The sequence below is a fragment of the Archocentrus centrarchus genome, chromosome 2 (assembly GCF_007364275.1).
Source record: "Archocentrus centrarchus isolate MPI-CPG fArcCen1 chromosome 2, fArcCen1, whole genome shotgun sequence".
Lineage (NCBI taxonomy): Eukaryota > Metazoa > Chordata > Actinopteri > Cichliformes > Cichlidae > Archocentrus > Archocentrus centrarchus.
Window position 1 is genome coordinate 14,665,383 of NC_044347.1, and position 144,179 is coordinate 14,809,561.

The following is a 144,179-nucleotide window of genomic DNA, read 5'->3' on the forward strand; positions in this document are numbered from 1 at the left end:
ACATTAACCATGTAGGGAGGCAAATCCACAGTAATTACACTTAAGTCACTGCAACAAAATAAGTTTGCATATCATATTATTATATTTTTATCAGGGGGTTTTCCTCGCTATTTTTATTGTCTGTGTACCACTTTAGCACTTTTATATATAATGTTTAAGAAAATAAAGTTTGAGGGAAATTATTCAATAAGCAATCTATATCTTTTTTAATAAAAAGAAAAAGGAAAAATACTTCTGTTAATAATAATAATATAATAAATGATAGTAATTATTATTATTATTTTCTTTCATACCACAATCAGTGGTATGAAAAAGTTTGGGCACCCCTGATCATTTTCATGATTTTCCTTTATAAATCATTGGTTGTTCAGATCAGCAATTTTAGTTAAATCTATCATATAGCAGACGAACACAGTGATGTTTGACAAGTGAAATGAAGTTTATAGGATTTACATAAAGTGTGCAATAATTATTTAAACAAAATTAGGCAGGTGCATAAGTTTGGGCACCCCAACAGAAAAATGACATCAATATTTAGTAGATCCTTCTTTTCTGGTTGAAGGTATTTTGGACTATTCTTCTTTACAAAACATCTCCAGTTCACTCAGGTTTGATGGTTTCTGAGCATGGACAGCCTGCTTTAAATCACACCACAGATTTCCAACAATATTCAGGTCTGGGGACTGAGATGGCCGTTCCAGAACGTTGTACTTGTTCCTCTGCATGAATGCCTCAGTAGATTTTGAGCAGCAGTGTTTAGGGTCGCTGTCTTCTTGAAGTATCCAGCCCTGGCGCAACTTCAACTTTGTCACTGATTCTTGCTCTCAAGAATCTGCTGATATTGACTGGAATCCATGCGACCCTCAACTTTAACAAGATTCCCAGTACCTGCACTGGCCACACAGCCCCACAGCATGATGGAACCGCCACCAAATTTTACTGTGGGTGCCAAGTGTTTGTCTTGGAATGCTGTGTTCTTTTTCCACCATGCATACCGCCCCTTGTTGTGTCCAAATAACTCAATTTTAGTTTCATCAGTCCACAGCACCTTATTCCAAAATGAAGCTGGCTTGTCCAAATGTGCTTTAGCATACCTCAAGCTTTTTGTGGTGTGAAAAGTCTTCTTCTGCATTACTCTCCCATACAGCCTCTCCTTGTGCAAAGTGCACTGAATAGTTGAATGGTGCACAGTGACACCATCTGCAGCAAGATGATGTTGTAGGTCTTTGGAGCTGCTCTGTGGGTTGACTATCCATCCTTCGCCTCTGCCTATCTGAGATTTTTCTTGGCCTGCCACTTCGGGCCTTAACTAGAACTGTGCCTGTGGTCTTCCATTTCCTCACTATGTTCCTCACAGTGGAAACTGACAGCTGAAATCTCTGAGAGAGCTTTTTGGATCCTTCCCCTAAACTATGATGTTGAACACTTTCTGTAAATCCTATAAACTTCATTTCACTTCTTAAATATCACTGTGTTCGTCTGCTATATGATAGATTTAACTGAAATTGCTGATCTGAACAACCAATGATTTATAAAGGAAAATCATGAAATGATCAGGCGTGCCCAAATTTTTTCATACCACTGTAGGTCTAGACTTTGTAGATAGAGGATCAAGGAGTTTTGCCTCTGAATACCACCAGTGGATTTGAAATCAGACCATCAATATATGAGAAGTGCAGATTTTCAGCTTAAATTTAAGAGGTTTAACAAAAGTACTGCATTAACTGTTCAGGTAGTACAGTCACGCACTGCCACCCCCCCCCCTCCCCCCCCCCCCCTCCCCCACCCCCATTTTTACAGGATCAAAAATAACAGGGCAAACTAAGATTTTTCCTCTAAAGCCTGTTTTTAATACTTGGAAAGTCCTTTGCACTCAACGACTACCTGAAGCCTTGAGATGCTCTGCTGGGTCTTCACTGCTGCCACCTTCAGCTGGATCTCTGAATTCAGTTTTCGATGAAAAGCATGTTCTTGGTTTGAGATCTGATGACTTGGCCACTGAAGAATATCCCACTTCTTTGCATTGAGAAACTTTCAGGTGGTTTTTGCAGAGTGTTTCAGGTAATTATCCATTTGCACTGTGAAGTGCTGCCCGATCAGCTTTGCAGCATTTGGATGAATCTGAGCAGAGAACAGAGCCTTGTCCACTTCACAGTTCATCCTGCTGCTTCTATCAGCAGTCACATCATCAATAAACACAAGTGACCCGGCTCCAGTGGCAGCCATAATATTTGCCTCCATCATGCTTTCGTCTCATTCTGGGACAAGTTCACGTTGGTTTATGTCCAAAGATTGTTTCCAGACCTGTTCTGGCTCTTTTAGATGTTTTCTGGCAAAGTCTGATCTGCCCTTCCTGTTCTTGAGTGTAACCAGTGGTTTGCACCTTGTTGTAAATCTTCTGTATTTCCTTTCATGGAGGCGTCTCTTGATTGTGGATTTTGACAATGATACCTCCTGCCTCCTACAGAGTGTTCTTGACTTGGTTAGATGTTATGAATTTGTTTTTCTTAACCATGGAAACAATTCTGTCATTATCTATGAATAATCAGGCCCCATTTTATCTAAAAGAACTCATAGTACCATATCACTCCAATAGAGCACTTCACTCTCAGACTGCTGGCTTACTTGTGGTCCCTAAGGTATTTAAGAGTAGAACGAGGTGGGGCGCCAGGGTGGCTTAGTAGTGAAGCCAGCGACCACATACACATGCTGCGTTGCGGTGCGGGCGGCGCGGGTTTGTGTCCCGGCCCGTTGCCAATTTGCCCATGTGTCTTCCCCTGTATCTTTCCCCCATTTCCTGTCTCTCTCCACTGTCCATAAAAGCTGCTGTGGCCAAAAATGCAAAAAAAAAAAAAAAGTAGAATGGGAGGCAGAGCCTTCAGCTTTCAGGCCCCTCTTCTGTGGAACCAGCTCCCGGTTTAGATTTGGAAGACAGACACCCTCTCTATTTTTAAGATTAGGCTTACAGTTAAGGCTGGATCAGGTGACCCTGAACCCCCTCTTTATTACACTGCAGTAGGCTTAGGCTGCTAAGAGGCTTCCCATGATGTACTGTTTCTTTTTCAGTCACCTCTTTTCACTCTGTTTATACACCACTCTGCATTTAATTATTAGTTATTATTAGTCTCTGGCTCTTTTCTATAGCATGTATTTTGTCCTGTCTCGCTCCCATCCCCCCCACTGACTCTGCCTTAGCCTGGCTCTGTCTGAGGTTTCTTCCTGTTAAGAGGGAGTTTTTCCTTCCCACTCTTGCCAAATGCTGCTTGCTCATAGGGGGTTTTCTGATTGTTGGGGGTTTTCTTTGTATTGTTGTAGAGTCGTTACCTTTCAAAATAAAGCCTATATGAGACTGTTGATTGTACCCGACTGTTGATTAGGCCACTCTTAAATTTTCTTTTGCTGAGTTTTTTTCTTCTTCTTTTTTTCAGTCTATTGATGGCCTCCCTCACTGGCACTGCCATCTCTTTCAGCCTCATATATAAAATTACAGTGAAAAGCTATAAAATACCAATTCAACACTTGGAATCAACTTCAGGTGTAGCCTGCTTCATATATTATTGGGAACAAGCTTCACCTGGCCCAACTGCTTGTCAGTCAATTGTCCAATTACTTTTGAGCCTTTGAAAATGGGGGCATAAAAATGACTAATTCAAAAGCAGATAATGCAAAATTGTCATTGAACACTTTAGTCACACACGGACTGATTTAAGATCCTCTGTGGTGGTAAAGGGTAAGACTACAAATAATGCCCACACCTAACTATAATTTTAATTAGCATCAAAGAAAACAAAGACCTAAAGTCTCTATTTAGTCACAGCATGTGCTTCCACTCAGACATGAAATACTGGATTATTTCCCTCATTAAATAAATGACTACATGTTATATTTTTTTAATTTGGATCCCTCTTTATCTCCTTTTAGGACTTTTGTGTTTTAACAATGAAGTAAAATTTATGCAGAAATATAGAAAATTATAAAAGCTTTTTTCTTGCAAATATACAAGCTTGAAGTTAGCACGGTAATCTCAGCACTGCTTCCTGTTTAATGAATAATGAGAACCTGTAATTTAACCATGAGAAAGCAAAGAGATCCTGATACATACAAATTGCCGTGGTTTTTTTTTCCACGTAAGGATGAGCGTTTTTGAAAGAATTCATCCAGAAGACGAGAATGAATCAGTTTTTATTTCTTTATTTTTGCTGTTGCCATCATCCTTTAGGAGCATTTGTCATCAGTACGTCTCAAACACCGGAAAGTGTGCACACATCTACACTTTAAAACTTTTTTTTTTTTAAATACACTTACACAGGCAAAGAGGGTAAAAGGAGGGAGGGAGGGAGGGAAGGAAGGATATAGGAAGCACAGAAAAACACTGGAGGGGTAGCTGACATCAGGAGGGGAGGTGGGCGGGGAGGGCAGAGGAGTTTCATAAATGGTGAGCAGAGAATATGTTAGAACAATTTTTTTATTCTTTTTTTTTCTTTTAAAATGACTTCTAACTGCTGCATGTTGGGGGTTATTATTCCCATTCTTCACCTCATCTCTGCAACGGTGGAAGCAGCCACACCGGGCCAAAGGATCCGGGCGGCTGCTCTTTCAAATGGAATGTTTTCATATAAAGCTTCACACTTAACACTTTTTAAAACAAACTTTGGGCCCTTTACCCACTCAAATACACTATACAACCCAGTCTTTGCCAAAGGTCACAGGGCTTTTTTTTTTTTTTTTTTTCCTTTCTCCTTTAAGGATCCTTGAAGTACAGATACTAGAATGCACCCTGGCCGTTGACACACTGAAAAGTCGAAGAGCGCTCCAAGTAGATCTAGTTTATTTATCATTTATTTGCCATGCCAGCATAACAGCATTGTTGTAGCCTAACAAAACCACAGCGCTAATGTAGAACCAAAGAAAAATTAAAAAGAAGGGAGGCAGGAGGGCGGGAGGAGCGGTTTATTGGCTGACAGAGAAGAAAAGAAAAGAAAACTCTATTGGAAAGCTAGCCTTTTAGCGCCTGACTTGACAGAGCTGCAGTGGTTATCCACAAAATGCTAAAATATGCCAGAGCAGCCACAGGGAATGTACAAAACTGTAAATATTTCCACTACAGTCACACACACTATATATATATATATATATATATATATATATATATATATATATATATATATAAGAAAACAAGAGAACACAATTCAGCACAATTCAGGAAATCATGAAATCCAACAAACAAACAAAGCAAAGTTCATGTCATATTTTTGCAGACATGCTCATCAGCCATTCTTCTGCAGCTCAGTTACACTGTAAGTGAAGTCTCTCGCTTAGCTTTAAGACTAGCGCCTACTATCTAGTAGCTATATCTTGCATTCAGTACCATATAAATTCTGAATGGACGTTATGCGTGGGTCCACCTTAAAGTTTCAGCCCCATGTGAGTGGAATGTGGCGGTGCTTTTCAACGCAGTCCCTCCCCTCAAAAAAAAGAAAAACAAAAACAAAATACTGTACAATCATAAAACTGCCTTCGTAGATACTTGAACCTTAGCATTCAGCTTATCTTAAACAGAACAGAAAAGTCCAGATTTCAGTGAATGGAAGGATGAAAAAGCAGGCTGACAGGGGCGCATGAAGATTTTTCAAGAATTCAGTTTTTAAAATCCCGCTGGAACGGCCGGAGGGATTGTTGACGAACGAGACAATCAATCAGCTACAACTGTGGGGGTCAAGTGTGTGTGGGGGTTATGTTGCAGTAAAAGGAAAACACCCGATGCCAATGATGGGAATGATGGGAAAAGGAGGAGTAGTGATGGTGTGGATTTTTTTTGTTTTCCTAAGCAGAGGCAGCTGGCTCATAAGCCCTGCTTGGCCAGGGCAGCGGTGACATCCTGGGCCAGCGTGGAAAGCTGGGGCGACTCCAGGAGGTTGATGCTGCCGCCGGAGGACAGGCGAGGGGAGGTGCCTCCCGTCTCGATGCCGGGGGAGTGGGTGACGATGATTTCCGCGCCGTGATCCACCCGAGCTTTGGCCGTTTCCCGGAAATTCAGCTTGTGGCTCTCGATCTGGTGAGCAGGGAACTCGGTTTAGGACAAGGTTGTTTTCACTTTAACACAAACTGGCAGTGACACTCGATATCAAAGACACTTCCTTTTACCATGACATTCCCGCCTCCGGGAGTGTGGCTGGTGTTCTCCAGGGAGCCGACCTTGGCGAAGGCCTTCTCTTTGAAGTCCAGCTTCACATTCTCGATACGGACATTACCTCCCCCTGGGAATAGGACAGCAAGGAGGAGAAGAGAAGTGTTAAACCCACGAGGAATCACTCGCCTGCAGGACACCTCTGCTCCTCAGCAATGCTCTGGGCAAAAGAAATTGCAGCCTGCACACTGCAGTGCTTGAAAAAGACACAAGTACCAGCTTTGACCTGCTTCATACTGCTCATACAGTACTATATAAGACTGGATGAAATGCTTTATATCCTGTTTTGACATATTCCTGCAGATATGGTTGAAACTGTGCCATAATGATGGCTGTAAGTAGGCAGATGCTGATGTTGTTTCCATGTATGATCAGACAAAGCCAGAAATATCAATCAGATTATAGCAATGAGGAGAGGAAATACATGTGTCTGGGTTTTTTTTTTTTTTGATACAATTTAATTTAAATCACAACTGACTTGCCAGCTGTACAGAAATCCACATTAAGTCCACAGACTGATATTAAGCCTGCTTTGTAAAAAAAAATATGAACATAGTTTGCTAACAGAAAGTCCAAGAAGGACATTTACATATCAAAATCAGCCTACAGCCACAGAAATATATGCTGCACTGTAAGATGAAGACAAGCATGTGATATGAAATAGCACAAGAGCCTGAATGATATGTGGATGAGTCCATGTTATAGAATGATAGTGGCCTAAGGACCCAGATTATCCAGCGTGATCTCTGGGAGTGGAGACTTCCACGCTGGTGCTTTGTTCTGCATCTTCACTACATCAGCTCATCATATGGGATGACGATCTCTATCAACACCCCGCACGTGCTCAACAAAACAAAAACACAACTGACAGAAACTCCTGGTGCTACCAAGTTGAATTCTCAAGAATGCAAGCACAAAAATTCAGTCCCCAAATTCGATGGACTCGGCTACATGTTGATATCTAATATTCTCATCAGATCAGCCTTTTGCTGGTAGGTTAACACACAATGGTCCTTTATTCATACATTATATGTACTAGTATACGTTCACGCTTCAGTATTGTTTGTAATTATAATCCATTGTTAGGTGGTTGCTAGGCAGCATGAAGACATAAATATACCATGCCAGTTTTGTGGATATAAATGAGATGTTGTCGTGAAATTAATATGATGCAATGATTTTATAGCATTACAGGCACATAAACGCTACAAACAGGTCATTTTAGCTTGTTGGTAGGTGGGTGCTAAGCAACCGGATGACATCATGAAATATAGATAAGAACCTTCAGGTTCTTATCTAATATTGGCACATATACCACTGCTGTTTTTAATAATCCATATCAGCACTGAACATAATATTATACCATTTATGCTCTAAATGGTATAATTATTGTGCACACAACAGGCACTTCTTTCAAAATCTGTTAATAACAACTATTCTCAGCATTCCTTTAAGAAGAGACCCTTAAATAATTAGTACATTTTCCTAAAGAGACAGAAAAACTACAGCCGTGGCTGCGCCGTACCTGGTCTGTGGTGGATGTTGGACATGGAGCCACATTTGGCGGTGACATGGCTCAAGTCGATCTTCTTGGTCTGGATTTGGACCTGCGAGCAGCGGCACAGTGCACAAAGTCACCTTTAAATGTTTTGAACATGCAAGCTACACATAACAGACGTGAAATGTAGTGAAAGGAAGGCTGATGCGACAGGTTTGATAAGAGTCAGTGCAGAAAATGGACACAAGTCAGCCGTGAGATGTTGCAACACGAATCTGCAGATAAAGGCAGCGTGAGGCAATCGACGCTGGTCCACACAAGACACACAGACAGGCTGATGTCAGTTCCCTGGAGAGAGGTTAACATGAAAGCAAGCAAGCGACAGCACAGACATCAAACAAACACAGAACACAGGCGCTACTGTGTGACGCTACAGGGAGCAGGTGCTTCAATTAAACTTTATTGTCCGTGGGTGATGTGAATTAGTGTGAGCATTGTAAACAGGATGGGCTGACAACCCTGCAGGCTGCAGAGGGATGTTTATGTTATGAAATGTATGCTCTATGCAGACATACTGTATGTTGTGCCCCAAGCGTGCAAATATTATAAGATCATAGATGCTTTTGTTTTTGAGACACAAAATACAGCTGATAAAGATGAACACACGCCACGAGGACAGCTCACAGACATGCCTAAATGTAAAGGGGTATCAGAATGAGAGCTCTTGGACGAGATGAATTTTCTGCTACGTCACTCACGTTTCCTCCACCTGCTGAGTGCTGGATTTTGTCCAGGGAGCCACATTTAGACTTAACGTGGCTAAAGTCCAGCTTAACGCTTGGAATCATGACCTGGGGATGACAGGTTGACCTTTTTTTTATACAAACAGACAGAACACTGACGGCTTCTCAAACAGGCGTGGGGCGGAGGGGGGGGCTTAAAAAAAACCTCCTTCCTATTTTCCTTCCACCTAAAATAATCCTGCAGGAGTGTCCCAGTTTTACATCCGTGACCCATCAGTCTGTCAGCGCCCACTTTAACTTGAGGGTGCTTGAATTTAGACTGCACAAAACAAGCTGAAGTCATCTTTTTACTGGAATTTATGCAGAAATCAAGGTCCTCTTAGCACCTGTAGCCCTGCAATCCATCAAGTCTTGAACCTGAAGGACATTTGAAAGAGTTTATTTCCCTATGTGCAACATCCACAATTTGGAAAAATAAATAAATAAAATTAAGAAAAATTGTACAGGACTGCAAGCCACTTTGCAACCCACCTCCACCCCAGTTTCCTTATTAGATCTGTAGACATATAGCTGCCTTATCTGTTATATACTGAACGTGGACTTTGAAGGTGGATGTGTTACACCTTTGGAAATAAACCCTTACTTTTGCTTGCTTAAAACCAGCTACCGGCAGACAGACGGATGACAGACACATGAACACATAAAAGTAGCATGACAGAGTGCTACGACAGCCCCACCTGGAAAAAGAAAAGAAGAGAAACAAGAGAAAAGGAAAGAAAAAGAGAAGGTGCGTACATACATTGCCTCCTTGGGGCGTGTGCTTCAGATTATCCTTGGAGCCGCACTTTGACTGAACATGACTGAAGTCCAGCTTCTCGTGTAAAATTTGAACCTAAAATAAAATTGAATAATAATAATAAAAAAAAAAAAGAAACCACTATATGTGCGCAGTGAGGGATCATTGTGTGTACGTGCATTATTAGCATTTACATTGCTTTTATTTTTGGTGTTAGTGTACACAGCTCTGAGAACAGCAGTGATCTGGTGTAGGATTGTACTCCTTTTGCACCGCCCTTGACAATGTTTAATGCTTAATAGACTGTATGTAAAAGATGAAGTCACTAGCCATGACTTAGCTTTTGGCCATTTCTCCCTCTTGAGTTTTCGAAACCCAGATGTGATGAGCGAGGGGTGGATCTGAGTGAGAAACTGTAAATCATACACTTCTTCATCTTCCATTTTAATCTAAATGTGACCACAATTTACAAAACAAGCTGAGTGGGTGCCAACGCTCGGCTGGTTTGGATATTGGATTATTATATTTTTATTTTTATTTTTGAGAGTTTGACTTTCTATTGCATGGCATTGAACAGGAGTGGCCCTCCAATCTCATTGTACATCCTGTATAGTGACAATAAAGGCATTCTATTCTATTCTATTTGTAACGGGGGGAAGAGGAAGAGTTTTAGTAGATGCATCTACGGCATGAATTTGAACATCCTAGGTGAAATCGTTCTCGAGGTATAGCCAAAGGTAAAGTTTTTGTGGAACAGATGCTGCCACCGATGCCAAGGTTATGACAATACCTTGACTTTTTTTTTTTTTTTTTAACAGGGCTAATGAGCAACATGTTGTTTTAAATAATACCTGAAACTGGCAACAGAGACCACAACATTATCGGGAAAGTGTTTGCTTAGCTCACAGATCACTTTCTCATTGACATTTTTGCAATCTGACTTCTTTCTAATCGCCCCCTGCTGGCCATTAGAAAGAATGCAGACTAGTTTCACTTTGCAGAGCTGGAAGTTATGTCTACCTTTTATATACAGTCTATAACTGGCACAAGCAGAGGGTGCAGGAACCCCAAACAATCAGTAACAACTGTGATGTTAAAAATTGTATGACTAATCATTTACAAATAGAACTGAGCCTTTAACTTTGGGTTTTTCAGATAGTTCTCAGAGCTGTTCTGGAGGCAGAGATAATCTCACTGGCCAAGTTAAGCCTCAATGTAGAGTAAGAAAAGTAGGGTTCCTGCCTGAGCGATGTTCAGACTGATAATAAATGCTGTAAGGACCAAGCCTGCAAACAGAAAACAAACATGCAAAGTTGTGTTTTATTAGAGTTGGATGTAAAACCTAGTAAATGGTATATATTGGGTTTAACACAACCAGTGAGAGTGTTTCTGCTTTGTGCACCATTTTGTGCTGTTTGCATGATAAAAATAATAGAAAAGGGGCCTGTGCTGCTGTTCAAAAAGTGAAGACAAACAATAAAGAAAAAGAGAAAAAAAGGATTCAGGGAAAACACACAAGAGCTCTGAGAGCCAGCCTCCTTCTTCAGTCTCCACTGAACTGACCTCGATTCTTCTGACAACTCTGATGTTGATTCATTTTCACATATACAAACATGCTGTTTTTAGAGGTTATCGTTCCCATTTCCTCTTCTCCCTTCTATGTTTCAGCTCAGAAGGCTGCAAGGTCGACCAATGACAAAGCAGATGAACTGAACCCAATGACAGTCTGTTAAAACCAAAATATATGTTTGGGATTTTTTTAAAAGGTGAAACAATTATGTTTTCACAAAATTAGATAGATAGGATTAGATATGTCAACTACAACTTGGATAGTCATCGTTTTTGTGTGACCAAACAAATAAAATATTTTGGGATTTTTAAAAAAATCTTATTTAGACAAGAAACACAAATGTGTCAGCTTGGGCTCTGGGAAATTTTAATGTGTATTTTTCACTCTTCCTTGAATTTTATGGGAAGAACAATAAATTAAGAAAACATTTTACATACAGTACTGTGCAAAAGTCTTGAGCCACCCCCTAATTTCTTTATATTTTGTTTCCAAGCAGCCAGACTTTGTTGTAATTTAAAACGTGGTCTTGATCAGTAGTTCTCCAGCTTTCTGGAGGTCTTTCAAACTGCCTCAGAGAGTTCAGACTGTGCTGAAGAATAAGAAGAATGTGACTTTCAAGGTTGTCAGAAGTGTACTAATTGAAGTGTTTTTGCCTCATATACTGTATTTCCCGTGTATGTTTGCACATGTTCCAATAAATCGCTGCACTTATTTCCCATTAGCAAAATATAAAGAAATGAGGAGTGGCTCAGGACTGCTGCACAGTGCTGTATAAATAGAATATTGGAGGAGAAACCATTAGATAAAAGTCTAAATAGATTTTATGTGCAAAAAAAGCTTTTCTATAAGCAGAAGCTAATATGAAAAGACAGAAAAAGGGCCACTAATGTTTTACATGACACCGAGCTCCAGTATTATATATCTGCCTGCACTCCACGAAGTCTCCAGTGCCGCTCCTCTAAGCCGTGTGTCACCCAGCCTCATTAAAAATTTCTGGCCCTCTGTCACATCTTTCCCCAAAGAAGAAAAGAGAGCTGGTAAAATGGCAGTAAATCACCTCCTCCTCCATATATCACGGGGTTAATGATCTCATGTCAGCAGAGTACGGTGGGAATATTAAAATTGTGCGTTTCTTGGTTACGTGATTAAGTAGCCTCATGCTATTCATCTGTTACATGCCAAAGAGTAAAAGGGTGGGATTTTGTCTTCTATCTGCATGCAGCCCATGTATTATGTTATGTGTGGGGCTAAAAGGACATTATTTTAATGCAAAGGAACAGCCCTTGAATTTCCCTAACAGTGTGGCCACCTTGAGATTCTCTAAAATTTTTTATCTCTTCAGTTCCTGAAAGGCAGACTGCTAAAAATGTCTCTTTCTAAAATAAATAAATAAATAAATCAGGAGTGGAGAAAAGAGGAAGGAAGACGATACATTTTTATGCTGTGTCCTTGATGACACTCCTCAATAGGTAATTCTTCCCGCTTGCAATTATTAATACCCAGAGCCGGAGGGAAAATCCTGCACAGTGACGAAAGCAGCTCCCTAGGGCAAGTGATCCTGCAGGCTGGCTGCTCCTTGGAGGCAGTGAAAAAGATTTTTGGGATATTCTTGGAAGGAAGGCTTTATGTTTAAAAAATAAATAAATAAAAATTTGGTGGGAAAGAAGGGAGGCAGACGGAGGGACAGTCAGAAGAGGAGAAAGGATGTGGCCGATGACGGTTCATCCAGACTGATGGAGATGACAGCGGACAGGGAGAGGGCAGAGTACAGCCGGGGGAAGCGGACACACAGACGGTGACGGCACCGCAGATGGGTAGGAGCAGGCCAGACAGAGAGCGAGAGTGAGCACGGAGCATGAGAAGATATATCTGAGCATTTTGTGACATTTCTAGAGCTCAGAGGGAGACAGGAGGAAAAGACATGAGAGAAGCACCGTTGAAAGCTCTTTTTACAGAAACGGTTTCGTTTTCAACACGCTGACACTCAAAAGAACATCCAGCAACAGTAACTCGTGAAAAAAAATCTTAAAATGTTTGAAATGAGTCAAACACATATTTTATGTTCTTCTTATGCAGCATCTGCTATAATGTAATGAACCAATAATAAATAAAGTTCCACATAATTATGTTGTTAGTCTTGACTCTCTGCAGTTTACAGTGAGAGATGATATAAAATGAAAGTACCATTTAGCCTTTCTTATTTTCCATATTTAAAGGGTGTACAATACAATGCTGTCATTTACTGCCCCCATGTGGCAGAACTATGTATGTGCTTAAAACTTTTAAAGCCAAAAATCATGAATCTGTGTTAATCTGTGCTTTTTCTAGCTGAAGCGTGCATAGTTTTTGGTATTCTGCAATAAAGACAAAATAATTTTTTTAATTTGAAAATCTTCACTTTTAAATTTCTGATTTATAGTGAAATAATATCTTGTGTTGTGTGACCGTTTGTTACCTGTCCGCCCTTTGGCTGATGTTTAATGTTGGAGGTGGAGCCGATCTTGGACTTTACATTCTTCAGGTCAGGCAGGGGCTGACTGACAACCTTCAGCTGCCGCTGGATAGAGGATGGCGATTTGGGTGGGGTTCGGATCACCGCCACCTTCTTCTCCTGGAGGACGCTGAAGGACTTGGGCGTGTGGCTGCCCGGGGTGCGTGAGCCGGGTGTGCGGCAGGAGTAGCTCGGGGGCGTGCCAGGTGTGACGGCAGAGGAGCCCGGGGTGGAGGCCCCGCTATGGACTGATCGGGAACGTGCCGAGTCTGTACCTTAAAAGATGGGGACAATAATCAGAAGGAGGAGGAGGAAGGATGAAAGAAAACCTTCCTAGAAACAGAAAACAACAGAGATGAAAATAGACCCGAGTGTCTGAATCCCTCATCTGGTTCTGATGATGATGGTGAGGAAACACAATATGAATGAAATGTGTGTAAATGCTGCCCCATCTGCTCAGTTTCCACCTAAACAAACAGCCCAGATCAAACATGAGTGTTTGATGAGGAGCCTGAAAGCACACACAGGCAGCTGAATTCATTTAGCTGCTGTCGGCGTGTTGCTGCGTTACCGGGGCAGAACCAATAAGATTTTAGCTGACATGGTGCTGAGTAAGGACAGGAAACACACCTGTTGTTATGGACCTCACCTGGTTTTCTGATAAGACAACTGCTGGTTGGAAACAGCCAATTCAGACACAGATACCTGTGACAAACCACCTTCTTTCTGACTGGACAAAACACATTTAACCAGCACTTATGCAACTCTACAGCATGTAACAATAACAAGTAATTTCTAGAGTTTCTGAAACCTGCAGACACGCTTCATAAAAATGTGAGCTCAAAGTGCAACACTGTGCAAAATTCTTGAGCTGCCCTTCATTTCTTTATATTTTGCAAGGAAAATAGGAAACTGGTGCAGAGATTTATTGAAACACGTGCAATCCTGCATGCATGTTTTACAGACGGCTCTACACACTCACTGTTGTACCTCTCTCCTGACCTCCTTCATACATAGTGAAAACAATTTCAAACAAAAATGTCAACTTTGGATTCATCACTCCAACAGACCCATTGCCGCTGACTTTCGTGGCATCAGCCTTTTCATATGAATGGGTGAGTGTGAAATGGAAAAGTGAGGTCAGAGGTCAGTGTTGCCAATTAAAAAAAGGCAGCTGAATTTGAAGCAGCTTTAAAGATAAAAGACATTTTTATGGAGGTTTGACCTTGAAGGAGAGGTCAGAGGTCAAATGTGACATGATATTTGAAATCTTTATACAGTATTTTCTATGTGCTGACAACACACACCATACTTGTAAGAATCATAGTTTCTAAGTTTTAAGGTTTTTGTTGACCTTTAAGGCTCAAGTTAACCTTGACGACCTCGTGGATTTTAAGGGACTGTTAACACAAAATTTGAGAGAGTTAACCCACTCTGCACCACTACAACATTTTATTCATTCAAAACTTTTCCAGCTATCGTGTTTACACACAGAACGACATGCAAACTCTACCAAAACGTAACCCCCTTGGTGGATGAAATGAGGTGTGGCTCAAGACTTTTGCACAGAACTGTAGACTATTGTGGCAAAATATGAGGCCAGTCCATCACTCTCATGATCCAGTGGCCTACTGTGTTCCTTAATGCAAGTTTATCTTGTTTAAAAGCTAAATGATCATTATGTCAAACATGTCAGCACAGCTGCAAACTGCTGTGCCATTTACAACATTTCCAATTAAGTCCATGTTTTGTTAGATTAAAAAAATGTGCTTTCCTTTCAAAATTAAGTGACTCCAAACTTGTATGCATTAGTGTTAATGGCTGATGCTCTCTTCTTTAGAAATGAACATTGTATACTAATAAACAGATGCCACATGCCGATGAGGATGGCGTGAATGGTCTAAAAGGAGCTACTAGGTGGTCTACCTGCCATACTAGGGGCTCTTCCAGACCTGCTGTCCGCTGTTCGGATCGCTTTGTGAAGAAGGACAAGGGTGGGGGTGGGGTGGGGTGGGGTGGAAGATTAGCAGGATAGGAGGTGGAAGGTGTCGGGAGTTAAAGTTTAATAAACAGCAGCAGTCACAGGTGCAGAAGTTAATTTGAACTGTGTGGATTCTTACAGGTTGGCCTGGAGGGGGTGCTGCTGTCTTCTTGTTCAGCAGCAGGGATGTGGCGTGTCAGAGACTTGGCCGGCCGGGGGAGGGATGACTTCTTCTCAGGGCTCCGGTATGCTCTCTCCTGGATTAACACACACACACCACAGAGTCAGCATGCAAACTCAAGTCATGTGCACGCTGCTTACAGCTACCTTTCAATCCCCGTTTCCCCCTCACTTTACCTTCTCTGCCCATTTCTTAGACAGAGGAGACGGGCGGGAGCATGCAGAGGAGGGACGGGCCTCGCAGAGCTCCGCCTCTACAAGGGGGCTCCGTTTAAAGCTACAGGCAGAGCCGGGCCGGGGGGGCTGGCGATCGGACCCCCGACGCTGCACTGCCATCTTTAACACAACGGCCCTTGTGGGGCTCTTGACCGTGGCCATGACAAGAGGGAGGAAGGCATGCAGGGTAGATTGAAGATGTGCAGGTAGGAGGGCAGATATGACAAACAGATGGAGAAATGAAATGTGAGAAAGGATGGAAATGCAATGTTCTTAATTATGGTTCAAGGACAAACAGACTGTTTGCATACATATTGAGGTTCTTTATTAAAGGTTTAGAAATGAATGTATGTAAAAGCCTGACTCATTATGAAATACTTGCATATAGTTGTCTATATTAAGATGCCAAATGACTGAATCAGACTATAATTATTTCCGTTTGTTTTAAGAATCTTTGTGAAACAGAAGAAAAGTCCGAAGAAGAGTCCAAATGAAACAACAGGCTTCAAAGGAACATGAAATATTCCTGCTTTACTGCACATATCTCGAATCTGTTTTAACTGGTAAAATGTAAAATTTTTGCACTTTTGATGCCTATACTCACAGATTTTCTCTGTCGAGACTGACACAAGGACAGAAGCAGGCATGCAAGACAAAAAATGATAGAGAGAGAAAAGCAGACATAGAAACAGGAAAAAAAAAACAGAAAATATGAAGCCCCCATGGCCTGATACACAGAGCTGTACAATAAAATACACTCAGAAGGTCACTTTGTGAGGTACACCAGCTCAACTGTTTGTTAATACGTAAGCAGCCAATCACATGGCAGCAGCTCAATGCATTCAGACATGTAGACATGGTCAACATGCACCTCCTGAAGTTCAAACTGAGCATCAGAATGAGTAAGAAAAGTGACTTAAGTGACTTTGAATGCAGCATGGCTGTTAAATTAATGTTTATGAAACTGCTGATCTGCTGGGAGGGTCCAACCTGGTACTAGCATAGTGGACCTAATAAAGTGACCGGTGAGTGCATATGGAGACCAGTGTGACAGTTACAATGGTGGATATAAAACTTTTTTTTCACTCTTGTGCTGAGCTGATGTCAGCTGGCCTTGGTTTCCATATATGGATAACAAGGCGGGGCTTATGAGAACTAAGCCCCACCTTGTAGAATCCAGGCTAGGGAGCCTTAAAGAGACAGGAGCTAAAACTGGTTGTTTTACATGGAGGGTTAACTGAGGGGCTTGGTAAAGGGTCAGTATTAGATAAAGAAGTATAACAGTTCCATTTTAAGTGTGCTTGGCTAACGTATTACAAACTATATTACTGAGAGATGATGAAAAAGCTCCAGGAATAACCTTGGTTCAGTGTTGTACTTACAGTGGTCCTCTCCCTGGACTGGTGGGCCACACTGAGGGGCTGATGGTGCTCCACACCTGTGAAGCAAACAGATCCAGAGGTGTGAATACACACAAAGACACATGTACAGAATACAAAGTCAAAACGTGAAACAATTATTTGGAGCAGAGATTACTGCACTGCATTCTAGCAGCAGACACATTCACATGACAGAAACACCTTCCGTACATGTTAAGCATCACAACATTACGTCACTCTCGCTTCGCTTTCGTGGCCCTTTTTCACACCAGTTGACCAAAACACACAACCTTCAACATGCGGCCATTTTCAGGAGACACAAACACAAGTGTTAAACCAGAGTTATTAAATACCAGTCACAATGAATGCCATACTGAGCAGAAAAAAAAGCATGAGTATGAAGCCAAGCAGGAGCAAATACTCCATTTTGACAAATGAGAAAAAACAAAGCATGTTGAGCTTAAAAAACAAAAAACCCCAGAAAAAAAAACAGACCAGACATGATCTTTTTAAAAATAAATCAGCAGCACATGATGTTTGCCAGCTACACTGCACCTGCTTGATTCCTCAATGAGCCATCAATAGAGAGAGAGCAAAGACGTCAAAGTCCTCAACACTGCAGATCAAACTGATTTTCCAGACTGCATTTTAAAATGCGTCACAGAGCTACTAAGTCAGCTTTAAAATTTGGTTGCACTCTCTCTCTCTCTATCCACGGCACTGATTCCTGGTGAAAAGTGTTCACCTGTGACCTTGCGTCTAGCAGAGCCGTGAAGCAGAGCGGGCCTAGGATGTCTGGCCGCCACTTTGGCTACACCCTTTCGAGATGGAGAACGAGTTTGGAGGGCTGACACCTTATTCTGGTCAGCCCTCCTGATGCCTACTAGCAGAGAGGAGAGAAAGGATTATACCAACATGCAAACCTCGGTTAAATGACAAACTTGTAGTGGAAATCAAGTTTCGTGAGTGGCAATACTCCTGACTGTACAAAAAATATAAAAGTAAATGTACACTGCTGAAGTATTACAAATATAATTGTGTTTCAGGCTAAAAAATACTCTTTGAATACAGAATTGGAACCTTTTTTCTTCTTTATCTCCTCTCTTGGTGGATGGTGGCTCAGTACTTTGCGGGACACTTTACACTCGGCGGTGCCCCTTGATCTGCCGGGGCCCCGTTTAGCGGGTCTGTCCACCGCCACAGACTTACTGGTCGAGCTCTGGGCCTGAGGAAGGGCTTCGATTTGCTCAGTCATAATACTTTTGTCATCATCTGCAGTGGGGAAGGATCAAAAGAGGGCTAATTCTCCACACTCCTTGCTAGCTAGGAGCTAGCTTAGTACAGACACATTTACAAACAAGCGTTCTGGTGCTAGCAAATTTTTTAAGCAAAAATAAGTTAACTAACCGCACATTAAAGGCTTTTAATAATTTTTTACATGTGATTTATGTGCAAGTTTTTACAAGCTCTGGGTACCTTGTGAATCCATCCAGCCACTGTCTGTATCTAGGATGGACACGTCCATGGTGGTTTCATCGTTAGGTGCTTGATTGGTCTGGCTTAGAACATCTGAGGTCTCTTCCACCTCCTGACCAACCTCATTGTCTTTCTCCTTCTCCTCCTCCTCCCTCTTCCCCTTCTTCCCATCACCTTCTTCTATCATTTCATGGTCCAAATCAACTTCCTCCCCTTCCTCCTCCGCCCTTGTTTTTTCTTTCTTTTTCACTTCGTTCTCTTCTGTCTTCCCTTCCACCTTATCTATCAGTAAGTTCTCTGCTATTTTATCTGCTACCATGTCTTGTTCTCTGCCTCCTTCCTCCTTTTGCTGTGGGAGCTCATGGTCAGAGCATGGAGACAAGTGTGAACTGTCTGTTGCAGGTTCATCGCTGTTTTGAGCACTGTGACTCCATTCTTCTGCTCCAGACTTGGGATCTTCTTCCAACATCTGGTCATCTACCATCAATCTCACTTGCTCTGTCTTTTGCTCTTCCCTCCCAGGTTCTCCAGTTCGATTCTTCTCTCTTTGATCTGGCTCTTCAGTTTCTTCCATTATCTCTTGAGGCTCTTCAGCAATCTCGATATCATCATCTTCCTCTGCTTCTTCGTCTACTTGTGCTTGAGGGATAATGATGATTGGAGAAGATATTTGTGGCTTTGGTAAATCTTTTTCCAGACTCCTTTGTTGTAGCTGGTTTTGGTCACCTTTCTCATCTGTGTGCTTTTTAGTGCTTAAATCCTGAGGAGTGTTTAAGGTCTCTTGCTTGTCTGTCTCTTCTGATCTTGTAGTTGTCTCATGCTCACTTTGGATTGTCTTATCTTTGTCTGTGCTCTCTTCTAAAGACTGAGATAGTCCTGAAGGCATGTCTTTGTTTGGCATTTCTGGTTCAGCACTTCTTTCTTCAGATCCTTTCTGCTCAGGTTTCAAATTTTCTTTGTCTAACTCTGACTCGTTATTATCAACCTTTTCAGATTCTGAATCATTCTCTGCTTTTACCTCTGATAAGATATCTTTCTGGGCTTCCTCTCCTACAATTTGGGTTTCTGATGGTGTATCATCTGGGGACTTGGGGGTGGTAGGAGTTGGAGGAACCTTGCTTCCAGTTTCTGTAGGAGTGAAAGTGAATGAACTGTCTGGTGGGATAGGTGAAGCCTCTCTTGAGGGGTCTTTTTCAACATCTACCTCAGGGATAGCTTGGATCTTTATGTCCCCAGGCAGTCCAGTCTCCAAACGAAATTCACTAAGTCTGTCCTTCGAGGTGGTCATTGGGATTCTTAGTCGATCTGGTTTTATTCCACTGGTTACAGCTTTTTCAAGAATCAGGTTAGACTTTATTGGTGAGTCTTTCTTTTCTATCACTGGTTTTTGAGAGCTCACAGGGATGATTTCTTTACGATCTTGTTGTATTTCTTTTTGAACACCCTCTGCTTCCAAAGCCCCTAGATCCTCCTCTAGTTCACCCTCTACAGAAGGGAAATGCTGGTGTGGAGAGTCCCCGGGACTGGGTACATCAGCAGGAGAAGGCATGGGCCCTGAATACTCACTGAAGACACAGTAGCCCACCTCCTCCAGCTGGCTTTCTTGCAATACCGCTCTTGGGGCTTGGTCTGTCAAGGCAAGCTTGGCTAAAGAACTTCCCACAAGAGCTGATACATTGGCAGGCACTGACTTTCGTCTCATGTAGTCAACCTCCATCCTCTCTAGGGATGGACTAGGCAGGGTGCCAGCCAGGTCCAACATCTCAGAGAGGCTTCCTGGTTGTTTAAAACTAGTTGTGTGCTTATCAGAAGGTAAAGGCTCTTCAGTCACAGTGGGGATATCTTCAGGTGAGTCAATGTTAGTCGGGGTAATGGAGACAGCTGGAGGAAATGTATGTGGATAGTTCTCCACAGATGGAGTTGAAGGATAAACCTCTGATTCTTCAAAACCTTCACTGATTGGACACAAGTTTTCTGAGGTGGTCTTTGATTTCTCCTCCTTCACGGTCTGTCCGGCCGAAGACACAATAATGTTCAAGGAAAGACTTCTTTGTTCTAACGGCATTTTACCAGCAGATGTCTTGACCTTTTGCTCCTGTTGTTTCTCAATCTTTTGCACAACGCTTTCATTATCTCCACTTAATTTTGTCTCCACTGCTGTGCTGAGCTCATAATAGCTTTGGGTTTGTGGTGACTCTTCTTCTTGGCCTCCTGAGGATGTGTCAAAGTAGGTTCTTGATCCTGATGCTTGTTCTACAGAAACATCTGATGCGGCTTTCAATTCTTTGCTAAGTTTTGGACTTGACTTCATCGTTTCTTGCCTCACATCAGCTTTCTGAACATCAGCGGCTGGTGGTGTCTGATGCAATCTACAATCACCCACACCATGTTGGCCCTCTTTATTGATTGCCTCAGTTGCACCTGGTTTTTCCTTGATTTCCTTCATGTTTGATCTTGATTCACTTGGTAAGATCATTCCTGCTTTTTCTTCTGCCATAAGTTTTGATGAGGCCTCTGTTGGCATAGATTCTTTTGTTTCTTTTTCTTTAGACTCCAAAAGTATTTTGCCTTCAGTGGCCTCTTCCTTTCTACCCTCTTTGTCTTGAATAGGCTGCTCTGTCGAGGAAGAGCAGGTGAGAGCTTTGTCTTTCTCAGAAGGAAGGGGAAGTTCATTCGAGGCAAGCTCTTCTCCTTCAGATTCTGCTCTTTGTTTCTCATGTAGCGACGTTTCATCTTCTTTCATAGCGGACTCACATGATGCCTTACTCACTCTCTCTTCTGGTTGGGCTGTGAGTTTGAAGGATACTGTACAACTTTGTGCCGAGTCATGTTAGCTCAAAGCTTTGCTTGCAGCATCCACAAAAGCAAGCCAATACATTCAAGCCGGCGCCTTCTGCACATAGATACAGTAGCTCTCCATCAAGCAAAACACACAGCACAGTGTATCTTGTGGCAGGCCACAACAGCACAGGGAGGGGTCACAGCACCTAAGATGGCGTGCAGAACTGGAATGAAGGAATGAGTTGCGTGATGTTAGATGACAAGAAAAAAATGGTACTCCATCATATTGAATTCCTATTGCAATACAGAACGATTGACAAAAAATTGATAATTTTATGTGATGTATTAATGGCATTACTGCAATTTCTACTGCAAGCATTGGAATACTGTGGATAAGAAAGAATCTTCTTAGTGTTTAATTAAAAAAATGTAAGCAGTATTATTTGAAATATAGTCTTTATTAGATTTCATAACAGTGATGACCAATGAGGGTGAATTTTAATGCCCCGAGTGTGTTCTCAGCAACAATAGCAAATTAACTTTTGCTTTGGGATGAAATGAAAACAACAATGAAACTTAGAGCAAGTGATACAACAGACTTGAGATACATTGAGGACTGATTTGTGAGGCACCCATACAGGTGGGTGCTCTCAAAAACAGCTTCTTCACACACAAATATTCCGGCAAAACCCACATAAAAATATACAGAGCACTAACTCTAGCAACACTTACATCTACAATGCTTTACAGGTTAGACAATGATATTTGCATTTGCAATGTAGCTGGCAATACAAAAGTGCAGAAATGATCAACTGCAGTATTGTTGATCGGGTGTTCTAATGTCGCTCCGATGAGAAGCAAATGGTAATGTTTTGCGTGAAAAAAGCACAAACTCAAAATGCTGCCGCATCATTTTGCAACTTCAGGTATTGAAGCAGAAGCTTAAGGATTTCAGAGCAACAAAGCTGCAGGAAGGTTGGCAGCACAGCCTCAGTTGCATTACAGTTTAGAAACCAAGAGCGGAGAGTTTGTTTTGTACCCGTTACAGAACACAAGAGGATCATGCAAAATAGGTTACGGGCAGACTTACGCTCACACAGCACCCTCACACAAACTGTATGCACACACACAGAAAACCACACACACCTTTTTGTGATGGGTTGTGATCACCTTGATGATTTCCTCCATTGAGGGCCTCAGGGGTCTGGGCTTGCTGGCAGCCCAAAGCCTGGGGCTCTGTTAAATAATCTGTCTGCTCTAAGAGCAAATCTCTTGGCTGCTCAAATGTCACATCCTTCTGGTAACTGTTGGGCTCCTCTGGAGCCTCCTCCTCATCCTGCTGTTGACTGACAACCTCTACTTTGTCATCTTCAGGTAGGGAAGGGAGATGCACAGATGAGACATGGAGGATGACAAAACTGGGATTACATGGGTTACGAGACACTTTCAGCTCTGATGGAGATGCATGGGATGCAATCAACATAATTTCTAATCTGATCTTTATGGATAAATACATAAATAATTAACAAGAATAAAAAGAGATATGACTATAATGGTTTGTATATTAGACATAGAAGTAGTTACAGCATCTTACTATAGTAGTAAACGGTGTATTAATCCTGAGTAAATCAGTCTATTTATCCATAGACTGTATGCAAAAGATGGGGATAGCTTCTGGGTCTGAAAAGTGCCTTAAACTTGCACTCTCTCTACTGGCCAGCAGGGGTGCTATTTATGACCTCACCAGACATTTTTCTGAGGTGTGTGGTTTCAGTTGCTAGTTTCAACTCTTGTTGACTACAAGAGCCTGTTAGAGTCAAAATGATGCTAAATCAGGGTAGGCTTACTTGCTCAGGTTTCAAAAAGTAAAGTTGGCAACAACCAAAGAGGCTTCAAAAGCAATACTTCACAAACCAGCTGTTGACGCCAAAAGTGGCTACTTCCACCTTTTTATACAGTCTATGATCATATTTAATTTTGTTGCACAACAGATCTAAATGTCAGAATCTTTTATTTTTTTTTTTGCGTGCTAGTACAGACACTAACTCTAAAGCATGCAGTGAAACAATGCGATGCTACACTTTCGTGATCGCATGCCACGTGCCAAAAGAAACACATTGATGTGTTCTTTGTGAGAAAAGAGCTGAAAGTCAAACTGCGATTTACTCTTGGAGAAAATCAATACACAAAATGAGCAAAGGAACAACAGAGGAGATGCTGAGAGGTGGAAAGAAGACTTAATGAAATGAAGGGCTCCAGTGGCAGGTAATGTCCTATTGCCTGAATGGAGGAAAGGTGTTTGTGTTGCCTAGTCCTTGTGTTCAAGTAAGTTTTACGTGTTTTAAAACTGATACTGGAATGTGGACAGGATAGGGTGGTGTGCTACACATGCTGCAAACTCCTTAAAGGTGCTATGATGATAAGCTGGCATGCAGACAGATGAAATTAAACAGGAGGGGACCAGGAGAGAGAGGAGGAGTGGATGCCCTGTCTGTAAATCCTCAAGGACAGTGTGTTTGGGTGTCTTTTAGAGACATTTGTGCCACTCTCACAACCATTCACACCGTCATCCTGGATGGTCTGGACTGGTTTTTAGTGTGTGTAGGTGTACCTTGTGCCACAGGCCCAATCTGCTCAGCGGATGGAGAGGGGGGAGGGGAGGGAGGCAAATTGGCTGAGTCATCCACTGCAAAGGGAGAGAGAAAGAGAAAGAGAGAGAGAGACAGACACACCGGGAAGACAAGACATGGATGGGTGGAAGGAAATGAAGACGACCCACTCTGCTGGCCTTATCTCTATGTGTGGCCTCCCTTTGAATTCAGAACTAGGCAGGTTTTGTGTGTTTCATGAGTGGTAGGTGCACAGCACAGACTGCGTGCCCCTCTAGGATTTAATAAGTTTTGCCTTTTGCTTGCTGTCCACTAGAGATGGATGCAAACAGAGCAAGAACTTACCTCAGATGGTGCAGAAATGTCAAAGAGAAAGAGAAATGCATCTGTCTTACTAAAGTGCTTGTGAACAAATAGCAGGACGAAGTGTTACTGTATCTGGATACACATAATCAGGGAAGCCATATGTTTTTTTTTTCCCAAGTTTTAAACAACACTTTATGTTCATATAGTACTGTGCAAAAATCTTAACCTACCCCTCATTTCTTTACATTTTGCTTCCAAGCAGCCAGACTTTCCTGTAGTTTTTAAAAAGTGGTCCTGAGCAACAGTTCTCCAGGCTATCCAAAGTTTTTCTTTGGATATTGGCTGATTTTTCACTCATATTCAGTCCACTTCTTTTACCTGACCATTTTCAGAGGAATGTTTTTTTGGTTTGTTAAGCCACTTAACACTGACCAGACACAGGACCTCAGAGATGCATCTGGACCTTCAGCTGATCCATCTACTGCTCACTTCTGAGGTATGCCACATTACACAAGAACTGGACTGAAAATCAGTGGCAACAGGTCTGATGGAGGGATGAATCCACATTTTAAAAAAATTTTTTAAATTCCTTTAAAAAAAATCACAATGTCCTTCAAAACGCTGGAGAACTATTCCTGAAGAAGACTTAAAGAAATGAGAAGAAAGCTGCCTCAGAGAGTTCAGACTGTGCTGAAGAATAAAGGTGGTCACACCAAATATTGACTTTCAAGCTCATTAAAACTGTACAAACTCTGTTTTTGTCTCATATGCTGTATTTCCATGTATGTTTGCACATGTTTCAATAAATCGCTGCACCTATTTTCCTTTTTCTTTGCAAAATATAAAGAAACGACGGGAGGCTCAGGACTTTTGCACAGTACTGGGTAACCAAATAATTTTAGTTGTTCATTATACCTTTTCACAGTAGTTTATCCATAGCTTAATATGATAACAATTAAAAATTTTAAAGCTATTCCAGTCATTAAATGTTTTTGATCATTACTCATCTATTTTAACCGTTTATGCATTTGTTTTAGGCTATTTACATTTTCACACCTTATTCATGACATTTTGTTGTCTTTTAACTATTGTGCTCAAACCTGGTCAGGTCCACTCAGCTCTTAAATTAAGTGTAATCGTCAGTCTAGTTGAGCTAATCCTTCCACATGACCCCTAGAGAAGAAGGATCTTACAAACTGGGTAGGAGGCCCACCAGAGAGCCTTTACTGTCCCCTTCAGAGATCACCCCAGTGTCTTTCTGACCTTGTTAACATAGCTCCAGCAGACTGCCCATGTTCAGCACCCATTCAATCAAAACAGTTTGATCTGCTCAAGTGCCTTCATGGGATTGACTGCCTTTGCCCCGCATGATGGATCCAATCCCTCACAGCTGTAGACCCATCTAAGCGGTGTGTGCGGGCAGTCCAATCAATGTCATTGACACAACTTTGCATGCACATGCTTACGCACACGCTTTCAAACACACCACGTGCCTACCTGTCGTTCCAGGATGTGCAGCTGCCCCACCGTGGTATCCATTCTCCCTGTAGGCCGAGCTGTAGGCGGAGTAGCCGTTCTCGCCGTTCTCCTGGCCGTTGGAGGCCCAGTGCTCCTCTGGCTGCTGACCGTCTGCCATGCCTGCCTGCTGGGAAACCGGGGAGGGGATGTGTCACCTGTTGTATCTGAATAACGAGGGAACAGAAGAGACAATGTTAGGGGGAAATAATAATAAAGATGTAGGCAACATGAGAGGGAGTCCTGAGAAGAAGCCTGCATGGTGAAGATCAGCCACTAGAGGGAGTAGGGTGCCACACTGATCCACTACAGGCTGGTCTTTGTCTCAGCATCCACAAGTTGAGACAAGAGAGTGAAAATCTGCATCTTATTGGTCACGAGTCATTGTTGGGTTTGTTTGTTTTTTTTGTGTTTGTTTCTGCTTTTACCGTAAAGGTGCACACTGCAGCACCACCTGCTAAATACACGCCTTCACTGTGGATTAAAATCAATCACCCAAATCCAGAGAGATTAATAAAAGGCAGGTGATGAATAAAAACAAAATAATCCTCTCACATTTAAATGCAAAATATGTGACACTCTGCTGCAGAGAGGCTATGACATTGTAGTACTGAACACACCCTTAATATCCCATAAGGAGGCTGTTACCGCGGCAACCACAACAGGCCTTGCGGGGGTCCGGCAGATGGGTTTGAAAGGCTTGCCCCATTCAGACAAACAAGTGCTCGATATACACGCAAATCTAGAAATATAAGCGGCGCAGCAGCAATTACCCATCGCACTACAGCCGAACGAGCACTGTTCCACCAAATATGACAAAAAGCTTTGTTCCATTCAAGTACGCACTGCTGAAGTATCTACGTTTTAATCAAGCATGTAGCCTCATGAAGCTGCATTTTACCCTCTAGAGGAAACACATGTGTGTATGTGTGTGTGTGTGCGCGTGTGCGGGGGGGGGGCTCTAAACAGGATCATTATCATCAAGCAGCTGCAACTAATTTCATCATAACAAATCATCAAGGAGACTCCTTTCTTCTTCCGCTCCACTGAGCCATAACCTTCTAAGTCTGACTTTGACATGTGGGTGGGTGAGTCAGACGCTCACCAGAAAGCAAGTAAGTCTATTACCCCCACCTACATAATAAAAATAACCATCATGCCAGTGATGGTGTCGCCCCTATCTCCCCTCCTTACTCCTTCCTGTCTCCTTTCCTATCCTGCAGCGCTGCATGATGACAGTGATCGGAGCTAATGTCTGCTGCAGTGCGAGGATCAGGCAGAGAGAGAGAGAGAGAGAGAGAGAGAGATGAAGAAAAGAAGGAGGAGAAGAAGGAGGAGCAAGACCTACAGACACTCGAAGATACTGGGCCAAACTGTCTGTGACTGAAAATCTCAGCCCAGGGCTCAGTCTGGTCCCAGCTGTTGCTAAGGAAGAAAACTGGTGCGCTGACAGCCACATGGTGCTCGTGGTGGTTCAGAATTGCACTGACCTGTTTTTGGCTGCTGTTTTTGGCAATATCATGCCACACTTGGCGCTCGCACATTATCCCTGCAAAGGATGTCCATAAACCTCAGCTGCTCACGTAAAGACTCTGTGTTTTCATTTAGCGGAAAACACAAGTACAGCACACCTTTCCCTCACTGATTCACATGAATTTACAGGGCTTCAGGTCAATGCCTCTACGTTGCAGCTGAAAGCGAGAGGTCCATCACCTCTAGCTTTCTCAAACAAAAACACCAGTTAAACACTGCTACATTCAGGCAACCTATTTGCATGTATATACCAGGTGAACAGTGGTGACAACCTATGCCCCCTCCATAAGAACATCAGAGAGGTTGTAGTTCACCCAGCTCACTTACCATAAAATACAGATATTTGAAGCTTTTATACTGACGTAGCCACCTTTATCAGCCAGCAGTTCTCCTATTTAGTGATTTTGTTTAGCTATTCAATCTTTTTTACTTGTACTCATTACTTTTAGCCAATTTTTCCACTTTTGGTACCATTTAGAATCTTAGATAACAATTTCAACCTTTTAGGCTATGAATAAACACTTTATTTAAACTGCATTTAAACAATTTGTATTCATTGCGTTTTACTTATCATTTCAAGTGTTTCTCACATCTAGCTATCCATTTATTCACTTTTCTTCCATTACTTTTAAGCTTAGTTAGCCATTTCATTACATCTTTTACTTTTAAGTAGCTATATTATACTTTTAAGTGTGTGGCAATTATCAGGAAACTGAGGCTACAATTCACAAAGGCTCACTAAAACTAGTCAATAGAAGACTGGAAAAATGTTGCCTGGTCCGATGAGTCTTGATTTTTGCTGCAACATTTGGATGGTAGGATCAGAATTTAATGGTGTGGGGATATTGTCTTTAAACACTTTAGACCCCTTAGTACCGACTAAGCATCATTTAAACACCAAAGCCTATCTGAGTATATTGTTGCTGACCATGTTCATCTCTTTATAACCACATTATACCCATCTTCTGATGGCTGCTTCACACCATAACACACCCTGTCACAAAGATCAAAACATCTCAAAGTGGTTCCTTAAACATGACAATGTGTTCTCTGTACGCAAATGGCTTCCACAACCACCACAACTCAATCCAATAGAGCACCTTTGGGATGTGGTAGAATGGGCGATTCACAATTAATGTGCAGCTAACAAATCTGCAACAATGTTGTGATGCTATCATGTCAACATGGACCAAAATCTCTGAGTAATATGTTTCCAGCAACTTGTTGAATCTGTGCCATGAAGAATTAAAGCAGCTCTGAAGGTGAAAGGGGGTCCAACCTGGTACTAGCACTAAATAAAGTGGTTGGTCAGTGTATAAACAAACAATCAAATTCTAATTTTTAAAGCCCAGATTAGCACTTTACTTCATTCACTCTGTAAATTTTGAACTTCAGTAACACTATATACCGAAGTTATGCCAAATTGTTTATTTTTTTTGTCGTCTGGGTTTGCCAACTCTCCAGACCTTGCTCTCCAGGCACACCCTGTCATCCTCGTGCACTTAACGTGATCTGACATTGCCTTCTCTCGCCAGTTCCCCTTGGTTGTTTACCAGTCTTACTCTGTTAGAAAGGGATAAAGTCTGCAGGGGCTATTTTCCAACCACAATACCAAAAAATTAGAAGATTAAATGAGGCGTATTCTGCACCGATGGAAAGCCCTGTAACTGTTTTCCTCCCATGTTTCCCACAGCAATCACACCATCTTAAGACATACTTACTTTACCAATACACCCTGCAGAGTCAGTCTGACAAAGTTTGACCTTTATATTTTTAGATAGGGGACAAGCCCAAAAGTTAGCACAGCATGAGGACTGTCACAGTTTTCTGACCCTGAAAGGGTTAAATCAACAGCACTAGGAGTCAAAAGAGAGCCGTCAAATCCCATCACATCTCGGGTTTGATGCCTTAAATTGACCGTGCCAGCGTGATCTCTTACCGAGAAAAAGAGAAGGTGTGGCAGCAGGCCTGAGGCTTATTGGACATGAGTGGGCTTCTCTTCTTCCTCTTTCTTTCCTCATTTACCGTCATTGTCTCACCCTCTCACAACCCCCTGCTGCACTCCGCTCTACCTTCCACCCCCCAGCATCCCTCCTCTCCACCGACTTCGCCGCACCCCAGCTCTAATCCCACCGCACTTCCCTCCCAGTCTGCGCCCCCCCCCCCGTCCAACCCCACCCCAATCTGGGTCACCCATCGCGCCTCCATGGAGCGCCGCTCACATCGGAATGTCACCATCCATTTAGGACGGAGGATGGAATCTCTGGCAGCCTGTCTCAGTAGGCCAACCTGGCCTTAATCCTCTGCGGGAGAGGCTGAGTGTGTGTCTAAATGTGTGTGTGTGTGTGTGTTGGAGAACCTTTGTTTTTTCAGCTTGGATCAGCATAGTCTCAAATTCTAGGTAAGATTTTCTACGTTACAGTCATTCGTTGGATGATTAATAACATAATTTAATCTCTTGTTTTTGCAGACTAACCTCATGATGGTATCCACTGAATACTTGAATGCAATTCCACATGTGAATGCTCCAGGATTAAAACTAAGTGAGCTGTAAACATGATTTCTGTCAGCCTCAGCGAGGTCAGCGTTGATGTAAAAGTGATATTTACCATTATTAAAATACGTGTGATATTAAAAAAAAAAGTTTTGGTACCCCCATCAAAATGTCTGTTAAAGATGAACTGAGCTCCAAGAGTCAAAGTCACACACTTTCTATATTTTGCAGTATACAAGGATTTTGGAGGAAAAACTCAGAAAGGGTCAAAGGAAAGTTCTGATGGAAACTCAACAGCAAAGCCAAACAGTTTGTAGCCCTTTCCTCACTACATATAATGAAATCAATGATGGGGAAGTTGTAGTCTGTAAGGCCAAGGCCAAGACCCCTGTGACAGTGCACTCCTGTTGTTCAGCAACACTGGAGCAAATACAACCATAATGCGAGCATCATGAGAAGAAATTTGCTCCTGCTTCCTCAACACAAAATCAATGTGTAGAGCTTGCAAATAAACATCTAAGCAGGCCTGATACAGTCGGAAGTCAACATAGAACTTCATGGCTACACTGACCAAAGTTATGTCGCAGCGAGAGAAACGAACTCAAATACCAGCTGGTGTTGGAAGTAAACATCACATGTGCAAAGCGAAAAGTTGAAGATGGCGTCTACAACAGGATACAGTAATTTAACAACGCAGTTTAAAAAAATATCATGTTTTATTGTGACAACAAGTTGTAGATTACTTGTTCACGTTCTGACCGACTGTGGTTGAAGGGTGTTTCTCCCGTCTCTTCTATAATTATTATTAAATTTCATTTATCGGCATTTGCTAATATCTGCCAACACCTATAGGCTTCGGCGATATATCGGTCAGGCTCTAATCCAAAATAGACTAACTTAAGAGGAAGAAGTCAAAAGTTTTGCTACAGCTTCTACAGTGCAGAGCAGTTATGTGGGAGGGCACCGAAGTCTCACAGTAGTAGAAAGCTTTGCATTTACTATTGCATCTTTTACTGAATTTGCTACAGCAGAAAGCTGACTTAACACTATAGCTTAAATAATTTTTTTTCCTAATACTATATCATTTACACTAAACCTTTGGGTATTTTATTCATTGTCTTTTTAAAAAAAAATTAAATCAGCATGTAAATTTTTTTTAGCACTCTATTACACTAAAGGAGATGCATGTAATGTAAATATAATATATAGAATAAACATAGAAAACAATCTGGAAATTAATCAATAATTAAAAAAAAAATCAGTATCTGAGGCCCCAAAACAATAAACCCACTGCAGCTTTATGATAGAACATGCACTGATATGTAGATGTTTAATAACTCATAAAAAAGACATTATTGTGAAAATGTTCATAGTATTGCTATAGAAAAAAATTAAAGTGGAGAAAATATGTATACAAAATTCTATAAAAATGCAGTGGCACTACATCACATATAAAAGAGTTACAATATTACAAGCCTTACAAACACAGCCACAGTTTGGGCCAGTGCCTTAGATGACTGTCACACTAAACAGAAGCACGTTGGAGTACAGAAGGACACTAAAGTTTGCTATGACCTGTAATCAACCCAGAATCCAGTGGCTTCCTCCTCCAGCAGCAGATGGGCAGATTATATTTTGCTGAATCACCAAAACATGCGGGGGGAAGCTGAAACAATAATGAGCGCCTTCAGCAAAGTGTGAATGAACTGTGTAAATGCTGAACAGCAGTATGACGAGTGAGGCATGCGCACACACAGACTCACAGCTGTGCACAAGAGGTAGGGGACGATTTCCACTCCTTACAGATTAAGTGCCGTAATAACAGGGGTAGACGTGCACTGAGATTATATCAGCACTTCTTTGCAAAGCACTGCTTTCTAGATGACATTGATGTTACTAAGTAAGCTTATGCCAGGGCTGCCCTTTGTCACAGATTATGATTTTTTTTTTAATGGACAGAATTACTAGGCACAATCAAGTAATGGAAGGCTTCTACCTTGGTGGCCTCAGGATCTCAACTCCATTTTTTTGCGGATGATGTGGTCCTGTTGACGTCATCAGGTGGTTGCCTCCAGCTTGCACTGGAGCATTTCACAGCTGAGTGTGAAGCAGCGGCAATGAGAATTAGCACCTCCAAGTCTGAGACCAAGGTACCCGCTCCAGGTCAGCTACGAGTTGCTGCCCAAATGGAGGAGTTTAAGTATGTTCATGAGTGAGGGGAAAGGATTGACAGATGGATTGGGGCTGTGGCTGCAGTAATGTGGACGCTGCACCAGTCTATTATGATGAAGAAAGCTGAGCTTAAAAGCAAAGCTGTTGATTTACTGGTTGATTTACATCTTTACCCTCAGCTATGGTCACGAACTCTGGGTAGTGACTGAAAAAACGACATTGCAGATGCAAACGGCAGAAATGAGCTTCCTCCGAAGAGTGGCTGGCCTCTCCCTTAGAGATAGGGTAAAACAGACGATGATTAGGCTGCAAGCCTGAAATGCCTGAGAAGGTCAAGACTACAGTGGCACCTGAGACGTCAAACACACTGCAACTTATAAATAAAAAAATGCTGCAAAAGCTCACAAGAAAAAAATAAACCTCATTAAACATAACGGCAGTGTTTTTGGGAAGACAATAACGTGACGGAGCAGCTGTGGAAGTGACGTGCTAACAGGAAAACGGCTAATAGTAAACATGTATCTACAGTATTAAAGGAATCGTGCAGTTAAAACACACATTACTTTGCGTGTTTTTCTCCCTCACAACACCAAAGAACCCTTCGCTTCTTTTCAGTGTCTCAGTGCGATCCTTCGTGTTTTGGTTTCTGTCACTTCCACAGCTGTTCCGTCACGTTATCATCTCCCCAAAGACACTTCTACTCTGCTTTGTGAGAGTTCATTGTTTTTTTTTTCTACTTCTGTTGTGTTTTTTTCAACATCCATATTTGTGTGCTTTGGAAGCATTTTTTTTTTGTTTTCTTAAGTTGCAGTGCATTTGACCTCTCAGAGCCACCACACAAGCCTGTGTTTTTCTTACTATTTCTTGATTGATAACTTAAAAAATAAACTGAGTATCAAAAATAGCTGGCTGAGAAAACGAATTAATCAATAAATTCTCTCTAAAAAAAAAAGAAAGCTCTAACTTTCTTTGCCTATTATTCACCAGCCTTTTCCTCTGCTGTGCTTACGTCACCACGTATCAATATTCCTATCAAATATCTGCTTCAAGGGATCCAAGTGACTGTATCTGGGCCTCCTTCCCCTTCTCTGGTCGTAGTCCAGATCTGTCATGTATCTACTGCCAGAAAGATGAGCTAGACTCACACATGGTGGTTCCAGGTGGGAGTAGGGAAAAAAGTCTTTGATCAACTCATAAATTGCCACAGATGGTTACTTAGCTTTTTAAAATGTCTTTTTGTTGCTGCTCTTTTGTCTCTATATGCTCTTCTTTTTCACTCTTCTCTTTCCTATCACACCCCAGCCAGTCATGGAGGATGGCTGCGCTTCCCTGAGTCTGCTTCTCTTGGAGGTCTCTTCCTGTTAAAATGGAGATCTTCCTCCTCGCCGTTGCCAAGTCATCGTAAAATTGCAGGGACGTTTCCTTAGAATATAAAGAGCCTTGAGAGGACTCTTGAACTGGAATCCCCCCAAATTTTAAAACAAAATGTCCTCATTAAAACTCTTTGTCATTAATGATCAGGGTTCACACATTAAATGTCCAACATGTGCCACAGGTCACCTCCTCAAGGTGCAATCTGCTACTCCGGCCAAAGTTTGCCGCTAAAGAGGACAAGATAACAAAGTTGGGTGACTGACCTGCCTGAAGATAACATCATTATTTAAATTATATAAGTTATTCTTGGCCGATTGTAACTGAACAACACACATTATTATTATTATCAGGAATCTGTGAGCAAATTTCCATGACCTTTCCAACATTTCTCCAAGCCTAAAAAAAAAAAAAATAATTGAAATTCCAAAACCTCTCCAGGTTTTCAAGACCATATGAACCCTGAATTATCCACAGGATGCTACAGACATTGCTGTATTTCAGACATGTGGGTAATAGTCAAACACATCACAGGCTGCAGGCTTTAACCATAAAACAATCTCCTGAACTGCCATGACACCTTGCCTCAGCTGTCAGCAAAACACAGTGTAGCCTGAACTGAACTCTATTCCTATCACACAAACAAACCCGCAGAGACGCTTAGTCATCATCCTAACCATAATATATATGCATTATGTAATCTAAACTGCTCTTCACTAGAAGGCAATAAAACATCAACAAAGACAGTAAATTAATTAATATGCATGCACTGCAGTTTTTTTTTTTTAAGCAAACTGCATCTGAAAGCAGATTCTCCCCCTTTCAAGGTTGAAACTGTTTTTCTGACCATTTCAACCTCCAACCTCATCACAGCAGTAGATGCTCCCTGGCATCCATCAGCCCCACCCAGCAGTGATGTCATTGCTCCCATGGTGATATAATAGCCGGTGTGGGAGGGGTTGGCGGTGGCTAGTAGAGGAGTGTGACTTTGACCATGTCATGGCTCCAGAAATAGGTCAGCAGAGCCTGCAGGGAGGGCCCCAGGGGGGGTCTTCCTAACTGCGAGGATACAAATGGGAGCAGAGCCATTTAACTCATCGATAACCTGATAGCTGGTTGGGCTCTTGATGTCATTTTAGGCCTTTATGCTGCTGGTGTTAATGGGGGTGGTATTCATTATGTTTTTGCAGGTAGACCTTTTAGTTGTGATATATGGTTGTCAAAAAACCCCACGAACAGTAAAAGAGAAAAAGGTCAAGGATGTACGAATTTCATACTTTTATTACAAAAATTGAGAAAACAGTTTTTTTAAATTTTGTTACACTGCACACGTACCTGTTTCCTCTATCTAAAGATGAAGAATTATTCAATGTATCTTCTGAGCAACAAGGAAAAAATGTAAAGAATATAAAAAAACAACAAAGAATAAAACTTGAGGAAAGCTTCTTTCTCATTTTCTTAACCATCATGCAACCCTTCCATTTTGGTCTTTGGCTCCCATTATGGTTTCCAATCCCCCACTGTAAAGCCTCGATTATACTTTCTGCGTCCACTCGGATCTGTGCAGACGTCTACGTGCCTGTTTTCTGTGACTGGTCCACAGAGAATTTACATTACAGTGCACCAACTACACATGCGCCGTAGGCAGCGGACTGTCGGGTTCTCCGGCTGTCCAAGTCTGTGTCCACAACAGAGTATTATTGAGGCTTAAGTGTCACATTGTAATTTTGTGTAAAGATACCTGCCACCACTAGAGAGAGCAGTGATGCTGCCAATTAGGCTGACCCCATTCAGGCTAATTGGCAGAGGTTCACCTGACACAGGTGTGTCAGGAAGGACAGAAGGAAACGGCCTTTGACCATGTGATTTTTTTTCTTTATATTTTGGAACTTGATTTGTTAATCAAAGGAGATTGTTAGTAACAATGGAGATTTTTTTTTTTTTTTATATGTGTCTTATGTAGCTAAAACAGGGGTGTCAAACATAAGGCCTGGGGGCCAGAATCAGTCCAGCAAAGACTTCGAATTTGGCCCCACTAGACGGCTTTGGAAAATGTGAAGGAATATGTATATTTTGGACTTTTAACTGTATTTTCATAGGTTTTCCAGCTTTTCCTACTGATAGAGACCTCCCCCATGGCCATTCATACTACTCCAAAGTAATTTATTAACAGATAAATAATTAAATGACAGAAAAGTTACTGTTTTTTCACTATATACTATAGAACTTTTTTTTTTTAAGTAAAATTAAAAAAAAAAAAAAATTTCTGTAAATTAACAATAATGTTTATAATTACAGGATGGTCTGGGGAATGAGCTACCAGAACTTTTTCTGTGATTTTTACACACTTATTTCTTAGAATTTATGCCCAAATTTCTTTCATTCAACACAGCAGTATTTCTTATGATATCAAGATATCTCAGGGATTCAATGTGTAGTTAAACTTCTTTACACTAACAGAAAGGGCAGTTTCACTCCTCAGGCCCACTTAACATCAAAGTGGACTGTATGTGGAACTACAATGTAAAATGAGTTTGACATTCCTGATCTAAACAATCATACTGATGTAACCATATTCGCCTTTTTTGGTCAGTCAAAAACAGACTTTCACTGAGGACAAAGCTGCTGTGTCCTCTTTTTCCTGTTTTGCACTGGAGCTGCTCATGCAGCTCATGGTCAGCTACACAACAACATTCACAAAAAAATGGCCACTGCTGTGAATGTGTGCACACATAACAGCACATAAAACACAGTGCATTAGTTTGACTGTTTAAATCGATGCCTGCAGGCTGCGCAGCTGCAGCTCATGACATTTAGTAAAACAGTGACAACCTCAAATCAATTGTTTTGTTTTTTGGATTCAAATGTATTTTTTTTTCCCCTTGATTTTCTTTTTTGGATAAAAATTCCCACTGTTACTTTTGTTTCCTGAACACAACCTTTCATGCATATGATGTCACAGAACGATTCACTTCCACGTAACTAATATTTCTACTTTTAAGGAGCTGCTCCCACACTTAACCACCTGACAGTCTGTGTAACTGGTGCACACTCTTCATCCATAGGTTAACCGGTTAAGTTAACTCAGGGCTTCTCAATCAACTTACGAGCATGTTCACTTAAAATGGGCGTCAGCATATGCCCAGTCACGAACAGGTATAGGTCTACTGACAGCGGAGTGCCTTCTAACAGTATACGAAGACGATCAAAGTATAATACTAGAAAAAAAAAAGGTTGAAAGCAGTGTTAAAAGTATAAATGTGTGTGAGCTTTAAGAGCAGTATAAATAAAGTCTATGTGAATTGAGAAAAAAGGCAGACTGTGTAAGTTGTCTTCAGCATCGCAGCTCTATCATTCAGACATTCAGATTTTGCTTTTTTGTTGTCTTCCTGTCAAAGCTTCACAGTGAATATCAGCGTGTTGTTTCTCCGAAGCCCAGCTTAGCTGGGATGATTCAGTTCACCTCGGCTGGAGTTGGTTTGCTGCGGATGAGTCAAACTGTGATATCAGAGAGGAGTCGCTCACCTAATGTGAACCAAAATGAAGTTACTGCTCCGAGACATTCATACATCAGGTCTGGAGTGAAGCCGGTGTTCATCCTGACACCCTGTCTGTGTAACTTGTTCTATTTTAGAGATTAAGATGCAATAAATGCTGAAAAAAAATCAAAACTTTCTCTTACAGCTGTTGAGTTATGAAGGCCACAAAGTTAAAGTATTAAAAAATGATCCGTCCTTGACATGATGACACGCCTGATTGTCAGCACCTGGGGATGGTTACGGGGAAATAAACAGGCTTTCCAATGGTATAAGATTTAATGGCACCAAGCATCATCCATCCATCCATCCATCCATTTATTCGTTTGAATTTGTTTCATGCGTCATGTTCAAGTCGCCCACACGTAACATTACGGTCACCAAAATTTGCAGTAATAATAATCATTCATTAATCAAAATCAAGGTAAAATGTTCAATTAACTGTGATTTTAATTTGAGGTCATATTGCCCTTATTTTGTGTTAAAACATTTATTTTGGCCTGACAGGGGAAAAGAAGATCAATTTCATGTTAGATTATCATAAAATAAGCTTTAATAAATGACATATGTAGATAATGTGTTGATATGGTGATAAAGTAAACAAAGTGTATGGAGCACAGTTTCCAGGATCAGTGTGTGTCTGTGCTGCAGCAGCAGCAGCACACTTGGCCATGTTTCCTCCTCCAGGGAGATCAGCTGGAGCAGAACGCAGAGGATTTGTACTGCAATTTCTTTTCCGTTTCAGGAGTTTATGCAGTCACTTCCATCTGCAGCCACAGATGGGTTTCAGTATCAGGTGAAACATCTGTGCTGTGCACACTGCAGATAGTAAAAAGTGTGAAAAGGCTGGCGTGCTGCTTTTGAATCCCTCTCTCAGCATCCTCAATGATCAACAATGCTAATTAAAGATAGCAAAATGAAGCCCTTTAGCTATTAAATACATCTAAGCTGGTTTTGGATGTGTCTACAACTCCCAGGACTTTTAGAACTACTAGAGTTCCCATAGGCAGCAGTCATTCTGACCACCCATAGGTGATCATGAAGAGCCGAGATACACTGTAATTGTACTTGTGAAATTATTAAGTTTTCATGATGTACACATTAAAGAAATGGCTGCCAGGACAAACAGGGGAACTGTGGGATGTTTACACAGCGTGAGCTCTCCACTGTTTCCCAGAACTTCCCGTCTGTCAGCCCAAGCTCTCTCTTTACCACTCAAACTCTCCCATTTTTAATGTTACAAGTGAATCACGATGCCAGTTCCCAAAGGACCACGCTTATATACACCCACACCTACGCACGCAATCTGCTAAAAATCAACTGACACATATGCAAATACCCACTGGCTCACGCAAACAAACATAAGCCCAAATGCATCCAGAAGTTGTTGCTTAGGTGCGTGAGCACTGTTAGCATGAGGCAGATATAGAAACAGATGTTTGTAAAGCAGCATTTACCATCACATCCGCGTGCAGCCGCTCGCGCTGTCGTTTCACTTTCTGTCATGTCACTCAAACATACTGCTGCAGGAAAACACAAGATTGGAGTTTCAACTTAATGACTCCTTTTTGGCGGTCAAAAATATCTGATGACATCAACCCAAACAATCTCTTCTCTTCTCCGGGAGCATAATTCCCCCCTCTATTATATATACATATGAGAACAGCCAAGCTAATCATCTGGCTGAGTGCAGCCACTTAGAGTCAACTCCCGGGGCCCGTGAGTCATGGGAAAACTGAGTGTGAATTATCACGGGGGCATCTGAGTAGAAGCAGTGCATCTGGCAGCAGGCCAAACTTCTGTTTTTGCTTTTTCTTTTCTATACATCACTTTAAAAGCTGCAATTAACCAACCAAGTGCATCAGTGATGCCTTTAACAAGTTTATGTGTAAAGATGAGTGTACATGGCTCTGCAGATGGCAGTGATGATGTGTTATTTCACCTCTTAGAGACAGAGCACATTTAAGTCGCTCCACAACAGGAGGGAAAACAATTCATAGTTCTCTGCTGACTTTGTATTGCATGAATGTGCATCATTGTCACACTGAAACATGTCTAGCTGCTGTGTGAAATCCAGAACTGAGTGTTATATATAAGCTGCTTTCAAAAAAGACAGAAGTTGATGAGATATAAAGCGCTAGCAGCAAAAGTAAGAGAACAATGGGATCTTTGCACACTGTACCTCTTGCGGGAAGCATAATTCTTCTTGTGGATAAAGTTCTAAATGATCAGGGTTGATAATTTATTAAAGACCTCACATCGTATTAAAATCCCAAAAGAGCACTTTGCTCTCAGAGTGCAGGTTTGCTAGTAGTTCCTAGAGCTTCTAAGGGTGTTTTCAGACCTGAGCTGTTTAGACAATTTAAACCAATCTCTAGTTGAACTTCTTGGTGCAGTTTGTCTATTCAGATGTGAATGCACTCAGGTGTGGACTAAAACAAATGCACCGAGACCCTTTGGAGGAGGTGGTCTCGGTCTGGCTCCAAACAAACTCTGGAGTCCTTCATTTATGGTGAAAACATGATTCGGCCTTGATCCGGCCCAACTACCAGGTGTATGTTGCAAGTTTGAGCTAAACACCTTTCCATAGTCAGCTATGCCTTGCATTCTGGGAGAGTACCATAGATGTACAGGGTACACAAACTGTAGCAACTACAGTTGTGGTCAAAAGCTTACATACACTTATCATAGGCATGAATGTCATGGTTATTTGGGACTTTTAATGACTTCCTTTATGTGTGTCTGGGATCATTGTCCTGGCAGAACACCCAAATGTGTCCAGGTTTCAACTGTCTAGCTGTTGATTTGAGGTGAAGCTGAAGAATTTGGAGGTAGTCCTCCTGAGGATGACACTTTCGATAGCGCCTGTGTAGTGGTTAGCACATTGGCTTGTCAAGTCAAAGATCGCTGGTTCAATTCCAGCCAGAGACACAAATCCCCTTTGGGGTGTCAGGAAGGACATCTAGTGTAAAACCCCTTGTGGCAATGAAAGGAGCTTTGAGGGCAACAGTTTGGGTCATCATCCAGACCTCAGCAAAGCAGTGATGCATCCAAATAACTTGTGCTCATGTAAAGTTGTTTGAACTGATGATCTTGGAATCTGCAATTGCTAAGAAATTACTCCAAGAGACCATCTCAACTTTGTAAATCTACAATTCGCCTTCTTAGATCTTCACTGAGTTTTTTGGACATTCCCATTGCTCTGAGTATTGACAGCACTCATTGGATTGACCAAACAAACAGGCCTTGGCCTTGTCAAATTAAAAGACATTGTAGAACCTTCAGAACCACTTATTAAAAGATTTAAGTGAGTGTATGTATATATTTGAGCCTCTATGTATACTTTTGACCCTGTGTGGATTACAGAAACTTGTGCACCCAGTTCTTGTTTTTTAAAGTCATTAAAGATGTATGCTGTACAATCATTCTACCCTGGAAAAAGAACAGCTCAAAGAAATAATGAAAAGGCCAAAATTATCATGACATTCATGTAGACAATGAGTGGATGGAAACTTCTGACCTCAACTGTAGCTGTCAAATGAACATAAATGTTATCTTCTAGTCCAGAACACAGCATATTCACCATTTTCTTCCTGTCATTACTTTTGTACCTCCAGACACAACTGGCCAATAAGCAGACTGAACGTTTTCACAAGATTTGCAAGGACACACTCGGGTTTACTTGGTTTTCTCTTTGTGAAAAGAAATGGTTCAGCTGATCTGGATCAGAGTAAACAAACTTGAGGTGCAAAAAATGGCTTGAAAGAAGAACTCTTCCACTGTTAGGACTCTATCCTGTGGAACCAACTCCCATTTTGGGTTCAGGCAACAAATTACTTCTTTAAAATTAGGCTTCAACCTTTCCTTTTTTGAGTTTAATTGAGACTACTACATCTCATTTCCTTCTGTCTACTCTCTATAATTTGTGTTTTGTCCTGTTTGTATGACTGCCCTCCCACTCCCCAACCAGTTGAACCAGGTCAGGTCTCTTCCTGTTAGAGGGGAGTTCTTCCTCCCCACCATCGCCAAGCACTTGCTCATAGGGGATCTTCTCATCGACTGGATTCTCTCTCTTATATTGAAATATCACTAAGTCAAATATCCAATTCTTTGAGGTTACTATATTTCTGTAAGTTAAGCTTAAGCATTTTTACATGATAAAATGTGTTAGTGTGGAATTTGGATCATTCAGAAAGCTGTGGGTAACATTATTATGTTAACAAGGGCCTTAACTGGGTCCTAAATGGAAAAGGTAATGGTTTTAACCAACTGTTCCCCCACAGTGAGAACTGTGCTATGTCTCTATTTTAAAATAAAATAACTCAACAGCCATTCAGGTATTTATTTAATGTTGTTACTGTAACACTTTTGAGGCACTGAAAAAAAAAACTAATGTTAAAATTGTGCTCACTTACCTAAGTTGAAATGCTGCCGTCAGTGATCAGTGAAAGCCGATGAGTTAAAGTGTCTGCTCAAAACTGTGAGGAAAAAAAGACAAGAGATTACAAGTTAGGACATCATTAAACTGTAGAAAAAAAGTTCAGCATGTAGTACGCTTTTCCTTAAAAATGGAGTTGTGTGTCACTGGGTCAGAGACGAGCCTAAGCTGCTTTAATTCACCAGCATCTTTAAACTTAAACCTCTGAATCCTGCCTAGCTAGTCCTGAATCAAATGAGGGGCTTTTTCTACACGACAGCTTTCATCTCGTTTTTGTGCTCAACATACGTAGCTGTGCGTGAAGTGTGCCTGCAAGCAGCAGCTTAGCTCTGTCACCTGGAGTCTGCCGGCAGCATTAATCCAAACGTGGCCTTCTCTCTCTTTTAAGCCGCCGCTGATGGGCCCTACACAACAACAAAGCCGGAGACGATCTAATCTATTCACAGTGTCACGCATGTGTAAATATCTTTTGGTTGTCTGCCTGTGGTTTTCTCGTTATGGACTCGAGTGTCACTGCAAGCATTTTATTGTCATTGCACATGAATGTTTTACACATTAGTGGATTGTTTTGTGCTCTAACAAGATCACACTACTCCGTTTCTTTAAGAAATGCAAGATTCTCTTTTAATCTATAACTGATTTTGTAAGTGGATTTGCCATAATACATGAGGGATTCATTTGAGAAGTTTTGTGCACAAGCAGTGATACAAACATGAAAAAGACTTGGATAAGAATACGATAATGTAGCCAACATGGTCAATTCTAGCAAAAAAAAAAAAAAAGACATCACCAGTGGGGGACATCACGTTGGATATGTCCATCGTTATTTTACAGTCTGTGTGAGAACTCCAAAGCTGGTAGTTGCTTATTTTTTCAATATTTATTTTACAGCATAAAACTAAATAAAACTTATGGTAAAAAAACAGACAGGTGTTAAAGTTCATGAACGTGACTGCAGACAGCTTGAAAGACAAAAAAAAAAAAAAATAGAAACGGGGCCAGCAGGATAGTTTCCAAGGCAACTGTAGGGATGATAATAATCTAAAGGATAAATCAAAGTAATTATTTTGTACAAAAAAAGTGATTACAAGAGTGTGCACGTTCTCTGCATGCCAACTAGACGTGTTCCACTGGCGAGCTGTTTCTAAGATTTATCGAAGTCTTGCACTGGCCTGTTGGGGCTGAGCCAGGGGATGAGTTAAAGCTTAAGACGGCCATGAAGAAAGACAGATTTGCATGTTTGCTCTGCTTTGGGACTGTAAGGAGGCAGAACACAGAGCATCCTGTTAACATTAAAACAGTGTGAAAGGACCGTAGGGGGTTTCTGGCGCCAAAAACAGGCATTTGGAGAGAGAGAGACAGAAAGCGAACGAGGACAGAGTTGGGGGGGTGGGGTGGGGGGGCAGAAGAGATTTTCCAAACAGGAAGGGGGCTGATTTATTAGAGTAGAAAGAATAAGGGGGAAAATAAATATTTCCAGTTTTCTTTTGAAGGATAACTCTGGTTTAGTGAAAGCAACTGAAAAATGCCAGAGTTCAAGATGCTGTTTTGCCGGATGGTAATTTTTCTGCTTACGCTATTAACCCATAATTGTGCGGTCATGCATAACCTATCAGCTTTAGCCTTTAGCTATTAAATTATATCACAAAGGTCCCTTAGAATTTAAGACATTTTCATCAATTTGCTCAGTTGACACACAAAGTGGGAAACACATTCACAACTGCCAATAATGTTTGTTGGAAACTATACTGTTATTTTAGCATATTAAGGTTATTAACCACATGTAAAGTCTACAGAAAAAAGACTTTTATTACGTATGGCAAAAGTTTCTGAGTTACTGGGAATGTTTCTGGTGAACTTTCAGTGTTTCCCTCAAACTCATTTGAGTATTTTTATTTCAGTTCAACACCATCCACCATTAGATTACTAGTGGATGATCCTCTGGGCCTTATTTTGAAAGCCCAGCCCTTCGTCTCTCCTTGGATTTCCCATGGGCTGGCTTGCTGGACAGGTTCCTGTTGTGGCTGTCCACGTTACCATTCAGCTGCCTGCCCAGAACCAGTTCTCAGCTGGCAGAGAAGCCCACTCTTACTGCTTCCATAGGAATTAAGACGGTAAGTAGCAGCTAGGTGCTGCTAATCAAATGGACTTGACTAACTGATCATCAGCAAGTGTGAGCACCTCTATAAAAGCAGAGGTTTTGGCAGGTTGCTGATCTGGAGCACTCCTTTCTTTCAATCTTTCCAGGAGTGGACGTCCCAGCAAATTCACCCCAAGGTCAGACCGTTCAATACTCAGAGAAACTGCAAAAAGACCAAGAGCTACATCTCAGACTCTACAGGCCTCGGTTAGCATGTTAAATGTTGGAGTTCATGACAGTACAGTTAGATAAAGACTGAACAAGTACGGCTTGTTTGGAAGGGCTGCCAGGAGAAAGCCTCTTCTCTCTAAAAAGAACATGGCAGCACAGCTTCTGGAAGACTTCCCAAACAATGTCCTTTGGACAGAGGAGACCAAAGTGGAGATGCTTGTCCATAACGCACAACGTCATGTCTGGAGAAAACCAAACACAGCATATCAGCACATACACCTCACACCAGCTGTCAGCACAGTGGTGGAGGGGTGATGATTTGGGCTTGTTTTGCAGCCACAGGACCTGGGCTCCTTGGAGTCATTCAGTCGACCATGAACTCCTCTGGATAATATAGCCCTGTGGGAAACACTGGCTCTTCTGCATTTCAGATGTTGAAATATTTTTATTTATGTCGCCCCTCCTTTCTTTGTCTTTGTAAAAATCTGCACAAACAAAAAACCTGTAATTTGCCTTTAATAAATAAAACATTTCAAACCGCTTAATTTTAATTTGAAGGACAGAGGAACATAACCAAAAATGCATAAACAGAATCTGAAGCATTTGTTTTATTTCCCTGCACATCTATCAGTGATTTCCCTTTAATTAGTTATCTGTCTGCACACAGACAGAGCAAGATAAAAGGCAGGCGCTGCTCTCCGAAGAAAGCCTCTACAAGGGGAGGGCTGCCCAGCCAAGGAAGCTGAGCCAGAAAGAGAATGGGATGAAGAGAAAGTTAAAAAAAGCAAGGGAGAGAAGTATAGTTATAGCCTGGTCCAAAAATATTGGGAGCGTGACAGGAATAGAAGCGGTGAACTGAGTGCCACATGTTTTTAGCTGTTACAGTAAATGATCCCTTCTATCACACAGCAGCTGGACTGTTTATGAAACCCAAATGTCCCTCAGCACAATTCATCATTCTTTTATTTTCAAACATGCATCCATCTTTTTCCTCTGACTGATCGTTACTCACGATTAATTCATTATTAAGTGGAACTTGTTCTCACTGTAGCATGAAAACAATCAACAGGAGTTGTTTAACTGAGTAAAAAACATTTTTGGCCTTTTTCATGACTTTTTTTTTTTTTGTTCTGCAAAACACCAGAATCAGCAACCACCCACTGATTTCTGCAGACAGACTTTAACAAAAAGGATCTGAAACATGCCCTATCTTATCACCAAACTCATTAATTGAAGCTTTTACAGGATGCCACGCTGATAGTTTGACATCTCCACAATCTTATCCGTCATGCAAAGTGACAGTCAACCCACCAGCGCATCCTCTTCGTCGGTTTTTTAAAAAAAAGGAACAAACTGCAGGGAGGAACAAACATGCCATTACTCATGAGCCCCTGGAAAGGTTAAACACAAATGAGTAGACACTTTTTGTGCATCTCGACATCCAACTTGACCCGAGTGCTCCTCCCTGGAGTAGGGGAGGCCAAATGGGTCAAACAGGGGACAAATCGAGAAGAGGCGGAGAAGGAGGAGAATCAAGGACGGAGGAAGCCGGCGAAGGAGGTCAGAGGGTGACCTAATCCACAGATTTGTCCTCTTCATCAGAAATGAGGCAAACAGGAAATGAATCCTGATCTCAGTGCCGTGTGAAAAGGCCCGATAAACCTTGCTGAACTCCACTGAAATGAGCCGGGAGAAGAGATAAGACATAATGACAGACAAGATATTTCCATAATTATCTGGTTGTGTTTTATTAAGCAGCGCTCTCTGCATTATTGGCAGTTTCTAAGTCTGGCAAATCTCCTGTAGAGCCTCAAATATCTAAATGTCAGTTTCAGACTGACGCTTTTAAAATCATGCATTAAAGAAAAAGCACTTCTTCTCTCTCCATTATGAGGGAAAGAGTAAAATTTGACATTTCTTCAAAGGCAATTAACTGATTAAATCTCATTTGGCATTATCACTAAGGACCATGGGAGAAAGTTCACAATAAACCATGACCATATCCTTGGACTTAAGTTATTGGATATTTGTTTTTGATGCCATAACCAGGATGTTTTCCCCATCTCAAACAAAATGAGCACAGCATTAGCTCTGCAGGCCTCGGCTAGCAACCTCTCGACACCAAACCACATTCGCTGATGGCTCAGCCGGCTCTTCTTTTGCAATTCTCATATGAAGCCATATCAGCACGCACACAGCAATGCAAGCTGCTTTGAACCCCCCCACCCCAGCTTTCATTTGAGCAGATGTCTGATATAATCACTGTTACATATCTTGTCAGTGATGCTCTGACCACCTTGGGGAAGTCCAGTAAAGCATTGCTGCCACATATAAATTAATGCAGTTGGGATAAGAATCCTAAAATGACTAAAGTGGTCCTGACAGAACTCTTTTACTATATCATATAGCTTATTTTCTTTTCTTGCTAGTTAACCATTATCACAGTTACCATGTATTGATATTGTATGTGAAATCTTGTGAAAATCCTGAGATTAAGCATATTGCCTTCATTTATTGTAACCTTTTTGAAGTAGACTTGTATTAGAGGTTGGTTTTTATTTCTAATTCCCTCTGTTTCAAAAGTGCAGGCCACTGCGAGAACTCTTACTACGAAGCCTTATTTTTTTGGTGGGTTCGCTCCTGCTGCCTCATTAATTTACTGCATTTATGGTGTTACTGCACACACTGTATATAAAAGATGGATATGGCTACTGCAGCACCAACCATTGCTTTCTGGTCTCTGCATTTTGCGCCTTCAGTGTTACTGGTGTTAGTTGACTGCCACTGTGTTCTGTTTCAGAAGTGACTGTATTAGGACAAGATCGTGGAGCATTAAGTTCTCAGCACAAGCTAGCGAGCTTGGTTAGCTGCATTCATAAACTTAATTTTATTAGTCTCTTTCTTAGCTTTAACTAAGAGACTAATTCAGTACAAGAACTGATCTCACAGCAGCACATCTTTGATGTACAATAAAATACCAAACAAGGTGCAGAGCTCCAGTTCTATGTCACATTTGGCAATCAAAGCAGAGATGGACCAAAATTTCAGTTTTAGCAAAACTGAAAAAGTTTAATTGTAAAACAAAAAAAAAGCCACAAACCGTAAAATATGTGCATAAAACCCAAACCTATGGGTGCCCAGGTGGCTCAGTGGTTGAGCAGGCAACCACATACATATGCCGCGTTGTGGTGCGGGTGGCGTGGGTTCAAGTCCCGGCCTCTTGCCAGCTTGCCCGCGTATCTTCCCCCGGTTTACTGTCTCTCTACTTTCAACGAAAGCTGCTGTGGCCAAAAAGCCAATTAAAAAACAAACCCAAAACTATTCTTTCTATCAGGTTGTACATGTTTATTTCAGCTGTAAAGTTGGGCATTTTAACATGGAAGTCTATGAGGATTGACTTGCTTTTGAAGCCAGCCTCTAGTGGCCATTAGAGGAACTACATTTCTTGGTAGCTTCAGCGCTGGCAGATGTGAACATGTGACCAGGTGGGATATTTGCACCGTCAGCCCTGTGATGAGTAGATGATCTCACCACATCTGTATAGGTGCTTTGAGTAGGTTAAAAAAAATAATGGAAGAAGCACTTTCAAGGATTATTTATATCCTCAAACCACCTCTAATTATTTTCCTTCTAGTTTTAAGAACAATCTCAAACTGTTTGTATGCAAAGCACCCGTAAAGCGCCTGCAGGCCTATATTTAATGTCAAGGTTACTGAGGATAATGAATGCAGTTGCCACCTGCAGACTTAGTTGCTTCTGCCAAACCTACTCCTACCTCCTTGAGCAGGTGCTAAATGCTAAATGAAGAATGTATGATTCTGTTGCTTAGCAATGCCGCTGTACTTTAAATCACTAAAGTGCCACTTGGTTCTTCGGGTGATACTTAAGTTTGATTTTTAAAAACCACACAAAGATTTTCCTGAAATAAAAATCATACACGTGGCAGGAAATGTGCTGCTCTGTGGTAACAATGTGAGTGCTGAAGCTGCCGTCTGTGCTTTGTAGTGCGTTCTGGTTCGACCTGGTGGTCCAGACAGATAATTTGGCAGAGCCTCTCCTCCGAGGTCTGCGCTTCCTCCCGTTTTAAATTGGCCATCGCCCCCATTTCCTCATCTATAATTCACACAGACAGCCTGCTTCTCCCTGCACGCACATGCACACAAACCCGTTCAATCCCACTCCCTCAGGCCACACACAAACACGTGCATGTTTAATACATCAAAGCCACTACAGGAGTTCAAGGTGAGAGATGCTCACTCTGTGATGTGTTCAGATACTCCACAAAGAAAAATTTCAAGATAAAACTTAGGAAAACAGCATTTATAGGGAATGTTTCATCCCCATAAGTATTGCAAACTCTTGAGATTACACTTTGCACTTCTTTACTGTTCTTCCACATCATTTGGGTGCTGATAACCAGCTCACATATGGTATTAAGCGCTCACGACATTTCATTATCTTTTCATCGCTGGCATGTAATTGCCTCTGTGATTCATTTCACCGCTTCCAATCACGACTCTCCGTGTAGTCCTGAGCTCCTTTACTGTGCAGGAGACTTGCAATCAGTGCAATCACACAGGTGAGAAGAGAGAGGATGGCGACTGTTTTCTAAACCTCGGCACGCTGTACGGGCACCAGAGAGGCCTGTGGAGGCCACGTTAAGCATTCTAGACAAGAGGAGAACATCACGAGGCCTGTGCAACAACTAATGACTATTGCACCAGTTCGGGAATGGAATGATGGCTTATACAGTACTGTGCAAAAGTATTGAGTCACTCCTCATTTTTTTTAAAGTTTTGCATTCAAGGAGGCAGATTTTCTTGGTACTGCCCAAGAGATTTCAGGCTGTGTTGAGGAATAAAGGTGGTCATACAAAATATTGACTTTCAAGCTCGTGAGAATTGTGCAAACTCTGCTTCTGCCTTATGTGCTATACCATGTATGTTTGCATCTTTCAACAAATCGCTCTACCCATTTCCAATTTTCCTTGTAACATATAAAGAAATCAAGGGCAACTCAAGACTGTTGCACAGTAGTGTATGTCTCTTTTTTTTTAACTTTATCAGTAGCACAGAGAGAAAAGAAACATGTGCGATGACAGGCAATAAAGCAAATAGCAGCAGATGGTATCTATCTTCTAGATCAGGGTTCCCCCCTTCTGCAAACTGTGTTTTAGCTTATGACCACTGGACCAAAGCCTCATTACAAGTTTCACATGACTCTTAGTTATGAGCTGTGAAAAGACTCCACTATGACATTTGTTTGGCTCTAATTGTAGAGTAGTGGAGTGGTGTCACAGTTAAATTTGTGGGTCATAAGACGTACTATAACTCAAAAAGGTTTTTGTTTTTCATATACTCAATCTCATCTAATCGGAAATTTTATTATTTATCCTGGGGATCTTGGAATTCCCATTTCATTTTGAGCCTGTCTTACATAGTGCTCTTCTACTCTAATTAAGCACTCAAAGTGTTTTTTACCATAAGCCACATTGACCCATAAAATAATACAGTCGGGGGCAAATTTGGGGGTTCAGTATTGTGCCCAACCACACCTCGATATGTGCAATGCGGGAGCTGGGGACTGAGCCACCAACCTTCCAATCACATCTACCTCCTGATCCACAGCCGCCATCTGCGCAAGTGACCCCCCAGCGCTTGTGATACAGCTGAACGCATAGAGAATGGAGCTTTCTACAACATATTTAAAGGTGCAACACGCTTTATTTTTACCCACACTTTGAGCTTTTCCCAGCATAACCCAAGTAGTTCTTGGGGGAGAGGGGGAAAAAAATGAAACAGTGAGAGAGCGCAAAAACTTAGAGGCCTAAGATGACATTTAAGCTCCAGCCTCCCAGTCAAAAGTGGGTAGTTTTTGGTTCTTTTCCTCAAAATAAGTTTGTTTGACAGCCAAACTTAGCTGCTAGTGTAACCTATTGGAACTTTCAATCCATAGCAGGTAAGCTGCAATGTAAGAGTGAAGCACAAACTTACTTCAAATAGTCCATGAAGTTAAGCTCAGTTGAGATTGACAGATCAACTCATTGCCAGTCCACATCTGCTGAAAGCTCATCTCACACCCTTTTATGAATTTGCTTAAACTTCCCTACAGTTGTGTTGCATCTGCAACCCGCTCTGCAACCCACTTCCACCCCAGTTCACGCTTTTACGCTGTCTCAGTCTCAATGTCCTGTCTTACGTCACTGACGCCTGCTCTGTTTTGTACTGAGGGTGTTTGTGTTGCTTCCTGCGCAGAGCCAAGCTGCTAAATAAAAATTGCAGAAGGAAATCTACTTTTGACAGCTTCTGACTGAATCATCTGTCTTAAGAGTTTCTAAAAATACCAAAATATTTTAAACAGATTTTTAATGAAACACTTCTGGAAATCTACAGTTGCAACACGGCCAAAACTCCGTTTTCTCTCTACTTTCCCTGTAGCTAAACTACATACTTATTTTCAGGAAACCATTAGAAAAGTGCAGACCTGTAAAATCCATGGAAATCACTCTTTGTCATAATTTGAAATCTTAAAAAGTCACACAGGGAGGTATCACTACACAGTGTGCGCAGGAGTCAGCCAGAGGAGGACTCAGTGGGCCTAAAAAAAAAAAAGATCCTGGTGGGCAACTTACATTGGAAAAACTGGGACATTAGCTTGGATCGTGCAATCCAGCTCTTTAAATACATCCATTAAGTCCGATCCCCGAGTCAGGACCCCTAGAGAAAAGTAATATCCTGTTTATGAAAGGAAGCAATGGGAAATGTGGCTTTGATTATTAGATCTACTCGCTGCAGTAGCATGCTCTTAGCATGAAAAAGAAGGCAGCAAATTTCTCATGTAGGCCATGTTTAGAGTGAGTACAACAAGTAACTGCACAGTAACGTAGGCTATATAATGGATTGGTTCTTTTACTTGGTCTTGAAATATAGCAAAGAAGATCATAAACACACATGATTCATATGCGTTATGCTCTCCGCCTTTCACATAACCCCAAAGCTTAAATTATGGGCTTGCAGCACTTTCTACTCTGTAAAGCAGGAAGGACCAGGTGCCGGTCTTTGTGCCTCCAAGACGACAGCTGCACTTAACAGTGAAGACAGGTGGCTGAACTGGTCTATATACATACACAGTATATATGTGTACATGTAGGTTTTTAGCGGCTTCAGAGCATTACAGGCATATTCATCAATCAACGTGTTAGCACAGGCCGGCCTGAAATGGTGCCCAGAGGCTGTGATTTTATTACTGTGGAGCACTTTCACCCTCAGGAATGCAAAGAGGGTGAAATATATTTTGAAGGAAGACTGCAGTTGTTAAGTGGACATTTTTTGGTTAATCCTTGCAAGCTTTTAAAAGTTTACTTGATGGAAATATGCAGCTGAGAAGTGAGCGAGACACTGATAAGAACCGCTGTGACACAAATATGATGTTACTTCAATGTAAAAGTTCTGCTTATTACATGGTTATTACAGTTAGCAAAATCTGAATTAACTAAATTAGAACGTAAAACTAGGTGTGAAAAAATATATACAGAACATTACATTTTGCCCATGACAAATACTTATTTACAGTACTGTGTAAAAGTCTTGAGCCACCCCTCATTTCTTTCTATTTTGCTTTGAGGCAGAGTCACAAAAACATGTCATTTGTTCCAATTTCTTTAGTTGAATCTATAAAAAACATCAAAGGTAACACAGTGTGACAGACACAAATAGTATTTTTGTACCAACAAGGTGATTCACAAAGAGCTGTTAGCTGAAAACTTGGCATATCTCAGCATGGTGTGCAGTGTGTCCTTAAATTTGAGGAATAAGTGTCAGGCCTAATAAGCCATCTATAGCAGATAAACAGTATCTGAAAGTCATGTCCTTAAGAAATCCTGAGAGAAGACCTGAGAGATGCCTCTGGACCTTCAGCTGATCCATCTACTGTTCACTGAAGCCTCATCAGAAATGGTCTCAGTCAAGAAGCCGTTCTTAAGGAAGGGAAACAGGGAGGAAAGGCTGAGGTATGCCACATTACACAAGAACTGGATTGAAATCAGTCGCAACAGGTGTGATGGATCAAAATTTGAAATTTCTGGTCATCAATATATACAGAGGAGGTCAGGAGAAGTTCAACAATTTTCAAGTTCAAGTTTAGTGGCAGTGGCGCATTGGGCCCTGCAGCCGGAAGGCTGCAGGTTCAAGCCCCTGTCCCTGCGCCGCGTTGTGTCCTTGGGCAAGACACATAAACCATCACTGCACCTATTTCCCATTTTTCTACCTAAATCTAGGAAAAATTATTTTTGCACAGTACTGTATGCTGAAATGATAAAACACTGAAATTATCCAATAAATGAGCAAAAAAATTAATTGAAACTAAAAAACTGAAAATTATAACTAAAAATTACTGTATTACAAAGTGTTCAACTCAACTTATGTCAGTGTGAAGTCTGAGAGCAGACTATAGCATCGCCGTGAGATTTCAAGTGCTCAAATAATTCAAATGGTCAGAAAATATCATGTACACACACACACACACACACACACACACACACACACACACACACACACACACACACACACACACGCACACGCACACACACGCACACACACACACACACACACAATTGTAATCACGTCCAGAATAAGCTTAAATTGTCAGAGCTGGTTGCTGTGAGGGATAATACTTACGGTCGGTTTGATTGCTCTAAAACTTCAACTAAAACTGGTTAAAAATAGTACCTCTTGTGACTTTAACCTCACATGTTGCACATATTATTTTTAACCTTTAACTCCATGCGGACTGAGATGAATTTTGCAAATACATCAAGTTTTGTTTTCTTTAAACTGTTCACCCAACACCCAAAGACAGGAAACTGACAGACTGACTAACTGACTAGCTGACGGGATGCTACCTCATCTCCTCTGCCTCCCCTGGGTGTTTTTCCACTATGCAGCATCATCATCCATTCCTGAAATACGCTACCAGCCTGTTCACCAGCTTCACTGCTGTCTCTGTGGCTCACCTCATCTTAGAGCTTTGGCATCCAAGCTTCATACCCATCAAGTATCACTTGTCATCAGTCACTTCAGGGCTTCTGTCAAAGTCGAAGGACTCCTGTGTGCCTTTCTCCAACACTTTGCCTCTTCAAATCATCTACAGCACGCATTAATCTCTGACACAGAGGTATAACAACACTGCAGCCTCAGAGGCAGATGTTGAGAAATACTTGTGCAAACACTGGGTGACTACAACATCTCATGTGCCAGCTGGATAATCAGCGTACTGATTTGCATGCTGAATAAAATCCTGGTGCAGAATTTGTTTCCCTCCTAATAAAGAAGAACCTAATTAGGAAGCTGGAAAAAAGTTGCAGTTTGTATTTTTAAATAACCAAGCTCAGTACCCTACACATCCGGGATTGGAACATCTACAGTTTAGGCATTTTTTGGATATCTTTCTGGCAGTTTAAGATGTCGTGAAGGGGAAACAATGCCTTTCTTTTCCACACTTGGCTTCATTGTGACGCCTACATTTATCTCCGTTACGATTCAAATGCCAAGCTGACTAACAGCAGTGAGAAGTGGGGCGCTGCTGACTCCGAAACAATCTTCCTCTCTCCCACTCGCTTTGCCCTTCAAGTATGGCAGCAGTTGGTTAACTGCCCGCTGCGCCCTGCTCTGAAGGCATGAGCTTGGCAGGACTAGAAAAGGGATGCAGGAAAAGGGAGGGAAAAAAAAGAGAGAGAGGAGGTGCTGGATGATTTGGGGACAAGCTGTGACCCCAAGAACAAGGACAGAAAGAGGGTGCGCTCGCCCGCTCATCCTCCCCTCCTGTGCCATGGCGTGTCATCCCAAGTTGGTCCCACAAAACAGACAGCTCGCCTGAGAGCTGCCCAGCAACCATCCAAGCAGACGGAGACAGACATAGGCAGAGAGAAAAGGGGGTGCAGGGAGGGGAGCGAGGGGGCGTCATGTCACTGTTGATATGACAGACATCGCGGTGACGTCTAGAATGCAGGGATACAAGCAAAACGTTGGCTGAGAAAAAGGAATAAGACAGCAGAAAATAAAGGAGGTGGTGTAGTAGTTAGCACTGTTGCCCCACTGCAAGAAGGCCCTGGGTTCAAATCCAGTCTGGAGCTCATTTTTAAATTTTTTTATTTTTTTGGCATGTCCTCCCTGTGTCCGCATGGGTTCTCTCCAGGTACTCCAGCTTCCCCCCACAGTCCAAAGACATGCATGCATGGACAAATATGGACCTCTCAGCCACGTTTGTGGTGCCTTTTAATTGATTCCAAATTGCTAAAAGGTACATCAGTTATACTCATGAATATAGCACTTGGCCTGTATTCATTTGTGCCTGGTTCTACCGGAAGTTTCTTCCTGTTAAAAAGGGAGTTTTTCCTTCCCACTGTCACCAAATGCTGCTCACGCGCAGGGGTCATGTGATTATTGGGGGTTGGTTCTAATTTTGTAGGGTCTGTACCTCACAATGTAAAGCACCTTGATGTGACTGTTATTGTGAATTGGTACTATATAAATAAAACTGAATTAAATTGACAAGAATTACATGGGCTGCCCATTTACTTTAGAATTTTTTTTTTAATTTAACCTTATTTTAAAGGCCTTCATGGCCTGAGACCAAAACATATGTATACTGGAACTGTTGTCCTTTATCAATCAGCCTGAGCCATGCAGGCAATACTTGCCGACTCTCCCAGTTTATTAAGTTTAAAGAGCATAAGAGTCCATAAGAGCGTTATATGAAGGTGTAAAGCACCTTGTAACCATAGCTCGCTGTGCAGGTATTGCACTTTGAACTCCAGTTTTATTTTTTTTTTTTTTAACATGAGTATAACTCTAGTATTGTATCAGTACCTTGGCAACAATTAGCATGTTTCTCTGTGTGTAATGCATTCATAGAGTGTTTGAATGCTATTTAGCACTTCACCCTGTCATCCCAATATGGTCACATCTGCCTCAAAATGAAAAAGCAAAAGAAAAAAAGTCAATGACAGCCACAATGCTAAAACCAATGCTTTAAAATACAAATCCACAAATCAATGGGTGATTCACTGAGACTACATCTATGCTGCAACCTGACTGTGGCCAACTGCCCTCATAAAAAATAAGGGAGGAAAAGGGTTATTATATATAACAGTACATGCCACTGCATGCCCATGCTACAGTATTGTCTAGCCTGTTGGTGCTGTTGGCAAAATGAAATACTTAATCAGACAGAGAAAGATAAAAAACAACAAAAAAAAATAGGGGTAGCAGATGTTGTTATAACCTTGATAAACAGCTCATTTTAGCCCAATGCTAGGTGCCAGGCAATGCGACAGCATCATAGTGTATCATGCATAATTCAGCTTTTGTGGATACAAATGCTACTGTTGTAAATTTAAAACAATAGGATGCTTTAATAAGGTGTTATAGATGCATAAATGCTTAAAAGCAACAGGTTGTTGCTAGGCAACATGAGGACATCATAATATCTGATATAGATAAAAACCTTCAAGGACCTAAGATGCAAAGGTGTGCTAAGTTTGGTTGCTCTGCTCTTTATTATTTAAGACAAGTCCATGGACAAAGAAACAAACACACAGACAGAGATTTAGTATATTGTAGTAAGATTATAGTAAGATTAAGTTAATAAGGAGTTCATCTGACTACATAATGAATATCAAAATGGTACAAAGGTTTATTGTCCCCTTGGACGGGGCTAGAAGAATAAAACTGGGACCATTTCACCCTTTCCAAGACACTTTTAGTTCAAACACTGGGGGTGACAGGAAGGAAAGACAAGGGAAAAAAAAACTTAAGAGAAAAGAGGGGGCAGAATGAGAGGGAGAGACACGACAGATCAAAACAGATAAAAGCAGGAGCATGCAGGCGGAGGAATAAACAGCGGGAAGGATAAAAGAGAGAAAAAGAAAAGACACGGTGGGAGAAAAAGGGGCAAAGAGGGCTGGAGTCTTATCGCTCCATCGCCACCTGCTCCAAAAGTCGACCGAGCCATCAGCAAACTTGTGACAGCCAGCTCAGCCGGCGCTGACAGGCAGCGTAATGTGTCCTGCGGTCTCGCTCGGCTTGGTGTCGCTCCTGCTGAGAAACCACCAACAATCTGCTGGCTATGAGTCGCTAACAGCCAACGGCCACATGCCATCACAGCCACAGCCTCTAAGTATAACACAATCTGCATTATTTCCAAGTAAAAAATTGCTATAAAAATCACAAGATCAAGCTTTTAGTATCTTGGTTTACACGCACACAGGCAGAGCAGCAGCAGCAGCTCACCCTGAGCGAACCGTGGTGGCTGAATAATCAGCAGTGTCTAGACAGAGAACGGCATAAAGACTAAAGGTCACCAAACCAGAGAAACAACAGCCCCTGGCTTATCACCACATCACTTTATTCACTCTGTCCTTTCAATATGTCAGCAGCAAATATCTTCAATCTGTGCAAACAAAAGAGAGAAGATACCCAGGGAGATGCTGATTAGAGATCATAAGCACAATCAGAAGAGAAGAAGAAGAAAGAAAGCAGCTACTTTGCCTTCGGAGACTTTTAATTTCCCTTTTTTTCCTGCCTATTTAATACTAAGCATGCATTTTATTTTTCCAGCTAAAAAAAAACAAAAGATGAAGGCTTCAAATGATTCTTCAGAGATTTCTCCAGCAATATGCTTGCACCTGAAAGGGAATACATAATATAATACACAGCGTCTTACCTGGTGGGGCAGTTATTCCAGCTTTTTGTCTGCAAAGAGGACACAAGGGGGGAGGGGGCGAGGCAGCGGCTTCTGCAGAGAGAGGGGAAAAAGAAAGACAGGAGGAAAAAAGATGAGAGACAGAAAAAGGAGCGAACAGGAGTCAGAGGGGCAGCGCCACGCCGACAGAGAGATGCCTTTTTGTCAGCAAGCGGAGCCGGCGAGCACGCTGCTGCAGTTTACGCACTCCCTCTCATCCTCTCACACACACACACACACACACACACATACAAAAGGGACCGGCATGCTGCCTCACATTGATCTCACCCTTCACCAGCACACAAACACATACACTTACACAGACAGGGCTGCAGCCAAGCCAGTGTCTGCATTTCATTGGGGCTGGGTGGAGAACAGGGAAGGGTGGGCATGGGAGGGATGTACTCAAGAACCGTGTGTGTGTGTGTGTGTGTGTGTGTGTGTGTGCGTGCACGTGAGGGCCACATTAATTCATGTTTGAAAGGGATATGAAGCTCATCAACCCCAGAGGGAATTGAGTTCCAACATAAAAGACCATCTCTATCCAAGAAATTTCTAGAAGTGCGTTTCATTCTCTCCCCTGGTTATCTCACTCATACACATTAGAAATGCATGAAACATTTAAACATGACAGTATGTGTGTGTGCGTATGTGTGTGTATATATGTGTATAAAGGAGGGGTGCAGGGTTTGCCCCCGTGCTGAATAATTGCTCTGTCCTGGTGCTCATTTGCAGGCATGGCCAAGTGCAGCAGCAGCAGCACTGAAACAAAGGCAGAGAGAGGGAACCGGGGGGGGGGGGGGGGGGGGGACTGCAGAGGCCAGACCAGCAGAGCAGAAGCACACAGCCGGGTTTCACCAAGCTTAATTCTCCCCTCACTGCTGCAACCTCAAACCACATGAAATGAAATACATTTATAGTGCAGAGACTCACAATGGTCCCAGTCTAGCTATCCATCACCTGCTCTACTAGAGATGTCAAAGATGTTAATAAATGCAGGAATTATGAGCTGAGCACTGGAGTGGCTGAAAGAATGAGTGTGTGCAAATTTGAATAACTGGATGAATGTGTGAATATAATGAAAACAAAGGATGGGTTCAGTTTTAGTTGCAGATATTGTTGGTCCTCTCCACACTGACCATAGCACGCATTCAAAATTATAGCCATTTTAGCACAAAATATCATGCTCAGTGATTTCTTTTATCACTAAAATGGGCAAAAACAAAGCGGAAAATGCAGTGATTTAAGAGGGGATGGCATACCATAACATTAGCAGATTCGGTTATAAGGAAAATCAGGGATTGCATTGTTTAATGTTGCCATTATGAAGTGACTTGTGAAAGTCAGCATACTACCGATCCAGTTCTGTTGTCTTTCTGCTTAAACAGATAAGCTACACACAAACATTGCCCACTAAGCAAAGAAATTAAATCATTTAAAACATGATTCATTGGTCAGCCCATAATCACTACTCTTAACTACCTAAATGTGAAAGAGGTGACTCAGCTGATCGGTCCCCCTTAACTCTCTGGAGTAGAACAGCTCATTATTTTGATTGCTCATCCAACAACTTCACTGTTTTATCAAGCCCAACCAATATAGGGTATGCCTAATATTATCAGTCTATACTGGCTGATCACAGACCTATTAGTATCATAATATAGCTGTCCAATAAATGACATTTCTGACTAGTTTATTAACTCTTTAGCAACACATATCAAAATGAACCAATCGTTTCCCCTTTTTAATATAACTCTGATATACTTGATACGCATTAGGAATATCTGCTAAGACAGCCTCACAGGCCCAGAGACTGGTTGGCAAGCTCCTGGCAATCTCTAGTTGCTAGGGAAAGATGTCTATTCCCTGACCTGTTGGCAAGCGGTATCTGGAGGCTGCTGGACGTCATTGGATGAAATGGTTTATAAAGATGGTGCTGTACCAAAACTTTCTTGTCATTGCTTTGGTTGCTAGTAGATTGCCGTAAGCGCCCTTAGTTTCAATGGAAGACACCAACTTATCTGCAAAGACTGACCCTTTACTCTCTGAGCTGTAGTGAAACTTGAGAAAGTGTGACACAAACTGGAAACAGCAAATGTTTGCCTTCAAAGTAAAAGTTGTAACTTATGGCTGCAACCAACGCATTTCAAAAGGCGCCACTTTTACACTGAAGGTCTCTGTTTCAGGTTAGCATCACACTCTTCACAGTTTCACTATTGCTTAATGAGTAGTTTGCAAGTCTGCAGGCAAGCCTCCATGCTAACTACTGGCAACCATGGAAACCTGCCAGAGATCAAACCCATTGCAAGAAGGTTTTTAGGCAGCACCGCACTGGACTGCATCCCTCTTCATGCTAGCCAATGCTAGCGACTGCCAGGAACCTCCTGGAACTACTCACCAATCTGGAATTCGTGGTTGCCAGGGGTTCACTTTCCGGTCTCTAGGCCTGCGTGAATGGGACTTTAGCGACTGCCAGTAACCTCCAGCAACTAGTTGCCAGCCAGTCAGTTAATACACATTTTTTCCTTGTGACCGGTGGGTTCCACATGGTTGCCAACCGGTCTCTAGGTCTGTGTTACTGGGGCTTAATATATCAACAGCTAAATTTTTCTCTCCTTAAAAGTCAGCATCAACCTTAGATCAATTTGACTCTAGTGAGAAGCCACTGTACGCTTCCTCCTAATAGTAGACAAGCTAGCAACCATCCACTCAATGTAAAAGAGCTTTAAAATGCTAAAGAGTCAGATGTTTTTTCCTAAATTTGCTAAATTTGATGACAACAAAAACAAATTCAAATAAGAGTGTGTATTTATGACAAGAAATACATCTCTAAATTAAAACCGCAAGCGGTGATATCGGGCCCTCGCACTCCGCGCGCGTCGACCTGTGGCGCTCGTCGACCCGTGCCGCACTCGGAGGTTTTGTGATCGTGATGGGTCTCTAGAAAGTTGAATTCTTTTATAGGAAAAGGTATCTTTTGCTCTCGGCATAGACGCAATGGAATATTTGGGGGTGTGGTCACGGCTCCAGCATGCAAAATAGGGCATGGGTCTGATTGACTTTTTTGATGGGCTGTTTGTCTAGATGATGTGGAGCCAATTTGGTCTCACTGCGTGAAATGCCCTAGGAGGAGTTCATTCAAATAGCAGGCCTGAAAATGGCAAAAATTGACACTTTCAATTGAAGATGCTGGACTTCCTGTAGGGTTTGGAGTATGGCTCCAAGAGACTTTTTTGTATGTCTTAGGATGTTACATGAGTGTGCAAAATTTCAGAGCTGTAGATAAAATGTAACTCAGGGGCTAGCTAAAAAACATGGTATATTATGATATTTAAAGCTGCCAGTAGGGGGCGCTCTAACGTTTATGGACTTTATGCATATCAATGTGTTCAGGGCAGGAGGCTTATCAAATAGATGAGGATTTTGTAAGGAATGGTGAAAGATATTTCATGTATTTCAGAGCAAAACTAATTCTGTGGACGGTCATACAAATTTTCATTTGCTTCTGTAGGGGGCGCTATTGCGCCTACAGTCTTGAATCTGTAGTTATGGATTCAGCCTGGGTGTGTACATGAGTGATTAAATTTTCAGCCTGATCAGACAAAGCATGTGCGAACAAGTGCACAAACAATTTTGGTGGTGAGGGAGAAAAACAAAGGCCAAATTTAATGGCCTGGTGTGACAAGGCCGTTTAATATTTTGTAAAGATTTCCACAATATTTGATGGGCTACTTGTGTAGATCAACTTGATCCAATTTGGTGTAACTGGGTGAAATGCCCTAGGACGAGTTCGTTCAAATAGCAGGCGTGGAAATCGCAAAAATTGACACCTTCAATTGAAGATGGCCGACTTCCTGTAGGGTTTGGGGTATGGGTCCAAGAGACTTTTTTGTACGTCTTAGGATGTTACACGAGCCTGTACATTTTCATACATGTAGATAAAACGTAGCTCCGGGGCTACTCAAAAACATGCTATTTTAAGATATTCCGAGCTGCCACTAGGCGGCGCTCTAACGTTTATGGACTTTATGCATATGAATGTGTTCAGGGCAGCATGCTTATCACACCACTGAAGTTTGAGCCAGATTGGGCAAGTTGGCTTTGAGTTACAGCCATTTTTGTGTGCATGGCGAATCATCGAACTTTGCCGTCCCATAAGGGTCACGCCCTTTTGTCAAAAAGTCACAGTTTTGAAAACACAGTAAGTCCAACTTCTTAAGGCTTTCCAGGTGAAATTTGAGATGGTTCTGCTAAACCACCTTGGAGCTGGACCTCCAAGTGTAAAATATGACATTTCCTGTTCCCACTAGGTGGCGCTGCGACTGATATTAAATATTGTCATATGTATGTGTTCAGGGGGGCACCCTCATCCTACTGGAGAAGTTTGATGCACATTGGATCATGTAGGTATGAATGAGAGGCAATCAAAATTTCATGGCGAATGATCAAAGTTCAAAGGGGCATAAGGACCCCTCCCCCTTGGCAAAAACTCACCATTTTCGAGATTTAGATTCCCCTGGGGGTGTAGGTTAGACAAACCAAATATGAAGATGATAACGTCTAAAACCTCTGAGTTATTAGAAAAAGTGTGAGGGCTGCAAATCGCCAAATTTGCATAATTAATTCAAAATGGCCGACTTCCTGTTGGGTTTAGGGCATGGCTCCAAGAGGATTTTTTGTGCGCCTGGACATGATATACATGTGTATGAAGTTTCATTCATGTACGTGAAACACAGCGGTGGGGCTCCAGTTTAGGGGGCGCTAGCGAGCCATTTGGGCGCGCCCTGATATACATGTGTATGAAGTTTCATTCATGTACGTGAAACACAGCGGTGGGGCTCCAGTTTAGGGGGCGCTAGCGAGCCATTTGGGCGCGCCCTTGCCCGAGCCCATTAAAATACTTAAATTTTCACCAGGTGTGACGCATGTGCAAAGTTTCATGAGTTTTTGAATATGATAAAGCCCCCAAAAAGCCAATTCATTTGCCTTAATAATAATAATAATAAAAAAAAAAAAAATAATAATAAACGAAGCAATTACAATAGGGCCTTCGCACAGTTCGTGCTCGGGCCCTAATTAATGCTACTTTAGTTTTTTAACCCTAGCAACTATCGGCACCTCTTGCAACCATATTCCGGTTGTGAAAAAGTTAATGATAACATGCCTGACATAACAACCTCAAAAACTGAGAATCCACTGCACACTACATGTGCATCCTAATGGCAAACTGAACAGTAGTTTGGGGCTGTGGCAAGGCAATTATTGCAACCATGAGCAATAAACTTACAGAGTTGTTGCCTTTGAAATGGTTGCTTCAATGATGGAAATCAGGTCTACAGTCAGGTGCCATTTTCAAAGCAACTTTGGGGTGCAAAGACCTTAATAAAATGCCAATAAGATGAACACAGTCTCCTATTAGTCTACAACTGAATGGGGTCAAGTTGGCACTTACATATGCAATCTCTTTGAGATAATATAGCAATTAACTGTGATAAATCCACAAAAATCACAAATATGTTGCTGTCCACATATACAGAAATTTACATTAACTACTTAGATTCTGAGTTCAGGCAGAACCTCAAATATTTGAAACAGAAATTTAGAAATTCCTCCACAACAGTTATGTAATTGCTACAGCAATATAACTGCAAAATGACGGCGGTCAACAAGGCTGCTTGGCAACCTTGGTTTTAAATAGGAATATAACCAGAATACAACTAGTTGGATCAAGTCTCAAAAAGACACGTCACAGATGAGCTGTGCTCATAGACTGACTCAGACTGCTCACCACCTATGAGCAATCTGTCTCTATTTCTAAATTAGATGGCAATTGTTTGTAAACCATCACCAACCCGTCTGAGAGGGACTGCAGTCAGTCCAAGTCGGACCGTGAATGTTTGGAGACAAGTTGCCTCACGTCAGGCGACCTGTGCAATCATCTTGCTATCAAAAATAGTCACAGCAACTACTTGCAATTGGTCTCTCACAGCAAAAAATGTCAATGCAATTGCCAGGCAACCACCATTTTTTCCCAGTTGCAAGGAGGTTGTTGTCTTTTTTTTTTTTTTTATTATAGCGTGACTGAATCATTAGCTAGTAAACATGGGAGAGCATTTAAATACTAAAGAGGCACAATGTTCTCAGGAATTAGTGGAGACTAAAACAGAGCTACAACACAAATTCATATTATATACGATTGACGAGAAACATAACTTCAAATGAATTATAGCTTTGTATCTGTTGTGTAAACAGGAAACTAGCCTTCTTGCTATAAAACTCACAACAACAGATAATTATATGCCAATGTTTAGCTTATTCTGATAAAATTATACATTCTCTGTCTAGCTCCTAAAGCCAGACAGATAATGTCAGCAACTCTCTAACAAACATGGGAGAGCATTTAATAGTTAAAAATCTGGAGTTTGTGGTGACCAAACCTGAGCTAAACATAGACTGCACATGGTTCTTTAATAGAGGACCTTTGCTTTGCAATTCAAAGTTGCTGTGAATTGGCACTATTTAAATAAAAGTGAATTTAATTGAACCAAAACAACCTCCAAAGTGCAGTTATAATGTTTACAGCTTGTATAAGGAAAAAATACAATTCAGTGTTTAATGTTGCTGGTCTTTATTCTAAACATAAGATTTATTTTTTTTTAAAGGACCTACTCTTTAAGATGCAAATAAATTAAGTGATTAAAGCAAACCAGGACAACCGCACTGATGTCAAGAGGCACTCCCTGACATGATCGCCAAACCTCAGAGGCCAGTGAGGTTGATGTGAAGCTGAATCATAAGGGATACAGTCGTTACGGTTCCCAAAACCACTTTAAAGGTTAGAGGCTGTGCTCCTTCCACATCCTTTCTTAGTCTCCTACATGAAAAATTATTATATCAGCAGTATACACTGGCCACCTTGCGTGCTGAAGATTTGGCATTGGTAATTGAAAAACCGATATCGGTCGACCACGAGGAGAAAGAGCCATCAATGTGAGGCTATAATCAACCTGTCAGCAGCCAGGTCTGGAGCAAGTTTAAAGAACGCAAATGAGACATTTAAAATGACAGCTGAAAAATAATCTCGGCGTCAAATCAAAATATGAGATCATATTTAGATTTCACGACTTTGGGAGGGTTCAGCGCTCATCATAAACTGAGCAGCAGATCCTGCCATTGGAGTTTGAACTCCAAAGGAAAGCGAGCAGGGAGGTAAGAGATAAGGAGAAAACTGGAAGGAGGGAGAGACGACCAGAAGGAATGAAAGCTCAGGGAGAGGCTCAGACGGCCCTGTCAACACCTGTGACCTTTAGGGAGACCTTGCCAGCACTGATTAGAGACAGAGGCCTGTTCCAGAGCTGCAGAGCCAGCTAGCATAGCCCGGTAAAGTCTAATCTCCTGGAAAGCAGATGCTGGTTGCGCTAACGCCAATCTGCCACAGCCGAACTGTCAACAGACATAGCGGCAGGCTGGAGACGCCACTGCCAGATCACACGTCATTTTGTTCACGCGGCGTTTCAGCAGGACACATGGACAGTAAAACAAATAGGTAGAAACAGGCCTTAAATCTCCAGTCTGATCCAACATTAACAGATAGCTCAATCTCATTGCTGTGTTGGAAGCGTGGGCTGGTCGATGAAGGTTGTGTCTGGCCTCCGGCAGTGAGACTGGGACAGAGCCAAGTCACTATGATCTGGATTAGCCTAACTGATCATTGTGATTTCTGTGTAATCAGCCTGGGCTCCTTTGTCTAGATGTGGACAATTTGGACCTGTATAATATGCTGCTGTCTGACATCCCCATGAGGGAGGATACCCAGTGATGTCTCCCATGTTTTCCAGTCCCTCAAAACCAAAGAATATCCTGGACAACACCATCACAACAAGAATAACGGTATAAAAATGACTTGCCTGTTAAACAAACACCTGCTGGTTTGGAAGCTGAACATACACACAGACAGACAGTGATGGATTATCATTTGAACAAGGGTGTGCTCCAAAGCAAATCACCACAGTGTGAACTCATTCAGCATCATCTGCTTCTCCAGGATAACAACCAGCTGCTGACTATTACCGAAATTCATGTATATTCAGACTTGCCCGAGCACCATCATAACCCAAAAAACTGCAAACTCATTTTCTGAAAACATGACTCTGGCTTTTAGAGAGAAAAATGCAGTACTAGCACAAACTGTGTTTGATTGAGTGGGCAAATCTACTGCCGGTGCAGTAACAGCAGCAGTGGACTCTGTGCTTTGGTGTCATTACATCTATGATTGCGGCTATCATTTTCTGTTGTATAATTTAAACTGCTGCAGTTTACGGGAGAGCTGAGAGCAGCTGATATGAATACAGATATTGACTAAAGATGAGAGTGAATGCTTTGGGAAAATAAGGTCAAAACAAGTGTGGGGCTAAAGGGAACACGGAAAGCTCATCTATTACAAAAGCGAGAAAAAGCAGTGGTAAGTTTGGATTATTCATCATCATTTTCTGACATTTTATAGGTTAATAGATAAGAAATGACAGTTTAAAGAGGCAGTCTAAAATATTTGAAAGATTGGTGCAAAATTATATCCATCAGGGTGAGGCTATAATCTCCTGTGATTGGATGTTTCACTGGTGTATCAGCTGAATGGGTGAGTTAGAAATGTGGCTAATAAAGATCTTTTATTAAACAAGAACTTTCTCAAACTGTGGGGCGCAGCAGGTCTCTGTGCACACTTAAAAGTACCTATCCCAGCTATCATAGGGTGAGAGGCAGGGTACACCCTGTACAGGTCGCCAGCCTGTCGTAGGGCTAACATAGAGAGACATACAGCCATTCACACTCAACATTCACACCTTTGGGCAATTTAGAATCACCAATTAACCTAACCCCACTAACTGCATGTCTTTGGACTGTAGGAGGAATCCGGAGTACCCGGAGGAAACCCACGCAGACACGGGGAGAACATGCCAATCTTAATTTGAAAAGGAACTTTTTTCAAAAGTTTCCCCATGCACAGAATTTTGCAATTTGTTTACTCATAGACAATGTTTCCTCGCTCTCTATTTTCCTCTGAAATGCAGGTGAATAGAAAGGTAAAGGATGAAATGGTGGAAATACTTAAGTAAAGTTCAAGGGGAACTTCACAGTATAACTTGTCTGCCTCTGATTTATGATCAGGTAAGTCTTCAGTCAATAACTAATCATAGCAGAGGGACCCTCCAACCTTCAAGCCCAATCTAAGACCCCACGTCTTTTCTCCAGCTCGGCTCAAGCAATTCTATAGTTTAGCTTTTTTTTTTTTTTTTTTTTTTTTTTTTTAATAGTTTTCCTTCATATGGTTCCTTACATGCTAATTCCATGTTAATACTTTCACCCAGATGTGGACCTAATAATTGCTTGTGCTGGCGTGGTAATGACTGAGGACTGGATCACTATCTAGCATCAGCGGGACCACAGGAGCAATCTCTTTCCAACACGAGGCTGACGTCCAATCCAAACAACAACAACTGCTCCATTTGGCCTGAAATAGTGGCAAACACGGCAGCATCTGCTTGTTTTGTTGTTTGCTTTCAACAAATAGTAAATTTGATTTAAGACCATGAAAATCCAATTACTCAAATCCCCACTGATTTGACTGTCTGTTTAAATGTTAGCAGGAACTCATCCATCCCAGACACTGTCAGAGGTCAGTCACATTTCATGTAACTTCCTCCACTGAGGTTATTTACAATTATTAGATTAAAGTTTTTTCCTTTGATACATGATAAATTTGATTCAGTGGCTGATCGGTTTCTGTCTCCTAGTGTTTCTTCTCCTTCTGATGCCGGCTGATCAGGAGCTGCTTCAGGGCGCTTTGATGTTAGAGGTCAGAGGTGTCTCTGTTCAGACCAAACACACGAGCTGATCCTCTCCATCCCTTAAGAGCCTTCTGCATATAGATGCAACAACATGACTCAACCAAATGCCACTGTGCAACACCTTATCCAAGCCCTGTGCACTGTAGGCAACACAAGAAATCAGAAATCCATGGATTTCTTTCAAAGATAATTATTCTGCATGATCCTATAAATCTCTAAGATTTCACTGATTCTTATTTATCTCTGGTAACATCCTAAATTCAGACTCCAACTATCTGCACTTCAGCTAAGATTTCAGGTTCGTCTGTTGCTGGTTCAAGCCATCCATCTGTCTTCTACCATCTTTATCTGGGCAGAGGCAGCAGTGATAATCGAGCTTGTCTCAACCCAGCCACTGCTTACACCAAGCTCCAGTGCATTCAGGTGGGAGAGTCCTGAGAGTGTCTAGGAGCCATGCTAGTCAGATACCAAACCACCTCTCCTGGCTACTTTTGATGCAGCAGAGCAACCTCCTTCTGCTGTCTCAAAGGGTGAGCCCAGGTACCCTTCAGAGAAGGCTCATTTCCACTACATGTAACGACGATCTTATTGTTTTGGTCACTACCCACAACTCATAGCTGTCGGTGAGAGCAGGCACTTACAGTAAGCGTAAAAACTTTCAAGCCTTTTTAATTACTTCTAGCAGAAATTCAGGTCTTTATCTGCATGTTTTGTGGTCTTTCAGTCAGCTTAGGTAACATAATAACATGGTTAAGCTAACAATGACAGCTTCCGTCATCAGCAAAGGTAACTCTACACTAAAAGCCACAGGTTCTGTCAGCAACACATTCAACTCAGCTGTTTAACACTTGAAAACCCCCCACTCATTCACTTAGTCCCAAGGCTGCAATGAAGTATACCAGACACCAGTCAAGACTTGAAGGTAAGAAAAATGTATCCAGACTAGGTTGTCCTTCTGTTTAATTTCAGGTTTGACTGCCTAAAAGCTAATTCTGTCACCATCTACATGGTCCCATGGCTCCCATTAATAGCTCTACTACGCCCTTTTTACAGCCAACTCACTGCAGGAACTGGTCTACCTCATATAGGGTCTTTTTTAGCGCCTAAATCAAAAAATAGATGGATTGGTACTTGTATAGTGCATTTCTACTGTAATTGAGCACTCAAAGTGCTTTTTACTACAAGCCTTATTCATCCAGTCACACACACATTCATACAAGTAATACCTGTGATCCAAAAGCTCAGGATTCAGACAGTTATTTCTACTCTTGTGCACAAAGGCCCCAACCACCTGCTGTTCATAACCTTCTGTTTGTGAGGGGCAGACAATCAGAAGAACGTTGGCCTATGCTACATTTAATGTGATTGTGTGCAAGAATGAATGGCCTTAAACAATAAAAACATAAAAAATTGAGCAACAGTGAAGTCCGTGCTTTATGTATGAGCAAGAAAATAAAACATCTCGACTTGTCAAAGCCAAATATAAAAATCATTACCAACCACTGGTTGGCTATCAGCTCAGAATTCCTACCAGAAAAGAAAAGGATATCGTTACCAGGACCTATCTAGTGGATATTTACTTCCAGTCTTTGTATTTCATGCACTACAACATCACTTATTCAGTCTAAGAGGTTAAAGGCTTTAATGAATGGGATGAAGGCAGATTTTTTTTCTTGATAAATAGCAGGACATATCAGCTTCCACACAGAGGGTGCTTTACTCTTTTTACATCTACAGGCCAGATGAACTACGATCCATTAATGTTTTAGGAAAACTAAGCTGTTTATTATATTGACACAGTTACCCTATCATTAGTCACAACTGTAAGAAGGTTGGTGAAAAGCTCTTGAGAGCATAAAAGCCTGAGTGGCTTGTCAAAGTGCAGCTTGTCTTGTTTGCTGCTGCCAAGAGTAAATAGCAGGCAGTCCATTTGCCAAAAGAAAGTGTCAGACCATCTCAATGACTGGCTTGCCATTCATAACAAAAATTGAAAATGCATCCTGTAATATACAGCAAGTGCATGGGAATGTCCAGTCTTGCAAAACAGCTGGACTGCCACGGGATAACATATTGACTATGATGGATTTTTCCTTTACCACCCAGCAGGAAGGCCTCACGGGGGTATATATTGTCCCATCATTCACACAACGCACGCATACACACAAATACACACATGCCCTCCCACAGAGGGAGGCTAAAGATGGCCTGAGTGTGCTACTCTTGGACTGTCATTCCTCTTTGATATGAGCAGAGCACAGGAAATTACTCAAATGTGAAATATGCCTCCGAGAGGCCCGTTTAAAACAGAGACGTGATTTGAGGAAAAGAAAAGAGAGAGGAAGTGGAGGGACTGTGCTTTACAGGGAAGCGGGGTGGGTGAAGGGGGTTGATACTAAGACTCTGGAGGAATTTTGGGGTGAGAACGCAGTCAAGTGTTTTTATGGACTTAAATAAATTTGTGCCTGTCTGAGGGCGTGTGCCTGTCTTACAATAAATGCTGTATATATTAACTGTCTGCCAGGTTTGTGCGAACACTCCAGCTCACATGTGCCTGGCTTTACACTAACCACAGGGTGTAGCCGGAGGCTTTGAAGTCGTCCCTACACCCTGAGCTGAACTCAAACACAGGCTACTGTACAAGATCCTGTATTACTCCATGGAAAAATCACAACATGCTTTTTACTTACAGGGAACACTGCCCTCTCTATTCCCCTTGTAAAACTTCACTAGGCAGAAAAGCAGATGAATTAAGTTTTGGAAAAATATACATTTAAAGAAAAGAAGTAACAAATTTATTCCCAACCTTAAGATGTTAAATGGACTAGTGTTTTTATAGCACCTTCCAACTTAGCTGAGTAACTCAAAGCACTTTCTTCTGCAAGTGTATTTCACTCAATCACATACACATTCATACAGTGATTTATCTATGTCTCATCACTTTCTAACATTTTCTAATATTTGCACACACACACTCAGACTCCGATGCATTCGGGGCAAGTTTAATATCTTTCCCAACAATACCTCAGCACACAGACTGGAGGAGACGGGGATCGATTGATCCAGCGGCCTTCCGATTGGTAGACAACCCGATCTACCAACTGAGCTGCTCTTTCACAATCCTAATGTTGTCTGACCAAAACAGCCAATCCCAAAGACATTTTATTCACAAGTTGTGAACTAAGATCCAAGAATCTATTGATGGTCATTTTGTAACAACAGCTAATTAAGTAATATGAAAATGGAATTCTAATTTACTTCAGCTACAGGCTTGACTTATCAACTCAAGACAGTACTGTGCCATGTTTAATAGGTAGCAATGTGTCAGCATGTACAGGGACTTAAGCTAGTACTAGCATAACATTAGCCAGAAGGGTTTAAGAAGATTAAACTGGATTTTTTCTGGCTAATGTTAGCTATGTTAGGCTGAGAGATTGGTCGGGGACTACATGGCAACATTCAGATGCTAGGGAAAAATGTGTATTTCCTGGACAGTTGGCCAGCGGTTGCTCGAGGATGTGAGTAGTTGCTAGCGTAAAATTGGTATACGGGGTAGCCTATACGGTGTTGCACCAAAAATGTCCTTGGGATTACTTTGGTCACTAGCAGGTTGCTGCAATTGTCAACAGTGTGTATGAAAGATGCCAAACTCCTTTCCAAACACTTGTTGTCCAAGCTATAGTGAAACTTGAAAACATGCAAGGTAAACTGGAAAGAGAGAAAGTTCTGCCTTATCAATGGAACCAAAATGTATCATAAAGTGCAACTTAATTTGAAGGAGCATGTTCCCCATTAAAGTTTCAACCTTTTCACTGTTTCACTACTGCTTGACGAGTAGTTTGCAACTGTTTGACACAAGTCGCGGTCTTCTATGCAAACTGCTGGCGACCATGGCACCCTGCTATCAACCAAAGCAATCACAAGGAGGTTTTTGGTGCAGTATCGTACACCTCTTTGTGACCAATTTCACATTAACAACTGCCCACACCCTTGAGCAGCCTCTCAGCAACTGGTTGGACATTTTTCTTTGCAACTGGCAGTTGCCAGATGGTTATCGACAGGTCTCTAAACCTGTTTGATTGGCGCGTTAGCTTATTTGCACAGGCAAATCACTTGCTACCTACAGTAATGTAGAGCAGCTGGCTAACCTTGATTTCTTTCTGATCAGTTTTTCTTTTTTTTGTCCTTATGTGTAGTGGTAGGAGCTGGTTGTTAAAATTAGTAATTAGCAGAGTGTTAGCCAAGATGGAAATGCCTTAACCCCTTAACTGGCAAGGGCCCGGTGACGGGCCGTTTGTAGTCCCTTTTATATGGCAGGCTAGACCCTCCCATTTTTATTGACACGTCATTCGGCCAATCATGTAACTGGCTGCACCAAATCACCTGACAAAGCTACGTGACGCCCTCTGAGTATTATTGGCTCTGGGAAACCCATTTCTTAACATGATTGGCCGAATGAGGTGTCAGTCAAAATGGGCGGGTCTAGCCTGCCATATAAATGCACTTCATTCGGCCGGCGGACCAGACGCAGCCAGTTAATAGGCTATGAAATGGGTTGTTCAGAGCCAATAATAACCAGAGGGTGTTATGTAGTTTTTGTCAGGTGATTTTTTTTGCTGCCAGTTAAGGGGTTAAACCTGTATTCTTTTTAATGGCCAGCCGGGGGGGGGGGGGGGGGGGGGGGGTACAGGAATAGGAATCAATAGGAATACAGACCCGAGCTTCTTTGCTACTTGTAAACACTTTACTGATGACTTTTTGCCATCAGTCGCTAGTTTTAGGCCATTCTGAACAGAACATGAAACTGATTTTATAAATTATGGTCATTCTTATGATCAGAAAGGAATAGTATCCATGTTATGCTCACTGGTCATACTCATGAACTGGTACTTAAATAGTGCCTTTCTACTCAGTTGAGCACTCACAGCATATTCTTACTGCAAGTCTCATTCACCCATTTACACAGACACTCATGGAGCACTTTTTATCTATGGCTAATGCCAGCTTAGTTACAGGACTTCACTAATGAGTCACACTGGCTATATCCATCTTGTATGCTGTCAATGCTGTTGTATGCTGTTGTCTGCAGTGCTGTAGGGGAAGAATGGCATTTAGGGAAAATGCTTAGGAGCAAGCGTAAATGTCACATCTTTTCGATTTTTGCAGCAAATTCGACATGAGTGACATCCCTCATTGAAATCTGTTGCTGTTGGAGGCTAAAGAAAACGTCAGTGAAAATCTAATTTTTTTAGGTTAGGCACACTGGCAACTATAAAGTGCTATATGAAATGCTACAAACTAGACCCTAAGAACTAAACTGCCTGTTAATGCAACCATGCTAAAGTTCTCTTGGAAAACGTTGGCCTCAGGTGCCTCATTTTCCAGCTGAAGTGGTCTTTCAGTTCTGCCTTATCTGCAGGGTGCCTGAATGCAGCAAAGCAAGCAAACAATCGAGAAAACAGAACAAAGGTCAGAGATTCTGCACTGAGGCCTAAGGAATGCACAGCAAAGGCAAACTAAATGGAAATGAGGATGGCACAATGTATCAAAGGTGCCAAAAGAGTAAAAAACCAATTCCACTATTGCCTACCCTCTGTTGCTCTGCATTTGCCTGGAGTCTTTTACTAATAATGCCATCTCTCTGTGGATCATTTCAGGAGCGGCTTACTGGCAAAGAAAGGTAGACAGAGGTAATTTCTAGCATAAATGTCCCCATTTCTAAGCCTTTTCCTGCTCAGGGGAGATCAGAACCTTGGTGTCCACATGCCATCTGTTCTAAATTAGCACCTACGCAGGGAGCACTGAGATCTGGGCACCAGTGGTCAAACGCTGGGGTTTAGAGTCCTGAAGCTCCAGCAGCACAGGACAGTGTTAGATACTGGAGGAGGAAGTGAGCTCTTTACCATTTTCATGTTTTATTTACATGTAAGCAAAGGCAAATGAGGGGCAGCAGAGGTCACACAGTTGTTTGGACTAAGTACCAAATTACTTCCTGAACAAGTTGCACTGTTTAGGCTTTATTTGAGTAAGAATAACGCATCAGTATAAGCAAATAAAGACTTTTCATTCAGTGCACACACACACAAACACCTCCAAAACAATTAATAATTACGCTTATAATCAATTCAGCAATGACGCACACACCAATTTCGATGACACTGGACTATTAGCATGGCTTTTGGTGGATTGAATGATAGTTCAGTCCAGATGTTGGCTTGTTTCTCCAGAGAGAAGTGTGAGAGTGAAACGATAAGCCCTGCAGAGCTGCTGTGGCGTCCAGGCTTGGAGGAGAGAGGACACACGTGTCACTTAGACTGAGTGAAGAGCGGAAGTTTCTGGAAGTCATCAGGCAGGGCGGAGGGGGCCAGCTGCACAGGACTTTTACTGCAGTGGAGGAGGATGTCACAGCACGCCATGCAAACTACACACACACACACACACACACACACACACACACTTAGCATGGCCCAATGATATACAGTGTCCATTCAAATATAGCAAATGAACATGCACATGTACAAAATACTACTTGCTGAAAAACATAAAAATACATTGAGGGGAAAAAAAAAAAAAAACCCACATCCTGGGCTGGCAGGTCAGCCGCCTGACATGCAAACACGCAGCCATGTGTTAGCGCCCATAAATGACAAACACGTGGAAACACATCTCCGAGTTGGAGTCAACAGCTGTCAAGTCTTATGGGGCAACTCTGTCATTCAGGCTGTGCACGGGAAACCGCCCTGTCAGTAAAGCATCCAAGCCTTCCTCCTCCCATCCCCCACAACAAGAATGAGTCATGGTAGGAGGCTCGGGAATAGAAATGATGTTGATTTCTGGCTGTACTGAATGGGGAAAAACTGCAAGCACCACCCTCATGATAAATGAAAAACAATGTGTTATGTTTTAACATCTATTTTTATTGAGAGCAAATCTTCGGCGGCTGACATGGGGCCATTCATGTGGTTTTGCATGTTGTACCCCATTTAAAGCAAAGCGGACCACTTTGTAAACCACTCTGTTCCATTTTTATGTCGTGGATGCAGCTTTCACATTATTGCAAGCAGCTAAAGTGAATTTAAGTTTATCTTTGCACCAAAAAACTCATATTTTCTTACCAACTACCTCCCATATATTAAATTGCTCATGGTTGTTTTCTGCTTTGACACAATGATTAGTATGTTATCTACTCCATTATGAAATATTTAAAGTAGGTTGTTATTGGTTAAAAGGGGACCTACTATGTTCATTTGCAGCACCATATTTTGCATGATTCCCAGTTTAAAATCAAAGCTGTGCTTTGCTGAGGTGCCATGGCACCGGGCTGAGTTTCAGCAGTTAGCTACCGGAACAGATCGCTATCGTAACAGTTAGCCAGCAGCGCGGCCATAAGCATTAGCAAGCGGTTGTTTAGAACCCACTTCTGGTTGTACGATCGCAGCCGTCTGTGAATTTTTTCTGGCTAGAATCCTGAAAATGATCCTTATTTACCTTATACCAGACCTTGGTGCATCCACTCAGTTCGTCCTGTGTGAAACAAGCTGATTTAAGTTCTTGGAGCCATGTTGAAGGGACTGTGGAAACTTGGACACCAATATTGGTTATGTCCCTTTTTAAAGGGGTTGTGATTTAAAAAAAAAAAAAAAAAGATTGGTATCGTAAAAAATTGTTAGTAGCCCGCAAAAATAAAATTACCAAAAAAATGGTATAAATCTAAATCACCAGGCCTTCAATAATGGACAGAGATTGTTAATGACATCTAAAGGTTGGCCTTTAGTCTCAGATCCAGAGGAGACATTGACTGCTTTTTCTCACAGAGCTGAGAACTAAAGAAATAAGAAATTTAAAAAATAGGGGGGTAGCTTCTCCGACTCTAAGACAACTGGCCAAATGGCCAAAAAATTGAGTGTTTAGAGCAGTTTGAAGTCTGAGCTTTTGGCTAATAGGCAGCCAACCTGTTCCAACCAGCGTACATCACCATTATATCAAAATATATAATATGACACCAGCAACAACAGCTAAAACATTACTCTAAAAATGGCAAAGACTATGCTCATTTAGGTAACAATGCCCAATGGTTTTGAAGTGTTAACACTGTAACTACTAGCATAGTTCTTTCAGCCTGCTAACTACCCAAAGAAGTCGACAGCTAGTGTTTGAACTCGGTCACGTGACACTTGACTCGGCGATGTCACAACCAGCAAAGCTGGACATATTTAAGTTAAGTTTTTGTTATTTAGCATTATATTGAATTGTTATCTGCTCCACTCACTTGGTTTCTTCTTTTATTCCTGTTGTTCTCCCTCTGTTTTCATTCCCAGACAGATAACTCTTTGTTTTCATTGAGTCACTGAGCTGAGTTTTCTTTGTTGTCATTTAAACAGACTCGTGTTTTCGACCTGCAGTGGGAGTGCGTGGAGTCAGGTGGGGTGCCCTTAGGGAGGTCAGGTCTTTCCTACTGTCACTGCAAACTTTGCACAATGCCACTGCTGTAGTTTAAAGATTATCAGCCCTTGGGGGCCCGGGGTTACTTGCACATATGCTGACATTATTTGAAACTTTGGCGATGTTTAACATGAACATCTGCCAATGTAGCTGGAGAAAGTCGGGAAAAGCGCGTGCTATTAAATGAGAGGACATGCTCGGCCTGCAACGGTTTAGTAGGGGTGGGATTCGAGAAGCTTTTCCAGAATCATGTGCCTGCAGGATTATCAGATCCCTTCATCAATGCTGGCACGTTTTATCGATGGCTGCAAAACAATGATGTCAAACTCATGGCAGGAGAGCTTTTGCACACTCTGCTTCTACTCTGTGCCAGGATCCAAGGTTTCCCAACAGAGCGCTGCATTGTAATAAGATGGTGAATCCCTTCTCCTGCAGTGGTTTTAATATTCTGACTGATTGATCCACACTTGAAGCTGTGCAGCATGTAAAGTAAAAGTAGTCTGTAGTCAGGAAGCTAAAACTTAGACAGTTTTAGCTCTATAAGTTCTTTATAGAGCTAAAACTGAGCTAAAACAATCCTTTATAGATCAACAACAGTGCTGCAGGCAAATAATAAAGGGTATCAAAGTGCACCAATGTTGACACAAACTGGATGACAATCAACTCAAGCAGTCATTTTAATAGCAAACATGGGTAATCACATTTGTGCTCCCTACACATATTTCCTGTTGCCAGGAAGCATCTCAGCAAAGCCTTTCACCTTGAGGTACTCTAAGTGCACACTATTAGCGTAAGTGATGCAGCAATATTGTGGTCAGAGTGAGAGGCGAAGCAGTGAGAGGCAGTGACATGTTCAGGCCCTTGAGGACTCAGAAGTAGGAGCCAGAGTCTGTGTGTGTGTGAAGGGGGGGGGGGGGGGGGGGGGGGGGTGTTGTTGAATGGGAATCAGTTATGAGATTCCATTAACAAAATAGGATAGAGTGAATACTGAAGACAGAGGTATTAAGAGAGCAGCATCCCAGATATAATACACCAGGAGGAGGAAGCCAATAATGACTTCCTGCACTTAAGGGGTTCAAGGCTGAGGCAATTCGCCATTAGCTTTACTTGACATTTGCATGCTCTGAGCCGGCCGCAGCTCAGGACGTGTCTCTCTTATTACTTCTGTCGTCTCTGTAGAGCCTGATTTGCCAAAGTGTCAGATAACAGAACGTGAAAAGTGGTCTAGTTCATGCCCAGTGAATCTGTCAGGACTCAATCAAAAGTTTTGAATGACACTAAAAAAAAAATCCTGAAAATCAAATTTCTCAGTCACTTACAATGGCCATACAGTAAGTTAAAGTAGTAAATCTGATTCAAGTGAAGGCTGCACAGTTTAACCCAGTGCTCAGCTGGGGATGCTGTGTGGGCTCCAGGTTTGTGTGGGGTTCAGGAGGCTGCCGTTATTGCTGCAAAGTGCTTTGTTTCCATGACACTGAGATGAGTCACTATGGCTACGGCTCCGCCGGGGAACACAGTCAAATGAAGAAGGAAGACCCGAGGACTGCGATGGTGGTGCTGTTATTGACAGAGAGGTAATGTACTGGGAAATAAAATTCTGTACTCTATGAACTTACAGATTGGGTTAAACACTTGTAAAAATTACGGTATTTCATCTTTTTTAAGGAACCTGATATTATTAACCTGGCACTTTTTAATTCTCATTTAGAGAGAAAACCATAAAAAAAAAGGCTTCCACTTGGTCACTCCCAAGAAATCTAATAACAACAAAGGAATAAAAACACCATAAATCCAGCTGCAAAGTAAAGATTTCACAGTTGTCAACCATCATTTTATATTAAACACAAACGTACAAAAGCTACAATAAGAAACATTCGTGCTGCGATGCCACTTAATTTTTTAAGTTTATCCAACTTAGATTTTTGACTAAATCCTCATATTTGTAAACATATGAACAAAATTTCTACAATTTGATGAGTTAATTCAATAAATCAGCTGAAGATTTATTTCCTTCTGCAGTAATTTACGTTTGCCAGCATGACTCTGTACTGGGAGCTCCCAACTCCTCTGAATGCCTGAGGCACCAGTCACACAGCTGACCCCTGGCAACCACTGGTCACTAAGGAAAAATTTGCATCACCTGACTGGTTGCATGTGATTGCTGGCAGTTGCTAAGGAACAATACACATTCCATAGCTGGTTGCCAAGCAGTTGCTGCCAGTAACTAGGTGAAATCGGTCGCAAAGACGTATGTGGTGCTGCACCGAAAAACTCGATGGCTTTGGTCACTATGAGATTGCCACAGTTGCCCGTAATTTGCATGGAAAATACTGACTTGTCTGCAAACACTCGTCAGTTACTTGCCAAGCAGTACTTGGTCCACAACCTGGAAACAGCTGCCTTCAAAGTAAAAGCTGTTGGATGCAATAGTGAGGCACAACTATTACTGTGTTTCCCGTCTGCGTCACACTTTTTGCAAGTTTCACTACTGCTCAGAGAGCAAGTGTTTACATTCAAATTGGCATCTTACATGCAAACTACAGACAGCAATCTGCTAGCAACCAAAGCAATCACAAGGAGGTTTTTGGTGCAAAACCCTCTTTGTGACCGATTTTGACCTAGCAACAGCCAAGAACCTCCAGCAAACCAGTGGGGGGGTACACATTTTTCCTAGCGCAGTCTCCAACCGATCTCTAGGCCTGTGTGACTGAATTCTAAAGGGCCCATTATGCTCACCACATTGGTTGGGTCGCTCACAAACAGTGACGTCACCACAGCCCTGTCACCATTTATACTAATGCTGAGGTTGTGAGTACATGCTGCAGTATTCTCCTAAACAAAAGCTGTCACCAGTCAGACAAATCCTTCGCACCACCACTGGTACAGAAGGAGAAGAAGTTGAAACTGGAAGGTTTTTCCAGAAAGTCCCATATTTTCAAGCTGTTGCAACATCTCCTTCTGGATAATCTGGGAATTGCTGAGCTTCTGCACTGATACATCATTGAAATGGCGGCAAAAAGGGATATAATTGTACACTTGTGTCTTCAACCCAAACACTGCAGCCTCGGCACACTCTGTGCAGGGCAAATGGATTCTAGCATAATATACCTCGTTTTCTGCATGAGCCCTTGTGGTTTGGCCAAAGAGACAAGTCAAAATGACTCCAAACAGCAGCTTACACTAGCGGATGTGACGTCACTTTTGGCACATGGCGCAGTTCACGAGAGTGAGAACAGTGAGTCCACAATGTGGGAATGAAAGAAGAAAAACTCCTCTGACAACAGCTATGATATGTGATCCTGTCAGACAGCATGAAAACGAGGATTTGGGGTAAAGATGGGTTGCAAAGCTGTTTGCAGATGCACAGTGAATACAGGCATGCAAAAGCAGCTTAAATAGCATGCTCTTTGTGAGATTCTCCAACTGGATGCACAAAAGGGTATTAGCTGCAGTTTTACTGATATGCAGCTGCAGGGCAGTTAAAGTGAGGTCAAAATAAAAGGATGTCTGTAGATCAGTATGGGTCTCTTAACTGCAGACTAGATTTATTCAACCAGCACTCTGAATAAGATTTAAGCTATTTCAGCATCAAATTCTCTCATTTAAGAAGGTGGATTTCTATTTCTTATTTTAAAATGATCTAAATCAGTTATCCAAATCATCATTTTATTCTTTATTTAGTGTAGTATATGTCTACACTAAATAAAGAATAAAAATGACTAGAAACGGTAACATGACGGCAGGAATCATATGCTAACATAAAGATATAAAGTCTGACCTTCGGAATAGATGCAATATTCCTCATCAGCTGAATTAACTTATTGATTTGCAGCAAAAGTGATGACAGAGTCAGAGTGACACTCTGCTGGACAGACAGGCTGACTGAACCCTCTGCAGGTGAGTTCATCTGTCAGAAAGAGACACCGAGCGCTGGTGTCAGTGCATCATCAGCATTCACAGTGCTGCACTCGCCTGCTCTGCAGCCGAGTGACATCGTCTCCAATGCAACTGACTGAGTGTCACTTTGGTTTTACATAACTGGACACACACATATGCATACCCACACCCGCAGTGACAGGAATTCATGCAGACACACAAACACACTCGGTACTGCCATGTGCATACAGAATGAAGCGGGGCAGGCTCAACCAGCCGGGGCGTTGTGTTTTCATTACTCAGATGTGGATGCAGATTAAAGCATCTTGAATCTCCAGCTTTGTGCCTTTTGTGGTTCCCAGCACAACTGGTTCACATGTCTTTTGATGGGATGCCACCCAGCGCAGGAAATAGTTGGGCCTGAGAACATACGAGCTACCGCCGATAAAAAAAAAAAAAAAAAAAAGAAAAGAAATGCATTCCACGTCTCCCTCAGTTCAAAAAGCACCGAGCTGTGCTGAATTAGTGGTGGGGATACGGTAGATAAAGGCTGGTGGAAGCAGGACGTTGTGCGTCAACGATCTGAAGGGTTTACTTTCCTGTTTGTATTAGCTCCGAGTTCAGTTTTCATCTGATCTCAGCCAGGAGAGGCATACGAGGGGCTGGGTACTGTGTGTACTTTTAGAGACGTTTATCACAGCAGTTATCAAGAGAGAAATGCTTTCATTCATCAGCCATTTACTTTTTTTTTTTTTTTGTGGTTCAAGGGGTTTTATTGAATTGGACTGTCAAATCCCAGTGTGCATTATGATGGGACCACATGATTAAGTCAACCAACTGCACTAGCTGGGCCTAACTGCAACTGTTTTGATGAATACAGACATTTTACTACATGTCTTCTGAGCGATTACATTTAGTCTTTGTTCTGGAGGGGAGTTGTTTCACATAAAAATAGACAGGCTATATAATATTCAAGAGAGAACTGCCTTCTAAACACAGGCTACAACCACGAGGAGGAACTTCCAGCTGCCAATGCCAAAATACACTCTATTATGTCATCCTCGAGCTGCAAATCCAAGCACAATCCCACACACACCAAGCCTGAGAAGTGTTCCCACTCAAACAAGTGGGAGCCAAACTTCAGCCGGTCTAAACTTACGTGTAAATCACATCTGCTTCATTTGATCAGCTAAAAGACCGTCAGTTCTGAGCGGCCCACGGCACCGCACCAGGAGTGATTAACTCATCAGGTCAGAAGGCTCTTTGACCAAACCATGAGGGGGTCATGCAGAAAATGAGGTTTATTATGCTAGGGTCCATTGCCCCTGCATAGAGGGGATGTTTTTCTAAATCTCCTCTATAGATGATCCCAGTGTGGGGAAAGACAGGGGGGCGAGAGGGGAGGGTTGTAGTTTGCCTAGATTAAGGCGAAAGGGTGACAATCTGCCTGGCAGCTTGGGGGTTTCTCTTAGACAGTAAGGCATCATCGTGGTAGAAAGCAGATGGCAGAGGATTAGCATCTGAATGTGGGCATGCTGATCCACAGGGGGTCCCTGCTACTCCTCCTGCTTCCCCACAGGGGATAGGTGAGCTGAGGAAAGGAAGGCTCTGGAATGACAAAAATCAATAATTGGAGACCCGTGGTGCGTAGACAAAAGAACTGGGAAAAGCTGGTGGATTTAAACAGGGAAGCAGCTAATTACATACTCTTCCTCAGAACATGTTACTGCGATATTTTTACCGCGGCCTTCCTACGAAAGTTTCTGGGTGCAGAATCAAAAAAGGCACACAAAACAAAAACAAACCTTAGATGGCGATCAAGCTTAAAGCTACAGACATATGCAGACATGACAGCAACAGAGATAACATCAGGACACAGCCCAAGTGAAGCTGCTTTGAAGGTCACAGCTATACTGTTTGGACTTGTGCCACATGGCCAGGGAAAACATGCTGGTATCAACAATGAGCTCTATTTGTGATAGAGATTTTAACCTGCACGGCTTTCTACAGGTAACCCGACTGAAAGTCATTTGCACGCAGGAGAAGCAAAAGGAAACTGTAGAAGAAAAGCAGATATATCTAAAACATTGTGCAATCTGTACAGACTCGGAGCACAGCGGGATTTTGCCCCCAACCTCTAGTAAAATACTGGCTCTCGGGCTTTGTGCGTGAAAAAAGTCAGGCAGTTTAGGGGCAGAGCTAAAACACAGAAGACAGGTTTGCTACTCCCAGAAGACCCAGAACCTGAATGGATTTTGCTGTATTTGCTGTACCATCTTTAAAACCTTTAAAAAAAGACGCTGAATGTAAGTTTACAAGAGAACAGAGGCCATATATGATGTAGATGCCAAACGATATAACATATCACTCAAATGATACATAAGAGGAGATGACTTGTGGAAAAACTTTATTGCCAATTGGATCAGGACAGCTTTTCATTTTCATTATTATAAGAATTATTTGACTTTAAACATTCAGTGCAGCACTGTGATGTTTTTACTAACACTTTCTGGCTTTTCACATATTTATATCTACAAGTTTCAAATATTCCAGATGCGCCAAGTAAAAATATGTGGGTCTGATTCTTCAGTTTATTGCCAGTTTATCACCAGACACTGTCAGCAGCCACACTGGGTCAATGGCACCCAGAAATACAAATCTCTCCTTAAGAAAAAAGCTGTCACCAAACTCATTGTGGAGGAAACCAGCAGTCCCCTTCCCCTGAGGTCTAAATAAAGCTACAGGCTCCTTTTTCTGCAAAGATTTATGCTGTTTGATTTAATGAGGTGACCTGAAGCAGTCGTCTCCCAGCCCACCTTCAATAGGCGGTGCCTTGGGGAGGACTCAATGTAGCCGGTCCCCTTAAAGTTGAAGAGTGGCTGGCATTATGAAGAATTATAAAATTAATAAAACAAACAAACAAGCAGACAGTCTTTTCTTTTACAGATGATAGTGCTTGTAAACAGTGCCAAAGGTGCAAAGGTTTTTGTTCCAATCAGCAGATTCCCAGAGCCAAATGAACATGTGCGGAGGAAAAGAAAGGAAGAGCGCAGAATGGGAACATGATGGTGAAAAAAAGAACAGAAAATGCTGTTTTCTAGGCTTCTGTCTGTATCCTTTTACTACACAGAGAGACATAGCTGCACAGAGGGGCTACACACTCAAAAGGGTCAATCCTTTGAGGGGCTGGTTTCCATGGCAGGGGTTGCCCTGGTGAGCAATAGGGGGGGGGGGCTTGATGGTCCCAGTGGAGCAGTACACCCTGTCAACACTTCAAATCAAAAGGGAGAGTCCAGGTTGGAGGATACGTGTGAACGAAAGCTCCACGGTGGTGTTACACAAGGGCCTACAGCTTCACTATTAATTAAGCTGCCTTGTTTCATTTAATCCATTTCTTGCCTATTAACATCAGAAAACTGCAACGTTTATTTAGTCATTGCAGCTCACATGCTTCCTCTTTGCATTAACTTTAAATTAGTCTACAACTGTAAATAACAGGAAAAATGAGCAAATAAAGAGTAGTGTGCCAAAATAGTGTAAATTCACCTTATAGTTATTGATTCCCATTATGTTATAGGGTTGTCACTTTTTATTCAAAATTCTAATTAACACTTAAACATTGGAAAAACTTCCTGACTGATCCATTGCATGACCTCTTCATGGGCTGTTCCTCTCTTTGCTAAAATAAAAGGGGGAGAACAAAGAAATGGCAAGCCATGGCAAACGTGACCAAAACTCACTATTATTAATTAATTAATTAATAAAAAAAATAAACTATTTTTGACTTTTGAAGAAACCATTTGCATTTTTACTAACAGTAAAATAACAATAGCAGTAAACTAAAAAATGTCCCCATGAACCTGACCAATTCTATCTCTGTGATGGGGATAACAATAATGTTAGTTATGACCAATTGATGAAGTTGTGTCAAGTTTGTAAAATATCAAACTCTTGGTTTCTGCTGCTGTCCAGGTATGTAATCAACTGGGATTAGAGACTCTTACAAACAGCTGTAAGCAAGAAACAAAACTTCAGTTCCTGTAAAGAAATTCCTCAGGCCGTACATGGTACAGCTGAGGTTAATGGGAATGCTAGTACACCTGGTAAGTAGTAGTGTCACAAACCTCTACTCTGCTTCTACAATGATAGTAGTGCTGTGCTTGTTCCCAAAATACTTCAGACATTTTCATTTTGAATTCGACTGATTAAGTTAAGGAAAAAGTGACTACAAAATAATTACAAGTCATTCTGAGGCAGGCATATAAAACATTATTCATTTAATTGTGTACTCCAACATGTCACAAACAGTAAAAGAAGACATTAAAATTACCCCAGAGTAAAGAAAGGCAGAACTAATTACCTGTTTTGTCTTGCCAATGACATAAAGACCTAATAATAAAGATAGAGTTATAGGCCTACAATGGAGTAAAGGAACAAATCTTCACGTTAAAGAACTGGAACCAGCGGGTGCTTTTGATTTGGCCTGAAAACAATTAACCAATTACTAAAATTGTTGAATAATTCATTCAAATAATTGCTTCCAGGGTAAAACTGTGACTGGGTATGCAGAGTCTGATGGCGAATTAAATTTCATCCTGCATATTTCTTCATCTGTCTGTGGCATGTCTGAGAGAGGATGTTAGATATGCTTTTAAGCCCCTCTTCAGACACATTTGGCAGCGGTCACAGTAAAACCCCTTCCTGGAAGCCCGCCAGGGCATCCACTACACACAAGTCAGCTGCCGTGTTCCCGCAGACCAGTTAAAAACGAGGCTCACAAGGAACGTGATGTACCATCCATACATTCATGTCTTCCATCTGCTTCTACGTTTCACACTGGCTTCACAGAACTCCTGTGTGTGAACATCTATGAACCGGGGGTTTCCACTCATCCAAAATACGACCCCGACGAGCAGATGCACTCAAGCACGCTCACGCTAACGCAGTTAAGAGATGTTCTGGCTTACTTAAGAAGCTTCAGGCCCCGAGAAGCAATTTACCCTGAATCCTCAGAGACTTTATTTTCACCACATTACCATCCAATTTTTTCCCTTAATGGATGAACTGAAAAAAAATATATACCCGCATTAAGATGTGAAAGAGAAAAAATGTTCACAAAACCTCAAGAAACTGGATAGCGTTGGCATGTTTAAACAATACTCCAACAATGAAGTTCATTCAGTCCTCTAACGCACTTCACTCAATGTATCAGCCTGTAACCGCAGCCAGTTGGCTGTTTGTAAAAAGGATGAGGAGAAAACAATTGAGCTGTTTCTTTTGCACATCTGGAAATCATAAATGCTAGGTGCTACGTTAGCTGCTACGCTAGGCTAACAAGAGGTCCCCGGCCCATTCGGCAAGAAGCTAAGGCTCATTAGTGGTTTCTTTCCAGTCCGAAAAATCTGACCGGCATCACATGTAAGTACTGCTGCTTCGACTGCATCATTCAGACTACCATTAAGTACTAAAATAGTTCTGGCTTTGAGGGTCAAGTGATATAAAATAAATGCACACTGAATGGTAGAATCCCGCCAATGCCTTTTCAAGACCTTCAAACTTTTAAGGAAACAGCACAGGATCAAGTGGCTTTTTGATTTCCAGAAAACTAATATTTTTGTGTAACCGTCTCCAGGTTTCACTGTGTAGCTGCACTGCTGTTTGCTGTGCTTCAGTTTTTCTTTTACAACTCGTTGTACTGTTTTTAACTGCACAGTCAATAAAAATCCAGCCAAATTTTAGTGCTTTCCAAAAATACAGATGCAGGAACCAGCTGGCTACAAAACCTTAACATCATCCAGAATATGTTGACAGCCCAGTTGTGTGCATTGTCTTCTGCCAATTAGGGGTGTGAAACCGCACACAGCAGCAGAAACACCTAAACTTTACTTAACAGCTTAAAGTTTTTGTAATGTGTTGCTGTCCACAGAAAATGCTCTAAAAAAAGATGTTCTGCAGTAGAAAATGGAGGTTTGAGGCACATGGATCAACACGGAGTGGCCCCGTGGGACTCGAGCCGAGCCGGCCTGGTAGGCGGGTTGTATACTTTGTCTTCTTTTTTTTACCCGCTCTCCTCTTTTCAGCAGCTCCTTAAGCATGTCCTGCTTTTATCACCCTGACCTCACAGATTAGCTAACATGGTTATAACACAAGATCAGAGTCGAGGGCAGCAGAGAATATTAGAGATGCCAATATCTTGGGGAGTTCGCTAAGAATGCCCTGCATGAGTGTCCTCTCTGTTGAGGGGCATCGTCCGTGAGGAATGAAATGTGACACTGGCTGTCAGGGCTCGTTTGGGAAACTGGCTGCTTGTCGGGCCATGGTTGGAGCTTCGGGTACAAGGGCAAAGAGGGTGGATGAATGATTAGAGAGACTATCTTGTAAGGAGGTTACAGGATGAAGAATCTGTGTGGTTAAGCTCAATTAAGACACACTAGTTTAGATTTTACCAGCTGTTTCATCTATGTCTAGACGCTGTGGTCCAACGCAAACAGCTGTAGGTCTCTTTCTAAGACTTTTCTCACCTTTGTGACTGTCTCGCAGCTCGGGGGACCGGTTACATCCATCTGTCCTGTATTGTTACAGCATGTTTACTTCCTCTGTATACAAAAAGCGACTCTGACAGCCATATCTTCTTTTTCTAGAATACTATTAATGGCCTTGGTGGACAAGCGCTGACGTCAATAATAAGTTCATTCATTATTGGAAAAAAAGGATGACTTGCTATTCATCCATGCCCAACAAAAGCTTTGCAGGTCCTAATTATTAAATTATCACAGCACAGTGCTGAGTGGCAGCAGCTTTTGTGTGTTTTCTTGGTTTTTTTTTGATGGAGCTGAGTACACCAGTAATACTGAATGCTGAATGGAACAAGACCTGTTATTAATGAGGAGCTAGGGAGGGGGCAACAGGGCCGCCAAGCTGGAGCTAAGTGGAGTGTTAAGAGGAGGAGATACAAACTGAAGGTTTCAGCTATGATCATGCAGAATGTGAGGTCCTTGGGTAATAACGTGGACGAGCTTGGAGTGCTGATTAAGACCCAAAGGGAATGAGTGTAGTATCATGTGCTTCATGGAAATGTGGCTGAACCCAAACTTCTTCTTCTTCTTCTCATTATTAGTAGTAGTAGCATTCCAACTGCCGTAACAAAATAATTTCCCAAATATGGGATAAACTGAATATTTCTTGCCTTATAGTGCTTACGTATGGTAAGAATCAGTGTGTGTCTGTGTGTGTGCTGTATATGCAGGTCAGTGGGCCGTTGGGTTCCTCTGACGTACGTGAATTAGATTAGGTCCTCTCGCAGTCGAGACTTAATCACGTACTAAAGCACAGCTCTGCCAGCTCCCATTAGACACCTGTGGAGCAAACGGGCCTCAGAAGAGAGCAACAGACACATCCAGAGACCTCAAACACCTGTGACTGCGGCACTAGAGTGCATTGCAATCACCTGCTTCACTGACACTAACCTAGAACACATGCTCACACGTGAAAAACCCACCACACCAAGCAAGTAATCAATACCAGGGACCGAACACTGTTCTAATATAATTGCTTCTCATCAGTAAGAGCAGCAAAGATGATGTGTGTAAATTTCAGTGGAGTGCATGGCGGGTCTGCGGTTCCAGGACCTAACCAGAATTGACGATGAGAAATTTACTTAAGGTCCCCGAGTGGTGCAGATAGGCGGATTGGGTTTCCTCAGGCTTATAAGAGCAAGAAGTGGCTAAATATGTTTGACTTACACACACCCATAACTCACATGGACACACTACAACTGAGATTAAAGGAAGTTCATAGCTCATTAGAGTGAGCACAGGGACACGAACCCAACCTGTTGTAGCCTGATTAAGGTCATTTCTGTCAGTGATTAGACTCAGCCCAATCTGGTCTGACAGAGGCTTGTCCTTACAGGAGAACTCGATACACACCTCGCCTGCTCCGCTAATGCTGTCAAAAACAGATACACCTATTTTACACAGAATAGGCAAAGACATTTATAGTTCTACCTCTAATCATTTTTATGCTTTTCCAAATATCTGGCATTTATGTGAACCTGCTGTGGTTCAATTACATTGGGCAATATTTAGGGGGAAAAAAAAAACAGGCTAAAACAGTGAGCCCATTTCTGCTACCTCCTTCTGGCCCTTTACTGCTGGTAAAACAAATTCTTGCAATTTATTTATTTTTTTTTCACTTTGCAAGATCAAATCGAATCTGACTGAACAAACAACCACAATCCATTAAGCTGAACTTTAAGGAATCTCAGGTTACCAAGATCGGACATCATCAGCGTGCGAAGGCGTTGTTTTCATTCTACAGCTTCTCCACAGCCAGGATCTTTGGAGGCAGAAACTGGAATGTGCAAACATACAAACTCATGTGCAGCTTGATGGGAACGTCAATTCCTTCCCATAAAAGACTGTTTTCACACTTAAATGTGGGGAATTCTACAGTTCCTGCTTTGTTGGGCTTTGTTGGGCCCTGCTGAAAGCATGCAGAACTGAAGAAGACCCTTGCAGTCTCCACATTTTCAGATCACTATCTGTGACTGAATGCATATATTTAAGTCTATTAAATCCATCAGGGAAGGTCCCAGGATTAGATTTAAGCTTTCAGCTGTCACAACAGAGTCACTGTTATTAATTGAACTCACATAAAAGGCTTCCTTCAAATTACATTTTGCTGCTGAGAGGTGGCAGTGCTCATAATGCCAACTAAAAGCTGGGCTACTCCCATCATAACGCATGGACAGATCTGTAACAGCCAGAAAAGGTTTTTTTTTTTTTTTTTTTTGTAAAAAGGACCGGAGATATGGGTGATTATAATAATCAACACATATATCCTCTAATTTTCTCTATACATGCAGGTGAACCCTTTGCTGCAGTGCATGGCTGCGAGCAGCGCCGGTTTCAGCACCATGCAGGCGTGGACCAGAACAAAAGGCGCAGGATGCAGCAGCGGAGAGAAGCGCACCGGGACGCAGCAAGACACCGACAAATGCCGCAAATGAAAATGCAGTTTAACACGTTTTCCAGACTAACAGCATTTTAATTCCAAGTCTCCACTGAAAAGCGACTTTAACAGGCGCAGATTTCAATCCCTCAAAACGTAAATATTCCGCATTCTCCAAGCATCATACACGTAACCATAAATAATAAACCGGCTGAGGATTAGTGGACAGCGACATTGATATGCAGACTTTGACTTTTTGTGAAACTTTCACAGCAGTAGGTGTTGTAGTCACACGCCTTAAACTTCCCATTTCGCGCTGCTTTGCGCAATCATAAAGCCTCATTTTTTCCCCGCAAAATGACAAACAAAGTGATTCAGTTCTTACCTGCAGGTTTAGGCTGCTGGGCGGCACTAATACCCCTGGATGTGAAGGGAGCTATGGTGACAATGAGAGCGGTATGGGGCCCTGTGGTCCCGCCCCATTGCAAATTAAACTACCGTAAATACAGCAGTCTGTGCGCAAGGGGATTATGTGGCTTCGACGTGCGTGCCCTGCAGTGATTCTGTGAAATCTGCGCAGCACCTTTCTGGTGCAAAAAAAAAAAAAAAAAAAAAAAAGCAGCTCCTGCTTCCATGTGAATATGTACACATAAATGTAAAGGTGAAGTCATTGCTCAAGGGCTTTGCTCGCCATAATTGGCTGATTTGTGGAAGGGGGGGGGGGGGGGGGGGGGGGGGGGGGGTACTCTGTCCGCAGTCGATGTGAGCGCAGAGCTGAAGCACCGGGGTGTGGCTGTTGCTGAGGGAAGATGGAGAAGAAAAGGAGACGGGGAGGGGGGTAAGAGAAGTGGTGCTAAGGGGAAAGTGGGAAGGAGGGAAGGAAGAGAAGGCAGAGGAGATGGACCAGTGAACAGCTGATACATTCCTGTGTCCTCCAGGTGAGGCGTGGTTGTCACAGGCAATTTGATGTGGTCACAGATAGGCACGTGTAGCATATGGAGAAAGATACAAAAACTCAGAAACCCAAGATGCCCAAAATTGAAATTAAATGCACAGATTAGCATAGCATGATTAATGTGCATAAATATGAGATTCAAACTTCGCAAGGATGCTTTGAATCATCATTAAGTCACATTCAACAGTCTGCTTTGTCCTGCTGCACTGGAATCAAATGAGAGTTTTTAATTTGTCATTTTCTCTTCCCGTCTTGACCAGTCACCTACTGCCACCTACTGATGGAAGTGAGTCAGTGCACTGAGGATGCTGACGCTGCCTTAATTAAGGATATATGCAACGCAGCTCAGTGGGCCTTCAACTAGATTCAAACCGATGTCGCTCAAAATTTGTTAAAAAAACAAAAAATAAAAACGTATGTCATAAAGTCTTTCTGCTCTATATGACTTTGAACAGGAGCTCAGTGATGGCCTGGTCCAGATCTGGGAGGAGATCCCCCAGGACACCATCCATCGTCTCATTAGGAGCATGCCCTGACGTTGTCAGGCATGCATACAAGCATGTAGGGGCAATACAAACTACTGAGTACCATTTTGAGTGAAATTTCAGCAAAACTGACTAACCTGCTGGATCATTTTCCTACTTTGATTTTTGGGGTGTCTTTGAATTCAGCCCTCTGTGGGTTGATCATTTTCATTTACGTCAAACGAGGTGGCTTCCTTTCATTCCTAACACCTTACCCAGTTCACATTAGTGTAGATATCCAGCATGAGATCTGATGTTTTCCTTTAATTTGTCTGAGCAGAGTATAAACAAATATTCATCCGACCTTATACTGATGCATACAGAGAAATGGCAGGGTTGGCGACTCTTGGTGCATGCAGAGTTTTACCTTGCAGTAGCCGCAGACAGCACATCACCCCATCCAGAGACATTTCTCAGTCCTAAAAGAAGAGCCTTCATCATTAGAAGAGAGTCTCTCCTCTCGACAGCCATCGGTAGTTATTTTTCATTTAAATTTGCACCAAAATACCGTTTTAAAAAGCTCTTCTCTCCCCAGAGCTGCTTGAACCACTGATACAAGGTAGGATGGATCCATGCTTTCATGTTATTTACACCAAATTCTGACCCTACCATCTGAATGTTGCAGCAGAAACTAAGACCCAGACCAGACATTTTTCCAATTTTCTGTTGTCCAGTTTTTTGTTCCTGAAAAGCCGACAGCTGAACACATATGAAGTAACACTGATTTTGAAAAAGAAAGCAAACAGAGAAATAATGCAAAATATCTTTAATCTGATGTAGATTAGCAACATTATCAATGCTGTGTTAAAACAATGCATTACTTACAAACTTTCTGAAAGGGGACTCTAGCATTATTTTCCATATTTCCTGTCAATACATATACTGCAGCTATGCTGGATGCTCATATTAAACATGTCCAAAGTTTCAAATAATCCCCGTGAGACAAAAGCAGCCTTTTTTTTTTTTTTAAACCTTCTAGATCTGCATGATGTCAGAAGGGGACGTCCTTCATGTTCCATATATGATGATGAGTACAGAAACTCCATCCACCTCCCATTCAAAATTCCTGTTTACAAGGAGCAGCCAATCAGAAGTTATGGTTACATGATAATAAAAGAATGAATGAGTGAGTGTCTTAGTTTCCAGGATGAGTTCAAGTGTTTCACTGCTAAAAACTCACCATGTTTTTCCCGTTTTAATTCTGCTTTTCATTGACAGAATTATAGTAAATTGCACAGTTTTCTCTGGAGCTTGAAAAAAAAAAAAAGTGACTGGAATTCTTTTTGTTTCTTGAAGATGTTTCACCTCTCATCCAAAAGGCTTCTTCAGTTCTCAAACCAAATGATGTCTTCAAGAAACAAAAAAAGAAGTCCAGTCACCTTTTTTTAAGCTCCAGAGACAACTCTGACCTGGATGACAGAACCTACACAGACACACACACACACAGTCTTCTTTTACTCACTTTAGTGATTTGAAAAATTCAAGCACGAACCAGCGGACGTTCTGGTGTTCAGTCACATTTTCAATAACAGACCATTTACAAACACAAAGAAAAAAAAAAAAAAAGCAGACTTCCCAAATATTTTCTGTGGTTATTTATTTACGCTCTGCCCGACTCTGCTCCAATCAGCTAGCTGTTTGAGGCATTCCAGTGCCAAGAAGGGAGTTGCAGAGTGCCCTCTGGTGGACAAACTACACAATGTCAACACTCACATTTTCATTTATCAAGCAATATCGATACATCGGCCAGCTGGACTTTAATTTTACTTTACTTTCACTGAATTCCCCATCTCCTTCCTGTAGCTAACAGAGTGCCAGCCAGATGCTTCTGGATTATTTAACACAGCATCATTAATATGAAATCACTATTTTATTTGTTTCAGTACATCTATAACATGCTCAGTATTGTTTTTAGCTACACAGTTCAGTCTCTCTTCATAAAATCCTAAAGCACATTTGTACGAACAGCTCCACAGTTTTGTTTTAACACCATCACATAAATGAAGAAGTCAGTCATGATTACACAGCAGTTTGACTTTGTGAAGCAGTTCATGATCACATTCTCACTTTCAAAGCCTTTTCCAGACAAAAACCAAGTGTCCCTCCACCACAGAAACCTTCACGTGTTTCACTTCTGGCTGACGATGGTGCGGGCAATCAGCTCTTTCATTATCTCATTGGTTCCTCCATAGATGGGCTGAACTCGAGAGTCCACAAACGCCCTGAAAACACAAACAACACGTTGATGAGCTGAAATTTAATTAAAAATAAAAACAAAAAAAAGTGAATAAATCAAGGCTCTTTGCTGCACAGGTTATTTGACACTAACTTGGCGATGGGGTATTCCCACATGTAGCCCCAGCCTCCGTGGAGCTGCAGGCACTGAGTGGCCACTCTGTTCTGGAGGTCAGACGCCCTGCAGATAAAATAAAGTATATCAGCATGTGGCAGCAACACGGCTTATTCTTCGAACTCAAAACCCTCACCAATACTTGGCCATGGAGGCCGTGGCGGGATCCAGGCGTTTCTCAGCATGGAGCTGGAGGCAGTTATCGATGAAGGCTCGGCCCACACAGATCTCAGTCTTCAGCTCTGCCAGCTTATGCTGCACGGTCTGTGGAATGAAAGCAGAAGTAACAGAGTGACTATCTGCTTGTTAATCTGCCAACGAGTAGCAGAACTTCAAAGATATTGGGACTGAAATGGTAAAGAGATAAACAAAGGTATGGTGTGATGACCAGAAGGAAACAGGTCCTTATTAAATAGGAACTTATCAGGACAGACCACATCCCTACATGAAATCTAAAAATATTCACTAAAGACCTGCAGGTGAGCGACTGTCTTTCCGAACGCCTTCCGCTGCATCACATAATTCCTGGTTTCCTCAAACATGAACTCACAGCTCGCTATGGCCATGTCAGCAATCACCAGACGCTCCTAGAGAAGAAAATAGGTGGTGGTGGTGGGGGTTTGTGACCATATTAAATATTTTTTTAATAAAAATGCCTTAAATGTTCTCTTCACCTGAGGGAGTTCGTTCATCAGGTAGTAGAAACCTTTGTTGAGCTCCCCTAAGAGGGCATCAGCTGGGAGCCGCACATCCTCGAAGAACAGCTCAGCCGTGTCCTTCAAAGAAGGAGAAAGAGCAGAGGGTTTCCGTGGGGTTTGCCCTGATCATGTACTTGTGGCGCAGACTCAAAATAGAAGTATAAATCCTTCGTAACGAGAACGACCGAGCAGTGCTCTCATTTTTCATTTATATCTGTGTAAAAACTATAACTTAAAGCAAAAGTTTGAAACTGTTTTGTTAAATAGTTCAAACTTAGAGGGCTATGAGAGTTACATATGTAACCAACATTGCTTTCATCTCCTCAGCTGACCAATCAGAGCAGACCGGGCACGTAGAGAGTCTTAAAGAGACAGAGCATTTTAGAACATTAAACCAGATAAACCTACTTGCAGACTAAAATAAAATGATGAGCATATAAATAAGAACAATATGGGGATGTTAAACATTTCTATGACCCTGGTACCTGGGCCTTCAGGCCAATCTTCTCCAGTTTCCGCCCTTTATGAAAGCCCTTCATGCCGTCCTCCACCAGGAACAGACTGATGCCGTGTGCCGCCGTCTTCGCCTCTCGGTTCGTCACGGTCACTACCACCACCAGGTCGGCCATCCAACCATTTGTAATAAACACCTGAAGAGGCGAGATGGAGCGGCATCTAAGCTGGTCTTTAAACGTAATACAGTGACTGCTTTTGAAGGCGTGACTCAGTCAGTACCTTGTTGCCGTTGAGGATCCAGTCGCTGCCGTCCCTCTTGGCGTACGTCCTCACACCCTGAAGGTCACTGAAAAAGATACAGGAGCCGGGTCATCGAAGCTACATCACATTATGCGGTGCTGATTTCGTTGATGTTACAGCTGTGCTTGAGTCCTGACCTGCCTGCTCCTGGCTCGGACATGGCGATGGCAACGATACATTTCCCAGCGGCCATCTTGGGGATGAAGCGTTCGATCTGTTCCTTGCTGCCATAGTTGATGATGTAGGGCATGACGATGTCGGAGTGCAGTGCGAAACCTGGGCCGGAGCAGTTGGAATACATTCTGGAGTTGCGCAGACAGCAGAGATGAAGTTTGGAGACAGCTGACTTTACCAACTACACATGCAGTCTAACATTTGATGAGATCTATCATTTGCGCTGCCTGCATGTTTTTCTTGTATTGCAGCCAATCCCTCATTTCTATTCTATATTTTGCTTCCAAGCAGCCAGACTTTGTCATTTTTAAAGTGCTCTTGAGCAATAGTTCTCCAGACTTTCTGAAGGTCTTTCAAAGTTCTTCTTTGGACATTGGCTTCTTTTTCAGTCATTTTCAATCCAGTCCTTGTAAATGACTGAAAAAGAAGCCAATGTCCAAAGAAGAACTTTGAAAGAACTTTGAAAGACTTTCTGAAGGTCTTTCAAAGTTCTTCTTTGAAAGACCTTCAGAAAGTCTTTCAAAGAAGAACTTTGAAAGACCTTCAGAAAGTCTTTCAATGTCCAAAGAAGAACTTTGAAAGACCTTCAGAAAGTCTGAAGGTCTTTCAAAGAAGAACTTTGAAAGACCTTCAGAAAGTCTGAAGGTCTTTCAAAGAAGAACTTTGAAAGACCTTCAGAAAGTCTGAAGGTCTTTCAAAGAAGAACTTTGAAAGACTTTCTGAAGGTCTTTCAAAGAAGAACTTTGAAAGACCTTCAGACTTTCTGAAGGTCTTTCAAAGTTCTTCTTTGGACATTGGCTTCTTTTTCAGTCATTTTCAATCCAGTCCTTGTACCCGACCATTTTCAGAGGAGTGCTTTTTTTTTGGTTGTTAAGCCGCTTAACTCTGACCTATGAATCATTCAAGCATAAAGAAGGCTCCTAACTCAATGGATGAACCAGTGTTGTGTCAACACATAATAGACAATTTAGCAAAAAACCAGTTTTAAATTGTATCTTTAGGCACTTTGTTACTAGCAGCCTGTCACAAAAACACACCATTTGATCCTGTTTCTTTAGTTGAATCTATGAAAAATGCCAAAGCTAACACAGTTTGACAGCATAAAATAGCATTTTTGCACAAACAAGCTGATTCCCAAAAAATCTATTATCTGAAAACTTGGCATATCTCAGCATGGTGTGCAGTGTGTCCTTAAAAAAAAAAAAAAAATCTGAAAATCCAGCAAAGATCTGAAATGGACCTGAGAGATGCATCTGGACCTTCAGCTGATCCATCTACTGTTCACTGAAGCCTCATCAGAAATGGTCTCAGTGGAAGGGTGGCTGTCAAGAAGCCATTCTTAATGATGGGAAACAGGGAGAAAAGGCTGAGATATGCCACATTACACTGGTCTGAGAGTGACTTGACATCACTGGTTCAAATTGTCAGTATATACAGAGGAGATCAGGAGAGGTACAACAGTGAGTGTCTGCAGCCATCTGTAAAACATGGTGGAGGCTCTGTCATGGTTTGGAGCTGCATTTCAGCCGGTGGTGTTGGAGATCTTGTCAAACTTGATGGAATTATGAATGCAGAAAAGTACCACCAGATTTTGATCCACCATCTGGAAAGCATCTGATTGGCAGCAGCTTCATTTTTCAGCATGACAATGATCCCAAACACACTGCCAACGCAGTAAAAGCATACCTGGATAGAAAAACCCAGAGTGGAACACTATCAGTCATGGATTGGCCTCCCCAGAGCCCGGACCTCAACATTATTGAAGCAGTGTGGGATCATCCTGACAGAGAACAGAACAAAAGGCAGAAACATCCAAAGAAGAGCTTTGAATGTCCTTCAAGAAGCCTGGAGAACTATTCCTGAAGACTACTTAAAGAAATGCGAAGAAAGCTGCCTCAGAGAGTTCAGACTGTGCTGAAGAATAAAGGTGCTCACACCAAATATTTACTTTCAAGCTCATTAGAATTGTACAAACTCTGTTTTTGCCTCATATGCTGTACTTCCATGTATGTTCACTGCAGCTATTTCTCTTTTTCCTGGCAAATCATGAAGAAATGACTGTTGGTGAATAACAGTGGTTTGAAGGACAACTCACTGCTCCTCCCACGTGACAGCTGCAGAAAAGAGGTCTCCTCCGATGCCACCGTGCTCCTCGGGCGTCATTATTCCCAGCAGGCCTTGCTCACCAGCCTTCTCCCACACCTCCCTGCTCACCTGACCCGCCTTCTCCCACCTGTAACAAAGAACAGGAATTAAAATAAAGCTGGCAAAAGCTTCCTTTTATGTCTCTTGGTGATTCTTTAAACTTTCACCTACTCTTTGTGGTGCGGCACCACTTCCTCTTGGAAGAAGCGCCGCACATTTTGTCTGAAGAGGTCATGGTCCTCGTTGAAGATCCGGCGGGTCCCGATGTCCATCAGTGATTTAGCGCTTGAGGTCTCGGGTCGGGCTGAGTGGGAGGACTGCTTGAGCTCCTCAGACTTACTGTGCTGAAATCTGTAAGGAATTACAAAAATTCCATCAATCACACTTCTGGTATTTTTAACTACCTCTGCTTTGCATTTCCCCCATTGCAACTGCAAATAAGAACACATCCCTGTTGATTTACTTGGTTAAATAAAGGTTACACTGACTCGCCACACCATCTAGTGGTAAAAACTGGAATTACACCCTGCCCTAGCTCAAATCCAGCTAATGTCTCTTCAACACAAGACACAGATGTTTAGGAAGTAAAGTCATATTGGTTGTTTCTACTCATTCTGTAGACAGCTGTTCATTTTGGGAGGTTTCAAACTACTTTTAAACATAAGAATTTACAACAGAAACCGTCAAGATTTAATTTTTACCTAAAAAAAAAGGGATAAAAAGATCCATGATTGATTTACAGTGCTACAAAAGGGGCTACACTGGTATATCTTTACTTTTAGACTTCTGCTGTTTAAAAAAGTTCAGTTCATTTTGAAGATTTGGTTTGGATTTTCAAAATAAAGGCGTCCCTGTAAGTAAAAGTGTGTCAAAGGTTGCTGCACACACTTCAGTCTATTTCAATTACCATCGAAGAAAACAAATGCACCCTAACGTCTAACATGTACTTATATATAAAAATATATATAATTAACATTAAATAAAGTTAAAGTAATTCCTCAATCAGCGTAAAAGTCCCGCTCCTGTATTTATTTCAGCTGGTAGTGACAGACGCAGCTCTGGATGACCAGAAGTCATTTAAAATGCGCCTTTTACCTGACAGCAGCTGCAGACAGCAGCTGTCCTCTTACAGAGACATGTCTCAGTCCAAAAAGACACGGTTTGATTAATTTTTGCGGTAACATCTTCGACTGAAAGGTAACAACTTCAGGAGAGAATAGGCAAACAAAGAAAGATCGTCTGAGTGACACTCGCATGGAAGATGCATCACTCGGTCCATTTAACGGCTGCTCTTGCACAACTATGTAGACGCTAGAAAAGTACTATTCTTACCTGCCGTCGGCCTCCTTTATCATCTATTCCTAAATCCATGATTCTCAAATCCAGGCCTCGTGGCCCAGTGTCCTGTAGGTTTTAGATGTGTCCCTGATCCAACACACCTGAATCAAATGGCTGAATTACCTTCTCAGTATGCAGTCAAGTTCTCCAGAGTCCTGCTAATGACTTTTATATTTGACTCAGGTGTGTTGAAGCCGAGACACATCTAAAACCTGCAGGACACTGGGCCACAAGGCCTGGATTTGAGAACCACTGTCCTAAATAAACCGGAATTGTCCCCTTAAATTACGTTGTTAGAGCGAATACAAAGCAATTGTTTTGGCCATGAAAAAAGCAGCAGAGTGAGACCTCTTACTTTTTATTGACGGGCAGATTTCTTTTTCTATTAAACTGCATGGACGCGTGTTTACTCATCACTGCCACTATTGGCCGGGGTTATGCTTTTGCGGAACACCCTTTGCAGTACTGAAAACGGACATCTACGCCCCCAAAAAGCACGCTGGCGTGTAGTTAGCAAATTAATTTCTGTCATAGGACACAGAAAACATAACAAAGATCTGCTTCCATCAGCCTATTTTGTTTTGGCTTATGAAAAAACATCAACAACGCAATCACAACTGCATGTAAACACATTTACTGCCACATCACGCCACATGGGGGCAGGCCTTCTAAAGTCTCATGGTGCCCTGAGCTTTTTTTTTTTCTCCACTGAAACACAAGCAAGCTGGAGTGGATAAATGGACCACTATTATTAACATCAGCAAACCTTTGAGGCTTCGTCCAGATTTTGGATTTTCATTCAGTAATCGCACCATCGCACCATGCTTTCTCGGCGTAACGACAGATGTATGGGCTGCTTTAAGAAACAAATCAAATGAGTGGAATCTGGCTGCTTATTCTACTTTATTTGTTTGTTTAATTTCTGCAGCAGCATTGTATTCTTATACAATAAAAAGGGAAATTGTTTATGTTCCAAAATTAGTCAAATATACTTTCCTCTGGGGAAAAAAAAGAAGGAGAAAATGACATTTACTCCCCAAGAAGTTTCAGTTCAAAGTGATTGAACAGCATCTGCCTGATGTCACAGGTACAGACAAAAAAGTCACGCTGTTATAGGATGAATATTGCTGAGTAAAATTTTTATTTATTTTTACTTGCACATATTTCTTTAATTTTTATTTATATATTTTTTGGAAGTTTCACGATTTGGTGCTAGATGGATCCTCTCAAGGTAAAAACAGATGAAGTAACCACTTTGGTTCAAATCCAGCTGCTTGAAACCATCACAGTCTCGAACCCGTGCTGTCTCTGTGTCCCATTAATATTTAACTTAAATTAAACAAACTGTCTGAATATCTTTACTAATTTTTAGAGACAGTAAAAGAAATACATCGTTGTAGATTTAAAATCACACACTGTGTTTAGTTTTGCTGAAAGTAAATTTGTAATCTCAAACTCAGAGAAAAGTAAGTAACCTAAGTTCAGCTGGCCAACTAACCCTAAACAACTGCTAATCAAATTATTAATAAAGAAAGTAGCTGGTAGACACCAATTTATTATTCATCATTCTTTCTCTTTGACTTCATCTTCATGGACCAGTTTTAGGTTTTATTATGTTTTGATTACAAGTTTGCTCATAGCCCTGCTGTTAGCTAACAGTGGAAATTCAAGCCATACTTTCTGCAAATAATTTTATTCAGAAGTCATCAGCTAGCTACTGTATTACAACTACATCCAATTTCAATTTGTTTAGCTAATAAAATTTAACTGTTTGTCCAAACTGTTGAACCATGATGTTAGCTAACAATAGCACTGCTAGCTAAGTAACTTATTCCTAATTTTAGCTAGCTACTGCATTACTACTATGAACCCATAACATCTGGGTAATAAATTTAACTCTTTATTAATTCTTTCATTTTGCCCGTTCAACTGTTTTCCCATAATTTTAGCTAGCATACTTTTAGCACAATTATTTGCAACTTGATCATTTTAGCCAGACACTGCAGTACAACTCCCTATCCATTTTTGACATTTTACTTGTTTATTGCTGCTTGGCCATATTTAAAGCTAATTCTTCAGTCATTTATTCACTTTCTGATTTTTTTTTTAAGCTCTATTTACTTCTTCTTGGCTCCTGCTTGCTTGTTGATAAGCATCAACTTTTCAGCCTAAACTTGTTAAATCTGAGACCTACAGAGCTCGCAGTCTATGAGCGCCACATGGGCAATGAAAGATCAAGGATCAACCCAGATGGGATGTATGTTGGAAAAGTTTATTCTCAGATGAAGAGAGTGAAAATAAATAAAACTTTTCAGGGAAGGGGGGGACTTCTGGCGGTCTGACCACGACCATTCTCCAGCACCTTTGGCATTGCTGGGCCAGTGATGGCGTGACTGAATGAGGTGGCGGTGGGAAGGGAGGGATCTACCCTCACTTGATGAGCGGTCACCCCTTCTCCCCCGTTCCTCACCCCATGTGGCGAGTGGAGACGCGCCCCGGTGGGGGGGGAGTAGAGGCCGAGTGATGGTGGTCTACAGTGGAGAGGTGATGGCGATGTCCCGAGAGATCAGGGTGAGAGACGAAATAGAAAGGAAACAAAATAAACAAAAAAAAAAAAAAATGGGCTTGCTTCAACATCCCTTGTACATAGTCCTTGTCTTTCCTTGGTTGGTCTTTGAAACAGTGTAGATGTCCTGAACACTGTGGGGCTGTCTGTAGGCGAGCTACAGTTTCTTCAGCACTCCTGCTGCTGGCCTCTTACACAGACATGATGTGCTTGACGAAAGCTGCGGGAAGAAGTTCAAATCTTTAGATTCCTCCCACTCCTGGAAATTCAAAAAGAAAAGGAAAGTGGGATGCTGTCAAGTTTGATCTTACCCTCATAGTGCACACTGCCGTTCTCGTCCTCCTGGCCGGCCATAAGGGCATCAATCTCTTGCTCGTTCATCTTCTCTCCTGTGGATGCACAAGGATCCGTATCAGGGGTGCGCTCTCCATTTCACTCGCTGTGCGTGCTAAGCAAATTATATTTGTGCGCTTCTATATTTGGGAGGCTCACCCAGGGTGGACAGCACAATGCGGAGCTCAGCACCCATGACTGTGCCGTTGCCCTCCTTGTCGAAGACGCGCAGACCCTCAACGTAGTCGTCGTAAGTTCCCTTGGGGAGGGCGTCAACCTGCTTCAGCATGGGCATGAAAGCGTCAAAGTTGATCCTCTTGTTGGCCATGTCTGTTGACAGCACACTGAATTACAACACATTCCACGGCACAGACAGCTCTTTTGTGTCCTTAAAAAGCTTATGTCTCACCGTCGGCACTTGGGTTGCCCAGAATCTTTGTAACGGCCCCGTTGGTGGGATTCTGGCCCAGAGCGCGCATGATGTCGGCCACCTGGTTGTAGGCCACCTGGCTGTCACCAATTCTGTCAAAGAGACCAAAAGCCTCCTTGAAGTCTGGTCAGGAGGGGAGAGATGAGATTGAGTTACAAGGTTTTGATACAAGTTGATCAAAATAAAAAGTGCTTAAGGACTTAAAATTAAGACTTCAGTCAAAAAGAAAATGTTAAAAAATAGTCTGTCAGGGCTTTTTTTTTTTTTTAACTCCATCCAAAATTTACAATTAATAATATTTGGTATGAAATCCATGTTTTCTTTGTGGTGCTGGTAACATCCATCCCCTCTGGCTTTTCTATTCTTTCTTTTACAGTGTTACCAGTCATCTATGTCAGCTGCACAGTGCCGCCCTGTACCGGAAGATTAAAGACAGTAAACGCCACATAATTCTGTCATTGTTCTCAGCTAATTGGGAGGGACAGCTGTGAAGAGGAACGCACCGACTCGGGCCCGAACAATGGTTGGCAGTGTTTATGAATCCCACCAGGAACTCAAAGTGACCTTTTTGACAGATTAATGCGCTTGTGTCGCTTCTCAACAGCAGTTGTACCCTTCCTCCACCCCTCCCTCCCTCCCCACCCTCCTACATTCCTGCCTCCACTTGCATTTACAGCAACATCGCGCGCAAACTGATACACCCCGACAGAGGAACGCAGGCCATATAGAGACATAAAGACATGGCCCTCTTTGAGTCAAACCCAAGAATGCTGACTGGGCTGTAATTAACACCTTGACTTGGAAAGGGACTTAATGTTAGACATATAGTATAGCTGTACAGCAGAATGTGCAGAGGCAGCGCTAAACAAATAAGCCTGACTGGAAACTCAATGAAGGTTTGCCTGCGAGTCTGGAGATGCACAACTGGAAGATTTTGAACTACACAAAAATATCCATGCCCAAATTGGGAGCCCCAACAAATCCCATAGGGCATGTTTATAGAGGACACGTCTTTCAGCGGTAAGCAAAAGGTTTTGGGATGATTTGGATTCTTGTGTAAGGTGATGCCACCAGGACTGCATTTTAAACCCTGACCTGGGGATTTAACGCCCCTGCTGCACGAGGGTCACGGTGGCTCGCAAGACAAGGCTGAGAATAGACATGTCTTAAATCCTTCACGACAGCTGGAGAAGTTGGTGGAAGGACATGGGGGGCTTTATCCCCTACTTCCACTTTTTAGCACTTTAATCATATTAAAAGCTCAGCTAAGTAAGCCTGCAGCTAGTTTGAGTGTTTGTTTACGGTGATAATTACAAAAGCTAAACGTAAATGTCCTCCCAGCACGATGACCGAGAGGTCGGTGTCCTCATCTTGCCGTTTTCGTAACTTACCCTCAATCTGGTCTGCTGTGAACTCAGTCTGTTACACACACAAAAAAAAAACAGAGAAAACTCACATTAACAAATACATAAACACACAGAAGAAGAAATGAAGAAAAACAAAATCAGTGTATTCAGCTTATGTAACTGTGCAACATGATTCTGAACACGTGATGGATGCTGAATATATACATAAGTATATAAGCCTATTAAGACATTAAACATAGACATGTGAACGCATTTCAAGGCTCTAGTCCTGGGTGCCAGTATTCGTTTTGCCTCACTAGCAAAAGTCCCAATTTTGGGGTCATTTTCGAGCTGATATCCAAACCCATTAAAACAAAAACAAAAGGTAACTCCATCAGCAATGCCCCACCCAAAAGGTCCAAAACAGAATTTTGTACACACCATTTTGGAGAGTAGGAGCTGGAGGAGATGAGAAGCTGAAGTCCCAAGACAGAGTGGTCCTGAGCCATGGTCCAAGCACCCCTCTTATTTATTCCAGGCATGTGATGTCACGTATGCTAATGGGCGGATCAGATGACACATTGGAACATCTTTAACTTTCTTAGGGCAAACGGAAAGGAGAGCTGCGCGCCCTCAGAGCAGCGGGGGTAGGCCTTTAGAAGGGGACAGGGCTATTTTTGGAAGGCCGAAAGAACGGTTGCAAGATTTCAAACTGTCTGTAAATGAGTTACTATTTAAACCCAAATGCTTTCAGCAGTCTTGACACTTCAACTTCTCTCCTTCAGAAAACGACGCACGTCTGATGAGCGAAAATGCGGAAAACTCAGCGACCTAGACGCTCACTCGAGGAGGGCTCCGGAAGCAGAGAGCTCATTTACAGGGTGGTATTTTTAAACAGCCACACTGCTCCTCCTCTTATGGTTAAATAGCAGGAGGGCAAAGAAACATTTGAAAAATTCACTCCATTTGGATGGGTGTTTAAAAACATTGACACTGAGAGGCGGTTATCTCGAGAACAACAGCTTTTATAACAACAGTGAAGCACATAAGAACCCCTGTCCTCACAATGCTAAACTCAGATCAGGACAGGCAACAAATAAATTCACATTGTGCAGATTTACTTGCTTCACCTGACTAGAAACCAGTCAGTGTGTCTGTTAATGAATGGACGATCACATTAGAGCAAAGTTAAGCTTACATAAAAGAGGTTATGTTACTCAGAAGTGCCTTCGTGGCATAATAAATGAAGTTTATAAAATTAAGCCAATTTCAGCAGCATTTCCGACTTCAGCAGAGCTCTCCATGGTGCTGACGGCTACAAAACAGGCAGCCTTTTATTAACTACTTTAGATAAAGAAAAAAAGACCTCTCAAGAGTGAATTTTTCAATATGCAACAGAACCCATGAAATAAACAGGAAAAAACACTTTGCATTATATTGACTTTAAAGCTGATCAACACTTCTGATCTTGTGCTGAAAGCAGTTTCATTTTTCAAGTTATTTAAAGGTAGTAGGTAGGAGATAGTGAGCAGACCCTAAAAGAAAACAGTGAAGGTCATTGTACCATAAAAAAAACAAAAACTTCCAGTCTAGAGTAGACAATGTGGCGTGATAGCAGCTACATGAAACAGGCTAAACCCGGAAAAAAAGACAGAGAGAAGGAAAAATGAAAGGCAGAAATAGAGACAAGTCAGATAAAACAAAATGAGATAAATGACAGTCTTTGATTGGTTAGAGGCTGTCCAGAGGAAGAAAGAGAGAAATAAGGCAGGCCATGAGAGATCTTACTTATTGAACCTGAATGTAATGATTTCATATGAGTCTTGTTGAGTAATTTAAATATCCACTTGGATTGGGGGAACCAGTATTGCACAGATTCCTGATATTCTTTGATTTCTGTTGCTCTTTGCTGAAAAGGTTGCATTGCTCTAAAAAGCTGGCTATTGGATTCAAGCCAGGCAACATACTAAGTCAGGTATTACAATTCTGGCATTTTCCTTTGGATCATTATTAGGTTCCCTGTTACGTCAGGCCTCTGGAGACTGGGAGTCATCCCACGAACCAGTATTTTGGTATATACAAAAGCATTTGTGGGGACAAAACCTTGTGTACTCCCACCTCCCAACAATGATCAGGCTTCTTTTTGTGCTCTTTAGCAAAATTCGATCCTTCAGTTTTGTGTCAAAGAGCCAGCCGTGTTTTCCCAGTTTGGGTGCCGTCCACAGAGGATGACATTATGCAATGTGTTGTGGGCGATTTCCATTTATAAACCCTGTGCCAAATCTGAGGCATTAGCTTTCTCAGAGCCAGACTGTGCAAGTACTGCACTGCCCATGGTGTCATTTTAGGAGGTCAGTTGCTGGTTAGCGGCACGATTATTGCTGCAGCTGCGCTTCGACTGACTTTCAGTCAGCCATCAATCTTCCTGTATACTTTTCCATCCTTAATTTAGATATTTCAGTTCCTCTGGCAGCCCTTTTCCACGTGAAATAACCCACAGGCCCAAACACTCTGGAAGCTCTGGTGTTCACAGGTCCGTTCATGGCATCAGACTGACTGGAAATCGTGTGTCAGTGATCACTGGTGCATTCACTGCTGGTGTGGCGCTCTGCTTCATGGCCTGTATTGTCTTTATGCAGTCAGAAAAGGAAACTGACAGCACAATTAATAGTAACTACTATTTTGAGTTGACAATATGAAGTACTGAATACTGAAGTATTGAATACTGAACACTTTTGTTGTATAGCTGTGGTTTTTACAGAAGAAATCCCACTCTGTCTTTCAAGCATTCGGTTAAAGTACATTTGTAGTCTTTGTGAGCCAGTAATTTCTGGTGGAGTATGACAACATTGAATGTTATCTACTGCAGCGCCCTTATAGTTTATACATATTTTATGTATGTATGTTATGGAATATATTATAAACTCATTACTAAAACAAATCATACTAATTATGTATGAGTACTATGCACAGTACTGTGTAAAAGTTATTTCTTTATATTTTGCTTCCAAGCAGCCAGACTTTGCCATTTTTAAAGTGGTCTTTAGCGACAGTTCTCCAACTTTCTGAAGGTCTTTAAAAGTTTTTTCAGATATTGGCTGCTTTATCACTCGTTTTCAGAGGAATGCTGTTATTTTATATCTTTAAGCCACCTAACACGGACCTATGAAGCAGTCAAGCATAAGAAAGGCACCTACTCATGAGAAAAAGGGAAAAATCCAGCAAAGACCTGACGCAGGACCTGAGAGATGCATCTGGACCTTGAGCTGATCCTTCTACTGTTCACTGAAGCCTCATCAGAAACGGTCTCAGTGGAAGGGTGGCTGTCAAGAAGCCATTCTTAAGGAAGGGAAACAGGGAGAAATGACTGAGGTGTGCCAAATTACACAAGAACTGGAGTGAAAATCAGTGGCAACAGGTCTGACGTGGGGAATTCACATCACTAGTTCAAATTGTCAGTATATATGGAGGTCAGGAGAGGTACAACAGTGAGCGTCTACAGCCATCTGTAAAACACGGCGATGGCTCCGCCATGCTGTAGGGCTGCATTTCAGCCAGTGGTGTTGGAGGTCTTGTCAGAATTGATGGAATGAAGATTTTGATCCACCATCTGACTGACAACAGCTTCATTTCATGACAATGATCCCAAACACACTGCCAATGCAGTAAAATCATACCCGGATAGAAAAACCCACAGTGGAACACTACCAGTCATGGATTGGCCTCCCCAGAGCCCGGACCGCATCATTATTGAAGCAGTGTCATCCAAAGAAAAGCTTTGAATGTCTTTCAAGGAGCCTGGAGAACTATTCCTGAAGACTGCTTAAACAAATGAGAAGAAAGCTGCCTCAGAGAGTTCAGGCTGTGCTGAACTCTGAGGCAGCACACCAAATATTGACTTTCAAGCTCATTACAAGTGCACAAACTCTGTTTTTGACTCATATTCTGTATTTCCATGTATATTTGCACCTATTTCTCATTTTCTTAGCCAAGTATAAAGAAATGTGGGGTGGCTTAAGACTTTTGCACTGTATTGTATTCTCTTGATTCTTCCTCAACTATAACCACAGGAAAAATTAAATATCATGTATGTATGTATGTATGTATGTGCCCCCTGATGTAATCTGTTCACCACTGTCAACCTGCTATGTAGATACAGTATCCCTCTGTATCTTTTTTGGCCTTATCGTCAAATATATGCATGATTGTTAGAACAGAACAGTTTTCCTTTAAAATTTGGTCCACAAGGAAGGAAACACAAAGCTTGATACACGTGATTAGATAATTCACTTTTAGTGCTGCTCGACTGCAGTGAGTCTAACTTGTCATCGTCCATGTAACACAGAGCAATCTACTGCTGAAGATCAGAACGAACATTTGTAGGAGTGTGTGAACCACAGTGAAACACATGCCTCGGAGACCACTCCCCTCCTGGACAGATGAACTCTATTTTTACTCCCATTCCCACTGGAGGTGTTGGGTTTCTCCTGCGCGGCGGAGACCGGGGTCTCAAGATTCTCTGGTACTGTAACCGCCTCCCCCTCCACCAACCAAGCTGGCCTCGGATCGTAAAGAAGCTCCGGCAGAGAGCTTAAAAAAGGTGGCATTGTGTTGCTGCCTGGTTTTCAGCTCGTCACATGAGCCTTATTTGGAAAAGCGACTGGATTAGATGTGCCAAGGGGCCCACAGAGGAAGAAAAGAAGATAATTCAACTTACTCCAATATAATATTTATCACTTGAAGCCAACTGAAAGCCAAATTTTATTGGCACATAACTACTGAATACGAAAAATTAGATCTCATAAGACACTACTGCATTAACTTCAAACGTACTTCAAAAACTTCTGGCTCTCTGCTGCCCCGCTGTGCCTTTCTTTACCGCTGCACATCAACAAACCAAGCAGCTTTCTAAAATGACCACAGAGCAACAGCTGTACAAACTTTATTGCTCAGACAGTGCAAAGGACAGCCAACAGCTTGTGAGGTTACGCCCTAAACACGCGACACAGCTTGTGTTATGTCTGTTGCAATGTAGCCATCTGTACTTTAAGCATGTTTTCAACCCCCCAAAACAAGTAAAACAATAGAAAACAAAAGCATCCAAACATAAATATATACAGCTAAGTGTTAACAAAACTCCAGTCTGCTTTCCCACATTTTCATTTTATGTTGTGGCTGTTTGAAATTAAAAATTAGTTCCCTTCTTCTTCTTCACTGGAACCCTAAACAAATCACAATATTCAGTTCATAGAGCAAGAGTTAAAGTTATGAGACAATGCTAGAGAAGCTCACAAGCTTGATATATTTCCACGACATTACAGGAATCTGCCTATTAATGACATATGACGTTCCCAGCAGAAACAAGCAGGAAAAACATGGAACAATGTCCGAATGCTGAATCAAACCCTGCCGTCACGACGGTGTAGACTGGGTCCATGCGTGACAGAGAGCAGTGTGCGTCTTCGTGTTAAATGATCGCCGGCGTGGGTGGGGAGCACTACCTGTGGACACTTTCTACACCTCAAAGGCTGGGAATCGTGCTCTCATTGGATTCAGAAGGTCAGCCAGGAAGTAGATGGTGCCCGCCATGCCTGACAAGAGGAAGGGACAGTGTTTAGTTTAGTGTCCAATGATGACCAATGAACCCCCTCTCAGATATATCTCTTTATATATAGATATATCTATATAGATATTTGTATCTATATCTATACAGATAGATATAGCTATATATGTATATTAAGGAATCAACCAAGAACATAACCAGTATATATAAACATGATCCAACATCCTATTGGTTTGAGAGAAAGTAGACATCACTACTTGTGAGAAGTAATAAACTGGAAAAAAGGTCCAGATCTCCTGTTAAATCTACCCCGAGTATCTGGTTTACATACAAGCAATTCTTCCATTTATATGCAAATGTAGGTGGAGAGGCAGACTTCCAAGTTAAATGAACAAGTGTTTTGGGAACCACTGTTCCTAGACGCAAAGCAGTCTGGATGTTGGGTGGAAGCTCGAGGGTTTCTACGGAGCATCCAAAAATCGCTAAGTTATAGTTTGGCTCGTTGGTGAGTCTTAGAAAGACTAAAATGTATAAATATGGTCCTGATGTTTTAATCACCATGATCTGAAAAGATTGACTTAGACCATCAGGAAACTGTTTACAGATCTCCGGGCAGAGGGCCTTTCCCCCCCCTAAACGTCACACAGCTATCACACAGCTATTGCCCCCTGGTGGCCTTTAAAAAGAATGCGGGCTCAAGGCTTCACTTTTCAGACCTTGAAGCTAAACACATAGAAAAATGTACTACTTAAGTTTATCTTGTAACCTGTGACACATGCAAAAAAAAAAACTAGAAGAAGGCTAAATGTTACTTACTTCAGGGCTGTTGTGCATAAACATGATCATAAAAGGATATTTTTGGGAAGTTTGGGATCTGCCATCATTCATTACCTTCAAAAAGAGAGAAAGGAGTGTCTGGTGTCCGACATCCGTGTTTGCCGTAGTTCATACACCAGTCGGCAAACTGCAGAGATGGAGAAAGAGATAATGTCACAACAACAACACTGGACCGCTGAAGCGTCTCCGGAGGACGGTGAGCAATGTCAACAACTCCTAAAAATTGTGCCCCTCTCTGTGAAATCTGAGCATCTGCCGAGGTATCACATTATGACCACGATGTCCCTCTGTTGCGCTCGGCGGATGTGACGGAGCTCGGGCAACACATCTGAAGAGTCCATTTCCATCTATGAATAGATTCATATTAATGAAAGTACGTGTGGGACTCTCGCCATCTGGAGCGCACCCAAAAAAACCGGCTCGCTACCGGCCCCGCTTTGACGCCAACTCGCACAGACAGCTACCAACCTATTGTCAATAAACATAAAAGGCCCTGTCTCTCACATGCCCATCGTTTCTGGAATAATTTTCAATTTTAAGGCTGGCGAGCGGCCAACGGCGCTCCGATTGGCTGTGCTTTGAACTAAATTCAGTATGACTTTTGCATCTTGGATCAAAGTCGTTGAGAGGTAAGAAAGGACGAAACACAGAGCCTCGAAAAGGAATTAGAAAAGGACTTCTGTTTCTCATGGTTTTCTAAAAACACAGATGCTCATTGAAATTTCATGGATTAAAAAAACAAAACAACAACAACAAAAAAAAAAAAAAACAAAGTCTCCATCTTAACAGGAACCCCCAGTCATAACTCTAGTGTCAAACTGTAGAGGCATTAATCAAGCCTTTGGACACTAATTATGATGGATGCACTGCTGCTGCGCTGCAATTAATATTTGCAGTTATTTGATCACTGAAATGGCTAGTGCACGCCGTGACTGATTACATTATTAAAGTGCTTTCACGTCCTCTCACCATGCAGGCTCTGTAGAGGTACTTCGGATCCTGCGTCTGCCGGTACAGGGCCAAGAAGGTGTAGGCGTTACCGGCCGCACCGTGGCACAGGCCGTAGCCCTTTTTCAGGAGACCGTACCACCACACCACCTCCCCGCACTGCAGAGCGTCCTCCAGGTACTGAGGGACTCCAAAAGCCTGAAATGAAAGAGGATCTCGTAATCGTTTCGCACGTCTTAATTGTGACGAGCACGGGTTAAAATATTCTACAATTCGTTCTTGGATCCGTCTCGCGAAATTGATGCTGATTTCAGTGAAGAGTTCCTGAATACAAAACTGCAAGTTAAACAGAGAACTGTGGCGCTACTGCATAAAAGCCACCCTCTGTCACATGTAACAAGTTAAGAAATATCAGTTAATAAACAGCACTGTGGACAGTGTTTTAAATTGTTTGCCCTTTAAATAAAGGTCACTTATTGCCAATGATATCTAGTGTAGACAGAAAAAGCAACATTTTAGAAGATTAAAACATGGCTCAACTTCACCACAAGATGGCACTATGACTGTTTCAATGACCCCTCTGTTTTCTGAGACAGTGATTCCTAACCTTTATCATCCGAGTACCCCCCAGAACCCTGTTAGATACACACAGGAACCCCTCTCAGCCCAACATTAATCAGTTAATAATTTATAACTACCCATAATTATTACCTTTCCATTTCAACCCTTTATCCACTGCTTTTAACAAATGTCCAGTATGAACTCCACATGTTTGCCTACTGTGCAAAAGTCTCGAGCCACCCCTCATTTCTTTATATGTTGCTAGGAAAATGGGAAATAGGTGCAGTGATTTATTGAAACATACATGGAAATACAGTTTATGAGGAAAAGACAGAGTTTGTACAATTCTGCATTGGCACTGTGTTTGAGATCAAAATCTGATGGTACTTTTCTGTGTTCATACACCGACTGGCTGAAATGCTCCAAACCATGACAGAGCCTCCACCGTGTTTTACAGATGGATGTTGACACTCACTGTTGTTCCTCTCTGCTGACCTCTGCTGGAAATAATGATGATTTGAACCAAAAATAGCAAATTTGGATCCATCACTCCATCAGACCTGTTGCCACAGATTTTCCATCCAGTTCTTCTGTGATGTGGCATTCCTCAGCCTTTTCTCCCTGTTTCCCTTCTTTAAGAATGTTTCGGGTCTTTGTTGGATTTTCTCCTATTTCTTAAGGATACACTGCACAAATATGCCATGTTTTCAGCTAATCGCTCTTTGGGAATCACCTTGTTGATGCAAAATTAACATTTCATGTCTGTCAAACTGTGTTAGCTTTGGCATGTTTCATAGAACTAAAGAAATTAGAACAAATGATGTGTTTTTGTGACAGGCTGCTAGTAACAAAGTGCCTAAAGATGTACACTGGTATATTTTAATAGTTTAACAATTTTATTTCAACAGACAATTTAATCCTTATATTCATAGCTATAGTGATAGCTAACAGTTTATTTTTAAAAGAGTTTAGCTAGCTATTTCAACAATTTACTCACTTTTTGACCATTACTGATCAATCTGAACTATTTTTGCATTCCTTCTGGATGTCTAGTCTTACTATTTATCCATTACTTTTAGTTAACTGCTGACTTTTTCACTCAAATCAGTTCAGGCCAGCTTAATTAAATCACTAAATATAATTTCTGCTTTTCGGATTAGTTGAGCAGATCTTTCCATGTAGCACCTGGTAACTGAAGAAGTACCCTGTGGGGTACTGGTATTCTTGGTTCTCAAACAGACTGAGCTCTATGACTTTCTGCAAATGAGTAGTCCCATTTTCAAACTACCTCTGCATCAGTTTGCCCCCTCAGTCTTTACCTTGTAGGCCTGCAGGAGCATGTATATGACCCCCGGAGATCCGTGGCACCAGTGCACCAGCAGATCCCGATCATCGCCGATGCAGGGGGGGTAGTTTCCTGAAGGGAACTTGAGGCGGCAGACGTGGTCGACGCTGGGTTTCACCAGCCCGTACACGAGCTCCACCGAGGAGACGAAGCCTGGCTGTGAAGGAGGGATTAGACCTTTTTCAGAGGATAAAAAGGTGACAGGGGGCAACTTTGGTGGCGTGCGAGGTACTTTGGCAACAGGCGCATTAACTTCTGCACAAGGGTGCTTATTGGAAATTAATTTTGGAGCAAGCATAATTAACTTTTGAGATAGCATACCAAATATTTGCAGTCTGGCTTCTTAAACTGTGTGCATTTCCATGTTTTCTTTGATTCCTATCACTGAAAATTCAATAACTTTAGCTTTTGGAGTTCTCGGTGCAGCCAAGAAAACAAACCATATATTACACCCATCTGCCGTAAAACCACAGAAAATAATTGCCCATTTAATCCATACAAGCACAAGGCAACTGCACTTGCATCTCAAACCAAAAGCCTGTCCTACCTGCATGAGGAAGTAGTAGATGCCAGCCAGGCCGTGGGCAGCTCCAACATACTGCTCCTGGTACCACTCGTACATCAGGGGGCTCTGGTTCTGGACCCGGAATTTCCTGCTGAGGTGCTCACCTGATTGCAGCACAGCCTGGGTGATCTGAGGAAGGAAAAAAAAACTTAAATTAGTGGAGATAAATGTGAGAAAATGGACATCACGCACTGTTGTTCTCATCAAGAAAAAGTAAATAACCACTCTGGACTGAGTGTGCTCTGTTTCTGACTCACCTGTTGGATGTACACATCTGGGATCCTGTCTTTTCCAAGGTGCTGGTTGATGAAGACCAGGGAGTAGAGGTAGCCCACCCGCCCGTACAGCAGCTCGTCCGGCAGCCCGCCTGAACCCTTCACCACAGCCTGGTAATACTGCATCAGCCTGCGCAGGAAGTTTGTGACAGATTTTTTGCACCAGTGAACCACATCTTAAAATAGACTTTCTATTTATAACGACCTTTAAATGTGTACAATTAATTAGACCATAAATGCAATTCCAGCTCCAGCAGTGAAATGAACTAGATCCGGACCATTACGCTGGAAATTAAACAGGTCCAGTCGGCTCCATATGAGCTCATCTGAATCATAATGCTGATACTAAATAAAACTGTAATAGCCTCAATAATACAAAGTGCAGAAAACATGCCGGTACACATAAAATGATGCAAGCTATACAAAGTGTATATTATAACAGCCATGGGGGGAAGAAGCTGGGCCTGGTTTTCCCATTAGATTAGGCCTAAATTATTAACAGGGACAAAAAATGTTTGTTTTTGCTGCTCACAGGCTCAGATTGTTGTTCTGTGTTTCACAACATCACAGAGAGGATCCCCGAGTCTCTGACCTGTAACAGGAGACTGTTTCAAGGAGAAGTATTTTAGAAGACTACAGTGTAAATGTGTGTGAGTGCTAGAGAGAGTTTCACAGGAGTAACTGTGGAGTAATGTTATAGAGTATAACAAAGCCTAGTTTATGATTCTTTTGCAGACTCCATGCTTAACCAGACTATCTGGTTTGACTATTTTGACCAGGAAGAATAAGTCCAGTCAAACAGGAGAAAAAAAAAATCCTATAGTATAACAGATTTTCCAGAGGCAAAAATCTTCTAAGAGCAGAGAGACCTGCTGCAGACAGAGTGGAGATAATGTTACTGGGTATTCTACACACACTCTCAGTGGTATAAACATGCCTATATAACTGCTCCACAATTGCTCCATGTAGCCACTCTATCCATTATCTTCTGGTTATATGAAGTTGGGTCATGGTGGCAGTGATGGCTATACAGGGTATTCCACATATCCTTCTGCCTGGCAATATTTTCCACTTCCTCCTAGGAGGTCCCAAGGCATTCCCAAGTCAGATGAGACATACATTATATTCTCTTCAGAGAGTTCTGGGTCTATCCTGGGGTCTCCTCTCAGTTGGGCGTGCCCAGAAGACTTCCAAAGGGAGGCATCCTAACCAGAAGCCTGACCACCTCAATCGGCTCCTTTTGACATGAATGAGCAGTGGCTCTAAACCAGGGGTGTCCAAACTTGCGGGCCGCTTCCGGCCCCGCCCACTTCCGGCCCGCGAATTGATGTCAAAAATAACATACAATTTGGCCCTTTAAGTGACTTTTTTGACATTTCCCCTTCCCCTCCAATTAAGAGGGTTAAGCAAAATGTCAAAAAAGTAACTTAACCCCTTAACTGGCAGCAAAAAAAATCACCTGAAACAACTACATAACACCCTCTGGTTATTACTGGCTCTGAACAACCCATTTCATAGCCTATTAACCGGCCGTGTCTGGTCCGCGGGCCGAATGAAGTGCATTTATATGGCAGGCTAGACCCGCCCATTTTTATTGACACCTTATTCGGCCAGTCATGTTAAGAAATGGGTTTCCCAGAGCCAATAATACTCAGAGGGCGTCATGTAGCTTTGTCAGGTGATTTGGTGCAGCCAGTTACATGATTGGCCAAATGACGTGTCAATAAAAATGGGAGGGTCTAGCCTGCCATATAAAAGGCCTGTCACCGGGACCTGGCCAGTTAAGGGGCTACAGGGCCAAATTGTATGTTATTTTTGACATCAATTCGTGGACAGAAGTGGGCGGGGCCAGAAGCGGCCCGCAAGTTTGGACACCCCTGCCCTACACTGAGATCCCTCCGGATGTCAAAGCTCCTCACCCTGTCTCTAAAGCCTTTCCCCAACTGCGAGTCTACTTGGGTCTGGCTGACATAAATTTCAACATCAGACTGCAAGCATGAGGGTACTTCTGCGTGCCTGCCAGTGTTTTGGACCGCGATGATTTGTCCACAGATTTTACATTACCATGCACCCCAAACAATGGACTTGAAGTTTACCAGGAACGACTACTGGGCCATTGCGTCTCCAGCTGTCCATGTCCACAACAGCTAATGAGTAAACTCAGCCACCCTATGGAGGAAACTCGTTTCAGCTGTTTGCATTTGTGATCTTACTCTTTTAGTCATTACCCAGATCTCATAACCATAATTGAGGGACAGAATGTAGATGGACAGGTAAATTGAAAGCTTCGCCGCAACAGTTCGATACAACACCAGCATCAGTATATGTAGCATTCTTGCCTAAAAAAAGGGAAAATAGGGCCCAGGTTTCAAAATACCAGGACTGTCCTCAAAGCAACCACAGGCCACCCAGGTATAAACTATTTATTTATTTCCGGTTGCTGTGCTGAGTGCAGCTCATGCGGCTGTCTTTCTGACTTATTTCAGAGACCATCACGCGACAAGGTTGACTGTATTTGGTTTACGCTAACACTTTGGCGATGGAGAATCTTCACCAGCTGATCACAGCAAGGCTCATAATCCCAGAAGAGCTGCAGAGATGAGCTACAGCTAGGTAGAGGGATGGGAGGAGGCAATATAATCTAGCTTTTCCAGCTACCATCACAATTTGTAAAGTGGTGTAAACCCAGACATTTTCCTGCAAAGTAAAGTTTTTGTAGACTGAACGCCGAACTGCCAGCTTTGGGAATGTGGCTTCATGTTACTTGACAAGGGAATTTTTTCCCTAACCAGAACCCACAGCAGGTAGAGAGCTGGTACCACAGCAACTTAGGTCACCAACACTGTCTATGGTTGCAAGGTGCAGATAATGGGGATGAAGTCTGTCCACGGCTTGAAGAACGTCCTGAAGAGACAGCTGATTGCTGTGCCCTGTTACAAGTTCTATTCTGTATTGTTTATTAATTTATTTGAAAAAGCATGTGTGTGCCTCGCTGCTGCCACACGTACGGTGTAATTCTGTGAGGAAACATTGTAGTCACGAGGCCACACCCTGAAATTTGCCACACACCAAAACAACACTACCTGTAACAACTTATTTGAGGCTGACCTGTTGACACACTCGTCGCTCTCTTGCACCCTCTGAAGGCGATGGTAGACGACAGCAGCCACAGCCAAGGGCCCCGCATCCCCACACAGGAAGGTGACGTCATGGCGCCGGGTCAAACACTGGAGGCTCTGACTGACATGCTCCAGCGCTTTCTGAAGGAACGAGGACTCCCTGAACACTTCGTGGAGGTGCAGGTAGAGCAGAGCGATGCCTGTGAAGAAACAGTGCTGTCAAGTTTGGAAAGGGACCCAGAAACGTTTCCCCAACTTAAAAATATTACTTAGGTAAAAGTTAAACGATACAATAATCTTATAGCATGTGCACAGTTGGACCAATAAATGATAGATCCATGCATTTCCTTGCAGCCTGACTGATTTATCCCAGATGTGTAATGCTGTCATCACCTGCCCAGCCCGTGTAAGCAGTGCAGTTCCTTGGATCTGCAGACCTAAGCCCATTTTCCATGACGCCTAAAAGCTCCACAATCTTGCTGCTCAGCCGGTGGGCAAACTCTGGTGTGAGCTAAGGGTTTAAAACACATGAAAAACTGTAAATAAAATGGTGGAGTTGAAGCAAAAAAAAACAAAAAAAAAAAAATACAAAAAAAAAAAAACACTCTCAGGACTTTTTAAGGCACATTCCTCATGCATTACCTTTCCCTGAGAGTCAAACAACGCCTGTGTGGACGCGGGGCTTCCATCATAGTCGGGGTATGGATTCTTCAAGGCTCTGGTGTCCATTTTCAGAGCCTCGTTACTGCTGCGCAGCTTTTTAATATCTGGGTCAGCCAGAAAATAATCTGCAGGGAAAAAAAGAGGCAATACAAAGACGCATGAAGCAGAGAAGAGGCCAGTGTAATAGAAGCGGAGCGAAAAATTGTAAGCTATCGATCCTGTAACACAGAATTTAAAGCCATGATACACACCGAGCCTGCCGTGCAGAGCTACACACCCCCACACACCAACTCGTAACAGCTGAGTCAAACAACAATGCTTCTAGTTACGCAGATAAAACTAGCAGCTAACGTTAGCCTCTACGTTATGTCGTCAAAAAGTAATAAGAGCCTGTGTAATTCAGAATCATGCCATATCGATGACCAGGGGTGAATAGGGATAAAAATTTGCATATATGCTACCTTTGCAAGCGATGCACTGTTGGTGTTAATTCTTCTTTGTCTTTTATTTTTCTTGAGGGCACCTTCGCGCCGCTTTGCTCTCTACTGACACCTCTTGCGGCGGGAGTGGTACTGCAGCTTAGAGAAACCAGACATGCTGTTTTGACATGACATTTGACAGCAGTAAAAAACCAAAAACAAACAAACAAAAACCCCTAAATTGAATTTTTTGACTGAAATTTGACGACTGTTCGTAAAGTGACTGAAAAAACACAAACAAGAAAATATTTAAAAATTTTACAGGTGGATTTTAGATCTACCAGTGTGGGTGAAATCAGTGAAAATGGTGTTTTTAGGGAAGCTTGAAGCTGTGAAACTCTGCATATCATATCCGTGTGTAATTTTTTTATGGGACTGTGGTGACAGAGTTCAGTGGGAACCTTGATACTGGGTGTGCCCCAATTCAGGGGCTACACCTTTCAAAGGCCGCATTTTAAATTTTGATTACATCGCAACCAGGTGACAAAGGATTGTTGTAGACACCATTATGGCTGCAGAGATGGTAGAAAATTACCATCTCAGCAGCCGTCTCACCAGACAAAAAAAAAAAAAAAAAAAGGGTAAAGAAATCTAAGAAATTAGATAAAATGTCAAGAAATAGCTACATGAAGGAAAATGGGCACACAAACAGTAAGACTTCACTTAAAATCATCATTGGCCTTCATCTGCAGACAGAGTTTGTCCAGATAGCTGATAGTGTTCTCCTCTGGTGTTCAACTACAGCTGAGGAAATGCTGTCTGCTGATGAGCTCAGGGGAAAAAAGCTAGTATTGTACATTGATTTGAGACTGTTTTGTTAAAGTATTTTTAAGATCAAGAATGCACCTCGGGCCTCAGTATTTCTGACAATATAATTTCCTTACCTACTCTCTTAGGATTTACATACAAAAGGTTTTGAGATTCCATAATTCAGAATGCATTGTCATCTTTTTGCTTCAAAATGCATGGCGATGAATTCATAATGACTCAATTCACTTGAGTTTTTCAGTTATGTGATGCAAAAACCTCCCCAAAAATCTCACGGCTTTGCAGTACATTCCAACGAGCAACGAGGAAGTCTTCAGCTCACTCTTGGGGCTTTGAATACAATTCAAAACTGTGGTTCAAAGGATTAGCAGTGTAACTTAGGGGCAGTCTTATGACAAGTCTCATTCAGCCAGTCGCACATATTCATGCAGCACTTTCATCTACACCTAAGTGCCTTTTCTAACATTCATGCTCTAATAGATGCACTGGAGGCAACTTGGGGCTCAGTATCTTACCCAAGGATACTTCGACATGTGGACGGGAGGGGTTGGGGACCGATCCACTGACCTTCCTATTGGTAGATGACCTGCTCTCCCACCTGGGGCAGTAAAACTAATGGTACCAGAGTTGACTGGACAACCTTATAATTACTTCTTGACCACAAAAGGACTCAGACACTCAATCTTCTGATCTGAAGTCAGACACCTTGTCCATTAGACCACATAGTATTACCACACATGTATTTTTATAGTCTGCACTCATCTATTAACCTCTCCAAATTACTACTCACCCATCTAGTGTTTGGGTTAGGGTTTGGTTAATGTCCATAACATTTTTGTCAGTTTGGAACGCCTCAAATGGAAGCGAAAACGCTAACTATGGAAAGCCTGTTTCTGAGGGGTTGATCAGAAACTGATGAATAGCCCCCTGAAGTTCATTTTGAGGGCTCTGGGACCTCCTGGTCCTCCTCACTCAAAGGAACAGATACCGGTCCTGCTGCTGGGTTGATGCCCTTCTACAGCTCTGTCCACATTTCTTTCTGTAACAGCGCGTCTCCTGAAATCTTCTCCAGCAAAGCTTTCTCTAACAGCAGGGGTGGTGTGTCATCTACCAATTGGAAGGTTGGTGGATCGATGCCCCAGCTCCTTCTGTCCTTGTGTTGAAGTATCCTTGGGCAAGATACTGAACACCGAGTTGCCCCCAATGCATCAATCATGTGTGTGCATGCGTGAATGTTAGATAAAAGTGCTGTATGAACATGGGATTGGGTGAAAGAGATTTGTAGTAAGAAAGCAGAAAATTGAGCAGAAAGGTGCTATATGAATACCATGTGTTGCACTTGCCATGTGCAAGACCATCCTAAAGGAGCTGGGCTACCGGACCTGAACTTGCTATAGGTACCAACAGTTCAAGGACTCTTAGCGGAACACAAAACTAGAGAAAAATGAGCCAGGTGGGCTAAGGACAGAGCAATGGTCTGCAGCCACCACCTGCAAAACCATTGCCCTTCTGGGTTGTCTTGTCTTGCACCAAAGGAGTTGAAATGGATTCATTCTGATGTGTAACTGACTCTGTCTTATGTTGTATTTCTGGAGTTCTGCTAAGTTATGTCGGTATACTTAAAATGTTATATAATTTCATCAAGTTCTTGTACAGTGCGACTGTAAACTATCGTAAGGAGGATCTAACGTGCCATAGTGTATTTATTAACGGAAAGAGATACAGTGAAAATTGCAGGCCTACTTCCACTCCTCAGTTTTAGTTTTAATTACCTCTGTTAAGCTGTGTCCCAGCTCCATTAGAAATAGTTTAACTTCACCATCTTATAAATGAATTAAGTGATGATTTATGGCCCGATGAAGCAACTGTCACACAGGTGCCTAATCCCAGGTATTATAGCCCATCAGTAGAGCTTTATGGTAATTGCTCAGTCATAGTCGCCCACGTCAGTGAACCCGCCACAGCTAATCTTTTCGCCTTTTTGTAATTTTCTTATAAAAGTGCCATACCAACGAGGCTAATGGCCTCCAATATAAATAGAAAAGCCTAAATGCATGGGCACAGGGTGGAGCGCGGTTCACACAAACTGCTACCATGGAGACATCATGTGCCACCAATCTGCTCTTGACCTTCTGCAGAGCCCAAACGACATGGCATCCTTCCTGTGGATGGTGATGATAATTACTGCAGTCACAGCGAACTGATATTGATTGGCATTCTGCTGAGCTTCATAGCACATTCAGACTTATTGCAGAGATAGAAGCTGCCCCAGATCTGCAGCCTTTCTTTTTGAGTGATTTTCCCCTCCATCAGTGAAACAAGTGAGAGAAAGAGGATGTTGTTATGGCAGGACATTATTAGAAACTGCATTGGGATGCATCCTCTGAAGGGCTTTGATCGTTCTCTGGTTTAAGACTTTAAAATACATCAAAACCGAATCCTAATTAAACTATAAACCAGCTATGCTAGTCTTACTTCAATAGGTTCCCACAAGAGCGCGGGCGAACGTCCGTACCAACAGTCCTTTGTGACTAAATTTTCAGACTATTTAATGTTTTTTTTTTTCTTTTGCGATTATGACGCTAATGCTTTCAAGATAACATCAAAGTTTCCTGAGCCTTGAACTGCAGAGTTTTTAACACTCATCTTAACTTGATGTAACATTTTTTTTTTTTCCTGAGTTGCTTATGAGGAGGATTGTTTGTCGTCCTTCACCGCCTCCCATCCTGATGACTCGCGTAACCTTGGCTTTGAAAAGTGCAAATGAAGCTGACGATTAGATTAGCTGGAGCGCCCGATTTGCTTCAGTCATCACCGTCAGTCTTTTGTTTTTCTGTTTACCTCTCTGCTTTTTATGTCTGTGTATGCTCCATTATTTCCCTTCCGTTAGAGAAACTTGGCTCCCTCCGTCATTTCCATATCAATTGACCGGGCTGCAGGTGAAGGCTACTCATGCAGTACAAAGTACAGAGCCTTTGCTCATATACCTCGGGACTGTTTTACCTTGCCTTGGGGGACAAGGAATGGAAATGAGGTTCAGAAATGCGACAAGATTCAGAAGGAGACCTTCGGGCTTGATTAGAGCTTCTCGATGAAAGACACATTATTGAACCGAGTCTCCCTCCCACTGCGCTGCCAGGAGCAAGAGCGTCATGGAGGAAAACATTAAATTGATGTGAGATTGATCATTTGTTTGTGTTTCTAGGCCAGGACAACATTCAAGCTGAGACCAAATAGAGCATTTACACTTTATTTTTCTGTGTAAGAATGCTAGCATTGCTGCGGTGAGCAAGATTTTTAAAGGATAGGGATGGTGGAACTTCATAGTATTTCACAATGCCAGAAAATGTCATATAAAGACCAGAAACCAGCAATAAATGGATTATTGTGTGCGTGTAGTAAAGCCCAATATCTCCTTTCCACAGACTTCAGTGTCCATCTTCTAATCAAAACTGCTGTATAGCAGCATGCTAGCAGCTCGCCGATGCTTTCAATGCCAACATCAGCTTTGTAACATGCTCACAATGATTTTGATAATCCCTATAAATAGATAGCTGTATATGAATATGCAGAACCTGTAGTTAGGGGACAGGATTTTTGGTAGCAAAAGCTGTTTTGTTTCTGCTTGTAGCTCGAGTCCCGTCTGAGGAGGATTTGGTTTAATGCAGGTAAACAGTCTGTGCTTTTTATCAGAAGTCATTCCTAAACAATATTCCTAAACAATGATGGCAGAAAGAATAGGAAGTCTTATTGGACTTTATTCCTAGATGCTAAGTCAGAAGCTGATGGATCTTCATATTGGCTAGTTGGTGCTTAAGTTGGTGCTTAACAATAAGTGTTAGTTTAGTGAATTAGCATGCTAACATTTGCTAAATTATCATAAAGCAGAGAGGAGGTAGATATAATTTCCACTTATAATAAACTGTTGTTAAAAACTGAGGTAACTTCTTTACAATAATGGTTTGCTTTTAGAAATACAGTTCAATACTGTAAATTTTAAAATATTAACAAAAGCCTAAGAGGTAGAATACAGTCAATTTCAGCTCAGTCAGTTCATCCATAACTCATCTGAGCATTGAGTCCCACCACCTCATTTAACACACAAGAAATACTTTAAAAACTCAGGTTAACTCAGATTAATCACATACTTGTGAGTTCAGAGACTAATCACATTAATCACACTGCTGTAATGAATAAGAACTTCCTGCCAAAGTCACTGATTTATGAAAGCGGACCTGCAAAATTTGGGCCTAATTTTGGTTACACTGTTAAAACACTAGTCTAAGTTTTGTGGACCAGATGCAGCCCATAAGTTTACAAGGCAGGCTCTTTGCCTCCTCCCAGACCACCAAAAAACAAACCAAAAACCTGCAAAAAAAAAACATATTTAAGCATAAAAATTCACAAAGAAAGAACAATATAGCGTCCTCAACTGCACCAAAGAGTAAAATAGTGAAATGACAGCCTCGACACTGCATTAAATCTAATATTAGACTCAACTGGCTTCTCTCAAAATGTAAATGAGCCTACCCACGACTTTAATCATACTTTGGATCTTGTTCTGACATGTGTCATAGAAACTGAACATTTAACAGCATTCCCTGAAAACCCTCTTCTGTCTGATCATTTCTTAATAACATTTAAATTTACAATAATGGATTACACAGCAGTGGGGAATAAATTTCATCACAGTAGAAGTCTTTATGAAAACGCTGTAACTAATTTTAAGGATATCATTCCTTCACTGTTATTTTCAATGCCATGTGCCAACACAGTGCAGAGCAGCTACCTAGACTCCCACAGAGGTGAACTGTCTCATTAATAGCTTTATATCCTCACTGCATATGACTCTGGATACTGTGGATCCTCTGAAAAAGAAAGCTTCAAATCAGAAGTGCTTGACTCCCTGGTATAACTCACAAACGTGCAGCAGATAACCCGTAAGCTGGAGAAGGAATGGCATGTCACTAATTTAGAGGATCTTCATTTAACCTGGAAAAAGAGTTTGTTGCTCCATAAAAAAACCCTCTCTGTGAAGCTAGGACACCTTACTATTCATCGCTGATTGAAGAAAATAAGAACAACCCTAGGTTTCTTTTCAGCACTGTAGCCACCCTGACAAAGAGTCAGAGCTCTGCTGGGCCGAGTATTCCTTTAACATGGATTTCTTCACAAATACAATTTTAACCATTCGAGAAAAAATATTCATAAACATCTCACAGATACATCTTTTTGTTCAGCTGCTTTCAATACTACTGATATTTGTTTAGACTTTTTCTCTCCAATTGATCTTTCTGAGTTAAATTCAATAGTTACTTCCTCCAAACCATCAACGTGTCTAGTAGACCCCATTCCTATTAGACTTCTCAAAGAAGTCCTAAAATTAATTAACACTTAAATATAATCAATCTATCTCTATTAATTGGCTACGTACTACAGGTCTTTAAGGTGGTTTTCTCTCTATTATTGTAGGGTTTTTACATTAAAATATAAAGCGACTTGAGATGACTTTTGTTGTGATTTGGTGCTATATAAATAAAATTGAATTGAATTGAACTGAATTGAAATTGGTTGCCCGGAGGTTACATGCTTAACGTTCCCGTAACTATTTGCAATCAGTTGCCAAATGTGAAAAAAAATTCTGTGAAATCACAGATTATTCATAGCTGCAAGGAGGTTGTTGATTTTTTACTCTAGTGTGACTAAACCATTAAGGCAAGAACTGTGTGAGCCTTCTGTGGCCCAAGTCCACGTAAGGTACTTATGAGGGAGCTATGTCTCCACCTTATACAGCACCATCCATCCATCCATCCATCCATCCATCCATCCATCCATCCATCCATCCATCCATCCATCCATCCATCTAATTCAAGGTGCCCCAGCTGCCATAGGGCAGGAGATTGGGTACCAAGCGAGTCTATCAGAGGGTTATCACTTCAAGCCAGAGAAATCTTCGTGCTCACATTCACAGCTACGGTCGATTTAAAATAACCAATTAATCAAACATGCATGTCTTTGGACTCTGGGAAGAAGCTGGAGTACCTGTAGAAGAACAGGCAAACTCCACACAGAAATGCTCCGGCTGACTGGTGGATTCAAACCCGGGAGATCCTTGCTGGACCACCCAGGACCACCGTACCACCCTCAGTGGCATCAGTCAAAGCCAAATGTTTCCTGCAGGAGAACAGTAGATGTGAGGCACATTGCTTCCAAACATTTGTCACTGTTTGGGTTTAAAATTTTTATCCACAGTGGCACTGCATGAAATGAACAGCATGCAGTTCATGGCATTTGTCTAGGACGTGGAGCAAAACACTTTTAAATAGTGTGTTTCTATCAGTATAACAAAGATACACTAAAGGTAATACCTCAACCCTTTGTTCACAGCTGCTGAATACAATTTAAGTGACCTCAACACGACGTGACAGCCAGGCAAACTGAACTTCAGATCATTTCTGATTGATTTACCCTGCCACCCATCACCTCCCTCTCGCGCTCCCTCTCTCTGCCTCCCACCACTCCTTGATATTCACATGGACAGCCGGCCTGCTGCTACAATGAGTGAATATTGCCAGAGGAGAGTCTCTGCAGACTCCAAACTGTGATGCACAAAGTCAACCACTTGACCCCCAGCTGTAGCCTGCAGCGTATTCCTCTACTCGCTATCCAATAGAGAGAAAAAAACAAAAATCTTCAGAGGCACAAAGGGCCACTTCCTGTTCTCTGCTGTCCAACACTGTGGTTGGAATCGGTGGGTGAATTAAATTCTGCTATATACTCAATCACTGTTATACCAGGGGGCATGTTGTGTGAATGCAGAGATGCACAAAGCTGCTTTAGACATTTGTTTTGCTTTTTAAGAGCAGGTTTGGCCGCAGCACCGAACACAGCTTTGTCATTAAAGGCCGCTAGCAAAACTGGATCTTCTTTCTACTCAGTATGTTGGAAAACATCTTTTTACGACTAGCCTGGTAGTGATATCTGCAGTGCTTGGTTCTTTCAGTGAGCCTGCCTTTGTGATAAATCTGTTTTTGACCCACAATTTCACCTCCTCTTGATCATAGGTTTGGATACAGCTCCCACAAAAGGGGCTGACACAGCAACTGAGAGCGTTTCCTTTCACCACCTTCCATCTGCACCTTCCTCATGCAGCAGAAGTTATTTAATCATACCAAAAGACGCGGCTAAAACCCTCAATTTGACGAGTGGGACAAAGAGTGGAGGGAACGCTACTAGTCCTTCCTCTTTCCTCCTGTTTCCCTCTCTAAGTGGATGGGATCCATTTCGATCCCAGAGAACGGCCTGACAGCTGAGATAAAGAACATTCTGGTCTCTGACATGCTGCCATGGTCCCATCTGTGGCAGCGCTAAAAATACATGCAGTCTGGTGTCGCCATACCAGTCAACTGTCTAGGAAAGGGAGGGAGGTAAAGGGGGAGGAAAAAAACGAGATGGAGAGAGGTGCGGACAGATACAAGTCGAATCATCTGAGACGGCGCAGAGGGAAAAGAGGAACGACCGAAACAAGCAAGAGAAAGATAGAGAGGATGAATGAAAGCAATAGAGAAGAAACAGATAAGGGAGCACAAAGGAGAGCGGGGAGGGTGCTGTGTGCTGACTGTAATATTGCTATCGCAGGAAAGAGACATGAGCAGTGTACATGAGTTACACCACGGTGCTAAACCTCCTGGGCTCATCCAGTACATGACAAGCAAACACAGAGTGATGAGCAGGCAGATATGAATCTCTGTGGGTTTGATCCCATTTGAAGAAATATGGAAGGCTGAATGGCTGTGCAGGTCACAGAGGAGCAAAACTCAATACATAAACATCAATTGTGAATGTGTATGCAGAAATATGTGACAGATGCGGAAAAGAGATAATATCGTATGACATCTACTATGACCAAGTGTTATCATCATAAACTGTACTGTAAATAAAGATGTAGCCACTGTGATGTAGCTCACTGATTTCTGGATTGCTCATTTCCAAGCGTAAGTGTCGACATTTTGGCCACTGCCGTGTTTGCCTTTTGGTGCCATAAGTCGCCACATCTGGAAAAGAGGGCAGCATGCTCAGTTAGGCCCAAGTTATACAGGCCTAGAGACTTATTGGAGACAGTTTGGCAACCAACAGTCACTAGGGAAAAATTAGTATGACCCTACCTGTTGCCAGTAGCTGCTGGAAGTTGCTGGCAGTTGCTGTGAAATTAGTTGCTAAAAGTCCCAATCATGTAGGCCTAAAGTCTGGTCAGTGACCCCGTGGTAACCACCAGTCACTAGGAAAAAAAAGTGCATTCCTCAGCTGATTGGCAAATGGTTGCAGTCCCCAGGTGAATTTGGTCCCAAAGAGATCTTTAGTGCTGCACTGAAAACCTCTTCCTGATTGCCAGGAAGCTGTCGGTGAGCCGTAAAGAAACAGTGAAAAGTGTGATGCAAATTGTTCTCCTTCAAAATAAAAGTTAGACCTTTTGAAACATGTTGGTTTCAGTTGTAATAAGGTGCAACTTTAACTTTGAAGGCAGTATTTGAAATTACCTCTTGGTGATTAATTAGCAAGTGCTTGCAGACAAGTTGGCATCTTCCATCTTCCAAACTACTGGCAACTGCTAGCAACCAAAGCAATCCCAAGGAGGTTTTTTTGGTGCAGCACTGTATATCTCTTTGTGACCAATTTCACCTCATGACAACCAGCAACCTCCAACAACCACTCACTTAGTGGTCACATTTTCCCCTAGCAACCAGAGCTTGCCAGAGGGTCACCTACTGGTCTCCAGTCCTGTGTGACTGGGGCCATAGCCCACTGCAACTATGATTGCAGTGGGCTATGGCCCAGCCCAGCCAACACGGGGTGAGGGGCAGAGCACAGACAGTCAGGCTTGTATCCACAAAAGTAAGGCCAAACTACTATGAGTAGTTAAACTAAGATACTGAGGTGCACTCTGGAGGTGGAAAACCATCCACAGCATCCACACAGAAAGGCCCAAGCAGATGGGCACATCAGAACCCAGAAGGCAAGTGCAAAGCGAGTGCTAACCACTGCATCACCAATAGCCTATAATGTAAAAAAGGAATTTTAGAAATGGGACTATCACACAGTTTGTTGAGGATAGCACCTCCAGTTGAGGCAACTTCAGTGTTTACAACACTCTCAGCAGTATCTGCAGCACATGTAGTAGAGGGTGGTGGAGTCGAGCTTTGTCTTCACAGGCTTGTTAAACACCTTCACCATGATTTCAAACCCCTTCTGTACAAAAAACGAACATTTAAGAGGCCTTTACCTCAAATTCAATTTAAGAGGAGAATAAAAGTTTATAAAGTTTGCCATACTGAAAAGGGTTTGTAAATTAAAAAGCAGCAACTAAGCAAGATGATCAGCTCCAGCTCTTTTAAACTAATACAAACGTTGTCATCAGTGACACAGTTTTAATCAAAATGAAATGGATTCAGACAAAGAAAGCTGATTACAGTCCATGCACACAATTTTCCATCCACCCCTCCCTGCCCCCTCTGAAAGTGAGTTATGAAAATTTGATCAGGGTTTTAATCTAAACAGTGCGCTTGTCTCTGCTCGCATTTTAATGGCAATCTGCGTAATGGGGAACAGGCTAATCAGGGAGGCATTTAATGTGTGGATAAAAGGAGCTGTGGCAGAATGCTGTTGTTTTCGCTGTCAAGATCCTCATCATGGCTCTCCCTGTGTTGCACATAGACCTGGAAAGCAGGTTTTCCAACCCCCCCAACCCCCCTGTGGACACTCATGGAAAAGGTGTGGCCATCTTCAGTTGATAGTTGCTGCTGGTTGGGGATGCAGAGGTCTGGAAATCTGCATGTGGTCAATATCCACAGTGTTTCAGCAGCAATCGAGACAAATAAAGCAGATGAAAGATGTGACGTCTTGCTGCAGTTTCGCCACTAGGTGGAGTCCTTGTAACGACTTGGCCTTGTTTGATGAATCTACCCTCATATAGTGTAATACCTGCTGGCGCTAAATATGTGATTGCTTTCTTCATCATTGCTACGATATTGATTCTCTTCCTTCAAAAAAAAAAAAAACAAAAAACTGAGCTCATTGTCTGCAATGACAGTGACTCTGTATTTGATTATTTCTTTTGCCCTCCTCCTCCTTCCTCCTGTATTGGCTGTGCAGGCTAAAACACCCATGCACAGCCATGCCGAGTGCCCTCACTCCCCCCCGATGGTTGATCCTCAGCAATTGGGACTGTTTAGCTTTCCTAATTAGAGAGCAAATGCTAAGCACTTGCACAGCCTCCCTGAGTGGACTTACTAAACAGGATCCTCATTAAAAGGCACCACTCTGATGCGCAGAGAGATGGGGGCATCCAGAACAACATCCACCCTTCCATCAACATACCACCCATCCTCTGCCTCCATCTCCTTCTTTGCTTACATACAGAACCCCAGGAAGGTCTCCCAGCCACAAGCAAGACCCTAAAACAACACAAACTATTTCATACAGAAGGTGAGGAAAGAGAATGATGAAATTAAAAAAAAAAAAAAGATCAAGCAGGAGAGTGCAGGGCAACAGGTAGGGGAGGAAAAGGGGAGAAGGGCAACAGAGGGGAGGTGAGGTGGCTCCATAGTCTTGGTTTGCAGATGACCTGTTTGGTAGCTCAGAGCTGGAGTGATAAAAGCTTTTACACAATAGCTGTAGACAAAGCATAAGTGAGTGAAACAGGCTGAGGCGGAAAGCAACAGCAGATTCTGACAAAAGCAGCTGATGAGTCACCAGATTTGCAATGAGTGTGTCGTTGTTGTACAGGTGCGTCCTCGTATGAAAGAGATGAACAATATAAACCTGAAACCACTGAAGGCTTCAGGTTTATATTTACAGGTGAAATTAAATGTGGCATTGTGTCAAAATTAACAGTATTCATCTTCCGCTTGCTGCTCTGTATGCATTTTGGCTCAGCACCGCTTTGAGTAACCCACATGAGGACAATGCTAATACACTGATTTTCAGCAGGTGGCATGTTTGTCATGTGCACCACCTGATCTTTCCAATTAGCACGATACACAAAGTAAATCTGATGCTGATCGGACCGCTATTAGCTCTGCAGGTATAATTATCAAGCCAATTCTGATTTGATAACAGTGGTAAAAGACAACGGGTTGACAAAGTCATGTGAAATGAAATATGACTTCATGATAGGTGGCAACATCCGGTGCAGAAGAATCAAGTTAAACTGGGAAAACTGCAATAGCTCAAATGGCCACTTGAGGCTGGCTCCAAGAGCGAGTCAATCCCACAGACTGCCATATTAAAATGTCCAACTTTACAAGATAAATAAACATGTTTAGAGCCTGATTTTAAAAAAATGGTTTCAGTCTATTTATTAAATTTCTCCATTACTGACATCTGTCAAAAGGTGACTTCCTTTTTTTTTTTTTAATTAACTAACATGTTTAGGTTGTACTTAAAATTAAAGTTATGTATTTGATTAGTAAGTGGGTAAGGAATAGTACACTGGCTAGTGCGAGTCACTGAGCTGGAGTGCACGATAGTGTTGTGCCTTTTGGAGCATTATTAATGCAGTTATGTAATTAAAAAATGTCCCGATGTGCTCATACAGACATGTGAAAAATAAAGTTGATTCTGTAGCTTGTAGATCCACCTTTAGCAATATTAACTTGAAGGAGGAAGTTTGGTTCACTCTTCTTTACTATGTTCCTCCAGTACACTTGACTCTAGAATACTTTGGTATATAGAGGAGTTCATGGTCGACTCAGTGACTGCAAGGTGCCCAAGCCCTGTGGCTGCAAAACAAGCCCAAATCATCACCCCTCCACCACTGTGCTGAGAGTTGGTATGAGGTGGAATAGGCTATTGTGTAATCAAGAGACTGTCTAACAGGTCTGTGTTCCAATTTTGATGAGTTAAATTCAAGCGTTTTACTTGTATGTTAATAATTAGCTGGCATCTATGTGTGTGCACCATGCTGACAAAACCAGTAACCAAATAACTGCAATCACCCTTTTGTCCAAATTTGATGAGTTCAGACTTCAAAAATCTCCAAGCAGCACTGTCTAGACAAGCCAATATGCCAAGGTGTTGCCTTGGTGGCCACTTTCATGTTCAATAAAAACTCTATAAAAATAGTTTAAGTTATGACTTATGCTGATAAATGTATTTTTTCCAGCTGTTCCCCACCGCCTTCAAACTAGTATAAAAAGCACAGAGACACATAAGAAAATCTGTTTGGAAATGATCAAAACTCCAACTTTAGCAGAAAATGATGCGGTTATGTAGGATCCAAAAAATCTGATGAAGGGTGTACTTCCAGTTGTGTTCATTTGAGGTATGTAGATACTGTATTTTCGCTGACTTCTTCAGAGAATCACCCACTTACAAAACTTACAAGAGTGATGACATGCTTGGGAAACGGCACACGATTTTCATCGTTCTCCGCTCCCTTCTCTCTCGTCCCCTGCAGAGAAGTTCTTGCCTCTCCGCAGGGAGGGAGGCTGAGACGCTCAGGCTAACCATCGGTTAACAGGTAGAACTACCTGGAACCCCCTCGGAGAGTTGGAAGACACGCTGAGCTCGTCTCATCACTCAAAATCACATTAGTCCACCACGCCTGAAAACATCACAGCAAAGGGAGAAAACGAAACATCAAAGGCGGTTTACTAGTGTTTTACTCTGTTAAATTAGATACACAACCTACAGCAAACTGTTTTTATGTTAAATGAATAACACTTTACGTACAGTAGGTTGTGCACAAGCTACAAACATTGTTTAACATACAGACTAAAAATAGGAATATGGCTCTGACTGGATCACTGTAAAGCAAATGCAAATGTGTTAAACCACAGTGACTGCACATGGAAACAGTTCTCTTGGAATGTGAAAGCAGGAAAATATTCCTTTTACGTAGTAATTTCTTCAGTTTATTAATCTAATTAACCAGCCATCTAACCAACTAATAGACATTCACTGGCAACTTTGTTAGGTACACCTGTTCAACTGTTTGTTGATGCAAATATCTAATCAGCTAATCACATGGCAGCAACTCAATGCAGGCATGAAGGCGCGGTCAAGATGACTTGCTGATGTTCAAACTGAGCATCAGAATGGGAGAGAAAAGGTGATTTATGAGACTTTGAACGTGGTGTGGTTGTTGACTGGTCTGAGTATTTCAGAAACTGCTGATCTGCTGGGATTTTCCCCACACAACCATCTCTGGGGTTTACAGAGAATGGTCTGAAAAAGAGAAAATATCCAGTGAGCTGCAGTTCTCTGACAGAAAATGCCTTGTTGATGCCAGAGATCAGAGGAGAATGGCCAGACTGCTTTGAACTGATAGGAAGGCAACAGCAACTCAAATAACCACTCAGTACAACTAAGAGCATCTCTACATTGTACCAGGTGCTGGTAACAAGGGAAAATACACTCACTGGTGACTTCACAACACATCATAGCTTGAAGCAGTTAGCCTACAGCAGCAGAAGACCACACCAGGTGCCACTCCTGTCAGCTAAGAACAGGAAACTGAGGCTACACTTCACAGATTGATGAGAATGATGAGACAGAATTTGGCGTGAACAGCATGAAAGCATGGACCTATCCTGCCTTGTATCAACGGTTCAGGCAACAGTATCAACGAGCATTGTTTAAATGCCACAGTATTGTTGCTGACTACTTTATGATCACAGTGTACCCATCTTCTCATGGCTGCTTCCAGCCGGATAACGCACCATGTCACGAAGCTCAAATCATCTCAAACTGGTTTCTTGAACATGACAATGAGTTCTCTGTGCTCAAATGGCCTCAACAGTCAATCCAGTGGAACACCTTTGGGATGTGGTGGAACAATCATGGATGTGCAGCCAACAAATCTGCAACAACTGTGTGATGCTATCATGCCAAGATGGGCCAAAATCTCTAAGGAACATTTCCAGCACCTTGGTGAATCTGTGCCAGGGAGAATTAATGCAGTTCTCAGGGCAAAAAGGGAGTACTTAACAAATTGGTTGTTAAGCATATAATTATCTATCTGTAAGACCTTTGTCCACTGCAGGAGCTTTTGGAGGTCTAAATCGAGTTATGGAGAAATTGTTTTACATCCCAACCAGTGACCAGTTTTTGTTCAAAGTTCAGGAACTTTGGGCATATGGCCTGCAGCTCTCAAGATGCCTAATAATGCCAATAATGTGTAAAAACAGCTCATAGTTATGCATAAAAATTGCCTCATTTTCAAAGACATTTAGACTTTGGTGGAAATGGAGACACCCAAGAGTCTGAAGGAACCTTCTACTGCCTTTAAAAAGTCCTGGGACAAAATATTCCAGGTACCGTGGATGTAAATGTGACCCCTAACAGTCTATATCTTCACAGCTGGCACATGTTGGAGGTATCAGAACGTGACACGTCAAAAAGAATCCGGATTAACAGCGGGGAAGACAGCAAAATCTTTTGATGCGGAAAATAGATCACCATGTTGTGTGGAGCAAGCCACAACTAATCATCACTGCAGACGAATCACCACCTAAAGGAAAGAGACAAAAACAAAAGAAACCAACTCAGCAGACAGTGATGTGAAAGCTGCCTGTCTTATGGCTTCAACTGGACTGGAGATGTTTACAGCCTTCAGCTCCATTGCATCATTGGTGGGGAAAAGTTGTCAAATGCATCAATCAATGTGACAGACTAACATTCTGTGATTTCCCTCAACTTCCTATAGGTATAAATGGAAGCTACAGCTTGCTTATGTGGTCTTATGTGATCATTTTTATGCGCTCATGTGTGATCCCTTTTTCTTTTGCAACAGCAGAACCATGCAGTTCTTGTGAAACATGTGTGCAGTACTGTAGACTTTATCCAATCCAGCTGGACACCTGATTTCTCCACTAGAAACAGATGGCAAGAAAAGGGAAAATTGATTTGAAAAGTGGACATAGAGCACTGTGCCTCGAATCCTTATTTTGGTATTTGTCAGCAAACCGGTGACAAAGCCATAGTAACCGAAGTGTGTTTTTGAAAAAGCCCGTGTCTTGTCGTAGGTGCATGACTCACGCTGAGCTGCCATGCAGACTGCCCTTTGCCTCCCCCTCTCTTCTGTGCCTCCTCTCATCTCTGGTCCATCTCTCTCTGCCTCCCCGCCATCCTCTCCCGCCTCTCCTCCAACCGTGCTTAAATCTTTTGAAGCACAGATGCGGGCTGACAGTAGTTATTTCTTATCACGCCACGACAGTTTTATGTGTCACAAGCGCTCAATACACATTGGATAGAAGCAGTACACGGTGATTATGAATCCCAACACCTTGGCGAGGCATTCGAGACCTGGCCATCCTGGAACCTGCCAATACTGTCATGTTTTATACTCATCCCCCCACTTGGAGTTCGTGTGCACTCAAATCCGTGTGTGTCCAAAGGAGGTTTCATGGGGTTACGGCCACCAGCTAGTCATTGCCCGGCGCATTGGCCTCTCCAAAGTTGGAGGGCCAGTGTCACAGCTCTTGGCATAAACAACACAAAAGGGCCAAAGTACTAGCACACAGGGAGCACAGCCCTTTGTGCTACCGAATGATGCTTTGGCTGACTGCACATTCAAAATCACAGAGAATCTTAATAGGAAACAGTTCCTGGAAGTGCTGATAAAGCAAAGGAAGGGCCATTATACAAGACACTTAATAGCACAGCTTAATGGGTGAATGCTTTAATTTTGTTTAAAACACACGGCAAAATTAAGGGCTTGGAAGTATAATGCTATTCAGCAGGCCTAGTGAGACTCTGCAAATCTCAGCCGGCCACAACAGGCTGCAACTCACAAATGAGCTTTCCTTTGACTCGCAGGGAGAAATACAACCGTGTATGAAATACGTTCCAAACTGATCTGTTCAGCAAAGCATTTAGCATTACAAACAGTGTTTACTTTCTGCTCTGTGCTTAAACCAGCATCAACACCATTAAAATATTTACCCCTTCATGTGCTGCAAAAACTAAAAATGAGGACTCTGAAAGGGACGTTTGCAGCGGAAAGCTAAATTGAGCGAGTAATTAAATCAATTAAGAGTCAGTCAAGTGGAGTAAAAAAAACAGAAAAAAACAACTAGATAGACAATGGCTTGGAAAGACATGCATTTTTCCTACTCTATATTCAGAATTCAAATGCATGTTTCTGTATGGTCTCTCCCCCCGAGCGTGGTTCTGCCAGAGATCTCTTCCTGTTTAAAGGGAGTTCTTCCTCCCCACCGTTGCCAGGTGCTGGCTTCAATGGGACTGTCCTCTTATATTGTAATGTCCATCCATCCACTTCGGGGATGGATGCGGGGTGGGGGGCTGGAGCCTATCCCAGCTGACATGGGACAAGAGGCAGGGTACACCCTGTACAGGTTGCCAGCCTGTCGCAGAGCTAGCACATCCACACTCACATTCACACCTATGGGCAATTTCGAGTGACCAATTAACCTAACCCCAGTAACTGCATGTCTTTGGACATGGGAAACCGGACGCAGATGCAGAGAGAACATGCCAGCACACAGAGAGGCCCGGGCCAAGGTGGAATCGAACCCAGACCTTCCAGATGTCATTCTAGCTGTGAGACTGCAGTGCTAACCATCTTTTACAACATAAAGCACACTGGGACAAATGTTGTGAACTGGCGCTATATGCAACCCCAATTCCAAAAAAGGTGGTAAGCTGTGTAAAATGTAAATACAAACAGAATGAAATGATTTACACTTCATATTAAAACATATTTCTTCACAACAGAACACAGAAAACATCTAAAATATTGAAACTGAGAAAATGTACAATTTTAAGAAAAATGCTGTCTCAGCTACACAGCTCAAAAAAAGAAGAGGGCATATAAAAGGGCTGGAAAAGTAAGTGGTGCTAAAAAGAAACAGCTGGAGGAACATTTGACAACTAATTAGGTTCACTGGCAACAGGTCAGGAACATGTTTGTGTATAAAAAGAGCATCTTTGAGAGGCAGAGTTTCTCAGAGGTAAAGATGTGCAGAGATTCACCAATATGCAAAAAAACCCCCTACAAACTGTTGAACAATTTCATAATGACGTTCCTCAATAAAATAAACAAAAAATGTGAAGATTTTAAATATCTCCTCATCTACAGGCATGATTCTGTTGTGGAAATCAGTGCATGGGTTCAGGAACACTTCCAGAAATCACTGTCTGTGAACACAGCTCACTGTGCCATCCACAAATGCAGGTTAAAGCGCTATCGTGCAAAGAAGAAGACATATGTGAATATCATCCTGAATCATTGGTGTCTTCTTTGAATCAAAGCTCATTTAAAATAGACTGAGGCAAAGTGGAAAATGGTTCCGGGGTCAGACAAATTGAAATCTGAAATTCTTCTGGGAAAACACGGACGCTGTGTCCTCTGGACTGAGAGGAGAAGGTCCGTCTGGCTTGCTATCAGCTCTCAGTTCATCCCTGATGGCGTGGGGGTGCATTAGTGTCTATGGAATTGGCAGCTTGCACATCTGTAAGGGCACCATCAATGCTCAAATGTATATACAGGTTTTAGAGCAACATATGCTCCTATCCCCACGACGTCTTGCATCATAGTAGAAGCGCATGAGTGCTAAACTGGCCTGTCTGCAGTCCAGAACTTTCACCATTTGAAAACATTTGGAGCATCATGAAACAAACAAAAAAAAAAAATCCCACAAAGCTGACCCAGGACTGCTGAGCAGCCACATCAGACATTGGCATTCATAGTTTGGATTCTGTTTTTGGATTTTTGTATGGGACTGGGGTTGTAAATAAATAAAGGTCTTTGTTAAGACCTTTAAGGTTTTGTCGTCTGGTGTGCTGACACACAGGTCTGTGTGTAGCCCCTTTGACTGACAAGTGCAGGGTTAGGTTTAGGGTTAGGATTAGGGTCAGCTCTAGCTGATGGCTGTCTGCTAGGCTCAAAGCCAAAGTTAAGGGATCAAAATGGAATCCACAAACCTCACAGTGGCAACATCCATCTTTTATACACAGTCCATAAGCCCAACAGAAGCCACGATGCACAACTGAGAACTGAACACATGCACAGGCCAGTTTATATCCACACTTAAGGTACAAACACACACATATACACAGTTCCTGCTCCACATTAAGTAGACAATTCCTTCCCAGTAAAAGAAATGATCCATCCACTAAGCCCCGTACCCAACGAGGGCACATAAGTGCACTCAATGTCCCTGATTCCAATTTGGAGCCGCTTCGGCACACAAAGAGACACTACTTATGATACATGTCGGCCTCGCTGACTGTGGAGATCTAATATCCACTGTGAGTCATCATCTGTGGGGGGAAAAACAGCAACCATTTTCTTTCTATTTGGCTGCAGGTACATTGAAGTGCATTAAATTCCCATTAGGGAACCTTAGCTCTGTGTTTTCACCCGTGGTGGCTGACTAATGGGAGAACGAGGCCTGGATGAATCCGTCATGGTTTAGCTGCACCAATGGCGGCAATAGCTTGGCCCCGGCGAGGGCAGCCACAATAGGGCCTCTGCTTTGCTCAAAGACTGCTATTGATCTGCAAGTGGCTGGGAATCAGAGGGACGTGGAGGGAATTATAAGGCTGGCGGTTCACTCTTTGCCTAGACTCCACACAACTTCCCACCTGCAGAGAGAGGGACCCCCGCTAACAGTCCAGCCTCCAACCAGAGGTGCTTCATCTCCAGATTGTCCCGGAGTCATAATTTACTCTTGCTGTTGTTTTTTTCTTCAAGATTCTGTGGAAGGGCACAGGAGAGGAAGAGGTCCGTAGCGTTTACTGGAACAGTTTCTGAAACTCTTAATAATGTCGTCCTTTTTTAAAGATTAAATATAGTCATGTTTGTTAAATGCAGCACGAATGTAGCATTTCAGTGCAAATTAGGGTACTGAAATGAACACAAAATTCCTCAATGCTTTTACATGTACATTAACTGCTCACCATTAAAGGCTCCTTAATAATCAATTGAAGAAGCAGTTCATGTTAATCTCCGTTGAGCCCATACTGATTGAAAGTTTACAGCATCATTGATCTCACAGGACAGGATGAAGCTGACCTTTATTATGCACCCTTTCACAGACTGTATATAAAAGATGGATGTAGCCATCATCATTAGCGCACCGCGCACCGCGTGCTCAGTATCTACATACAGTGAGACCAGTTCTCTAAAAATAAGGACTCCTTTTTATTTACATGAAAGAATTTGTATCCCAGATGTTACGTTATTCCTCAGAATAACTGAAGGCTGCGACTGTGTTTTTGGTTGGTATCAGTGGGAAGCAGCTACGAGAGAAGGTGGCATTCTAGATATCAGTTGAAGATTTATTATTTTTCAAATCTGGAAATTATGTCGGAAAATATTCTGTACATTGTATGAAATACTGTAGTTAATGTAAATTAGGTCAGGCCTAATGTGCGGAAAATTGTTTAAGACGCATGAACAGGGATAAGGGACTTGGGAAAGAAAATACATATTTTTCCACTTAATTTGCGCTGCATTCGTCATGTCGGCCAGTTTGGCAGAAGAGGGTGAGCCATGTGACAGGTAAACTCTCATTCATTTTCTTTGAGTAAATAGCAACCTGCCAGAACTGAGATGCTTTCCAACAGAGTGCAGTGAAACTGCAAAACGCTTCTAAATTTATCTCAAGTCTCCCAACACGGCTTGTTGCACAGAGGTAACATGCCGATAATTTTAACAAGCATGCTTCTGCTTCTGTAGAGTCTGAACCCCCACCCCCCACCCCACCACCGCGGACCCTCTTCACAAATCGATATTAAGACACAGGTGTTACATTTGGTAATAACTTGCTTTTACCTGTTAAATAACATCCTTAAGTTGCAGAGGAGTAGCAGCACTCACAGCCGCTCTGCTGGAGCTTCTTTCGTCACAAGCACCAGCTCACCCAATTATGCTTTTTTTTTTCAAGCGGGCTGACCAAACACACATCACAGCATGGGAAACAGTGACTCATTAGCCATTGCGTCTCACTGCAGCCTGCTTTGTCTGCTCTGTTTTCTTTCTTTCTTTTTTTTTTTTAAATTCACCTCATGTTTCCAGCTTTGTGCCGTGTCCAACCTGACCCCTTCATCAATAATGAGCAAGAACGGGGTGTGGTCCCGCCCGGCGCTCGTGGCTGTCGGCATGTGTGTGTTGCCGACTGCTTTCTTGAAATGCAGAAATGGGTCCCGAGGATGTCCGCGGACTCGAGCAGAAAGTGTGGGTCCAGCATCATTAGAGGAAAGGAAGAAATATTTCAAAGTGGCAGAAAGAGACTCACATTTCACAAGGCCTTTTGAAGAGGCTCGCAATTGTGTCAAAGAACATAATCCAGGGGAGCAGGTGCAAAAAAGATATTTAAGAAATAGTTTGGACAGCGGGCTCATTTGCTTAATTGCAAAGCTTTAAATGAGATGCTCCCTCATTTGTGTGTGCTACATGTAACCCACGTCATAATGATTTTAACAAGCTTCTTAAAATGGTGACTTATTATCTCAAACAGATAATTATAGTGTAATGTCTTGGACATATGGAATCTCATAATGAATACTCATGGCATTAGCTTGCAGCTATCCTAAAATCAGTGTGTGTATCACTAACTAGCAGAAAATCGCCATAAACACTTTCACAAGCGACTATTACTAATATCACTAAAGAAAGATAAGGACTCAATGTAGTTCATATAGACCCATTAGTCTGTAGGCTGTGACTATAAAATATTAACTAAGGCTTTGGCACAGCGTTTTTAGAAAGTTTCAATTATTAGCGAAGCTCAAACAGGTTTTATTCCTGGGAGGCGATCATTTTTTTTCAGACTGCTCAGTGTGATGTTTTCCCGTCACACAGCTGGAAGCTATTCTAAGCCTTGATGCAGAACAGGCGTTTGACCGAACTGAATGGCTTTATTTGTTTGAGGAGTTAAAGAAATATCACATCATACAGTGATCAAAGCCTTTTAATTTAACTGTTTTTTTTCCCCATTAATCTATTTTAATATACACTATACTGCCAAAAGTATTCGCTCGTCTGCCTTCATGCATATGAACTTGGATAACGTCCCATTCTTAATCCATAGGGTTTAATCTGTCGGTCCACCCTTTGCAGCTATAACAGCTTCAACTCTTCTGAGAAGTCTTTCCACAAGGTTTAGGAGTGTTTATGGGAATTTTTGACCTTTTTTCCAGAAGCGCATGTGTGAGGTCAGACACTGATGTAGGACGAGACGGCCTGGCTCACAGTCTCCGCTCTAATTCATCCCAAAGTGTTCTGTCAGGTTGAGGTCAGGACTCTGTGCAGGCCAGTCAAGTTCTTCCACACCAAACTCACTCATCTATGTCTTCATGCTTTGTGCACTGGTGTGCAGTCATGTTTGAACAGGAAGGGGCCATCACCAAACTGTTCCCACAAAGTTGGGAGCGTGAAATTGTCCAAAATATCTTGGTATGCTGAAGCATTAAGAGTTCCTTTCACTGAAACTAAGGGGCCGAACCCAACTCCTGAAAAACAACCCCACACCACAAGTTGGTAACCTCTGTGCACTATGTGCCTTAGCATCCACTGACCCCACTCTGTGATTTTACGTGGCCTACTGCTTTGTGGCTGAGTTGCACTTGTTCCCAATCATTTCCACTCTGCCACTAACTGTGGAATATTTATTTTATTTTAATCTAATCGATTAATACATAATTATATAATACATCATTATTCATAATAATAAAATTATTTTAATCGATAAGCTTTCATTCAGATCACTTGTAGTTTTTTGAGATAAATGACACGATCTTATGAATAAACAAATGTCTAGTAATGAGATGAGGCACAAATATAAGAGGCTTTCTCAGTATTCTAACTTTAACCCCCCAACAGAAATCATTCGTAAAATCAGGAGCACTTTCGCTGTTATGCAGCGCAGATTTTACTCCATAACACATCAAAAGAACCCATCTGTTTTTATTTGTTTGTCTGGAGATAAGATCTGATGCCAGGTACAGCGTCTGACTTATTTACCATCTGATATATGAAGAATTTCGTGTTGGAAAAATGTGGATAAATACATACAAAGAATGTAAGCACTAAGGAGACCTTAGCCCACACTCAGCCTTGGCCCTCTCAGCTCTTTTGTCAAGGCAGTGCAGCTAATATCCCGTCTCCCATGTGGAAATACAGACAGCGAAGTTCCAATGAAAGCGAGGCATGTTCATACAAAAGCCTCTCGACCTCGAGGAGCCGCATTCTTTCTCGCAGAGGGAGCCATTGTTCGCAGATGTATGTGAGGTGTCCATCACAAGCCTCTGCAAACTGTTCCTTTCCCATAATGATAATCATATCGCAAGAAAAGTTGCACTGAAGCCCAGATTGCTGTTGGATATATGTACTTTTTAAGAGGTTTCTGAAATAGGATCAGGACAGTGCATCTTCCTCATCATTTTTTATTATTTTTACTTTTGAGGAATCAAAACTGTCCTGTTTCAACTCAGAAAGACCAGAAAAAAAAGTGGATGGTGTTGAATAAGTTCCCACCAAAAGGTCTTTGTTAACTATGTATAAATAGAGGGACTAAATAAAGCAATAAATTATTACTGAAACTTGGAGATATTGTAAGTCCCGGCATCCATAAACTGATGGGAGAAAAAAAAATGCCTTTGAAGAACACACTGTGAATTCTGATGATCTGTTTTTCATGCAGACACATTGATGCTGCCAGACAGGATAATAATCCATTTCTGTGTTAAGTTAAAACCGATTTGGCAGAAAAGAATGGAACAAAAACCTCAGCTTGTTGCTGCAGAGGATGCATGAATATTTCAAGATTTCTCTGGCTGATGTAGAGCTTGGGACAAACTGCTCTAAGCACACGCAGAAGCACAGGTTTCCTTAAAAAAATCATATATATATATATATATATATATATATATATATATATATATATATATATATATATATATATATATATATATATATATATATATATATATATATATATATATATATATATCAAGGTATAATCTGCTTTTGGAGAGCCGTGACCCAGAGTACTCTAACTCTGTCAGCTGTCATTGTCCCTGCTTATGTCATGGCCGGGGAGGAAACGGGCAAGGCAGGGCAAAAACGCAGGACTCCAGGGGTAACTTAAAAGGGCGTTTATTCCACCGGGGAAACACAAAAATACAAAAACCTTGGAAGGGAGGCACAGGGAGACGAAGGGCAGGCGCAGGGAACACGGGAACACAGAAACACACGGACACACAACGTCAACGACGCGACAGAGAACAAATGAAAACTGAGGGCTTAAATAAACAATGGGTAATCAGGGCAAGAGGAAACAGCAGGGAACAACAGGTGAGGCAAATGAAACTAATTACACAGGGGAAGCAAAGCTAAACACAAAGCACAAGGAAATCACATTGGCAAAATAAAACAGGAAGTGATAAACCAAGGAACACGCAGACAAGTCACAACACTGGGAACATGACAAACATACAGGGAGGACAAACTCAGGAAATAAACTATTAACACAAAACGCTGGGCCAACGGCCCAGGACATGACAGTACCCCCCCCTCAAAGGCCGGCTCCCGACGGCCAAAACCAGAAACAAAACCAGACAAGGGTGGGAGGCGGGGGACCAGGAAGGAGGGCCCGAAACAAAAACAGCCAGGGAGCAAACAAAGTCAGGAACAAACCCAAAAACACAAGGAAGCACTGGAGCAAGGGAAGAGCACAAGGGCAAAAAACAATAAGCAAAAGGAACAGAACAAAGAAAAGCAATGGCACAAGCTGAATAACAGTCCAAAAACCAGAGCAAAACATGGGGATGAGAAAACAAAAAACAACCGGATGAAATAAAAAGCGACAGCACAAGGCCGGAGAGCTCCAATGTCCAAAACAGGGGGTCAAAACAAGGAACAGTTCAGGAGCTACGACAAAACAAAAACAGCAGGGGAAAAAACAGTCCACAGTTCAGGGGAGTCAGTGGGAAATCCAAAACAAAAAACACACAGGTCAGGAGGCCGCAGGGGCCAAGGGGCCACAAAGCAAAGTCCCAACGAGGGAGGCCGACCGCGCTCCCAGCGGCGGCGACGAGGACGCGGAGGAATCACTGGAGGCCGACCGCGCTCCCAGCGGCGGCGGCGACGACGAGGGGAAGTCAGTGGAGGCCGACCGCGCTCCCAGCGGCGGCGGCGATGGGAGCAGGCACCGGAGGCCGACCGCGCTCCCAGCGGCGGCGGCGGAGACGAGGAGAAGACACTGGAGGCCGACCGCGCTCCCAGCGGCGGCGGCGGAGACGAGGAGAAGACACTGGAGGCCGACCGCGCTCCCAGCGGCGGCGGCGGAGACGAGGAGAAGACACTGGAGGCCGACCGCGCCCCCAGCGGCGGCGGCAGCGACGACGAAGACACACCAGAGCCGCAACATGCCCGGACTCCCCTGAGCCCAGGGCGGTCAAGGACACAGGAAACTCGGAAGGTCCGAACCGAGCGGGACCCCCTGGCGGCTCGGACTGAGCGGAACACTCCGAAGACTCCGGCGGCTCGGACTGAGCGGAACACTCCGAAGACTCCGGCGGCTCGGACTGAGCGGAACACTCCGAAGACTCCGGCGGCTCGGACTGAGCGGGACCCCCTGGCGGCTCGGACTGAGCGGGACACTCCGAAGACTCCGGAGGCTCGGACTGAGCGGGACCCCCTGGCGGCTCGGACTGAGCGGAACACTCCGAAGACTCGGACTGAGCGGGACCCCCTGGCGGCTCGGACTGAGCGGGACCCCCTGGCGGCTCGGACTGAGCGGAACACTCTGAGGACTCTGGCGGCTCGGACTGAGCAGGACTCTCCGGCGCGGAGCGCTCGGACTGAGCGGAGACCCCCATCGGCTCGGACTGAGCGGGACCCTCTGGCGCGGAGTGCTCGGACTGAGCGGGACCCCCTGGCTCGGACTGAGCGGAGACCCCCATCGGCTCGGACTGAGCGGGACCCTCTGGCGCGGAGCGCTCGGACTGAGCGGAGACCCCCATCGGCTCGGACTGAGCGGGACCCTCTGGCGCGGAGCGCTCGGACTGAGCGGAGACCCCCATCGGCTCGGACTGAGCGGGACCCCCTGGCTCGGACTGAGCGGAGACCCCCATCGGCTCGGACTGAGCGGGGCCCTCTGGCGCGGAGCGCTCGGACTGAGCGGAGACCCCCATCGGCTCGGAATGAGCGGAGACCCCCATCGGCTTGGAGTGAGCTGAGCCCATGGGCTGAACGGGGCCTACATAGTGAGGCACCGGATGCGTAGGCTGGGACCGCGGAACAGGGCACACTGCTGCTTTATTGAGCAGCAGGGGCTGCTCGAGGAATAGCCGAGGTGCAGGGGACTGCGTGGAAGCAGGCCGGGAGACGACTGGCCGCGTGGAAGCAGGCCGGGAGACGACTGGCCGCGTGGAAGCAGGCCGGGAGACGACTGGCCGCGTGGAAGCAGGCCGGGAGACGACTGGCCGCGTGGAAGCAGGCCGGGAGACGACTGGCCGCGTGGAAGCAGGCCGGGAGCGAGAGAGAGCAGACTGCGTGGAAGCAGACCGAGAGCTAGGGAGATCTGGCTGCGTGGAAACAGACCGAGAGCTAGGGAGATCTGGCTGCGTGGAAACAGACCGAGAGCTAGGGAGATCTGGCTGCGTGGAAACAGACCGAGAGCTAGGGAGATCTGGCTGCGTGGAAACAGACCGAGAGCTAGGGAGATCTGGCTGCGTGGAAACTGACTGAGAGGGCACTGAAACAGCTGACACTGGGGACCGAGGAAGAGTTACTGGAGCTAGAGCTGACTGAGGGCGAGGGGGGAGCGACTGGAGCTAGAGCTGACTGAGGGCGAGGGAGAGCGACTGGAGCTAGAGCTGACTGAAGGCGAGGGAGAGCGACTGGAGCTAGAGCTGACTGAGGGCGAGGGAGAGCTGCTGGCTGCGTGGGAGCAGACTGAGGGAGAGCTGGCTCTGGGGAAGGTGAAGCGGGGAGAGCTACAGAGGCTGACTGAGACTGAGCGGTGGCTGGAGCGACAGCTGACTGAGACTGGGAGGTGGCTGGAGCGACAGCTGACTGAGACTGGGAGGTGGCTGGAGCGACAGCTGACTGAGACTGGGAGGTGGCTGGAGCTACAGCTGACTGAGACTGGGAGGTGGCTGGAGCTACAGCTGACTGAGAGACAGGCTGAAGAGGCACTGTGGACGACACTGAAAACTGCTGTGAAGGCTTGGACCTGGCTGCCCCCACCCGCGGAACAGGAGCGGGCGCAGAGGTCAGCCCGTCCGTGGCTGCCTCCCCCCGCGGAACAGGAACGGGCGCAGAGGTCAGCCCGTCCGTGGCTGCCTCCCCCCGCGAAACAGGAACGGGCGCAGAGGTCAGCCCGTCCGTGGCTGCCTCCCCCCGCGAAACAGGAATGGGCGCAGAGGTCAGCCCGTCCGTGGTTGCCCCCACCCGCGAAACAGGAACGGGTGCAGAGAGCTTCACAGAGGCTGGCGGAACCTGGGGCTCCTGGAGACGAGCTGGCATCACAGCAGACAGGGGCGAGCGCGACCGGGGGGGGAGCGTGACGATGCCGGGTGCGCTGCTTCCTCCGCTTTCTGTTGGAGTGGGAGGCACGATTCTCTGCATCCAGAATGTCCACTAGCAGAGGAGAATCAATGATTTCTACATCTTGCGGCAGCCAACAGAGGTCGGGCTGCGCGACGGTGGAGTGGGAAAAAGTCTCATCACTTGCCGCAATAATATCGAGCCCGGTGGTACTCACGGAGGTGGTGGCCTGTGCGTGAAGCGGTGACAATGTCCGCGGCGTTATACCGCTCGGGTCTTGGGGAGAGGTGAGTGGAATGGAAGATGGCAGGGCCGGAGAGCAAGGCAGTGCCGGTGGCGATGAGGGGCCATGGAGAGGAGGAGACGAGGATAAGCCGTCTGGCTGCAGGAGAGGTGCATTAGTGATGGCTTGAAGAAAAAAATTTGAGTCCCTGCCCTGGACTGGGCGGCCAATATTGTGCAGTTCATATTGTAGGTTCTTTCGGAGCATGATTATTGAATGGGCAAGTGAAGCGGTGTCAGGATGGGTGAGGAGCCAGGTGGAGGACGAAATAAGTCCACAACAGAAAGCTAATTGTATTAACCGGTGGTGACTGGTGGGGGCCTGAACAATTCTCTCGGAGAAATCCTTGAGCTCCTGGATCTTCTCTTCTTGCTCAGAGAGGGTCCTTATATCTGCGGGGTCCATAGTTTGGTCGCGTCGTTCTGTCATGGCCGGGGAGGAAACGGGCAAGGAAGGGCAAAAACGCAGGACTCCAGGGGTAACTTAAAAGGGCGTTTATTCCACCGGGGAAACACAAAAATACAAAAACCTTGGAAGGGAGGCACAGGGAGACGAAGGGCAGGCGCAGGGAACACGGGAACACAGAAACACACGGACACACAACGTCAACGACGCGACAGAGAACAAATGAAAACTGAGGGCTTAAATACACAATGGGTAATCAGGGCAAGAGGAAACAGCAGGGAACAACAGGTGAGGCAAATGAAACTAATTACACAGGGGAAGCAAAGCTAAACACAAAGCACAAGGAAATCACATTGGCAAAATAAAACAGGAAGTGATAAACCAAGGAACACGCAGACAAGTCACAACACTGGGAACATGACAAACATACAGGGAGGACAAACTCAGGAAATAAACTATTAACACAAAACGCTGGGCCAACGGCCCAGGACATGACAGCTTATCTAATTGAGGGCTCTTATTTAAGACATTTTCACCCCTGTCAAAGACTTTATTTCTCCTCTCAGTAATTCTTCCATGCGAGGCTCCACAGACGCTTCACTGACTTAAACCCACAATACTTTTAGAGCTCAACAATAAAATCCAGCACAATAGAAATACCCTCCTGTATACCTTCTCTCAAACGTGATACTCAATTAAATTTCAGCTCAGATCACTTCACTGTGAATCCTACAGGTGTTTTCAGAAGTCTTTCAATTAATTCAGAAACATCTGCAGCTGGAGCTGAAAATTATGTTTTCAG

At 42.6% G+C, this 144,179-nt stretch overlaps 4 protein-coding genes across 8 annotated transcripts; all 4 read right to left on the reverse strand.

The window, feature by feature from the left end:
- Window positions 1-5,172: 5,172 nt before the first annotated feature.
- Window positions 5,173-87,883, reverse strand: LOC115792045 (microtubule-associated protein tau). 3 transcript variants are annotated; one of them, XM_030746411.1, is made up of 17 exons: window positions 87,819-87,883; window positions 56,304-56,375; window positions 41,250-41,312; window positions 25,711-25,895; window positions 23,910-23,984; window positions 22,445-22,666; window positions 17,045-17,100; window positions 16,267-16,284; window positions 15,624-15,809; window positions 15,406-15,523; window positions 15,212-15,259; window positions 13,250-13,560; window positions 9,228-9,320; window positions 8,444-8,536; window positions 7,713-7,794; window positions 6,145-6,257; window positions 5,173-6,052 (listed from the first exon to the last, which is right to left on the reverse strand). In XM_030746411.1, exons 4-17 carry the CDS (start codon window positions 25,847-25,849, stop codon window positions 5,843-5,845), a joined length of 1,764 nt encoding a protein of 587 aa, XP_030602271.1. In that variant the 5' UTR covers window positions 25,850-25,895; window positions 41,250-41,312; window positions 56,304-56,375; window positions 87,819-87,883; the 3' UTR covers window positions 5,173-5,842. The 3 variants fall into 3 exon arrangements, with proteins under 3 accessions (XP_030602271.1, XP_030602279.1, XP_030602263.1); XM_030746419.1 differs by lacking the exons at window positions 9,228-9,320; window positions 15,624-15,809; window positions 16,267-16,284 and adding exons at window positions 17,787-17,924; window positions 18,122-18,313; window positions 18,518-21,304; XM_030746403.1 differs by lacking the exons at window positions 15,624-15,809; window positions 22,445-22,666; window positions 23,910-23,984; ... (2 more) ...; window positions 56,304-56,375; window positions 87,819-87,883 and adding exons at window positions 17,787-17,924; window positions 18,122-18,313; window positions 18,518-20,958.
- Window positions 87,884-90,663: 2,780 nt separating this feature from the next.
- acadl (acyl-CoA dehydrogenase long chain) lies at window positions 90,664-96,274 on the reverse strand. Its single transcript, XM_030749505.1, has 11 exons — window positions 96,131-96,274; window positions 95,207-95,386; window positions 94,986-95,123; window positions 92,854-93,018; window positions 92,696-92,762; window positions 92,446-92,610; window positions 91,937-92,038; window positions 91,736-91,849; window positions 91,399-91,526; window positions 91,242-91,328; window positions 90,664-91,134 (listed from the first exon to the last, which is right to left on the reverse strand). The coding sequence occupies exons 1-11, from the start codon at window positions 96,217-96,219 to the stop codon at window positions 91,041-91,043; spliced, it is 1,329 nt and encodes a 442-aa protein (XP_030605365.1). The 5' UTR covers window positions 96,220-96,274; the 3' UTR covers window positions 90,664-91,040.
- Window positions 96,275-98,631: 2,357 nt separating this feature from the next.
- mylz3 (myosin, light polypeptide 3, skeletal muscle) lies at window positions 98,632-101,604 on the reverse strand. The gene is made up of 6 exons (XM_030749972.1): window positions 101,490-101,604; window positions 101,094-101,121; window positions 99,682-99,825; window positions 99,432-99,602; window positions 99,251-99,328; window positions 98,632-99,159 (listed from the first exon to the last, which is right to left on the reverse strand). Exons 1-6 carry the CDS (start codon window positions 101,490-101,492, stop codon window positions 99,131-99,133), a joined length of 453 nt encoding a protein of 150 aa, XP_030605832.1. The 5' UTR covers window positions 101,493-101,604; the 3' UTR covers window positions 98,632-99,130.
- A 4,370-nt stretch (window positions 101,605-105,974) lies between these two features.
- Window positions 105,975-115,476, reverse strand: lancl1 (LanC antibiotic synthetase component C-like 1 (bacterial)). 3 transcript variants are annotated; one of them, XM_030753916.1, is made up of 10 exons: window positions 115,386-115,476; window positions 114,904-115,049; window positions 114,655-114,772; window positions 114,251-114,461; window positions 111,125-111,272; window positions 110,850-110,996; window positions 110,277-110,459; window positions 108,418-108,594; window positions 107,503-107,575; window positions 105,975-106,639 (listed from the first exon to the last, which is right to left on the reverse strand). In XM_030753916.1, exons 2-10 carry the CDS (start codon window positions 114,988-114,990, stop codon window positions 106,563-106,565), a joined length of 1,221 nt encoding a protein of 406 aa, XP_030609776.1. In that variant the 5' UTR covers window positions 114,991-115,049; window positions 115,386-115,476; the 3' UTR covers window positions 105,975-106,562. The 3 variants fall into 3 exon arrangements, with proteins under 3 accessions (XP_030609776.1, XP_030609792.1, XP_030609785.1); XM_030753932.1 differs by having other exon boundaries at window positions 114,904-115,046; window positions 115,386-115,404; XM_030753925.1 differs by lacking the exon at window positions 115,386-115,476 and adding an exon at window positions 115,176-115,340.
- Window positions 115,477-144,179: the final 28,703 nt, after the last annotated feature.

What these genes read in the sequence shown, in the direction of transcription:
- LOC115792045 (XM_030746419.1), bottom strand. Translation starts at nt 25,849, where the DNA reads ATGGCAGACGGTCAGCAGCCAGAGGAGCACTGGGCCTCCAACGGCCAG. An exon ending in TGCACATCCTGGAACGACAG is followed by an intron (nt 23,985 to 25,710) that starts GTAGGCACGTGG and finishes CTCCCTTTGCAG; the next exon opens with TGGATGACTCAGCCAATTTG. An exon ending in ACTCAGCAGGTGGAGGAAAC is followed by an intron (nt 7,795 to 8,443) that starts GTGAGTGACGTA and finishes CGCTGCTCGCAG; the next exon opens with GTCCAAATCCAGACCAAGAA.
- lancl1 (XM_030753916.1), bottom strand. Translation starts at nt 114,990, where the DNA reads ATGGACACCAGAGCCTTGAAGAATCCATACCCCGACTATGATGGAAGC. An exon ending in TCTACTACTTCCTCATGCAG is followed by an intron (nt 110,460 to 110,849) that starts GTAGGACAGGCT and finishes CCTCCTTCACAG; the next exon opens with CCAGGCTTCGTCTCCTCGGT. An exon ending in TCCTTTCTCTCTTTTTGAAG is followed by an intron (nt 106,640 to 107,502) that starts GTAATGAATGAT and finishes TCCTCTTGTCAG; the next exon opens with GCATGGCGGGCACCATCTAC.
- acadl (XM_030749505.1), bottom strand. Translation starts at nt 96,219, where the DNA reads ATGTTACCGCAAAAATTAATCAAACCGTGTCTTTTTGGACTGAGACAT. An exon ending in GGATCCTCAACGGCAACAAG is followed by an intron (nt 92,611 to 92,695) that starts GTACTGACTGAG and finishes TCGCCTCTTCAG; the next exon opens with GTGTTTATTACAAATGGTTG. An exon ending in AGACAGTCGCTCACCTGCAG is followed by an intron (nt 91,527 to 91,735) that starts GTCTTTAGTGAA and finishes TTCATTCCACAG; the next exon opens with ACCGTGCAGCATAAGCTGGC.
- mylz3 (XM_030749972.1), bottom strand. An exon ending in GGGCAACCCAAGTGCCGACG is followed by an intron (nt 99,603 to 99,681) that starts GTGAGACATAAG and finishes TGCTGTCAACAG; the next exon opens with ACATGGCCAACAAGAGGATC. An exon ending in CGGCAGTGTGCACTATGAGG is followed by an intron (nt 99,160 to 99,250) that starts GTAAGATCAAAC and finishes TTCTTCCCGCAG; the next exon opens with CTTTCGTCAAGCACATCATG.